The following is a 138,892-nucleotide window of genomic DNA, read 5'->3' as shown; positions in this document are numbered from 1 at the left end:
CCTCTCTCTCGAAGTCAGCCCACATATTTAATCCATCACTAAATCCTGTCAGCCCCACCTTCACAGCGTCGCTCAAATCTTCCCTTTCCCCTCCATTAATTCAGTCACTTATTTTATGCAGCCTTGATTACTGTGTCAGCCTCCTTGCTGACCTCCCCAGCCTCCTGTGTCTACCCACTGCAGTCCACACTTCACTCTGCTGCCTGGATCATTTTTCTACAAAAAGGTTCAGGACATGTTTCCTGACTCCTCAAGAACCTCCACTGGTTTCCCATCTACCTCTGCATCAACCAAAAACTCCTCGCCTTTGGCTTTAAAGCACTCAACCACCTTGTCCCCTCCTACCTCACCTTGCTACTCTCCTACTGCGACTCAGCACGCTCACTTCACTCCTCTAATAGCACCCTTCTCACAGTACCTCAATCTTTTCTATCCCCACTGACCTCTCACCCATGTCCTGCTCTCCCCCCAGCTTCAAAGCCTTACAAGAGGCCTTCCCTGACTAAGTCCTCCATACCTCTTCTCCCACTCCCTTCTGCGCCACCCTGAGTAGCTCCCTTTGTAATTTATTTATTTATATTAATGTAAGCACAAGGCTGTAAGCTCATTTTGGGCAGGGAGCGGTCTGTTAATTGTTATATTGTACTCTCCCAAGTGCTTAGTGCAGGTGCTCTGCACACAGTAAGCTCTCAATGAATACTGTTGAATGCATGCATGCATGCATGAATGAATGAATGAATGAATGAATGGATGCTTACTATGTTCAGAACCCAGAGCTTGGAAAGTACCATGAAAGACATGATCTTTTCCATCAAAGAGTCAAAGAATTTACAGATAATAAAATGCAGGTGGTGATGTGAGTCCGGGGAGGAAGGTTCTGGGGAAAGTGCTTAGTCGAGGGGGAAGGGTTACTGGTAGGATGAAGTGAAAATGTGATGGGAAGGGAAACAGAAGATGTGATTTCAGGAGGGTCCTGAAGTTGGGGAGAAGGGAGTTCCAGACACAAGTAGTGATGTATGCAAGAGGTTGTCAGTGGCAGAGGTGAGGCATAGTAAGTTGGATTGAAAGAGGGAAGCTGAGGTGACATTGGTGAGTACCTAAAAATAAATAGTTGAGGAGTTTCTCCTTGAAGTGGAGATGAACAGGCAACTACTGCAGGTTTTTGAAAAGTGGAACAGAACAGTTTACTGTACACATGACGTAGGCAGCACAGTCTAAGGTGGTCTGGCGAGGGAAGAGGACAGGTTCCCTCAGTTGCTACAGAAGTATTCTGAATGGATGTCACACTGAATATGTGGGTTGAATGAGATGAGAAGGAGTATGGCGTAGTGGATAGAGCTCGGGCTGGGTGTCGTTCATTCATTCAGTCGTATTTATTGAGCGCTTACTGTGTGCAGAGCAAGGTACTAAGCGCTTGGGAAGTACAAATCGGCAATATATAGAGATGGTCCCCACTCAACAGCGGGCTCACAGTCTAGAAGGGGAGACAGACAACAAAAGAAAACAAAACAAGTGGACAGGTGTCAGTGCTATCAGAATAAATAGAATTATAGCTATATACACATCATTTAATAAAATATAGCAAACATGTACAAATAAAATAGAGTAATAAATATGTAGAAATATATACAAGTGCTGTGGGGAGGGGGAGGGCAGAGGGAGGGAAGGGGGGGGCCATGGGGAGAGGAGAAGGAGGAGGGGAGGAAAAAGGGGGGGCTCAGTCTGGGGAAGGCCTCCTGGAGGAGACGAGCTCTCAGTAGGGCTTTGAAGGGAGGAAGAGAGCTAGTTTGGCGGATGTGTGGAGGGGGGGCATTCACATTCCAGGCCAGGTCGACGGCGGGACAGGCGAGAACGAGGCCCAGTGAGGAGGTTAGCAGCAGAGGAGCGGAGTGTGCAGGCTGGGCTGGAGAAGGAGAGAAGGGAGGTGAGGTAGGAGGGGGCAACGTGATGGACAGCCTTGAAGCTGAGTGGGTAGTTTTTGCTTCATTCGAAGGTTGATGGGCAACTACTGGAGATTTTTAAGAAGGGGAGTGACATGTCCAGAACATTTCTGTAGAAAGATAACCTGGGCAGCAGAGTGAAGTATAGACTGAAGTGGGGAGAGACAGGAGAATGGGAGAGGAAAGAGGAGGCTGATGCAGTAATCCAGTCGGGATAGGATGAGAGATTGAATAGAAAGTCGTGGTTTCTAATCCCGGCTCCATCACCGTGTGACCTTGGGCAAGTCACTTCACTTCTCTGAGCTTCAGTTACCTCATCTGTAAAAATGGGAATTGAGACAGTGAGTCCCAATTCCTCTCCATCTCCATCGCCCTTTCCTCTCCATCCAAAAGGCTACCTTGCTGGTTCAGTCTCTCATCCTACCCCGACTGGATTACTGCATCAGCCTCCTCTCTGATCTCCCATCCTCCTGTCTCTCCCCCAGCTGCAGTCTATACTTCAGTCTGCTGCCCGGATCATCTTTGTGCAGAAACGCTCTGGGCATGTTACTCCCCTCCTAAAGAATCTCCAGTGGCTACCAGTCAACCTACGCAACAAGCAAAAACTCCTCACTCTCGACTTCAAGGCTGTCCATCACCTCGCCCCCGCCTACCTCACTTCCTTTCTTTCCTTCTACAGCCCAGCCTGCACCCTCCGCTCCTCTGCCACCGCTAGCCTCCTCACTGTTCCTCGTTCTCACCTGTCCCACCGTCAACCCCCCGCCCCCCCACAGCCCACTTCCTCCCCCTGACCTGGAATGCCCTCCCTCCACACATCCACCAAGCTAGCTCTCTTCCTCCCTTCAAAGCCCTACTGAGAGCTCACCTCTTCCAGGAGGCCTTCCCAGACTGAGCTCCGTTTTTCCTCTCCCTCTCTCCATTGCCCCTTGCCCTACCTCCTTCCCCTCCCCACTGCACCCGTATATATGTTTGTACAGATTTACAACTCTATGTATTTTACTTGTACATATTTACTATTCTATTTATTTTATGAATGATGTGCATCTAGCTTTACTTCTGTTTATTCTGATGACTTGACACCTGTCCACATGTTTTGTTTTGTTGTGTGTCTTCCCCCTTCTAGACTGTGAGCCCGTTGTTGGGTAGGGACCATCTCTATATGTTGCCAACTTGTACTTTCCAAGTACAATGCTGTGCACACAGTAAGCGCTCAATAAATACGATTGAATGAATGAATGAATGAATGAATGAATGACAGGGACTGTGTCCTACCCAATCTGTCAATCTGTTTCCACCCCAGCAGTTAGTACAGTGTCTGGCACTTAGTTAAGTGCTTAACAAGTACCATAGTAATAATAATAATAAAAATAATAATAATAAGTGAAAGGTAGTGCCAGGTTTGCAGCCCTGTGGGTCCAGGAGGCTAATAATAATAGTGATATTTGGTAAATGCTTATTGCGTCCCAGGCTCTGTACCTGGCCCAGGGGTGGAAACAAGCAAACTGAGTTGGACATGAGGGTCGCTATATATGTTGCCTACTTGTACTTCCCAAGCGCTTAGTACAGTGCCCTGCACACAGTAAGCGCTCCATAAATATGATTGAATGAATGAATTAATACCCATTTTACAGGTGAGGGAACTGAGGCTCAGAGAAGTGAAGTGACTTGCCCAAGGTCACACAGAAGGGAAGTGGCCCAACTGGGATTAAACTGCCTGACCTTCTGACCCCCAGCCCTATGCTCTATCCACTACACCATGCAATTGTTCTTAATCATTCTTAAGAAATATTCTTAACAATTTACCAGTTCTTTCCAGTTATCATCCTTCTGCTGCTTTCCCCAGCCCCTTAAAAGGAGACACAATTGCAAAGACAAAGTAAACATCCAGGAGTTTTCTTTTATCTAGGTGAAGGGTCCAGAGTGACAAACATTCACCTGCTTCTAGCCCCATTAGTAGGGACTGTGTATTTATTGTTATATTGTACTCTTCCAAGCACTTAGTAAGTGCTTTGCACACAGTAAGTGCTCAGTAAATAGGATTTAAATGAATGAGTTGAATGAATAATGGAAATAATATATTAAAGATCATTCGAACCAAAAGATTACTGTCCCAAGCAAAGATGAACAAGCAAATGGCGTTTTAATAAACTTAATTTGTAATGTTTCAGCAGTTAAATCTCTCCCATGTGCGCAGCTTCCCCCATATCGGACACCTTAAGATTCGTGACTGAAAGTTTCTCAACCTAGTCCGTTTTTAGTTCATTTTTAATAGCTGTTTAAGAAGAGAGAATTGCAGATTCAATTATCATTCCAATTTTTCCCTTCCAATCTTTACCCCAAACAATATTTCTTTACCAAATTTCAGTATTCCAGTTTATCCAAAATTATACAAAAATAAAATACATTTCCTTACAACTTTTTTTTTCATCAAACGTCTAGTTAGTTCCATAGTGATCATAACAAGGCGATAATATCTTGTTCAACCCAACATGTTTATTCTGGCCAAATATAAAGGTGACAGTTGGAATAGACTTATATACTTCTTGGGACAACCCTATTGCCCTGTATCTAGAGTAGTGCTTGGCACATAGAAAGCACTTAATGAATACCATAATCATTATAAAAATCTAGCTCCCTCCACAGGGAGAGCTTTGCTCCTTCCCTTGGGCTCCCCGGGACGAGGGCAAGACACTTCTTATTTGACTCCGGACCCGCGGGCCCAGGCTCTCAGACAGTTGCATTTCCTTTGCACAGCAAAGCATCCGTGATGATGATGGCATTTAAGCACTTACTATATATCAGGCACTGTTCTAAGTGCTGGGGTAGATCCAGAGTAATCAGGGTGGATAGAGCCCCCTGCCCCACATGGGGCTCAAGGTTCTGGTCCCCATTTTGTAGATGAGGTAACTGAGGTCCAGGGGAAGTGAAACAACTTGGCCAGGGTCGCGCACCAGACAAGTGGCAGAGTTGGGATTAGACTCTGAGCCCGTTTAGGGCAGGGATTGTCTCTCTTTGTTGCTGAATTGTACTGCACAAGTGCTTAGTACGGTGCTCTGCACACAGTAAGCGCTCAATAAATATGATTGAATGAATGAATGAAGTAAAGGTGGTTAGCTTTTCTACCCCCATTCCCCTCCTCCCCACCATGCCTCAACTGCAGATGTCGTGCAGTTTCCTTGCAGGGTGGAGCCAAGTAGTTCAGTTGAACATAACCCACTCTGCACACAGACATTCTTACACAAATGGGGGTATACCCAACGTGAATACATTCACGCAGTCTTTTCAACACTTAAAATAGAACATGCTACAGATTCACACTCTTATGCAAACAGGATGGGTGCACCCAATTCCAACACATTCACACAATCTGTTCAGTACTTAGAAGAGAAGCAGCGTGGCTCAGTGGAAAGAGCACAGGCTTGGGAGCCAGAAGCCATGGGTTCTAATCCCGACTCTGCCACTTGTTTCCTGTGTGATCTTGGGCAAGTCACTTCACTTCTCTGTGCCTCAGTTACCTCATCTGTAAAGTGGGGATTAAGACTGTGAGCCCCACGTGGGACAACCTGATGACCTTGTATCTCCCACAGCACTTAGAGCAGTGCTTGGCACATAGGAAGTGCTTAACAAATACCATTATTATTATTATTATTATGATTATTATATTATTCATTCAGTCAGTCATTCATATTCATTGAGCACTTATTGTGTGCAGAGCAGTGTACTAAGCGCTTGGGAAGTACAAGTTGGCAACATATAGAGACAGTCCCTACCCAACAGTGGGCTCACAGTCTAAAAGGGGGAGACAGAGAACAAAACCAAACATACTAACAAAATAAAGGGTAGGGACTGTCTCTATATGTTGCCAATTTGTACTTCCCAAGCGCTTAGTACAGTGCTCTGCACATAGTAAGCGCTCAATAAATACGATTGATGATGATGATGATATGTACAAGTAAAATAAATAAATTAATAAATAGAGTAATAAATATGTACAAACATATATACATATATACAGGTGCTGTGGGGAAGGGAAGGAGGTTAAGATGGGGGGACGGAGAGGGGGGCGAGGGGGGCGAGGAAGGAAGGGGCTCAGTCTGGGAAGGCCTCCTGGAGGAGGTGAGCTCTCAGTAGGGCCTTGAAGGGAGGAAGAGAGCTAGCTTGGCGGATGGGCAGCGGGAGGGCATTCCAGGCCCGGGGGATGACGTGGGCCGGGGGTCGATGGCGGGACAGGCGAGAACGAGGCACGGTGAGGAGATTAGCGGCAGAGGAGCGGAGGGTGCGGGGTGGGCTGTAGAAGGAGAGAAGGGAGGTGAGGTAGGAGGGGGCGAGGTGATGGAGAGCCTTGAAGCCCAGGGTGAGGAGTTTCTGCCTGATGCGCAGATTGATTGGTAGCCACTGGAGATTTTTGAGGAGGGGAGTAACGTGCCCAGAGCGTTTCTGGACAAAGATAATCCGGGCAGCAGCATGAAGTATGGATTGAAGTGGGGAGAGACAAGAGGATGGGAGATCAGAGAGAAGGCTGATGCAGTAGTCCAGACGGGATAGGATGAGAGCTTGAATGAGCAGGATAGCGGTTTGGATGGAGAGGAAAGGGCGGATCTTGGCAGTTTGGCGGAGCTGAGACCGGCAGGTTTTTGGTGACGGCTTGGATGTGAGGGGTGAATGAGAGAGCGGAGTCGAGGATGACACCAAGGTTGCGGGCTTGTGAGACGGGAAGGATGGTAGTGCCGTCAACAGAGATGGGAAAGTCAGGGAGAGGGCAGGGTTTGGGAGGGAAGACAAGGAGTTCAGTCTTGGACATGTTGAGTTTTAGGTGGCGGGCAGACATCCAGATGGAGATGTCCTGAAGGCAGGAGGAGATGCGAGCCTGGAGAGAGGGGGGAGAGAGCAGGGGCAGAGATGTAGATCTGGGTGTCATCAGCGTAGAGATGATAGTTGGTTATTATTATTACTATTACAATCGAACAGAGATGTTCTCTGGTCATCATTAGGAACGTTTCTTCAGCAGGGACAGTAAGTACCAGGTTACAGTACAATGGTTGTGCTGTCCAGATTGGTTTAAGAGGAAAGATGAGTTCTGTTTTGGACATTAGTCAATCAACAGTATTTATTGAGCCCTTTCTAGGTGCAGAGCCCTCTACTAAGCACTTAGGAGAGTACAGCACAGTGGAGTTGGCAGACACGTTCCCTGCCCACAACGAGTTTGCAGTCTCGAGGGGTAGACAGACATGAGTAAATCGTTTTTAATATATACCGTAAAGATACGTACATAAGTGCTGTGGAATTGAGGATGAGGTGAATACCAATTTCCCCAAAGGCACAGATACTCAAGTATAGATAGTGCAAAAGGGAGCGGGAGCCAGGGAAAAGAGGACTTAAAAGGGGGAGTTTTTTTGGAGGAGATGTGAACTCAATACTTGTAAGTTGGGGAGAGTGGTGGTCTAGCATATATGGAAGGGGAGGGAATTCCAGGCTGGGGGAGGACGTGGGAAAAGCGTCAGCAGCAAGATAGGTGAGAGCAAGTCGTCTACACTCGCTGTCTCGAATTCCTTTCCTCCAACTCACTCCTGGACTCCCTCCAATCATCTGGCTTCTGCCCCCTTCACTCCACAGAAACCGCCCTCTCGAAGGTTGCCAGGGACCTCCTTCTTAACAAATCCAGCGGCTCCAACTCCACTGTAATCCTCCTCGACCTCCCGCTGCCTTTGACACTGTGGACCCGTCACTGTAGACAGCACTACCACCCTTCCCGTCTCAAGTGCCCGCAACCTTGGTGCCATCTTCGACTCCACTCTCTCGTTCACCCCTCATATCCAATCTGCCACCAAAACCTGCCGGTCTCACCTCCACAATATTGCCAAGATCTGCCCTTTCCTCTCCATCCAAACGGTTATCTTGCTGGTTCGATCTCTCAGCCTATCCCGACTGGATTACTGCATCAGCCTCCTCTCTGATCTCCCATCCTCCTGTCTCTCCCCACTTCAGTGTATACTTCAGTCTGCTTGCTGCCTGGATCATCTCTGTGCAGAAACGCTCTGGGCATGTCACTCCCCTCCTCAGAAGTCTCCAGTGGTTGCCTGTCAACCTGCGAGTCAAGCAAAAACTCCTCACTCTCGGCTGCAAGGCTCTCCGTCACCTCGCCCCCTCCTACCTCACCTCCCTTCTCTCCTTCTCCAGCCCAGCCCGCACCCTCCGCTTCTCTGCCACTAACCACCTCACTGTGCCTCCTTCTCACTTGTCCCACAACCGATCCCTGGCCCACGTCCTCCCCCTGGCCAGGAATGCCCTCCCTCCACACATCCGCCAAACTAGCTCTCTTCCTCCCTTCAAAGCCCTACTGAGAGCTCACCTCCTCCAAGAGGCCTTCCCAGACTGAGCCCCCCCTTTTCCTCTCCTCCTCCCCATCCCCCCCGCTTTACCTCCTTCCCCTCCCCACAGCACTTGTATATATATTTGTACAGATTTATTACTCTATTTATTTTACTTGTACATATTTACTATTCTATTTATTTTGTTAATGATGTGCATGTAGCTTTAATTCTATTTGTTCTGACGACTTTGACACCTGTCTACATGTTTTGTTTTTTTGTCTGTGCTCCCCTTTCTAATAATAATAATAATAATAATAATAATAATGATAATGACATTTATTAAGCGCTTACTATGTGGAAAGCACTGTTCTAAGCGTTGGGGAGGTAACAAGACGATCAGGTTGTCCCACGCGGGGCTCACAGTCTTAATCCTCATTTTACAGATGAGGGAACTGAGGCCCAGAGAAGTTAAATGACTTGCCCAAAGTCACATAGCTGATAACTGACAGAGCTGGGATTTGAACCCATGACCTCTGACACCCAAGCCTGTGCTCTTTCCACTGAGCCACGCTGCTTCTCTTCTTCTAGACTGTGAGCCCGTTGTTGGGTAGGGACTGTCTCTATATGTTGCCAACTTGTACTTCCCAAGCGCTTGGTACAGTGCTCTGCGCACAGTAAGCGCTCAGTAAATACGAATGAATGAATGGACCATCCTCTTCTCCTCAAACACGTTATCCAACCTGGGCTTCACGGACTCCGTCCTCTCCTGGTTCTCCTCTTGTCTTTCTGGGCGTTCATTCTCAGTCTCCTTCGCGGGCTCCTCTTCCCCCTCCCATCCCCTGACTGTAGGGGTCCCTCAAGGTTCAGTTCTTGGTCCCCTTCTATTCGCCATCTATAATAATAATAATGATGATGGTGGTATTCGTTAAGCACTTACTATGTGCCAAGCACTGTTCGAAATGCTGGGATAGATACGAGGTTATCAGGATATCCCACGTAGGGCTCACAGTCTTAGAGATCGTGGGTTCGAATCCCAGCTCTGCACCCTGGTCAGCTGTGTAACTCTGGGCAAGTCACTTACCTTCTCTGTGCATCGGTTACATCATCTGTAAAAAGGGGACAAAGAATGTGAGCCCCACGTGCAGATCCGGGAATCGAAACCATGATCTCTGACTCCCAAGTTTGTGCTCCTTCCACTAAGCCACGCTGCTTCCTTTGGAGAACTCATTCGCTCCCACAGCTTCAACTATCTTCTCTCTGCAGATGACACCCAAATCTACATCTCCTCCCCTTTTCTCTCTCTCCCTCTCTCCAGGCTCACATCTCTTCCTGCCTTCAGGACATCTCTACTTGGATGTCCTCCCACCACCTAAAACTCAACATGTCTAAGACAGAGCTCCTTACCTTCCCTCCCAAACCCCTGTCCTCTCCTGATTTTCTCGTCACTATGGATGACACAACCATCCTTTCCGTCTCACAAGCCCGCAACCTTAGTGTCATCCTTGACTCTGCTGTCTCATTCACACAACACATCCAATCCATCACCAAAACTTGACAGCCTCACCTCCACAACATTGCCAAGATCCACCCTTTTCTCTCCATCCAGACTGCTACCACGTTAGTACAGTCGCTCTTCTATCCCCGACTGGATTACTGCATCAGCCTCTTTCCTGACCTCTCAACCTCCTGCCTCTCCCTACATCAGTCCATACTTCATTCATTCATTGAATTTATTGGGCAACTTACAGGTGTGCAGAGCACTGCACCAAGCGCTTGGGAAGTACAAATCGGCAACATATAGAGATGGTCCCTACCCAACAACAGGCTCACAGTCTAGAAGGGGAAGACAGACAACAAACAAAACAAGTAGACAGGTGTCAATGCCATCAGAGTAAATAGAATTATAGCTATATACACATCATTGATAAAATAAATAGAGTAATAATAATAATGGTGGCATTTGTTAAGTGCTTACTATGTGCAAAAGCACTGTTCGAAGCGCTGGGGAGGATGCAAGGTGATCAGATTGTCCCACATGAGGCTCACAGTCTTCATCCCCATTTTCCAGATGAGGGAACTGAGGCCCAGAGAAGTGAAGTGACTTGCCCAAAGTCCACACAGCTGACAGCTGGCAGAGCCGGTATTTGAACCCACGACCTCTGACTCCCAAGCCGGGCTCTTTTCCCATTGAGCCATGCTGGTTCTCCTAGTAATAAATATGTACAAATATATACAAGTGCTGTGGGGAGGGGAAGGGGGTAGGGCAGAGGGAGGGAGGGGGGGTGCGATAGGGAGGATGGGGAGAGGAAAAGTGGGGGTTGTCTGCAAGGTCTCTTGGAAGAGGTGAGCTTTCAGTAGGGTTTTGAAGGGAGATAGAGAGCTGGTTTGGCGGATGTGTGGAGGGAGGGCATTCCAGGCCAGAGGTAAGATTGTGGGGACAGGTGAGAACAAGGCCCACTGAGGAGGTTAGTGGTGAGCAGAGGAGTGGAGTGTGCGGGCTGGGCTGGAGAAGGAGAGAAGGGAGGTGAGATAGGAGTGGGTGAGGGGATGGAGAGCCTTGAAGCCGAGGAGTGAGGAGTTTCTTGCTTGATTTGAGGGTTGATAGGCAACCAACTGGAGATTTTTGAAGAGGGGAGTGACATGCCCAGAGTGTTCCTGTAGAAAGAGAATCCGGGCAACAGAGTGAAGTATAGACTGAAGCGGGGATGGGGGATGGGAGATCAAGAAAGGAGGCCGATGCAGTAATTCAGTCGGGATTGGGATGAGGGATTGAACCAACAAGGTAGTGGTTTGGATGGAGAGGAAAGGGTGGATTCTTGGTGATGTTGTGGAGGGTGAGACCACAGGTTCTGGTGACGGATTGGATGTGTGGGGTGAATGACAGGGGGGATTCGAGGGTGACACCAGAGTTGCGGGCTTGTGAGACGGGAAGGATGGTAGTGTCGTCTACAGTGAAGTAGGGAAAGTCAGGGAGAGGACAGGGTTTGGGAGGGGAAAATAGGGATCTCCAGCCTTGGACATGTTGCGTTTTTAGGTAGCGGGCAGACCATCGAGATGGAGATGTCCTGAAGGCAGGAGGAGATACGAGCCTCGAGGGAGGGAGAGAGATCAGGGGTGGAGATGTAGATTTGGGTTGTCATCAGCATAAAGATGGTAGTTGAAAGCCGTGGGACGCGAATGAGTTCACGAAGGGAGTGAGTATAGATGGGAGAAAAGAATTGGGACCAAGAGGGCCAGAGGTAGGATGTGGGCCAGGGGGTCGATGGCAGGACAGGTGAGGACGAGGCCCAGTGAGGAGGTTAGCGGCAGCAGAGAGCGGAGTGTGTGGGGCTGGGATGGAGAAGGAGAGAAGCGAGGTGAGGTAAGAGGGGGCAAGGTGATGGAGTGCTTTAAAGTCAATGGTGAGGAGTTATTGCTTGATATGGAGGTGGAAAGGCAACCCCTGAAGGTTTTTGAGGAGCGAGGTTGACATGTTTTGAGCGTTTTTGTAGGAAGACGATGCGAGGCAGCGGTGTGAAGTATGAACTGGGAGATGGGAGAGGCAGGCAGGTTGGAGGTCAATGAGGAGGCTGATGCAGTAATCTAGGTGGAACAGGATGAGTGATTGTATTAATGTGGTAGCAGTTTGGATGGAGAGGAAAGGGCGGATTTTAGCAGTTTTGTGAAGGTGAACAGAGATGATGAGATTTAGTCTGTGTCCAGGTTGGTGAGTGAGTGAGGTGGGGTGGAGCAGAAGGTCGGTGGAGTTGAGGGAGAGAAAGCTGTCAGAGGAAGGGTCATCAGGATCATTCATATGGATGTTGAAGTCCCCGAGGATCAGTGAAGTGACAGAAAGAGAGAAGGAAAGTAGAAACAAGGGGCTCTTAATGGTCTAGAAAGTAGGCGGTGGTTCTGAGCGGTGGTATAAAACAGTGACCTTCACAACCATCACTAAAAGCTGCCCTTTCTTCTCCATCCAAACTGCCTTCCATGTTGATCCAATCACTCATCCTAATCCCGCCTTGATTACTGTATCAGCCTCCTTGCCTGGTCAACTTGTACTTCCCAAGCGCTTAGTACAGTGCTCTGCACACAGTAAGCGCTCAATAAAATACGATTGAATGAATGAATGAATGAATGAATGACCCGCCTGCCTCCAGTCTCTTCCTACTACAGTCCATAACTTCACTCTCCCTGCCCGGATCGCTTATTTACAAAAGCATTCAGGCCTTGTTAATAATAAGAAGAATACTTACGGTATTTGTTAAAGTGCTTACTGTGTGCCAGGCACTGTACTAAGTGCTGGGCACTGTACTAAGTGCTGGTTCTACCAACTCCTCATGAACTTCCCAGGGCTGCCCATCTGCCTCTACATCAAACAGAAACTCCCTCACCATTTGCCTTCTAAGCAGCTTGAGAAACAGCATGTGTAGTGGCTAGAGCCCGGGGCCTGGAAGTCAGAAGGTCAGGGTTCTAATCCGGCTCCGCCACTTGCTTACTGTGTGACCTTGGGCAAGTCAACTTCACTTCTCTTTGCCTCAGTTTCCCACGTCTGTAAAATGGAGATGGAGGCTGGAGCCCCACGTGGGACAGGGGACATGGGTCCAACCCCAATTTGCTTGTAATAATAATAATAATAATGATGATGGTATTTGTCTAAGCACCTACTGTGTAGTCAAAACACTGTTCTAAGCGCTGGCTAGATACAAGGTAATCAGGTTCTCCCATGTGGGGCTTACAATCTTCATTCCCCCATTTTACCAGATGAGGCTACTTGAGGGCAGAAAAAGTTAAGTGACTTGCCCAAAGTAACACAGCTGATAAGTGGCGGAGCCACTGCATGGATTAGAACACGCTGACCTGTGACTCCCAAGCCTGTGCTCTTTCAACTAAGACCATGCTGTTCCTCACTGTTCACCCCAGCGCTTAGTACAGTGCATGACACATAGACATCAAGCGCTTAACAAATTATTATTACTATCATTATTAGTAGTTGTATGAGTATTATTATTATTCTAAGCATTCAGTCACACTTGCCCCCTCCTACCTCACCTCACTACTCTCAGCCAGCCTGCGCATTTCCCTTACTCTAATGCTAATTCTTTTCATTGTACTTGGCTCTTACCTGTCTATGCCGCCATTCTCTAGTCTGCCTCCTGCCTCTGGCCTCAATCCTCATATCAGACAGACACATTACTCTTCCCCTTCCATCAAAGCCTTATTAAAGCAACATCTCCTCCAAGAGGCCTTCCCCTGACTAAGCCCCTCCTTTCCTCTTTTCCCACTCACTTCAGCCTCACCCTGATTTGCTCCCTTTATCATTCCCCCCTCCCAGCCCTCCATCATTCCCCCCTCCCAGCCTCACAGCACTTTACACTACATACCTGTAATTTATTTATCTTATATTATTGTCTACCTCTCCCCTCTAGACTGTTAAGCTCACTGTAGACAGGGGCATGTGGTCTGATTATTGTTGTATTGTACTCTCCCAAGGTTTAAAACAGGCCTCTGCGTACACTAGGTGCCAGTAAATAAGATTGACTCGACCAACCGACAGGCTGAAAAACAGTGGCAAGTAACTGGAGTGGTGGGTAGAGGCATATTATGTGGGCTTCTAAAGGAAAAAGGGCGTGTGTGGTCAGGAGAAGCCCGCTGTCTGGGTAGGGACCCATCTCTGTAGTTGCGACTTGTACTTCCCAACGGTTTCGTGCAGTGCTGTGCACACTGGTAAGCGCTCAGTAAATACGACTGAATGAATGAGAAATTTTATGAAATGAGCATTGGGAAAACAAGAAGGAAACCAACCTCTCCTCTTTTCCCAGCGGAGTCTTGAGTGAGTAGGAGATGGCGAGGTTCCCTTTTGTTTTAAGGTATTCATTCATTCATTCATTCGAATCATATTTATTGAGCGCGGTACTGTGTGCAGAGCACAGTACTGAGCGCTTGGGAAGTACAAACGGGGCAACATATAGAGATGGTCCCTACCCAACCAACGGGGCTCACTGTCTAGAAGCGGGGGGAGACAGACAACAAAACAAAACAAGTAGACACGGTCAATACCATCAGATTAAATAGAATTATAGCTATATACACATCATTAATAAAATAGAGTAATAAATATGTATAAATTACAACAAGTGGCTGTGGGGAGGGGAAGGAGGTTAGGGCGGGGGGTGGTGGGGAGGAGGGAGAGGAAAAAGTGAGTCTCAGGTCCTGGGAAGGGCCTCCTGGAGGGGTTGAGCTCTCAGTAGGGCTTTGAAGTGGTAAGAGGACGGATGTAGTTTGTGAGGATGTGTGAAGGGGAAGCACTGCCAGCCCAGGGGAAGTACGAGGGCCGGGGTCGACGGCGGGACAGGCGAGAACGAGGCACAGTGAGGAGGTTAGTGGCAGAGGAGCAGAGGGTGTGGGCTGGGCTATCGAAGGAGAGAAGGGAGGTGAGGTAGGAGGGGGCGACGGGATGGAGAGCCTTGAAGCCGAGACTGAGGACTTTTTGCTTGATTTGTAGGTTGACAGACAACCACTGGAGATTTTTGAGGAGGGACGTGACATGCCCAGAGCATTTCTGTAGAAAGATAATCTGGGCAGCAGAGTGAAGTGTAGATTGAACGTGGGGAGAGGCAGGAGGATGGGATGATCAGAGAGGAGGCTGTTGCAGTAATCCAAAGGATGAGAGATTGAACCAGCAAGGTAGCGGTTTGGATGGAAGAGGAAAGGGCGGATCTGGCGATGTCTGTGGAGGTGAGACGGGCAGGTTTGGGTGACAGATTGGATGTCTGGGGTGAACGAGAGAGTGGAGTTGAAGATGGCACCAAGGTTGTGGGGCTTGTGAGACGGGAAGGATGGTAGTGCGGCTCTACAGTGAAAGTAGGGAAAGTCAGGGAGAGGACAGGGTTTGGGAAGGAAGATAAGGAGTTCAGCCTTGGACATGTTGAGTTCTGGATGGCGGGCAGCCATCCAGATGGAGATGTTTCTGAAGGCAGGAGGAAATATGAACCTCGAGGGAGGGAGAGAGAAACAGGGCTTACTCCGTTAAGGGCTTACTGTTTGCCAGGCACTGTAGTAAGTACGGGGGCAGGTATGAGGTTGTCAGGATTGACCGCAGTCCCTTGTCCCCCTTATAGGGCTCAGAGTCTTAATCTCCATTTTTCTGATGAGGTAATTGAAGCTCAGAGAAGTTAACCAACTGGCTCAAGATCATACAGTAGAGAAGTGGCAGATGCCAGAATTAGAATACTATTACTACTACTGCCACTAGCACCCTCCCCTTCTAGACGGTGAGCCCCGTTGTTGGGTAGGCATTGTCTCTATTTGTTGCACGAATTGTGCTTTCCAAATGCATAGTACAGTGCTCTGCACACAGTAAGCTCAATAAATATGGTTGAATGAATGAATGATTACTACTACTACTACTGCTGCTACTACTTCTACTACTACTACTACTACTACTACTACCTAACTACTATTACATACTTGTACATATTCTGTTTATTTTATTTTGTTAATATGTTTTGTTTTGTTCTCTGTCTAGACTGTGAGGCCACTGTTGGGTAGGGTCCTTCTCTGTATGTTGCCAACTTGTACTTCCCAAGCGCTTAGTACAGTGCTCTGCACACAGTAAGTGCTCAGTAAATATGACTGAATGAATGAATACTACGATGATGACTAATAACAATTGTGGTATTTATTAGGTGCTTACTATGTGCCTGGTATTGTACTGAACACTAGTGTGGATACGAGCAAATGGGGTTGGAAAACCCGTTCCGTGTCCCACAAGGGGCTCACATTCTTAATCCCCGTTTTTGAGGTGAGGTAAAACTGAGGCCATAGAGAAGTGTAGTGACTTGCTCAAAGTCACACCGGCAGACAAGTGGTGGAGCTGGATTAGAACTCAGGTCCTTTCTTACTCCCACACCCGTGCACAATCCACTCAGTGCGAGGGTCAGAGGGTGGGGAGCGGGAATGTGTGCATATTTAACTATGGTAAATATATGCTATTCTATTTATTTTGTTAATTGATGTGCATCTAGCTTTACTTCTATTTATTCTAATGACTTGACACCTGTCCACATGTTTTGTTGTGTTGTCTGTCTCCCTCTTCCTAGACTGTGAGCCCGTCGTTGGGTAGGGACCGTTCTCTAGATGTTGCCCAACATGTACTTCCCAAGCGCTTAGTACAGTGCTCTGCACACAGGAAGCGCTCAATAAATACGATTGAAAGAATGAATGAATGGTGGGAAGAGATAAGGAGGGATTGGGTAGGTGTGAGCTGGTGGGGGTGACATCATGCATGATGTCCATCTTCAACCGCTCACCTCTCCACTGGTTCTTCCCTCTGCCTTCAAGCAGCCCATGTTTCCCCATCCTAAAAACACCCTGTCGACCCCCCACCACCCCATCTAGTTATCACCCTGTCTCCCTCCTACCATTCCTTTCCAAAACTCCTTGAACGAGTTGTCTACACCCGGCTGCCTCAAATTCCTCAACGCAACTCTCTCCTCGACCCCCTCCAGTCTGGCTTCTGGCCTACGCTCCACCAAAACTGCCCTCTCAAAGGTCACCAGTGACCTTCTTTCTTGCAAATCCTGTGGCTCCCTACTCTGTCCTTATCCTCCTCGACCTGGCCTGGAATGCCCTCCCTCCGCACATCCTTCAAAGCCCTACTGAGAGCTCACCCCCTCCAGGAGGCCTTCCCAGACTGAGCCCCCTTTTTCCTCTCCTCCTCCCCATCCCCCCAACCCTACCTCCTTCCCCTCCCCAGCAGCAGCCTGTCTATATGTTTGTACAGATTTATTATTATCACCTCCAGCAACATTGCCAAGATCTGCCTTTTCCTCTCCATCCAAACGGTTACCGTGCCTGGTTCAATCTCTCATCCCTATTCCCGACTGGATTACTGCATCAGCCTCCTCTCTGATCTCCCATCCTCCTGTCTCGTCCCCCAGCTGCAGTCTATACTTCAGCCTGCTACCCCTCGGATACTCCTCTGTGCAGAAACACTCTGAGGGCATGTTACTCCCCCTCCTCAAAAATCTCCAGTGGCTACCAGTCAACCTACGTATCAAGCAAAAACTCCTCATTTTCCGCTTCAAGGCTCTCCATCACCTTGCCACCCTCCTACCTTACTTCCCTTCTTTCTTCTACAGCCCAGCCTGCCACCCTCCGCTCTACTGCCGCCACTAGCCTCCTCACTGTTCCTCGTTCTCCCCCGCCCACGTCCTCCCCCTGACCTGGAATGCCCTTCCTCCGCACATTCGCCAAGCTAGCTCTCTTCCTCCCCTCAAAGCCCTACTGACGCGCCTCACTTCTTCCAGAGGCCTTCCCAGACGGAGCCCCGTTTCTCTCCCCTCCTCTCCATCCCGGCCCCCCCCCCCCCGCCTTACCTTCTTCCCCCTCCCCACTGCAGCCATGTATATATGTTTGTACAGATTTATTACTCTATGTATTTTACTTGTACATATTTACTATTCTATTTATTTTGTGAATGATGTGCATCTAGCTTTAAGTTCTGTTTATTCTGATGACTTGACAACCTGTCCACATGTTTTGTTTTGTTGTCTGTCTCCCCCTTCCTAGACTGTGAGCCCGTTGTTGGGTAGGGACCGTCCCTATATGTTGCCAAGCTTATACTCTCCCAAGGGCTTAGTACAATGCTCTGCACACAGTAAGTACTCAATAAATACGATTGAATGAATGAATGAAAGGATTGAATGAATGAATGAAGGGAGATGACTTTTGGGGTATTGGTGGAAAAGGATAGAGAATGGGATTGACACATGAGAGGGAGAGGTGCTGCGGGGACATGGTGAAAATTCAGAAGTTTTAGGGCCACGTAAGCCTGCCACCTTAGGTGATGGCGAGTTTATCCTGACTAGCATTCTGACATTCTTAATCAGGTTTTTCCACTGATTAATATGTAAGGCTTAATTGTGATGGAGATCCTTCCAGGTGGGGGAGAAAAGGAACACACCCAATAACCCCCAGCCAGGGGGATCCTTCAGAGTAAATTAAGGCCAAAATATTGACCTAGAACTGGTAGCCTTGTGTTGATATACTCTACTCCGCTGCGAGGTCATAAGAAAAGAAAATCTTTTTGAGTATATCTCCCCACTCCTCAAAAATCTCCATGCATGTCCATCTTGCATCTAAAGAAAAATTCCTCACTGTCAACTCCAAATCACTCAATTAGCTCTTACTACAACCCAGCCATGCACACTCCCAATATTGCCCAGTGGAAAAAGCGTGAGCTTGAGAGCACCTGAGTTCTAAATCTGGTTCTGCTACTTCTCTGCTGAGTGACCTTGAGCTAGTTAGCAATTTACTGAACTTCTCTGTGCTTCTGATCCCTCATCTGTAAAATGACGATGAAATATTCATTTTGCCTACTCGTTATACAGAGCCTTTTTAACCCAAGCAACTCATCCTCTCCTGCTGTGATTTACTGCATCAGCCTCTTTGCTGACCTTCATGCCTCCTGTCTCTTCCCACTCCAGTCCAAAGTTCACTCTGCAGCCTGGATCAGTATTCTGTTCAGTCCATGTTTCCCCACTCCTCAGAAACTTCCAGTGGTTGCCCATCCACCTATGCGTCAAACAGAAACTCTTTACCGTAGTCTTCCAAGCACTCAATCACCTTGCCCCCTCCTACCTCACGTCGCCAACACATTTCAGTATGCTAATGCTAAGCTGTGGAAGGAGGCAATCGTAAACCACTTCTATATTTTTCCCAAGAAAACACTATGGACACACTACCAGAACGACTGCAGATGTAGGTGGGGCATTCCAGGAGAGATGTGCCCATGGCGTCGCTACAGGTTGGACACGATTTAACAGTACAAGATAACAACCACAACAGTGCTAAGCTGCTTACTGAACCTCGACCCGTGTCCTGCCTCTGTCCAGGACCCCCCTCCCTCTTCATATCTGATAATCACTCTCCCCACCTTCAAAGCTTTATTGAAGGCACATCTTCTCTTCTGTTCTATGGTAGTCTAGTCTAGTCTAGTCTAGTCTAGTCTAGTCTAGTCTAATCTATTCCTATTCTCCGTTTACACTCACTCTTTTGGAGAACTCACTCCACTCCTGTGGCTACAACTATCGTCTTGTATGCAGTTGATTCCCAAATCTACTTCTCCAGCCCTGATGGCTCTTCTGCTGTGCAGTCTCACAGTTCCTCCTGCCTTCAGGTTATCTCTAGTTGGATGTCCCACTGACGCCTCAACCTTCACGTGTCCAAAACAGAACTCTGCATCATCCCACCCAAACTCTGTCTTCCCCTTGACTTTCCCATCACTGAAGACAGCCCCACCATCCTTCGTGTCTCACAAGCCCATAACCTTAGCGTTATCCTTTACTCATCTCTCATTTAACTTACTTACTCAATCTGTTACTAAATTCTGGAGGTTAAACTTTCACAGCATGGCTAAAATCCTCCTGTTCCTCTCCATCCCCATTGCTGTCACATTAATCCAAGCTTTTACCTTCTCCCACCTTGATTACTGCATACGGTGTCCTTGCTGAATCTCCCTGACTGTAATCCAGACTACACTCATTTTCCTGCAAACACGTCCCGTCCGAATTTCCCCACTCCTTAAGAAGCTCCAGTGGTTGCCCATCCACCTGTGCATCTAACAGAAACTCCTTACTACTGGCTTTGAACCATTCAATTATCTTGCCCCTTCCTACTTTTCTTTGCTGCTTTCCTACTACAACCCTGCCCACACACTTCAGTCCTCTAATATCAGTGTACTCACTGTACCTGAGACTCATCTATCTTGCCACCCATTGTCCTGCTTCTGGTCTGGCATGCCCTCCCTCTTCATATCCAGCAGATGATCACTGTCCCCACCCTCAAAGCCCTACTGAAGGCGCATCTCCAGCAAGAGGCTTCCCTAATTTCCTTGTTATCTCCTCTCCCTCTCCCTCCGGCATCACCCTTGCACTTGTATTTGCATTTATTATTCTCTTCTAGACTGTGAGCCCGTTGTTGGGTAGGGACGATCTCTATTTGTTGCCGATTTGTACTTCCCAAGCGCATAGTATAGTGCTAAGCACTCAGTAAATACGATTGAATGAATGAATGAATTATTCACCCCATCCTCAGCCCCACAGCACTTATGTACATATCTGTAATTTAGTTATATTAATGTTAACATTAATAGCATATGTATGTATTATATGCATGTATTTATATATATAAAGTGTGTGTGTATATATAAAATCACCCCCTCTGGGTTGTAAGCTCATTGCGGGAAGGGAGCATGTTATGTTGTACTCTCCCAAGTGCCTAGTACAGTGCTCTGCACACTGTAAGTACTCAGTAGATACAAATGATTGATGACTGATTGATTAGTGTGTTTGACATCTCCTCCAAGAGTCCTTCCCTGACTAGGCTCTCATTTCCTCTTCTCTCAATCCCTTCTACGCCACCCTTGCACACTTGGATTTGCATCCTTTATGCACCTCTTTGCCAAACCCAAAGCCATTCCATACATATCCGTAATTTATTTATTCATATTCATGTCTGTCTCCCTGCCTAGACTGTAAGCTTGTTGTAGGCAGAGAACGTTTCTACCAACTCCGTTATATTGTACTCTCCCAAATGCTTAGTACAGTGGACCGCACACTATAAACACTCAGTAAATACCATTGACCGATCATTTGATTGATTAACTGGATATTCTCTGATAATCTTGCATCTACCCCAGCACTTAGTATAGTGCTTGTCCTGTAGTACAGTGCCACTGTGATAATTATAATTAGTTAAGCATAAAAATAATTTGTCTAAACTTTAGTCTATTCACTGAGCCTTGTTCTTGCTCCCCTCCTCCCCCTGCTCCCCACCCCACCCCCCATGAAACATGGGGAGAGTGGTGGTGGTATTTGAAAGGGGAGGGAGTTCCAAGCTCAAGGTAGGATGTGGGCAGGGGGTTGGTCAGGAAAAAGAGGTTAAGGTTTAGTGGGTAGGTTGGTGTTAGAGGAGCTGAGTATGTGGGCTGGGTTGCAGATGGAGGTCAGTGAGGTAAGGTAGGAAGAGAGAGAGAGCTGCTTTGAGGGTCTTAAAAGCTGAAGGTAAAGAGTTTCTGTTTTGAGGAGTGGGGAGACATGAACTAAATGGTTTTTCTGAAAAAATGATTTGGACATCAAAGTGAAACTAGGACTTGAGTGAGGAGAGTGGATAGGGAAGTCAGTGAGGCTGATGCCCATAGAAGAATTGGGATGTGATAAGTGCTTGAATTAGCCTGGAGGCAGTTTGAATGCATAGGAAGGTGCAGACTCTGGAACGGTGGTGTTAGAATCAACAAGATCGGTTGACAGAATATGTTGGTTAAAGTACTGAGATGAGTCAAGGATAATCAATCGATCAGTCAATTGGTATTTCTTGAGTGCTTGCCGTGTGTAGGGCATTGTACTAAGTGCTTGGGAAAGTACAGCACAACAATATGAGAGAGACATTCCCTGCCCTCAACCAGCATGCAGTCTAGAGGAGGAGCCGAGCTTGCAGGAGCTATTAGACTGAGCCCTATGTGGCGTTGGCATTGTCCTTAACTCCTCTCCCTCATTCAACCAACTTATTCAACCTGTCACTAAATCCTTTCGGTTCAAACTTCACAACTTCACTAAAATCCATCCTTTCCTCTCCATCCAAACTGCTACCATGTTAATCCAAGCACTTATCCTATCCCGCCTTGAAGACTGAATTGGCCTTCTTACTGTCCTCCCTGCCCCCTGTCTCTCCCCACTCCAGTCCCTACTACACTCTGCTGCACAGATCATTTTTCTACAAAATCATTCAGGCCGTGTTTCCCCACTCCTCAAGAACCGCCGGTGCTTGCCCATCCACCTCCGCATCAAAGAGAAACTCCTTACCATTGGATTTGAAGCACTCAATCACCTTGCCCCCTCCTTCGTCACCTCACTACTCTCCTATTACAACTCAGTCCACATACTTGGCTCCTCTATCGCTAACCGTCTCACTGTTCCTCGATCTCGTCTATATCACCGCCAACCTCTTGCCCTTGTCATTCATTCACTCATTCACTCATTCATTCATTCATTCAGTCGTATTTATTGAGTGCTTACTGTGTGTTCTAAGCGCTTGGGAATGTCCTCGCTTTTCATATCCAACAAACAACCACTCTCCACACCTTCAAGGCCTTATTGAAGGCACATCTCCTCCAAGAGATCTTCCCCGACTAAGCCCTCATATCCTCTTTTCCCACTCCCTTCTGTGTCATCTTGACCTGCTCCCTTTATTCACCACCCCAGCCCCACAGCACTTATGTCCATATCCTCAATTTTATTTCTTAATTGATTTATTTACTGTGGTATTTGTTAATCACTTACTATGTGCCAGGCACTGAATGAAGAGCTGGGGTAGACATAAGTTAATCAGGTTGTACAGGGTCCCTGTCCCACATAAGGCTCACAGTCCTAATTTCCATTTAACAGATGAGCTAACGGAGGCACAGAGAAGTGAAGTGATTTGCCCAAGGCTGCATAGCAGACAAGTGGTGGAGCTGGGATTAGAACCTGGGTCCTTCTGACTTCCTGGACTGTGCTCTATCCACTAGGCTATGCTGCTTCTCTTTATTTATTTGTATTAATGACTGTCTCCCCCTCTTGACTGAAGGCTCATTGTGGGCAGGGACTGGTCTGTATATTGTCGGTGTTGTGCTCTCCCAAGGGCTTAGTACTGCGCCCTGCACAAAGTAAGCACTCAATAAATACGACTCATTGATTGATTGATTGATTGATTGAGGTTAAAGCAATAACCTGATGTCTACTGCAGTACGAAGCACTGTACTTGGCGTATACTAAGTGTAAACCCGGGCTTGGGAGTCAGAGGTCGTGGGTTCTAATCCCTGCTCTGCCGCTTGTCAGCATTGTGACTTTGGGCCAGTCACTTAACTTATCTGGGCCTCAGTGACCTCATCTGTAAAATGGGGGTTAAGACTGTGAACCCCATGTGGGACACCCTGATGACCTTGTATCTTACCCCAGTGCTTAGAACAGTGCTTGGCACATCGTAAGCACTTAATAAATACCATTATTATTATTATTATTGATCATTCATTCGATCATATTTATTGAGCGCTTACTGTGTGCAGAGCACAGTACTAAGCACTTGGAAAGTACAATACAGCAGTAGAGACAATCCCTGTCCACAAAGGGCTTACAGTCTAGAGGAGGCGAGGCAGAATCCAAACAAGTAAACAGGCATCAGTATAAATAAATAGAATTTTAGATGTATAAATATATACATAAGTGCTATGGGGCAGGGGTTGGGGGATGGGGAGAGCAAAGGGAACCAGTCAAGGTGACTTGGAAGGCCGGGGCAGGGGAGCTGAAGAAAAGGGGGCTTAGTCTGGGAAGGCCTCTTGGAGGAGGTGAGCCTTCAGTAAGAATAATAATAGTGATGATGGCATTTGTTAAGCGCTTACTGTGTGCAAAGCACTGTTGTAAGCGCTGGGGAGGTAACAAGGTGATCAGGTTGGCCCACAGGGGGCTCACAGTCTTAATTCCCATTTTACAGATGAAGTAACTGAGGCCCAGAGAAGTTAAGTGACTTGCCCAAAGTCACACACCTGACAATTGGCGGAGCCAGGATTTGAACCCATGACCTCTGACTCCAAAGCCCGGGCTCTTTCCACTGAGCCACGCTGCTTCTCACTGAGCCACGCTGCTTCTCAGTAGGGCTTTGAAGCGGGGAAGAGTGATTGTTTGGTGGATTTGAGGAGGGAGGCCGTTCCAGGCCAGAGGGAGAATGACCCCACACCAGGGGTCAGCATCGAGACAGGAGAGATTGAGGCACAGTGAGAAGGTTAGCGGCACCAGAGGTGGAGTGTGCAGGCTGGGATGTAGAAGGAGAGAAGGGAAGTGACTAACAGTCTAACCGAGGCTTGTCAAAGGGGAATAAAAACGTATGGTTCTGGGTGTTTGAAATGAGCCAAGATTGATTTACATGTTCATCATAGTCATTAGAGAACAGTGATACCGAACAACCGATTTGACCATTTCCCTTGAACTCTCATTGTATTCAGTGAAAGCTCAAGTTCTGCAGGCCTTCATTTACAGTCAGAACTAGAAAAAAGGTCTTTCCTTGAAGGGTCTGAATATTTCTGATAAGTAGATGTGACTGTTTCTGTTCATTCATCAGTGAACAGGCCCCTGAGAGAGCTTAATGCTGGATAATTGTGGCAAGGTCAAACCCACTTTTCAAAGAAGTCCCGAAGGTTCATTTAAAGGATTAAACATTTGTAGCCCAACATTTTATGTCTTTTGCTAGTTGCTAACTGTTACTAAGGATTTCTTTCATCTTTGATAGGATTTATAAAATTCTAGGGAGGTGTATAATTTGACAGGTGAATTATATTTTCCCTTTCTATATTGGTGTTTTTTGCGGCCTGACAATTATGGGTATGGAAAGAACAAAGCAGTGTAGCATGAAACAATTAAATGCATTATTTCCAACCCTTTGCAAGTAGGTTTTGCATCCAAATTAAGGCTATGCAACCAATTTCAATATTCAGCAATTCCAGTCAGATTCTGAATTGTTCTTTTGTTCTAAGAGAATTTGAATGAAATTTAGGAAACAGTGGAACTTGCCGTTTTCCTTTTCTCTTGTAGCGGGGATCTGACAAACTTTTCGCTACTTGTGTTACCAACGGACCACCTCTTATCATGAGCAACAACCCATCTTCAGGTAAAATTGTCCAAAATATTTTGGAAACCTAGCACCTGAACCCAGAAGGGCCTGGGGTCTAGTCCTGTCTCTTCCACTTGTCTGCTGTATGAGTTTGGGCGAGTCACGTCCGTTTTCTGGGCTTCAGTTCCCCCATTTGTAAAAATGGAGATGAAAACTGTGAGCCCCATGTGGGACATGGACTGTGTCCAACCTAACTATCATGTATTTACCCCAGCACTTAGTACAGTGCCTGGCACATAGTTAAGTGCTTAACAGATACCATTAAAAAATAGTCCCTTTGGTATTTTAAAAAAACTGCCCCATACCTTTATATGTTGCTTATTCTGTTTATTTCCCCAATTGCGTTAAATATGTAGACCTCTTTCCAGCTTTACTTGGGCCGGGATTGTGAGGCATTGTCCGTTAGCAGTCTTGGGGAGGTGCTTCATTTTGCTTAGATTTGCTTCCATTTTAATGCTGATCAAAACTAAGAAACGTATATGTGAAAACGACTTCAAACTCTGGTGAGGAAAGGAAAAAGTGGGGAAACTTGGTGTGTCTTCATAGTTTGACTTTACCTAGACAATTTTCTGTAAATGAGATCGAGGAAGCCAAGATTGATAGGGGAAAATATAGTTTTAGGGCTTTTGTTTGTATGCTTTGTTTTCATTCATTCCGTTCAATTGTATTTATTGAGCGCTGTGTGCAGAGCACTGTACTAAATGCTTGGAAAGTACAGTACAGCGATAAAGAGCTTAGAACAGTGCCAGCGCTTAGAACAGTGCTTTCAACATAGTAAGTGCTTAACAGATACTATCATTATTGTTAAAGAGGGACAGCCCCTGCCCATGAAGGGCTTACAGACTGGGGCCGGGGGGTGGGGGGTGGGGCAGACATCAAAACAAGTAAACAGGCTTCAGTAAAATTAAGTAGAATTATAGACACATGCTTATAAACATACGTACTACGGCGGGGGGACGTGGGGGAAGAGGAAAGGGAGCAAGTCGAGGTGACGCAGAAGGGAGGGGGAGCTGAGGGACAAGGGGCTTAAGTCTGGGAGGCCCTCTTGGAGGAGCTGTGCCTGCAGTAGGGCTTTGAAGCAGGGAAGAGTGGTTGCTTGGCAGAGAAGCAGCATGGCTCAGTAGAAAGAGCACGGGCTTGAGAGTCAGAGTCATGGGTTCAAATCCCGGCTCTGGCAATTGTCAGCTGTGTGACTTTGGGTAAGTCACTTCACTTCTCTGGGCCTCGGTTCCCTCATCTGTAAAATGGGGGTGAAGACTGTGAGCCCCATGTGGGACAACCTGATCACCTTGTAACCTCCCCAGCGCTTAGAACAGTGCTTTGCACACGCTAAGCACTTAGTAAATGCCATCATTATCATTATTCTTATTATTTGAGGAGGGAGGACATTCCAGGCCAGAGGTAGGATGTGGGCCAGGGGTCTACGGCAGGACAGGCGAGATCGAGGCACAGCGAGAAGGTTAGCACCAGAGGAGCAGAGTGTGCGGGCTGGGATGTAGAAGGAGAGAAGGGAGGTGAGGTAAAAAAAAAAGGGGGCAAAGTAATGGAGAGCTTTAAAGCCAACAGTGAGAAGTTTTGTTTTTATGGTATTGGTTAGGCGCTTACTGTGTACAAAGCATTGTACTAAGTGCTGGAGTAGATTCATGCTAATCAGGTTGGACACAGTCCACGTTCTTCACGGGGCTTTTAATCCCCATTTTACAGATGAGGCTACTGAGGTCCAGGTAATTTAAGTGGCTTGCCCAAGGAAGGTCACACAGCAGACATGTGGCAGAACTGGGGGTAGAACAAAGGTCTTCTGACCTTCAGGCCTGTGCTTTTTCCACTAGGCCATGCTGTAAAATGAAACATTGTGTATGTCTTTAAAATCTCTTTGTTCATAATATTGGTGTTTAATTGCTTATTTTTCTTTTGCCAGCTAATGGAAATGACAGCAAGAAATCTAAGGGTGACAACAGAAACACAGGGATCCCTTCCCGTGTAATCCATGGTCAAAAACTTCCCAGTGATGTCACAGAAGCAGAAGTTATTTCCTTGGGATTACCTTTCAGCAAGGTCACCAACCTTCTTATGCTGAAAGGCAAAAGTCAGGTATTGAGAAATTGTAGTCAGGTTGATCAGAGAGGAAACACTTAGACTTGCATCAGGACATCATGACTAAGACATCATTGTTTGTTCCGAGTCCCTCTGGGATTATTATGGAATATTTGACATCCCACTTGGTAAGGGGTTGTAAGAAGTTCAGAACAATGAAGTGACACAGTCTCTGCCCATACAACTAAAGTGATCAGAATACATAACGGAGTACTCATTTATACATAAGTGGTAAGAAGGGCATAAGTATCTTCATAGGTACTGGAACTGGATGAAGGAATAATATGGGTCAGCCTTCTTGGTGGAGGTGGGTTTTAGAAAGGCTTGAGACCCGAAGAGACCGGTGATCCAACTGTAAGGATGGAGGAAGCTCAAAAGCTGGAGAACAGTGCAAGTGAGGGGAGGAGAGGAGAATCACTACAGATGCAGCAAGAGAGTTAGCTTGGGAGGAATGAAGAGAATGAATTGGAATAGCTGGGAAAGAGGGGAAGCAGATTAGATGGGGTGACAGGGTGGGGAGCCTTGAAGCCGATTATGGGGCACTTTCGTTGTTACAAAGAGACACAGAAAGGTAGGGTTGTGTTATACAGTTTGAAATGGGGAGAGGCTGGAGGCTGAGTGGTGAATGGGGACACTTATTCAATTGGGTAGTTGTGGCAAGACTACGGCATACTCTGAATGGCAGCAATTTGGGTGGAGAGGAAGGGGAAAATCCAGGGAGTGCTGTTCAGGAAAAACTGGAAGGATTTGGCCAAGGCCTGGATGTGAGAATTGAAGGATGGCAAAAATTCAAGGATGACAACAAGATTGCAAGATTCTAGGACAGGGAGCATGGTTCATTTATCTGATATATGGAAGTTAGGGGGAAGAAGAGTGAGTTTAGAGAGAAAAGGTGAATGTGCCTCAATCTTATCTATCTCACCACTGGCCCTTATCCCACATCCTCCTGGCCTGGACGCTTGGAATTCCCCTTCCATATACTTCAGACTACCACTCTCCCCACCTTCAAAGCGTTATTAAGGTCAAACCTCTGCCAAGAAGCCTTCCCCAATTAAGCCTTCATTTCTCCAGTTCCCCCTCCCTTCTGTGTTGTCTATGCACTTGGATCTATGACCTTTGAGGATTTGGAATTCAGCCCATACTAAGCCTCCTGGCACATAGGTACATACCTATAAATTCTGTATTATAAATTGTTTATATTAATGTCTGTCTCCCATTCTAAACTGTAAATCCGTTGTGGGCAGGGAACATGCTTACCCACTCTGTCTTACTGTACTCTCATAAGCACTTAGTTCAGTGCTCTGCACATAGTAAGTGCTCAATAAATTAATGAAAATAACAATAATAACCATTATTATTGTGCTGTTCGTTAAGTACTTACTATGTGCCAGGCACTATACTAAACCCTGGGGTGGATACAAGCAAGTGGGGTTGGATACAGTCCCTGTCCCACATGGGGATCACAGATGAGGGTAACCGAGATCATTTTTACAGATGAGGTAACTGAGGCACAGAGAAGTGAAGTGACTTGCCCGAGGTCACACAGCAGACATGCGGCGGAGCCAGAATTAGAACCCATGACCTTTGGACTCCCAGACCAGTGCTTTCTCCACTAAACCTTGCTGCTTCCCGATTCCATTGACTGATTGATTGTTAGTGTAGACACATTGAGTCTTGAGATGCTGGCTGGGCGGGCAGAGTGGAGGAATCGTGGAAGCTAGAGGAGATGTGAGACTGTGGGTCAGATGGGCTAGAGGGAGAGAGAGGGAGAGTAAAAAAAGGGTAGAGAACCCTGATCAAACTCTTGAGAGATGCCCACAATAAGAATGCAACCAAAGGAGTGGTTGGAGAGGTAGGAGCAAAATATGGAGAATGCAGAAAGCCAAACTACAGAGAGTCAAGAAGAGAACTGGTGGCAAAGAAGTGAATCAATCAATCAATCAATCGTATTTATTGAGCTTTTACTGTGTGCAGAGCACTGTACTAAGCACTTGGGAAGTACAAGTTGGCAACATATAGAGACAGTCCCTACCCAACAGTGGGCTCACAGTCAAGAAGGGGGAGACAGAGAACCAAACCAAACATATTAACAAAATAAAATAAATGGAATAGATATGTATAAGTAAAATAAATAAATAAATAAATAAATAAATAAATATATAAACACATAAATAAACAAATAAATAAATAAATAAATAGAGTAATAAATATGTACAAACAGGAATATACAGGTATATACAGGTGCTGTGGGGAAGGGAAGGCGGTAAGACGGGGGGATGGAGGGGAGGACGAGGGGGAGAGGAAGGAGGTGGCTCAGTCTGGGAAGGCCTCCCGGAGGAGGTGAGCTCTCATTAGGGCCTTGAAGGGAGTAAGAGAGCTAGCTTGGCGGCTGGGCAGAGGGAGGGTATTCCAGGCCGTGGGGATGACGTGGGCCGGGGGTCGACGACGGGACAGGCGAGAACGAGGCACGGTGAGGAGATTAGCAGTGGAGGGTGCGGGCTGGGCTGTAGAAGGAGAGAAGGGAGGTGAGGTAGGAGGGGGCGAGGTGATGGAGAGCCTTGAAGCCCAGCGTGAGGAGTTTCTGCCTGATGCGCAGATTGATCGGTAGCCACTGGAGATTTTTGAGGAGGGGAGTAATATGCCCAGAGCGTTTCTGAACAAAGATAAGCAGCATGAAGTATGGATTGAAGTGGAGAGAGACACGAGGATGGGAGATCAGAGAGAAGGCTGATGCAGTAGTCCAGACGGGATAGGATGAGAGCTTGAATGAGCAGGGTAGTGGTTGGGATGGAGAGGAAAGGGCGGATCTTGGCAATGTTGTGGAGCTGAGACCGGCAGGTTTTGGTGACGGCTTGGATGTGAGGGGTGAATGAGAGAGCGGAGTCGAGGATGACACCAAGTTTGCGGGCTTGTGAGACGGGACGGATGGTAGTGCCATCAACAGAGATGGGAAAGTCAGGAAGCGGGCAAGGTTTGGGAGGGAAGACAAGGAGTTCAGTCTTGGACATGTTGAGTTTTAGGTGGCGGGCAGACATCCAGATGGAGATGTCCTGAAGGCAGGAGGAGATGCGAGCCTGGAGGGAGGGAGAGAGAGCAGGAATGCCAGAGGAGGGGACAGAGTCAGAAATGCATTTAGAGTGGGTGAATTTTTAGAGCACCCTGCAGGTCTCCTCTTGGGAGATGGCTGTGAAGCCAGAAGAAGCAGGTGAAGAGTGTTGTGGAGATTTTGGGTAGTCATTCATACAGTCGTATTTATTGTGCACTTACTGTGTGCCGAGGATTGTACTAAGTGCTTTGTAGAGTACAGTACAACAATAAACACATCCCCTACTCACAACAAGGTAGTCAAATGATGAGTTTGATTTTATCAACAGAGTAGTCGTGGAGATCGTCAGGAGTTAGGGATGGATGTTGGTAGGGGGGAGTGGGAACTTCAAGGGAGAAATAAAGGTTTGTTGGAGCTAGTAGGAGTTGTAGGCCTGTGAAGTCCATGAGAGAGGAGAATTAGAGTTATTGAACAGAAAGCAGCTGAATTATAGCATCGAAATGTCAATTGTGCTTGGAAAAATTGACCTGGAGCCTGGTTTTCTGCCCAGCTCCATTTATCTGCATCAATGCAAGAGCGGAGGAAGCAGATTGTGGAAGTGTTCTAGGATTGCTTGTTGGAGAAAAGAGTAAGGGAGGAATGGTGGGGACTCCTGACAGTTCAAAAACAATCATACAGGAACAAATTACCAATTACACAGCAGCTCTTAGTTCCATTTTAAACATTAAAATTATACATTTCTACATATGACATTAGAAAAGGTTTGTTTAATATTCAATTGTATTTATTGAGCGCTTACTGTGTGCAGAGCACTGTACTAAGCGCTTGGGAAGTCCAAGTTGGCAACATGTAGAGACGGTCCCTTCCCAACAATGGGTTCACAGTTCTAGAAGGGGGATTATTAATATATTAATAAACATTAATATAGCAGAAATTAAAATGTGAATTTTAAAGATGTTAATACTTGACAGAAAAGCTGCCGGTGAGGTGTGAAATATTCCATTTAACAGCACCAATCGTTCTCAACTTCCCCTGTAGAGGGTATGGTCTATGCCTTACGGCAAGAGGTATGGTCTATGCCATACGGCAGACTGCAATTTGTTGTCAGTTTGGTATCCAAAACCAACAAAATCATTAGTCTTCCACACAGAACTAGACCATCATCCAACTGAAATAGTCTATATAATCTACCGCCTCCACCCAGGTTATATAACTGTTTTTTACAGCAGTTTTCACTGGATAAATGACCAGCCTGTGCCACCTTGACTTGCTCCCTTTATGTATCCTCCACTGCAGCCTAAAAAGCACTTATGTCCATATCTGTCATTTTAAGTATTTATATTAATGCCTGTCACCCCCTCTAGACTGTCAGTCAGGGAGGCAGCATGGCGTGGTGGCTAAAGCACAGGCTTGGGAGTCAGAAGGTCATGGGTTCTAATCCCGGCTCTGCCACGTGTCTGCTGTGAGATCTTGGGCAAGTCACTTCACCTCTCTGTGCCTCAGTTACCTCATTTGTAAAATGGGGGTTAAGTTTTTCATCCCAATGTGGGACAAGGACTGTGTCCAACCCAATTTGCTCGTATCCACCCCAGCGGTTTAGTACAGTTTCTAGCACACAGAATGTGCTTAACAAATAATGCAATTATTATTATTATTTATTTAGTGCTTACTGTGTGCAGAGCACTGTTCTGAGCACTTGGGATAGTACAATGCAACAGTAAAAAGACATATTTCCTGACCACAATGAATTTACAGTCTAGAGGAGCTGTGTTAGCCAATCCTGCCCCTGTTTAGCAACTCGGAGTGATGAGAACAGTAGCCAGTGAGGTGCAGCCACAACTGATGGAGTCCATTCTTCCCTGATGCCGACCCACTTGCTACCATGGTTTCTGCTGCTGACCACAGGTTTCATGAGTCATTTCTATTGGACTTCTAGAAGCAGCAAAAAAACCTCACAGAAGTATTCTGAATAAGGTAATGTGGCTTCTACAGTTGCCTAACTTAAAATTGCCAGACTATAAGCTCCGCAAGAGCAGCATAAGGTCTACTAACACTATTGTACTCTCCCAAGTGTTTTGTACAGTGTTCTACACACTCAATAAATACCATTGATTGATATAGTCAGACAATTAGGACTTTGAATCTGACTTTGTTTGCTAGCATTCAATAATGATAACACCAGATTCCGTCCTTTCTCATGAAAAACAAAGGTACATTTTCCCTGAGTGAGATATCCAGATGTCTCCACATTGGCAGGACAATGCTGATATTTCAGAGTCTGTCCCACCTCCCACTTGTGAAATGATAATGTGCTTTGAAAAATCTAATGAAAATAATTTGAAACCATGACAAGGATCTGTGCCAGTTACGGGGTGAATAGACCCTCTTAAAAGATGTTTACAAGGAAATACTATGTCCCCACCATAAATTGATACAGTCCCTATCCTATGATGCTTCCATCCTAATGAACAAGACAGGACAAAACCTAGGTCTGAGCTCAAGTACAGACTTGAACCAAAAGCTGCCTGTGACATAAAACCAAATAAAGAAACCATAGACCGCTGGAAAGGGAAAGCTAGATCAGGAGGTATTCATCTGTAAATCTTAATCGAGTGAATTTTAAGTAAAGTCTAGAAGGAGGGACTTGGGAGAATAAATACTTTTTTTAAGGATATTTAAGTGCTTGCTATGTTCCAGGCATTGTACTAAGCACTGGGATATAAGCTAATCAGGTTGGACACAACCCCTGTCCCACATGAGGCTTACAGTCTTAATTCCCATTTCATGGAAGAGGTAACTGAGGCACAGAAGAGTGAAGTGACTTGCCTAAGGTCACATAGCAAACAAATGGTAGAGGCGTAATTATAACCCAGGTCCTTATGACTTTCAGACCCGTGCTCTATCCACTACTAGGCCAGGCTGCTTCTCTAACCTGTTTCAGTCAGTGCAACCATCAGTAAGTTTGCTTGGTTGGAGAGGTGATAGCCATTGGGGCAGGAGGCTGGGGCACTCAAGTAAGTCAGCCGGGTCATTGTTTTAATCAGCACTCTGGTGCCATTGTCCTTTTAATAGCAAACAAAAGAAAATTCAGCCCTCTAACTCTGCAATTTTACAAATGATTGGATTTTTCAAAATTATGAGATTTTGACTGAAGCATTGTATCTGATCTGAAAAAGTGCATTCATCTGAAGAAGCAGCAAGGGCTAGAAGGAAGAGCATGGGCCTAGGAGTCAGAGGACCGGGGTTCCAATCCCAGTCCTGCCACTTGTGTGCTGTGCGATCTTGGGCAAGTCACTTAAATTGTGCATCAGTTGCCTCATCCGTAAAATGGGGATTAAATCTTCCTCCCTCTGATTTAGACTTTGAGCCATATGTGGGGCAGGGATTGGGACCCACCTAACTATCTTGTATTAACCCAGTGCTTAAAACAGTGCTTGACAAATAGTGAGCACTTAGTACCATTTAAAGAAAGAGATTTTTCTCTTCCTAGTGTTTTAAGCACCTAAACCAAGTCATGTAGCATGGAGAAATACGTAATCTCTAAAGTGAGAACATTTCTCTGGTAAAAATCTCTCAATATCTGGAATTCACAAACAGGTAAATACTGTGTTTTAGCTGTGATTTTCTTGGTAGTAGTATACCACTCCTGTTCATTAATATAGTTTTTGAGCTATTGATTCACTGCCCCATGGTGTTTCATCAGTGGAAACTGCCATATATTGCCAGTCTCTGAGCTTTGCAAATGGTTGTTAAACTTTCTCTCACACACCTCCACAAGATGTGTAAATTTTACACATAAATCCCACATAGACCTGGTCTAAATTAATCTTTTATTGATTTGATTTGATGTAATATGCCCCTAGCTAACCTGAGACTCAATCTAATGTATTTCCACTCTCATTATTCCTTAAGCTTTAAGAGCATTTAATAGTAGAATTCAAGATGTTTAAGTTCTATAATCACAGTTAATCCTCAACAAGTCTACTTAAAGGGATAAGTCATGAAGCATCACCTATGCGTCCTGCACTTGAAAGAAGCAGCTCAAATCAAATGTTGTACACTTCATTACAAGTTCAGGGGTAATCCATTCGTTTACCATTGGGGGTTCAAGAGTTGGTGCAATTTTATGTGAAAGGAGCCACATCCTGTGGAAGATGGCCAGGGTCCTGAGTTATTTTCACAGCAGCCATTCTGACGGAAAAGCAAAATCCTGTCAGCTTGGAAATATCAGAAGTCATTTTCCCAAGTTGATCTCTGCCTCCACCATGTCACTTTGACTTTATGCTGCCCCATAATAGCAATAAAGACTATCAGCTTTTTTAGTTATTAGATTAATTGTGATCCTCTATAACAGTTGAGGGGACATTATTATTTAGTTATTTATTGAGTGCTTACTGTGTGCAGAGCGCTGTACAGAGCACTTGGGAGAGAACGATGTAGCAGTAAACAGACACATTACTTGCCCACAGTGAGCCTACAGTCTAAATGGGGAGGCATGTTTATATAAATTAATTACAGATGTGCATATAAGTGCTATCGGGCTGGGAGGTGGGATGAATTCATTCATTCATTCATTCATTCATTCTTCATTCCAATTCGTATTTATTGAGCGCTTACTGTGTGCAGAGGCACTGTACTATTCATAGGAAGTACAATTGCACATATAGAGACTTTCCTACCCAACAATGGGCTCACAGTCCTAGAAAGGGGAGACAGACAACAAAACGAAATGGTGTGGCAGGTGTAAAGTCATCAGAATAAATAGAAATAAAGCTACATGCATATCATTGACAAAATAAATATAATATTAAATATGTATAAGTAAAATAAATAGAGTAATAAATCTGTACAAACATATATAGAGGTGCTGTGGGGAGGGGAAGGAGTTAGGGTGGGGAAGATGGGGAGGAGGAGAGGAAAAAGGGGGCTCAGTCTGGGAATGCCTCCTAGAGGAGGTGAGCTCTCAGTAAGGCTTTGAAGGGAGGAAGAGATCTAGCTTGGCGGATGTGCAGAGGGAGGGCATTCCAGGCCCCGGGGAGGTCGTGGGCCGGGGGGTTGATGGCGGGACAGGCGAGAACGAGGTACAATCATTATCAGAAAAGCAACAGAAAGCATAGTGCAGTGGATAGCATGGTCCTGGGGGTCTCGAGATCATGGATTCTCAACCTGACTCCACTACATATCTGCTGTTTGACCTTGGGCAAATCAATTCACTTCTCTGTGCCTCAGTTACCTCATCTGTAAAATGAGGATTGAGACTACGTCCAACCCAACTTTGCTTGTATCCACCCCTTAGTGCCTTAGTAGAGTGGATGAATAACGGGAGCAAGTCAGGGCAACACAGAAGGGAGTGGGAGAAGGAAAGGGGGCTTAGTCAGGGAAGGCTTCATGGAGGAGATGTGCCTCTCAGTAAGGCTTTGAAGATGGGGAGAGTAATTGTCTGTTTGATTTGAGGAGGGAGGGCATTCCAGGCCAGAGGCGGGATGTGGACAGGGGGTCGGTGGTGAGATAGGGGAAATCACGGTACAGTGAGAAGGCTAGCATTTGAGGAACAAATTCAGTCCCATAGGAATAGTCCACGTTTCCTTGGCATGAATATGAGAGAAATTTAAAACAAAAGTAGTAACTGCTTAAGTGAATAAGGAACTCATCTCACAGCAGTGTGGCTCAGTGGAAAGAGCACGGGCCTTTGGAGTCAGACGTCATGGGTTCAAAATCCCGGCTCCTGCCAATTGTCAGCTATGAGACTTTGGGCAAGTTACTTAACGTCTCTGTGCCCCAGTTACCTCATCTGTGAAATGGGGATTAAGACTGTGAGCCTCCTGTGGGATAACCTGATTGCCTATGTAACCTCCCCAGCGCTTAGAAACAGTGCTCTGCAATCAATCCATCAGTTGTATTTATTGAGCGCTTACTGTGTGCAGAGCACTGTACTATGTACTTGGGAAGTACAAGTTGGCAAACATATAGAGACAGTCCCTACACCAACAGTGGGCTCACAGTGTAAAAGTCTCTGCACATAGTTAAGCACTTAATAAATGCCATCATTATCATCATCATTAAGTTCATGAGCAGGGAATGTGACTGTTATATTGTTGTATTGTACTCTCCCAAGCGCTTAGTACAGTGCTGTGCACACAGTAAGCGCTTAGTAAATATATCCGATTGACTGAGCTGATTTAGAGTGATTCATAAGGGCTGAAGTAGGTTTATTACAGTCACACATTATTTACTTTTAGGCTTTCATAGAAATGAACACAGAGGAAGCAGCAAACACTATGCTAAGTTATTACGCCACAGTGCCTCCAGTTCTTAGAAGACCGCCCATCTACATTCAGTTTTCCAACCACAAGGAACTCAGAAACTGAGAACTCTCCAAATCAAGCAGTAAGTTTTTAACTTTTGTTGTTGTTGTTGTTGTTTTATAAAAAATAAGAGAAACACTGTGGACTCGTGGAAAGAGGACCTGCCTGTGAGTCAAAGGACCAGGGTTCTAATCCCAGCTCTAGCACATTGTCTGCCGTGTGACCTTAGGCAAGTCACTTAACTTCTCTGTGCCTCCAGATCCCTTACTAGTAAAATGGGGATTAATGTCGTGAGCTCCTTGTGGGGCAGGACTGTGTCCAACCTGATTACCTCGTGTCTATCCCCACGCTTGGAACACTGCTTGGCCCCATACTAAGCGCTTAACAAATACTTCAGTTATTATTATTACGATTACCATTATTGGATTTGTAATTAATTACCCCCAGCTTGCTCATCATTTCCCAAGGCAAGAAAGAGAAAGGGCATGATCATTCATGTTTGCTGTAAAATTGACAGGGACTTGGCAAGATGTCAGATGTGCACTGTGTTTAACGAGTCAGGCCATTTAACCTTACCATTCTTGATTTATTACACTTTTAATTTTAATATGGTCATTATTAAAGCACTGTCTTTGTTGCCAAGAACTTTGGTAAACACTCCCATCTGCCCACACGGGACGAAGTGGGAGGGACTTGTTCAGTGCCTGCACAATAATAGGCACTAACAATGTACCATTAAAAAGAAAGTATTAAATCCCCATTTTACAGATGCAGAAACTGAGGCGCCCAGGAGTTAAGTGATCTGGCCCAAGGTCACCCAACGCAAAAGTAGTAGAACTGGGCTAGAACCCAGGTATCCTGACTCCTAGTTCCCTGCACTGTCCACTAAGTGATAAGAAAGTACCCCAGAAGTTCGGAAGAAATTTAGGTGGTGTCATAATTGGAGGCTTCTAGGAATGCACGGTTTTTGAGAAGCGGAGATGTGGATAAAAAGTTAAATGGTTGTGGTTTTGAGGGTCTTTTTATTTTGGAGTTGAGGTAAATGGGTTCACGAAGGTGCTGGCTTGCATGCATGCATGCACGCACGCATGAGTGGGTGTGTGCCGTGTGGGTGTGAGTTTGTGTGTTTTAGAGCATGTTCATAGTGAATATGTTGGCCCTGAGATAACAGTTATTGACCAGAATGCTTCAGAAGAGCTGAGTACTCAATTTTTACAAAACAATTGTAGGATAAAATCAGTGATGCTATTTGGGGAGTTTTTTCTTAGGGCAGAGTACTGACGTAAGTGTCTTCAGATAATTTGATAAAGAAAGTCAGAGACGTTCTACACACTAATGTAAGCTTAATGGTTTTTAGTTACCTTTGACGGAAACTTGACCTGTCCATTGTAATCTCATATTCTACTGCCTCCCTGACTCTTCTACACTAATGTTCCACCTAGTTCCTGAGATTCGGTATGTGCAAAACTGAATCTCTCATTTTCTATCTCAAATCTTCTAACAGTTCAATTGTGGTACTTGTTAAGCACTTTCTAAGTACTAAGTACTGGGTTTAGGTACAAAATAATCGGACTAGACACAGTCCCTGTCCCACTGAGGTTTTTGATAGAGGGAAGGTGAGAGGAAGCTGGGAATAGAGCCCAGGTCCCAGACCTCCAGGCTCATGCTCTTTCCAATGGACCATGCTGCTTCCCTAGCTGTTCTTTTAACCCTGACTCTTCCATCATGGTGGACAACACCACCTATCTCCCCATCAACCTCTTGCCTTTTACTGCTCTCCCTGCCTAGAAACGCTGCCCAGCTTTACAACCTGCACACATCAGCTTACCCCATCTTCAAAGCCTTTCTGAAATTCTCATCTTCTTTAGGATGTCTTCCCTGATTAATCATGTCTTCTACCCTCCCTTTTTCTCCCAAGCATTCAAATTTCAAAACCACATTACCTCACTACCTCCCCTTAAGAGGAGTCTTAAGACACTATTGCTTCCCCCTATTGTTCGTTTATTTTAATGGCCGCCTCTTCATCTAGACCCTAATCTCCTTGAGGTCAGGGATCTTCTAACTTCAATATTCTCTTCCAAGTAGGTAGTACAGTGCTCTGCATAGAGAAAGTGTTCAAGTACTTCTTTTGATTTGCTTAACCTGCTAGATCCTTGTAGTAAACAAGACAGGATTTGCACCCAAAGGTACAACTTGCAGGGCTGTCCTGTAGGTTTCAACTGCAGAAATAACTGTATGCTAACTGGATGGGAATGTTGTCTTCCAGCTTGCCCAGGCAGCTCTGCAGGCAGTAAATTCTGTTCAATCTGGAAACCTGGCACTTCCTGCCTCTACCTCATCAATGGATGCTGGAATGGTTATGGTTGGGCAGAGCCCTGTTTTAAGGATCATTGTGGAAAATCTCTTCTACCCAGTCACACTGGATGTCCTCCATCAGGTAAAAAGGATTGTTTGGGGTATTTGATAGCTGCCCCACCCACAACCCCACCCCCACCACACTTATAATAATAAATAAATAAGGGTTATAAAAAAATAACGATGGTACTTTCTAAGTCTGTTCTGTGTGCCGGGGTAGATCCGCATTTATCAAGTTGGACACAGTCCCTGTCACACATGGGGCTCACAGTCTAAGTAGGAGGGAGTAGGATTTAATTCCCATTTTACAGATGGGGTAACTGAGGCACAGAGAACTGAAGCCACTTGCCGAAGGTCACACAGCAGACATGTGGCAAAGCTGGGATCTGTCTTCCCAGGTCCACTGATTTCCGGACCTGTGCTCTTTCCTCTAGACCATGCTGCTTCTCTAAGTACATGTTTTTAAATGTATTGTAAATATATAATATGATGCATGCATGTATGTATGTGTGTATATATATATATGTATGTGTGTATAGATAGATATATATATGAAGCATTATAAATTATTTACTTATAATGATAAATTATATTGTTATATTGTACTCTCCCAAGCGCTTAGTACAGTGCTCTGCACATAGTGAGTGCTCAACAGAGAAGCAGCGTGGCTCAGTGGAAAGAGCATGGGCTTTGGAGTCAGAGGTCATGGGTTCAAATCCCCGCTCCACCACTTGTCAGCTGTGGGACCTTGGGCAAGCCACTTAACTTCTCTGGGCCTCAGTTACCTCATCTGTAAAATGGGATTAAGACTGTGAGCCCCACGTGGGACAACCTGATCACCTTGTATCCCCCCCAGCGCTTAGAACAGTGCTTTGCATATAGTAAGCGCTGAACAAATTACCATCAGCATCATCAATCAATGCTATTGATGATGATATTGGAGGTGACAGAATGTGTCTTTAATAGCATGGGTTATATAGTTTTGGTGAACCAAATAATCTAGGGAGACTGTGTTATGCTGTTAGTAAGGAATACGTGCATTTTTGAATCAATCAATCAATCAATCAATCATATTTATTGAGCGCTTACTATGTGCAGAGCACTGTACTAAGCGCTTGGGAAGTACAAATTGGCAACATATAGAATCTTGTTTCTCAGGTGGTTTGAGCATTCCTTCTGGGGAGAATAGTGCTTTATAAGCTGGCTTTTTAATGTCCAAGCAATTAAATGAAGAGTTGGGTTTCATCGGCAATCCAAGTGTTTGTATCCGGCCAACCTCGAGCAGGGAAGCCTGTGAACAAAAATGAACAAATGACTACCGTAATGACTTTCAAGTAGTAACTTTCAAGTTCTAACGCAGTGGGGAAGTTTGTTCGTCTGTTCGTTTGTTCATTCATTCATTCATTCATTCAATCAATCATTCAATCAATCAATCAATCATTTATTGAGTGCTTTCTGTGTGCGGAGCACTGTACTAAGTGCTTGGGAGAGCGTATAATACAACAATAAACAGATACATTCCCTGCCCACAATGAGCTTGCAATCTAGAGGTGGAGGCAGACAATAATGTAAATAAATAAATGACAGATATGAGCATAAGTGCTGTGGGGATGGGTGGGGGGGATGAAGAAAGAGAGCAAGTCAGGGTGACACAGAATTTGTTTCTTAAAGTATAAAAATAAAAATAGGACCTGTCCTAACAAGGTTAGTCTTAAACATTGCCATCCTTGTCCTTTCTCTTCTCACCTTCATCTTTTGCCTTGTGGGGGAAAAAAAGCACATTAAAGGGCTTCAACCTCAAGAAATGGGTCAGAGTTAATAGCCACGTAAGAGATCAGGGAATTTTAGTAAGTCCTACCAGGATGTAGGGTGAACTGTCCCTTTGAAATGTGTGTGTGAGAGTCACCCAGCTCCAGACTACACTCATTTTCCTGCAAACACGTCCTGTCTGAATTTCCCCACTCCTTAAGAAACTCCAATGGTTGCCCGTCCACCTGTGCATCTAACAGAAACTCCTTACTACTGGCTTTGAACCATTCATTTATCTTGCCCCTTCCTACTTTTCTTTGCTGCTTTCCTATTACAATCCTGCCCACACACTTCAGTCCTCTAATATCAGTGTACTCACTGTACCTGAGACTCATCTATCTTGCCACCCATGTCCTGCTTCGGGCCTGGCACGCCCTCCCTCTTCATATCCAACAGATGATCACTCTCCCCACCCTCAAAGCCCTATTGAAGGCGCGTCTCCACCAAGAGGCTTCCCTAAGTCCTTGTTATCTCCTCTTCCTCTCCCTCCGGCGTCACCCTTGCACTTGTATTTGCACTTATTATTCTCTTCTAGACTGTGAGCCCGTTGTTGGGTAAGGATGATCTCTATTCGTTGCCGATTTGTACTTCCCAAGCGCTTAGTACAGTGCTCTGCACACAGTAAGCGCTCAATAAATACGATTGAATGAGTGAATGAATAAACTCACCCTAAATAATGAATCACTACTCAATTTCACTTTGATTTCAGAGCAGCAAATTAAGTGAAGTTAAAATGCGCCATTTTAACAAATTTGAACGTTGAGGTTGAGCACTTCTCCCTGTTTTGATTGTTATTGAATAAGTTAATGTGTTACCTAAACAATGTAGAATCCTGAAAGTTTAAAGTAGTTTTGTGTGTATTCTTTCTAATACTAAAATGCTTTTGAATTCTATTGGAAACATTTAACTACCTGACTGTTTTTGCAGATTTTCTCCAAGTTTGGCACTGTGCTAAAAATTATTACATTCACCAAGAACAATCAGTTCCAGGCTCTGTTACAGTATGCTGATCCTTTGAGTGCCCAGCATGCCAAATTGGTGAGTGTTTTGAGGGCCATTGTCATTATTTGTAGAGAAGCAGCGAGGTTTAGTGGAAAGAGCACGGGCTTGGGAGTCAGAGGTTGTTGGTTCTAATCCCAACTCCACCACTTGTCAGCTGTGTGACTTTGGGCAAGTCACTTCACTTCTCTGATGACTACCTGATAACCTTGAATCTACCCCAGCATTTAGAACAATGCTTGGTACATAGTAAGTGCTTAACAAATACCATCGTTATTATTTGTACAGCTCGGCTTTTCATTGTCATTTTGAGGTTGGGGTTGGGGTGGAAGGGGACAGAAGGGATGGAAAAAGATCCAGAGAAAGGATGGGGGAAGAGCTAGAGTGGCAGTCAAAGATACCACCTTGGCTGCCACTTTTTTAAAGGCCTTGAATCAATCAGTGACATTTATTGAACCCACAGGCGGGGCGGAATAATATACTAAGAGCTTGGGCAAGCACAATGCAACAGTCTAGAAACCAGCCAGGAGTTGAACTACAGTTTACTCTCTGAAGTAGAGTACAGTAGAATTAGATGCGAACCCTGCCCTCAAGGAGCCACAGCAATGCTGTAATCAAGTAATGAATGCTCTTAAAAAAAAAATTTAAATGGTGTTTGTTAAGTGCTCACTACATTGTGCCAGGGGACCGTCCTAAGTACTTACCTGCGTACTTACAAGGTGATCAGTACATGGGGCTCCCAGTTTTACTCCCCATTTTACAGATTTTATTTATTTATTTAATGGCATTTATCAAGTGCTTACTATGTGCAAAGCACTGTTCTAAGCACTGGGGAGGATACAAGGTGATCAAGTTGTCCCATGGGGGGCTCACAGTCTTCAACCCCATTTTACAGATGAGGTAACTGAGGCACAGAGAAGTGAAGTGACCTGCCCAAAGTTACGCAGCTGACAATTGGAGGAGCAGGGATGAGGTAACTGTGGCACAGAGAAGTGAAGAGTTCCCCCCTTCTAGACTGTGAGCCCACTGTTGGGTAGGGATTGTCCGTATCTGTTAGCCGACTTGTGCTTTCCAAGCACACAGTAAGAGCTCAATAATACGAATGAGTGAGTGAGTGAGTGAGTGAGTGAGTGAGTGAGTGAGTGAGTGAGTGAATGAATGAAAGAAAGAAAGAAAGAAAGAAAGAATGAGGGAGGGAGGGAGGGAGGGAGGAAGGAAGGAAGGAAGGAAGGAGGAAGGAAGGAAGGAAGGAAGGAAGAAAGAAAGAAAGAAAGAGAAAGAAAAAGAGAAAGAAAGAGAGAAAGAAAGAAAGAAAGAAAAGGGAGGGAGGGAGGGAGAGAGAGAGGGAGAGAAAGAAAGAAAGAAAGAAAGAAAGAAAGAAAGAAAGAAAGAAGAAGAAAGAAGAAAGAAGGGAGGGAGAGAGAGAGAGAAAGAAAGAAAGAAGGAAGGAAGAAAGAAAGAAAGAAAGAGAGAGAAGGAGAGAGAAAGAAAGAAAGAAAGAAAGGAAGAGAGAGAGAGAGAGGGAGGGAGGAAGGAAGGAAAGAAAGAAAGAAAGAGAGAGAGAAAGAGAGAGAGAAAGAAAGAATGAAAGAAAGAAAGAAAGAAACAAAGAAACAAAGAGAGAGAGAGAGAGAGAAAGAAAGAAAGAAAGAAAGAGAGAGAGAGAGAGAGAGAGAGAGAGAGAGAGAGAGAGAGAGAGAGAGAGAGAGAGAGAGAGAAAGAAAGAAAGAAAGAAAGAAAATGACTTGTGTAAACTAACACAGTAGACAAGTTGCAGAGCCAGGAAGAGGACTCAAGGTCTCTGGCTCCCAGGGCCATGCTGCTTGAGAAGCAGCATGATGTAGTGGATAGAGCATGGGCCTGCGAGTCAGAAGGTCATGGGTTCTAATCCCAGCTCTGCCACATGTCTGCTTGGACACAGACTTGGTCTCATCATCTCTAATTGCTGCACAATCTCTAGTCGCTGCACAGTCCCCACAATCTCCACCCTCACCAGGGAGAAATCCCTCTCTCTGATCACAACCTCACTTGCCGCCTCTCTCACACTCCCCCTCCCCGTAAATCTGTGACTCCCCCACAGAGACCTCTGCTCTCTCAACCCCATCCATCTCTCTCAGCGCATCACACCCCACCTAGCCTCCACACCCAACCTGCCCAGTCTTGATGACCAAATAGATGCTCTCAACTCCACTCTCTCAACTCAACTCAACTCACTCGCTCCCCTTTCCCTTCATTGCTCTCGGACCACTAACCCCACAGTCGTGGATCATCTCCACTGTCCCACCTCCTTGGCTCTTATGCTTGAGCTGCTGAACACTGCTGGAGGGAATCTAAACACCAGGCCAAACTTATCCACTTTAAGTTTGTTCTTTCTTGCCTTAACTCTGCTCCCTCCTCTTCCAGGGAAAACTATTTCTCTTCCCTTATTGACACCCATGCCCATCACCCTCATCAGATGTTCTGGACATTTTAACTCCCTCCTCAGGCCCCCTGGCCCTCCCCCCCCGACCATCCCTCATCCACAATGATCTGGCCACCTACTTCATTAGGAAATTAACACCATCAGGTGGGAGCTCCCCCAAATCACCCCTCCCTCTCCTTCATCCCCCCTCCTCTCGGCCCCCTCTTCTACCTTCCCGTCCTTCCCAGCAGTATCTTCAGCGGAGATCTCCTCCCTCCTCTCAAGTGCCACCCCTTCTACCTGTGCTTCGGACCCCATTCTCTCCCACCTTATCAAAACTCTCGCCCCTGCCCTCCTTCTTTCCTAACTGCCATCTTCAACTGCTCATTCTCCAATGGCTTCTTCCGCACTGCCTTCAAATATGCCCACATCTCCCCCATCCTAATACCCCCCACCCCCTTGACCCCCACAACCCCCTCCAGTTATTGCCCCATCTCCCTCCTACCCTTCCTTTCCAAACTCCTGGAGTGACTTGTCTGCACTCGGTGCCTCAAATTCCTCTCCTCCAACTCCCTCCTGGACCCCCCTTCAATCTGGCTTCCGCCTCATTCCACTCCACTGAAACCGCCCTCTCAAAAGTCACCAAATGACCTCCTTCTTGCCAAATCCAATAGCTCCTATTCCATCCAAATCCTCCTCGACCTCTCAGCTGCCTTTGACACTGTGGACCGTCCCCTTCTCGTCCAGCCTTGGCTTCAGTGACTCCACCCTCTCCTGGTTCTCCTCTCATCTCTCTGGCCGTTCATTCTCAAGTCTCCTTCACGGGCTCCTCCTCCTCCTCCCATCCCTTGACTGTCAGTTCTTGGTCCTCTCCTATTCCCCATCAACACTCACTCCCTTGGAGAACTCACTCACTCCCACAGCTTCAACTATTATCTCTGTGCGGATGACTCCCAAATCTACATCTCCTCTCCTGCTCTCTCTCCCTCCTCCTAGCTCACATCTCCTCCTGCCTTCAGGACATCTCTACGTGGATGTCCTCCCGCTACCTCCAACTCGGCATGTCTAAGACAGAGCTCCTTATTTCCCCCTCCCAAACCCTGCCCTCTCCCTGACTTTCCGATCACTGTGGACGGCACAAACCATCCTTCCAGTCTCACAAGCCCGCAACCGTGGTGTCATCCTTGACTCCGCTCTCTCATTCACCCCCACATATCCAATCCGTCACCAAAACCGGCCGGTCTCACCTTCACAACATCACCAAGATCTGCTCTTTCCTCTCCATCCAAACTGCTACCACATCAGTGCAATCACTCATCCTATCCTGACTGGATTATGGCATCAGCCTTCTTTCTGACCTCCCAACCTCCTGTCTCTTCCCGCTTCACTCCGTGCTTCACTCTGCTGCCTGGATTTTCTTTCTACAGAAATGTTCAGGGCATGTCACACACACGCCCCTCCCCCACCTTCAAAAATCTCCAGTATCTGTTTGTCTGTCGACCTCTGTATCAAGCAAAAACTCCTCACTATTGGCTACAAAACTCTCGTCACCTTGCCCCCTCTTACCTCTCCTCCCTTCTCTCCTTCTACATCCCAGCCTGCACACTCAGCTCCTCTGGTGCTAATCTTCTCACTGTGCCTCATTCTCGCCTGTCCTGCCACCGACCCCTGGCCCACGTCCTTCCTCTGGCCTGGAACACCCTCCCTCCTCAAATCTGCCAAACAATCACACCTCCCCCCTTCAAAGCCCTACTGAAGGCTCACCTCCTCCAAGAGGCCTTCCCAGGCTAAGTTCCCCTTTTCCTCAGCTCTCCCTTCCCTCGGTGTTGCCCTAACCACTCCCTTTGCTCTACCTCCCCTCCCCACAACAACACGTGTATATTATGTACATATCTGTAATTCTATTCATTTATAGTAATGCCTGTTTACTTGTTTTGACGTGTATATATCTGTAATTCTATTTACTTACATTGATGCCTGTTTACTTGTTTTGATGTCTATCGCCCCGCTTCTAGACTGTAAGCCTGGTGTGGGCAGGGATTGCCTCTCTTTATTGCTGAATTGTACTTCCCAAGCGCTTAGTACAGTGCCCTGCACACAGACAGCACTCAGTAAATATGATTGAATGAATGAATGAATGTACACTGTGTGACCTTGGGCAACTCACTTCACTCCTCTGTGCCTCAATTACCTCATCTGTAGAATGGGGATTGAGACTTTGAGCGTCATGTAGGAACCAAGTTGCTTGTATCCTCTCTGGCGCTTAGTACTGTGCTTGGCACATGGTGAGTGCTCAGCAAATGCCACAGTTATTAGTAGTAGTAGTAGTAGTAGTAGTAGTAGTAGTACTAGTATTTAATTATTTTTGTTATTGTTATTTGCACTGGGCCATGCTGCTTCTCGCTTGGGAGTAAATAGCAGAGTTAGTAGACACAATCCCTGCCAGCAAGGACATTACAGTCTACTGTGTGCAGAGCACCGTAGTAAGAGCTCTCCATCCCCTCGCCCCCTCCTACCTCCTCTCCCTTCTCTCCTTCTCCAGCCCAGCCTGGACCCTCTGCACCTCTGCCACCGCTAACGTCCTCACTGTGCCTCGTTCTCTCTTGTCCCCCTGTCTTGAAGGGAGGAAGAGAGCTAATTTGGCGGATGTGTGGAGGGAGGGCATTCCAGGCCAGAGGTAGGACTTGGGCCGGGGTTGACAGCGGGACCCCTGGTCCTACCTCTGTTTATCCCTCCACACATCCGCCAAACTAGCTCTCTTCCTCCCTTCAAGGCCCTACTGAGAGCTCACCTCCTCCAGGAGGCCTTCCCAGACTGAGCCCCCCCCCTTTTTCCTCTGCTCCTGCTCCCCTCCCCACCAACCCCACTCCCTCTGCCCTTCCCCCCTTCCCCTCCCACAGCACTTGTACATATTTATTATTCTATTAATTTTATTAATGATGTGTATATATGTATAATTTTGTTTATCTATTTTGATGGTGTAGACACTGTCTACTTGTTTTGTTTTGTTGTCTGTCTCTCCCTCCATGACTGTGAGCCCGTTGTTGGGTAGGGACTGTCTCTATCTGTTGCCAAATTGTACCTTCCAAGCACTTAGTACAGTGCTCTGCACACAGTAAGTGCTCAGTAAATACGATTGAATGAATGAATGAAAGAGTGTACGGTAGACTTAGTAGACATGCCCCACCCTTACTCTGAGAGGGAGACAACCGTTTAAAATAAGTTATAGGTAGGAGGGAGAAGGAAAAGCAGCTCTGCACTTGAGTGTTGTTTTTTTGCCGTAGTGTATGCTACCGTTACATTTTCATTAGAATTATTTATTAAGCCCCTTTTATGTGTAAGTACTGTACATAGTGGGAATTTAAGAAACATAAATTAAGGAGATTGTTTATGAGAATCCTTAAGATAAATATTATCTTTAGAACATTAGGCTGTGCATCAGATAAATTTCAATTAAAATGCATGTTGGTTTACTTCTTGGATCTATTTTTTCTCCAAGTCTTTGGATGGGCAGAATATCTACAATGCCTGCTGTACCCTCCGCATTGATTTCTCCAAACTCACGAGCCTCAATGTGAAATACAACAATGATAAAAGTCGAGATTATACCCGACCAGATCTACCCTCTGGAGATAGTCAACCGTCTATTGACCAGGCTATGGCAGCAGCATTTGGTAAGGAAAGGCCTTCTCCGGGATCTGGGGGGCATACATTCAAGTCTTCTCGGACCCACCCAGGACAACAAGTTTGTTTATTTCAGTCTCTGCTTGAAAATTGGGCACACCAGAAGCAAGTATTTCACGTATTTGTGAAGATTTATGGACAGTATGTTTAAATGTAGTCATGAAAATAAAGTGGTCTTAATTATTGGGGGGTTTAATGTTAACTCATTTAGAAAAATTACTTGTTTCTGGACTCTTTAATTGAGGGGTGCTTCTGGAGTACCATAGTTTGGACAGGTCAGTGGGAAATTTGAATGCATTATTGCCATAATCAATTAAGAAAAAGGGAAAGTTTGGAGAAAGTTAGATTTATACAGATTGTTAAAAATCAGCTCATGACTTTGAAGAGTCTTCAAAAATGAAAATTGAAAGCCTTGGTGTAATTTTGAAGTTAACAATTTTCTTGTATTCCTAGGTGCTCCTGGAATAATTTCTGCCTCTCCATATGCAGGAGCTGGTTTCCCTCCCACTTTTGCAATTCCTCAAGCTGCAGGTATTACTGGAGCCAACATTCTTGTTTTCATTAAGCAAGCCAGTTTGGAATTTAAAGTTAGCTGGGGACCTGGGGAACTGGTAGTCTAGCTGGAAAAAGATGACAACAGCTAAGTTTTACATTTCTCTTCTGAGAGAGTAAACCATTTTCAAGATTATATATTTATTGGTTTTTAACCATATAATTTGATGAATTAATAAGACAGAGCTCAGTAAAATAGCCATTGCATTATTAGAGAGACGCAAGGTAGCCCAGGGACAATGTGACCTGGGTGTTTGGTTCCCCCTCGTTCTATTTCAAGGATCCAAGGGAGATTAACTTGATCAGAATGATTTACTGAGACAGACTATGTGTCCTATAAAAACTTTTTAGCAAATCAGTGATATTTTTTTGAGCGTTAACTACGTGCAGAACACTGCATCAGGTTACTGGGGCAGTTGATAGAAACGATCCGAACCCTCAAGTTGCCCAGTGTGGAAGGTAGACCTGAAAATAAATTCCAGGAAGGGGAAATGCAGAACATAAGGATCTGAGTATAACTATTATTTTACTACACTATACTAATAATAGTGTTTGTGAAGCACTTACTATTAACTGAGAACTGTACTAAGTGCTGGAGCAGTTACAAGATGATCTGGTAGGGACAAAGTCCCTGCTCACCAGGGGCTTTCAGTCTCGAGGAGGAGGCAGTCAGTCAATCAATCAATCAATCAATCAATCGTATTTATTGAGCGCTTACTGTGTGCAGAGCACTGTACTAAGCGATTGGGAAGTACAAGTTGGCAACATATAGAGACAGTCCCTGCCCAACAGTGGGCTCACAGTCTAGAAGGGGGAGACAGACAACAAAACAAAACATATTAACACAATAAGATAAATAGAATATGTAATATGTACAAGATTCATTCATTCATTCATATTTATTGAGGGCTTACTGTGTGCAGAGCCCTCTACTAAGCGCTTGGGAAGGACAAGTCGGCAACATATAGAGACGGCCCCTACCCAGCAGCGGGCTCACAGTCTAGAATAGGGAGACGGGCAACAAAACAAAACATATTACCAAAATAAAATGAATAGAATGTGTACTATGTACAAGATATTAGCCAATCGGGCTGGACCCAATCCCTGGCCCCCGTGGGGCTCACAGTCTCCATCCCCATTTTCCAGATGAGGAGACTATAGACTGAAGTCCCCCGCTGGACTGTAAGCCCCCTGGGGGCAGGAAATGTGCCTTCCAACCAAGTCTCCCAGAGCACCCGCCCCCCCCCACCCCCCCAAGTGCTGTGTACAGTGTTCTGCATTCAGTAGAGGCTCAGTAGATACCACTGATCAATTGAATGACTGATGCAGAAGGAAGAGGAGAGTGGGGAAATGAGAGCATAGACAGGGAATATCTCTTGGAGGGAATGTGATTTTAAGAGGTTTATAAAGATGAGGAGTGACAGTGTGTCATGAAGAGGAAGGGGATCCAAGCCAGAGGGAGGATGTAGGCCAGGGGTTAGTGGGTAGGTAAATGAGATAGAGGCACAGGAGGTAGTTTGGTGTTAAAGGAAAGGTTTTTGATGATTGGGTTGAAGTAGGAAACCGGGTCTTACCATGTTCCCTCTGATAGCCCAGTGGAAAGAGCACTAGGGGTCAGAAGACCGGGATTCTAATCTGGCTCTGCCACTTGCCTCCTATATGTTGTAGGTCAAGTCCCATTACTTTTCTTGGCTCAGATTCCTCTTTTGTAAAATTGGGGTTAAGTACATACTCTCCCTGCTCCTTAGACTGTGAGCCCTACATTGGTCAGGGAATGTTTCTGACCTAGCAGTCTTGTACTTACCCCAGTGCCTGTATTTACCTGTATTTACAGTGCCTGTATTTACCCCTTGCACAGTGCCTGCCTGGCAATCAATTAATCAATCAATCAAATTTATTGAGCAACTTACCGTGTGCAGAGCGCTGTAGTAAGTGCTTGGGAGAGTACATTCATTCATTCATTCATTCAGTCTTATTTATTGAGTGCTTACTGTGTGCAGAGCACTGTACTAAGCACTTGGGAAGTACAAGTTGGCAACATATAGAGAACGGTCCCTACCCAACAGTGGGCTCACAGTCTAGAAACACTATAACAGAGTTGGTAGATACGTGCCCTGCTCATAACGAGCTTACAGTCTAGAGGGGGAGAAAGACATTACTATGAATAAATTAAGTACAAATGTGTACACAAGTGCTGTGGGGCTGAAGGAGGGGTGCATAGAGGATGCAAATCCAAGTGCAAGGCAATGCAGAAGAGAGTGGGAGAAGAGGAAATGAGGGCCTAGATGTCGAAGGCCTCTTGGAAGAGCTTTGCCTTCAATAAGGCAGGGAGAATGATCATCTGTTGAATATGAAGAGGGAGGGCATTCCAGGCCAGAGGCAGGACTTGGGTGAGAGATAGGTCAGCGGAGAGATAGAAGAGAGTGAGGTCCAGCCAGTCGGTTGGCATTAGAGGAGTGCAGTGCACGTGCTGGGTTGTAGTCGGAGAGCAGCAACATGAGGTAGGAGGGGCAAGGAGATTGAGTTAAAGCCCGGGATAAGGAATTTCTGCCTGATGAGGAGGTGGGTGGGCAACTACTGAAGGTTCTTGAGGAGTGGGGAAACATGGCAGAAAAATAACCGGTGCAGCAGAGTGAAGTATGCATTGGAGTGGGGTGAGACAAGAGGCAGAGGAGTTAGCAAGGAGCCTGATGGCAGTAATCAAGGTGGGGGAGGATTAAGTGCTTGGATTAGTGCAGCACTCTGCAGCTCATGCACAAGGGTGAAGGAGGGGGGCTGTGGAGGTGATCCAGGGCTGTGGGGTAGTGGTATGAGATTGATGAAGGAATACTGGGGTGTGAGAGTTGAGTTTAGTAGTGGTGTTGAGGGTGTCAGTTTGGTCATCAAGGGAAGGTAGTTTGGGTTTGGATAATAAATGAGCACAGGCTTGGGAGTCAGAGGTCGTGGCTTCTAGTCCCAGTGACTTTGGGCAGGTTACTTAACTTCTCTGTGCCTCAGTTACCTCAGCTGTAAAGTGTGGATTAAGACTGTGAGCCCCACGGGGGACAACCTGATCACCTTGCCTCTCCCCCAACGCTTAGAACAGTGCTTCACACAAAGTAAGCACTTAACAAATACCATCATTATTATGAAGATCAGAGGTCTTTGTTGGGGAACAGGACAGATGTGCATGGAGCAGATGTGTGGTAGAGAAGGCAGGTGAGGAAGTTGTGGCCAGATAGAGGGACTTCAGAATTGGTGAGATTGTACAGTGACCAGAGATGATGAGCTCTATTGTGTGTCCAAGTGGGCGGCACATAGTAAGCTCTTAACAAAGACTGCAATTATTACAGTTATTATCATCCATTTATTCTGATTCCTAGATTCAGTTAATACATTATAAAATACTGGCAACCACAAGGAGTTGGTTAATCAATCAGTGGTATTTATTGAGCACTTCCTATGTGCACAGCCAGCACTATAGTAACTGCTTGGGAGAGATCAATACAACAGGGTTGGTAGACACATTCCCTGCCTACAAGGAGCTCACAGTCTTGGAGACATATACTAAAATGAAGTGTGGATGTGTACCTAAAGTGCTGTGGGTCTGAGGGTGGGACGAGTGTCCCGTATTTATGTACAGTATATATATAAAAATCCAAGTGCAAAGGCGACCCACACTGCTGCCCAGACCATTTTTCTGAAAAACGGTTCAGGACACGTCTCCCCACCCTTCATCCACCTCTGTATCCAACAGAAATTTCTTACTGTTGTCTTTAGAGCACTCAATCAACTCACCCCCTCCTTCTGTACTCTACCAATCTCCACTACAGTCCAGCCCACAGGTTTCACTTCTTGCTGCCAGCACCCTTCCCTCATCCTCCTTCTGGTCTGGAACACCCTCTCACCCTATCTCCTCCCAGACTGACTCTTTCCCCACCTTCACAGCAGTGTTAAGGACACGTCTCCTCCCATTAAGCCCTCTATTCAATTGATCAGTTGGTCAATCCATCAGTGGCATTTATTGAGTGCTTACTGTGTGCAGAGCACTGTACTAAGTGCTTGGGAGGGAACAGTATTACAACAGAGTTGTTAGACATGTTCCTTGCCCATTCCCCTCCTCTCTCCTTACCTTTCCATTGTTTATGCACTTGAATCTGTACCTTTTGAGCATGTGGTATTCACCCTACTCTCAACTTCACAACTCTTGAGAGAGTTGCGTACATCCTCTGTCTTCACTTCCTCTCCTCCAGTTCTCTCCTACTTCTCCTCCAATCTGGCTTCTGCCCCCTTCAGTCCACAGAAACAGCCCTCTCTAAGGTGTCCAGTGACCTTCTTCTCACCAAATATGACGACCTCTACTCCATCCTAATCCACTTAGACCACCCAGCCGCCTTTGACATTGAAGACCACCCCCTACTCCTTGAAACATTATCCTACTTCGACTTCACTGACACCATCCTCTCCTGGTTCTCCTCCTACATCTCTGGCCACTCATTCTCAGGCTCTGTCGTGGGCTCCCCATCTGTCTCCCACCCTCTAACTGTGGGGGGGTCCCTCAAGGCTCAGTTCTAGGTCCCCTTCTATTTTCCCTCTACACCCACTCCCTTGGAGAACTCATTCGCTTCCATTGCTTTGACTACCACCTCTCTGCGGATGATTCCCAAATCTACATCTCCAGCCCTGACCGCTCTCCCTACTTGCAATCCTGCATTTCCTCTTGCCTTCAAGACGTATCTATTTGATTGTCCCACTGATGTTTATTTATTCATAATAATGTCTGTCTCCCATTCTAGACTGTAAGCTCATTTTGGGCAGGGACCGTGCCTGCTAATTATGTTGTATTGTGCTGTCCCTAGTGCTTGGCACATAGTAAGCACTCTGTAAATGTGATTGATTGATTGATTGATATCTGTAAATTATTTATACTAGTGCCTGTCTCCCCTTCTAGAATGTTAGCTCCCTGTGGTCTGGGAATGAGGCTACCAACTCCATTGAGGTGTACACTCCCAAGTGCTTTAGGACAGTGCTATGCACATGATAAGTGCTCAGTAAATGTGGTTAGTTGGTTGATTAGTGGATTGATTGATTGATCGACTCAAAAGAGAGAGGAAGTAGGATAAATTAGGGCTTAATTGGGGGAAGTGTCTTGGAGGAGATGTGGTGGTCTGGCAAAGGCGGAGGGGGAAGGGAGTTCCAGACCGGAGGGAAGACACGGACAAGGGGTCAGTGGCGAGGTAGATGAGGTTGAGGTACAGTGAGTAGGTTGGCATTAGAGGGGCGAAGGGTGCGGGCTGGGTTTTAGTGGGAGATCTAGGAGGTGAGGTAAGAGGGCATAAGGGGATTGAGTTTTTTTGTTTTGTTTTGTCTTTAAAGGGTATTCGTTATGCTCTTACTATGTGCCGGGCACTGTACTAAGTGCTGGGGAAGATACAAGATCATCGGGTTGGACACAGACTGTGGGGCTCACAGTCTTATCCTCCAATTTACAGATGAGGAAAATGAGGCACAGAGAAGTGAAGTGCCTTGCCCAAGATCACACAGCAGGCAAGTGTGATCTAGACTAGATTCTAGACTGTGAGCCTGTTGTGGGCAGGGATTGTTTCTAGTGGTTGCTGAATTGTACTTCCTAAGTGCTTAGTACAGTGCTCTGCACACAGTAAGCACTCAATAAATCCGATTGAATGAATGAGTGACAGAGCCATGATTAGAACTCAGGTCCTTCTGACTCCCAGGCCTGTGCTCTATGCACTAGGCCTTGCTGCTTCTCTGTAATTTAAAACCAGTGGTAAGGAGTTTTTGTTTGATGAGAAGCTGGAGGCTCTAGAAGAGTGGGGGAACATGGACTGCCCAATTTTTAGAAAAATGATCTGTTCATCAGAGTGAGGTATGGGACTGAAGTGGGGAGAGACAAGAGGCAAGGTGATCAGCCAGGAGGCTGATGCAGTAGTCAAGGAGGCATAGAATAATCGCTTGGATCAGCACTGTAGCTGTTTGGATGGAGAGGAATGAGTGGATTTTAGCAATGTGAAGGTTGAACTGACAGGGTTGGGTGGCAGATTGAAATATGTGGATTGAATTGAGAGAGATGAGTTGAAGATAATGCCAAGGTTATGGGCTTGTGTGTCAGGGAGGACAGCAAGGGAAAGAGAGGGGCCTCTTTGTGGACAGAGTGTGGAAAGCACAAATAAATTTTATGTGTATGATGCTTGGCAACTAGTAAGTAGAGCAGCGTGGCTTAGTGGAAAGAGCCCCGGTTTGGGACTCAGAGGTCATTCATTCATTCAGTTGTATTTATTGAGGTCATGAGTTCTAATCCCGGCTCTGCCACTTGCCAGCTGTGTGACCTTGGGCAAGTCACTTAATTTCTCTGTGCCTCAGTTACCTCTTCTGTAAAATGGGAATGAAGAATTTGAGCCCCACGTGCGACAGCCTGATTACCTTGTATCTACCCCAGCGCTTAGAACAGTGCTTGGCACATAGTAAGCACTTAACAAATACCAACATGATTATTATTATTATTATTATTATTATTATTATTATTACTACTATTATTATCATTATTATTATCATTATTATTAAGTAGTACTAATCATATGTATTACTGTGTGCATAGCACTGTTCAGAGCACAGGGAGAGGACCCAGGTGGGAATAAGACCTGGACGCTGTCCCTTGGGCACCTCCCCACCTAAGAAAAATAGCGGAGAGAAGGGACTGGAGACAGACTGACCATTCATTCATTCAGTCATATTTATTGAGTGCTTACTGTGTGCAGAGCACTGTACTAAGCACTTGGGAAGTACAAGTTGGCAACATATAGAGATGGTCCCCACCCAAAAACGGGCTCATGGTGTCTAGAAGGGGGAGACAGACAACAAAACAAAACATGAGGACGGGTGTCAAGTCATCAGAACAAATAGAATTAAAGCTAGATGCGCATCATTAACAAAATAAATAGAATAGTAAATATGTACAAGTAAAATAAATAGAGTAATAAATCTCTACAAACATGTATACAGGTGCCATGGGGAGGGGAAGGAGGTAGGGCGGGGGGGGATGGGGAGGAGGAGAGGAAAAACGGCGCTCAGTCTGGGAAGGCCTCTTGGAGGAGGAGAGCTCTCAGTGGGGCTTTGAAGGGAGGAAGAGAGCTAGTTTGGCGGATGTGCGGAGGGAGGGCATTCCTGGCCAGGGGGAGGACGTGGGCCAGGGGTCAGCGGCAGGACAGGTGAGAACGAGGTACAGTGAGGAGGTTAGTGGCAGAGGAGCGGAGGGTGCGGGCTGGGCTGGAGAAGGAGAGAAGGGAGGTGAGGTAGGAGGGGGCGAGATGATGGAGAGCCTTGAAGCCGAGAGTGAGGGGTTTTTGCTTGATGCATAGGTTGACTGGTAGCCACTGGAGATTTTTGAGGAGGGGAGTAACATGCCCGGAGCGTTTCTGCACAAAGATAATCCAGGCAGCAGTGTGAATTATAGACTGAAGTGGGGAGAGACAGGAGGATGGGAGATCAGAGAGGAGGCTGATGCAGTAAGCCAGTCAGGATAGGATGAGAGATTGAACCAGCAAGGTAGTGGTTTGGATGGAGAGGAAAGGGCGGATCTTTGCAATGTTGCGGAGGTGAGACCGGTAGGTTTTGGTGACAGATTGAATGTGAGGGGTGAATGAGAGAGCGGAGTCGAGGAAGACACCAAGGTTGTGGGCTTGAGACGGGAAGGATGGTAGTGCCGTCTACAGTGATGGGAAAGTTAGGGAGAGGGCAGGGTTTGGAAGGGAAGATAAGGAGTTCAGTCTTGGACATATTGAGTTTTAGATGGCGGGCAGACATCCAGAAGGAGATGTCCTGAAGGCAGGAGGAGACCCAAGCCTGAAGGGAGGGAGAGAGAGCAGGGGCAGAGATGTAAGTTCGGGTGTCATCAGTGATAGTTGAAGCAAGTTGAAGTTGACCATGAATGATGACCTATTGAGACACAACCTTTACAGCTACGGAGAATTAAAACAAAATCAGAAGGGTGCTGAGCTAGAGGAGCAGCACTCAGGACTCAGAATTCAGGACCCCCCCCCCCCGCCGTAACTACCTAACTGATTCAGCAGCTACCAATCCAGGCATTTTGTGGAGGCCTTGTGCTGCGGGTGTGCTCTTTTCCATAGGGGTGGTGGAAAGCCGGGGGATAGAGGCGCCCCCAAAAAGCACAGAGAGTTAGTGCCAGTTCCTGGGGAGACAGCGTGGATGGGATTGTGAGGACTCTGAGAGGTGTGGCAGCAGCTTCTATCCCTGGCCTGGCGTGCATGGAGGATGTTGAGAGCCAGGGTCTTAGGTGGTGGGAGGGAAGGCGGCAGCTACCATGGATGCTTTTTTCAGCCATGGTTGCACCCTTAACAAATTCCCTAATTAATAAATGGAACCCTGTCTTGTTGCAAAGTGGAGTAGATGGTTCTTTTTACATGTATTTAAAAGACAGTAATATAAAACTGTTACACAACAGGAACTCAGAGGAAGTAGAGGTGCAGATGACAGTGCAGGTGTTATTACTCTGAAAACGCCCCTTAGCAGAGAGAATTATGTGTGACATTTACAGACTCAATGTTAATGGGTAACAGTGTCAGATTAAATGTCCCATCTTTTGTCTTAAGATATATTATTAGAAGGGGAGGCATTTAGGCAACTGTCTTATAAACACATATATGAAGCCATACTGGTAACTCTTTATTGTTATTGTTATTGTTATTGTTCTTTGATTTCCAGGCCTGTCAGTTCCAAATGTTCATGGAGCACTTGCTCCTCTGGCTCTTCCATCAGCAGCTGCGGCAGCGGCTGCAGCAGGGCGAATTGCCGTTCCTGGTCTCTCAGGAGCTGGAAATTCTGTCCTGCTTGTGAGCAATTTGAATCCCGAGGTTAGTGTTTTCAAAACTCTTCTGTACCTCCTTATTTCTGGTTCATTCGTTAATTTGTGGAAAAGTGAAAGGGAAACAGCCAACTCTTTGTGGCAAGGCAGAATGATTAAAATTTACTTTTGTTTATAAAAAAGTGGAAGTAGCACTTGAACTTTTCTTATTACTAATTACATAGTGCTCTCCTTCACTAAAATCCCTGCATCTTCTCAGAAGAGTACAATAGGGTGAGGAGACTTGATTGATCTCTGTCATCAAGGTGCTTACAGCTTACTGTGGGTAGAACTCTATACTGAGCACCTTGTTGTATTGTAATTTCCAAGACACGTAGAACAGTGCTCTGTTCATGCACTGCTCATCCAACCCTCAACCTTACGGCATTTATGTATGTTTCTTTACACTTCCATTTTCCCTGCCTGTAATTTATTTTAGTTTCCTCCTCTAGAGTGACCTCCCTGTGGGCATTGATCAAATCTACTAATTCTCTTTTATTTTGTCCTCCCATGTGTTAATACAGTGCTCGGCACACAGTAAGGACTCAATCAAAATCTCTGATTGACCGATGGATTTGTGTTAAAATAGAAAATTATTTTTAAAAATCTCATGCAGAAGGGTTTGAGTCTGTTAACTTTCTAGAAACGTTATGCAAAGAAATCTGTCTCGGTAACTCTGCATATTTCACTACGTATTCACTGACCTGTTTTTGTACTTTTTTCTGTTTTTCTGTTCTTCTTTACTCATTTTTTTGGTACCTCATTCTGGAATTTTTTTGCCAATTGACTGCACGGTTCTTCTGCTTCCTGTTGTTGCACCAACAAACAAAAAACTCCTTCAAAAAAAAAAAAACCCTGCTCTTCGAAAACCAACCTCCCTTTCAATATTAACCATCTTGAAAACATCATCATCTGCAAACCAATTGCGGTGGGGACTGCCCATCTGCCATTCCTCATTGCGGACGATTTGTGCAACCTCCACACTTGTCTTCGAATTCCTTACCTCTCCCCTGTCCCTCCGCTGCCTTATTCTGCTGTTCTCTAAAGAGAGTTACACCCCAGTGCCTCTTTATTCTTTTCGGTATGTTGTATTTCAGTTACTTGAGATTCCAAAGTTGCAATGTTTATACTTTTTGAATGCAAAATTTCACAATTCCATGTCACTTTGCCATTTAATATTTTTATCTCTGGAATGCGTGGTTCAAAGCTGCATGATTTTTTTGTACTTCCTTAATTTATAATTGGTAATTCTGTGTTTTTCTGTTACCCAGTGGAATTTGTCTATCCTGCTGAATAGTTTCTCTTAGGTAAAGAGGCAGCATGGCATATGGCATGGATAGAACCCGGGCCTGGGAAGCAGAAGGTCATGGGTTCTAATTCCAGCCCTGCCACTTGTCTGCTGTGTGATCTTGGGCAAGTTACTTCACTTCTCTGTGTCTCAGTTACCTCATCTGTAAAATGGGGATCGAGACTGTGAACCCCAGCACTTAGTACAGTGCCTGGCAACCAGTAAGAGCTTAACAAATACCATAATAATTATTAATATTAGAGCAGAATATATGAACTGAGTTGAAGTGATATTACCATTTTAGTGAATGAGGGATTTTGGGTTGGTCTCTGTTTTGCTGCTTACTCTCAGAAATAGGGTTGATGTAAATATCTACCAACCTAAAGTCAGTCTTTGTATCCTAACTTTAAAGGAGTGTATGGAGATGTACAAAGAGTGAAGATCTTATTTAACAAGAAGGAAAATGCCTTGGTTCAAATGACAGATGGAAACCAATCCCAACTTGGTAAGCATTTTCCATTGTGTACACTCTAATTGATCTAATGAGAAATTGCTACCAATTTATCAGCTTTGGCCTTGCTGAACTGTCATGGTTGCAAGTTACATTGGCAGCCAATCCAGCATTGCAGACAAAAGAACGTTTGCTTAGGGTTTGATGCTACATTCTAGCCGATGTTTTTATCCAACTGTCCCATACACTAGAACAGCATTTTTGTAACTATTTTTACTCAGATGTTTTCCCCATTTGTAATTTATTCAGGTGTCAGCCTCCCTGACTAGACTGTAAATTCCTTAAGGCCAGGGGTCATGTCTTACTCTGATTATACTCTGCTGTGCACACAGTAGACATTGGAAGATACTCCATGAAAACTAGTGAGAAGCAGTATGGTCTAGTGGAAAAGCCTTGGCTTGGGAGTCATGATCCCAATCCCAGTCCTAATCCTGGCTCTGCTGCTTGTCTGCTCTATGGCCTTGGGACAGTCACTTCACTTCTCTGGGCCTCAGTTACCTCATCTGTAAAGTCAGTCAATCAGTGGTATTTACTGAATGCCTACTAAGTTCATAGCACTGCACGAAGCACTTGAGAGATCACTATACAACAGAACTAGTAGACGTGTTAACTGCCCTTAATGAGGGGAAGCAGTGGGGCCTAGTGTATGGCATACGGGCCTGGAAGTCAGAAAGACCTGGGTTCTAATCCTGGCTCTGTCACTTGTCTGTTGTGTGACCTTGGGCAAGTCACTTAACCTCTCTGGGCCTCAATTTCCTCATCTGTAAAATGGGGATTAAGACTAGGAGCCCTGTGTGGGACAGGGACTGTGTCCAACCTGATTAGCTTGTATCTATCCCAGCACTGATTTCAGTGCCTGACACATATCAAGCGCTTAACAGATACCACTTAAAAATACAAAAACAAAAAAGCCTGAGTTCTAATTCTGCCCCCCACCACTTGTCTTCTGGGTGACCTTGGGTAAGTCACTTGACTTTGGGCCTCAGTCTGTAAAATGGGGATGAAGGGTGTGAGCCCCAAGTGAGACAGGGACAGTGTCCGACCTGAGTTAGCTCATATCTGCCCCAACACACAGTTCAGTGCCTGGCCCCTAGTTAGTGCTTTACAAATACCGTTATTTTTAAAAATGGGGAGTCAATCCCTGTTCTCCCCACTACTTAGACAGTAAACCCCATATGATATCTGATGAACTTGTGAATACCCCCGTGGCTAATTCGAGAAGCAGTGTGGCTCAGTGCAAAGAGCATGGGCTTTGGCCTCAGAGGTCATGGGTTCAAATCCCGGCTCCGCCACTTGTCAGCTGTGTGACTTTGGGCAAGTCACTTAACTTCTCTGGGCCTCAGTTACCTCATCTGGAAAATGGGGATTAAGACTGTGAGCCCCACATGGGACAACCTGATCACCTTGTAACCTCCCCAGCGCTTAGAACAGTGCTTTGCACATAGTAAGCACTTAATAAATGCCATTATTATTATTATTGCTAATAATAATAATAATTCAGTGCTTGGCACCTAACAGGCTCTTAACAAACACTATAGTTATTACTGTTATTAATGACTGATTAGAAAAATACAGTTGAGTCCTTTTCAATCCCTTGCACTTCCCTTGCCCCTTGTCTTCCTCTCAGCAATGAGCCATCTAAATGGGCAGAAGCTTCATGGAAAGCCAGTTCGCATCACCCTGTCCAAGCATCAGACGGTACAACTTCCCCGAGAAGGCCAGGAGGACCAAGGCTTAACCAAAGATTATGGAAATTCACCACTTCATCGCTTTAAGAAGCCAGGCTCCAAAAATTTTCAAAACATCTTCCCTCCATCTGCTACCCTACACCTTTCAAACATCCCGTAAGTACACGTCCCTTAAGTGAAGATGTAGAATTTGGTGATGAACAAAATGACAAAAACTACCGTTTGTCAATGCTATATTTTAGAACAATATCACCTAACGTCCCTCTTACCTTTCTGACGTTATTCATTTTGAAAATGCAGCTTGAAAATGCAGTGTTCTGCGCAAAACTGCTCTTTATGGTGCCAACGTTTTATTAACACCTTTTGCATTTCTGGGATATGGTTTTTTTAATATATGGTATTTGTTAAGTGCTTACTTTGTGTCAGATACTGTTTTAAATGCTGGGGTTGATACAAGGCCATCGGGCCGGATACGGGCCTGTCCCACATGGGGTTCACAGTGTAAGAAGGAGGGAGAACAAAGACTGGATCCCCACTTTGCAGTTGAGGAAGTTGAGGCAGAGTGAAAGTGAAGTGACGTGCGCAAGGTCACACAGCATTCATTCATGCATTCATTTATTCATTCATTCAATCGTATGTATTGAGCCCTTACCATGTGCAGAGCATTGTCCTAAGCGCTTGGGAAGTACAAGTCGGTAACAGATAGAGACGGTCCCTACCCAACAACGGGCTCACAGTCTAGAAGGGGGAGACAGACAACGAAACAAAACAGAACACGTAGACAGGGTGTCAGAATCGTCAGAACAGCAGGCAAGTGGCAGAGCCAGAATATGAACCCAGGTCCTCTGGCTCCCAGGCCCATGATTTGTCCACTAGGCCTGCTTTCCCTGAACAGACTTCCAACTCAACAGATTTTGTGCATGCATCCAAAGTCCTAATAACTCAAGAGCTGCTGCATACAGGTGACTGCCTTAGAGGCCCACAACCACCCCCAAAAAAGCATAAGTGATTGTAAAATGCTTCACCAAATCAGCCAGCTGTTGTGGCACAACAAAAATCTATAGAGGCAAAACAGAATTCCGTTATTTAGGCAGCGCACCAACCAATAATGCAACAACAACAACAACAACAACAACAGCAACAACAACAAAAACCAAGATGCCCAGCAAATCTTCCGGGCACCCGCTAAACAGAGTGTGGTGGCAACATATCTCAGCCTTAAGACTAATTTAAAAGACAACAATTGTTCAGCTTTCTCTGCAGTAATGAGATGTGGAAGCAGCAGGGCCAGTGGAAAAAGCAAGGAGTCCTGTGTTCTAATTGTGTGATATATCACTTAATTTTTCTTTGCTTCATTATCGCACCTGTAAAGTGGCTATAAAATACCTTTCTCCCCTCCCATCAAACTGTGAGCACCGTGTGGGACAAGAACTGTATCCACCACGATTATCCCGTATCCACCCTGTGCTTAATACAGTATTTGACTCTCGGGATTACAGTGCTTGGTACATAGTAACCATTCAGTGATATTTATTGAGTGCTTACCTTGTGCAGAGTACTGTACTAGGTGCTTGGGAGTATGTAATACAACAGAATTGTTAGGCAAAAACCCTACCCACCAGGAACCTACAGCTTAACGGCTATTTCACTTAGACCCCCAAAATAGCACTGCATACACTGTCCATCAGTGTCATTTTCTGGCCAGACTCAGAAATCAAACATCAAGACAGATCGTGGACAGTGATGCCTCATGAAGCTATGTGCTCCTTAAGACAGCTTTACTGGGTGAATCACGTGAAGCGACTGAGGGCAACTGTGCTCATTTCTGTTTTTCCCCCCCAAATGTGGCTCGTAGTTGTTTCAGAAGAGTCATCAGGGAAGAAGCAGCGTGATGCAGTGTGGTTTAGAGGAAAGAGCATGGGCTTGGGAGTCAGAGGACGCGGGTTGTAATCCCGGCTCTGCCACTTGTCTGCTCTGCGACCTTGGGCAAGCCGCCTAACTTCTCTATGCCTCTCTGACCTCATCTGTAAAATGGGGATTAAGACTGTGAGCCTCTCATGGGACAACCTAATGATCTTCTATCTACTCCATTGCTTAGGACTGTGCTCGGCACATAGTAAGCGCTTAACGAATACCATAGTTATTATTAGTAGTATTATTTATTGTTTATATCCAGTATTCAATTACTCATTCATCCATTTGCTTGATGTATTCATCTTATTCTCACTATTTATAAATATTTGTTGGTCCATATCTCAGGTTTTAGGTTCCTTGATGAAAGGGAATGCGTGACCTGTTTCAGTGCTACCCTTTCACATGTGCTTAGTTCAGTGTTAGTTTCTCTCAACAAGTACTATGGATTGAGTTCTTTTTTTTTTCCTTTTCCCTCTAGACCATCAATAACTGAAGACGACCTAAGGTTACTGTTCTCCAGTAACAGTGGAATGATTAAAGGATTTAAATTCTTCCAGTGAGTAAAAATGTCTTTCCAGCTAAAGTACTCATTAGTCTTTCAGGAAACATAATACAACTAATTTATGAATCCAGTGAGAGGATCTCAGATGGAGGGTGTGAATCAAAATTATCCCATTTTATAAAGGATGTAGTATTGTTAATGATGTCTAGTATTCAAGTAAAATTTAAACTGAAAAAAAGCTATTGAGGCCTGACTTTATTCCTGAAGAGATATCAGTGTTATTGTGATGGTAAAATAGGAGGTGAAACATATGAGATAACACACTTCAGTTTCACGAGACAATGAATTAAACTCTGTCTTTGCAGGAAGGACCGTAAAATGGCATTGATCCAGATGGGCTCAGTCGAAGAGGCCATTCAGTCCCTTATTGACTTCCACAATCACGATCTTGGAGAAAACCACCACCTGCGTGTTTCCTTTTCAAAGTCCACCATTTAAACGTAGCAAAGAAAATGAACTGAGTGACAAAACCTCACGGCTGTACACCTGAGGAAAACTTGCATCATTCCAGGAAAAAAGTAAAAGCCAGTTTAGAACAGCTGAAGTGACCTTAAAGGGAATTTTATTTTTTTAAAGAGAAGTCAATTTACCGGATTAAAAAAAAATCTAATGCACATGGCTATCTGTTATCATGATGAGATTACAATTTTAGTAATTTGTTCTTGGGAACAAATACTAAAGGATGTAAGTAACCAGTTTTGGAAACTGCTCTGGCAACTTTATTCCTGTTCATTTTTCCCTCCCCTTTCTGCTTTGCTCATTCCTGAAGCAAAAAAAAAAAGATATCCAACTAAGCTAACGTCTCATCAGGTTTCATAATAATGCCTCAGGATATTAAAGCCACTGTGACACTGTCATGATTTCGAGTTAGGATCTAAAAGATACAAGTGACTCTACCAAGTTCAAGGAATTTTAAAATTAGACTCTTAAACATAAGAATTTGCTATTCTGTGCCTTAATAATTGTAAGAATTATGGTATTCATTAAGCATTGTCAAAAAGTTAGGTAGATACAATGCTGTCAGATCAGACAGAATACCTGTCCCACATTGGTCTAAGGAAAAGAAGAAATAATCCCCATTTTAAGAGAGTTGTCTTCATACCAGTTATGTTCTATTTCCATTTCTGCTTCTTGGCTTTTAACAGTGTTTGTGTCTGGGGGATAACCTGATACTTAATTTAGGAGATTGTGAGAGAGAGAGAGAGAGAAGCTATTTCTGAGTTGAACTCGTTTTTCAAAAAGAAACTGAGGGCAATAGTGGATATTGGGCATTTTGGAATTAGTGTGTGGAGAACATCTACATTAATATATCTGTGCAGTTGTGTTCTTTCAGGTGGGAATTAGGCAGTAGTTATTTTTGAAAGCATCTAACAAAAAAGGAGAGGGAATTTACTTCCGAAGTTGAGATGCCTGCATCTCATTTTCATGATTTGATTAGACTAATTATTCAACACAGTCATTTTTCATCTGAAAATAACCCACATACCATATGAATCTATTAAAATGCAGAGGCATTGGGGATTTGGGGACTTCATTCTACCTGTAATTTGGCAACTAAGGTCCTCTGCCACTTGTCTGCTGTATGATCTCCGTTAAGTCACTTCATTTGTCCATGGCTCAGTTTTCTCATATGTAAAATGGGGGTTCATTTCCTGTTCTTACTTAAATTGTGAACAGTATGTGGGTTAGAACTATGTCTGATCAGATTAATAGTGTTTGACACATAGTAAATGCTTAACAAATACCATAATAATAATTTGAAGTTTGAGTTTATTTTAACTTTGAATTTATTTTGGATTTCCTAATCAATTTCCTGTCATCTGTACTGAGCAGTTTTCCAAATATTCATTTTTTTATGGATATGCAAAATCAATAGCCTTAAATAATTTTTGTAGAAAAACAAAAAGCTCATATAAATGTAGTCCCAACTTACTTCTCATGGTATTAGCTTTGTATGCTGTCTTTTTTCATTGCTCTGTAAGTGAGATTATTGGTAGCCAAAGGCAAGGTTTGAATAGTTCAGGAAAACATTTAAATACTAAGTAGTCAAAAAATCTGACTGTTAAAGAGTTGGATTTTGGTTCTGTTTTGAACTTTCAATTATCGAACCCAAGTTTCAGAAAATAACAGTACACTTGTGAGACTTTGAACTAACAAATAGACTAGAGCACTGTTCCTTGAACTTATTTCTCTGCTTCTACACTCTTTCGACTTTGCGTAATCAATATTGGCTTATGCTTCTATTTAAATCTATATTCTGTTTAGATTCACATAAGGTCTTTTTCAGGTTTTTTTATAAATTGTTGACCAAAGTTTCTACCATTTTTCAAAATATCTCCAGTTTCAGTGTGGGAATTCCCCAAGCAAAGTAAGAACACTTGGCAGAACTGAGTAATTGAAATCCTTTCTTTCAAGAATTAAAGATATTCTCCTCATTGAACTTCTATGGATGTAGAAACTATTTGCAGTATAAAATACCTGAGTTCTTATTAGGTTACTGAGTTTTTACTTCCATTGCAGTCACATAAAAGCTTTAGCAGTTAAATAATGTGGCAATTGAAAATAAGTTAGCAGTTGAATAAGAGGAGTTGATTAAACTTTTGGAATTTAGATGTAAATAATACCTGTCTGACAAGTGACTGATTCTTATAATCTTATTTATCTAGTTTTTCTTTATTGGTACAGAACATAAGGAGTGGGGATTCCAGTCACTTTTGCGTCCTAACTTTTTCATTTTTACCCTTACATTCATTCCCTTTGTGATCAAAGTACAGTTGAATGGACTGCTTCCATCAACGGCATCCAAAATAAAATACTGGGAGAGGTGTGTTGGTTAACCCAGTTGGCCCTTTCATTTGAATTCAAACAACAAGCAAACATGCTGCAAGCAAAAAAAATGCCAGGACCAACATAATTATAACTCTGCCTGTCCTTTAGACTCTTATGTAGGCATTTAATGAATGTGAGTAACCAAGGGTTTAATTATAATATTTTATACTTCCTAAACGAAGGGAAACTAGAAGTTTTTTTAATGGAGAACAAAAATATATTTTATTACTGCTATTAGAGTTTCAGTACAAAATGGGATGCAAGGCCAATACAGACACATTCCATTATCTGTTTCAAATAATTTGTATGGTAAAGTGAATTAAAAGTAAATCTATTTTATAACAAACTTAGTGTCCTTCTGCTAGAATTCTTAATGATATGCCGAGTGTAGAAATCAGTTATCTGTATTTGTATCTTAAATAAATTTCATCTGTATTCTTTTTCTGAATCTCCCCGTGTTTTGTTGATTTTTCTCTAAATGTTTCCATTTTTTGTTTTTAACAACTTTTGGCTTTTCTTGCTAGATATTTCTTAAGTGAGGCAATCCTTCCGTGAATGACAACTTGACTGCCAGTGGACCCCTTGTTGAAATCATGTGTGACAATTGGCCTGCATCTAATATCCATAACCAGACTTTCCTGGTCCTGTGCTAAATTAGGACTAATTTCTATCATTCTTATTGGTATTACGGTATGAAATTTATTCTAACCAGTGCTATTTCTTTCTATACAGAGTAGAATGCCTATTATTTATAGAGGAATAAACCCTCTATGGTATTTAGAATATTCTACTGAGGACAGATTATAATGCCTGCACCAGCATTTACAGGATGCTAATCACTATACAGTATGTATTTACTGTGTGTGTGTTACATTATTCTGTGCATAAAGTGTGCAAGAGTACTGGGTATTAGAATGCCGATCATGAGTTCAATAGAACAGGTAGTCACAATCCCTGCCCTTGAGGGATTTAGTTCTTGTAATCAATCAATCAATCATATTTATTGAGCGCTTACTGTGTGCACAGCACTGTACTAAGTGCTTGGGAAGTACAAGTTGGCAACATATAGAGACAGTCCCTACCCAACAGTGGGCTCACAGTCTAAAAGGGGGAGACAGAGAACAAAACCAAACATACTAACAAAATAAAATAAGTAGAATAGATATGTACAAGTAAAATAAATAAATAAATAAATAGAGTAATAAATATGTACAAACATATACAGGTAAGGGACTTGCCCAAGGTCACACAGCAGACATGTGGCAGAGCTGGATTCGAACCCATGACCTTTGGCTCCAAAGCCCATGCTCTTTCCACTGAGCCACACTATACTTAAAGTATATATCTGTAATTTATTTATTTAAATTGGTGTCAGTCTTCTCCCCCTCTAGACTGTCAGCTAAGCAGTGTGACTGTGGTGAAGCAGGGATTAGAACCCAGGTCCTCTGATAATCCTCTTTTAATATCTCACTAGCAAAATTCTAGGCAGAATATTCCAGATCTACTACACTGTGACAGTGAAAGAATTCAATAATGACATTCTTTTGTAGTAGATCTGGAATATTCTGCCTAAAATTTTGCTAAGCAGTGAAAGTGAAAGTGTGACAGTGAAAGAATTCAGTAATGACATTCTTTTGTAGTAGATCTGGAATATTCTGCCTAGAATTCTCTCTCCTAGACCCCCTCCAATCTGGCTTCTGTCCCTTACACGCTACTGAAACTGCCCTCTCAAAGGTCAGCAATGACCTCCTGCTTGCCAAATCTAACGGCTCATACTCTATCCTAATCCTCCTCGACCTCTCAGCTGTCTTTGACACTGTAGACCATCCCTTTCTCCTCAACACACTCTCCAACATTGGCTTCACAGACTCTGTCCTCTCCTGGTTCTCCTCTTATCTCTCTTGCAATTCATTCTCAGTTTCCTTCACGGGCTTCTCCTCACCTTCTCATCAAGCGCTTAGTACAGTGCTCTGCACACAGTAAGCACTCAATAATAATAATAATAATAAATAATGATGGCATTTGTTAAGCAGTTACTATGTGCAAAGCACTGTTCTAAGCAGTGGGAGAGGATACAATGTAATGAGGTTGTCCCATGTGGGGCTAACAGTCTTAATCCCATTTTACAGATGAGGTAACTGAGGCTCAGAGAAGTTAAGTGACTTGCCCAAGATCACACAGCAGACATGTGGCGGAGCCAGGATTAGAACCCATGACCTCTGACTCTCAAGCCCATGTTCTTTTCACTGAGCCACACTGTTTCTCTGCTCAATAAGTGATTGAATGAATCCCCTGACTGTGGGGGTCCCTTACGGCTCAGTTCTTGGTCCCCTTCTGTTCTCCATCTATACGCACTCTCTTGGTGAACTCATTTGTTCCCACTGCTTCAACTATCATCTTTACACTGATGACACCCAAATCTACATCTCCACCCATATTCTCTCTCCCTCCCTCCTGGCTTGTATCTCCTCCTGCCTTCAGGACATCTCCACCTGGATGTCTGCCCACCATCTAACTCTCAACATGTCCAAGACTGAACTCCTTATCTTCCCTCCCAAACCCTGTCCTCTCCCTGACTTTCCCTACTTTCACTGTAGACAGCACTACCACCCTTCCTGTCTCACAAGCCCGCAACCTTGGTGTCATCCTTGACTCTGCTCTTTCATTCACCCCACACATCCAGTGTGTCACCAAAACCTGCCAGTCTCACCTTCACATCACCAAGATCCGCCCTTTCCGCTCCATCCAAACCACTACCTTGTTGGTTCAATCTCTCATCTTATTGTGACTGGATTACTGTATCAGCCTCCTCTCTGATCTCCCATCCTCCTGTATCTCCCTGCTTCAGTCTACACTTCATTCTGCTGCCTGGATTATCTTTCTCCAGAAATGCTCTGGGCATGTCACTCCTCTCCTCAAAAATCAGTGGTTGCCTATCATCCTTCACATGAAGAAAACACTCCTCACTATTGGCTTCAAAGCTCTCCATCACCTTGCCCCTTTCTACCTCACCTCCCTTCTCTCCTACAGCCCAGCCCACACAATCCACTCCTCTGCCACTAACCTCACTGTGCCTCGTTCTTACCTCTCTTACCCTGGCCCACGTCCTCCCCCTCGCCTGGAATGCCCTTCCTTCACACATCTGTCAAACTAGCTCTCTTGCCCCCTTCAAAGCCCTACTGAGAGCTCACCTCCTGCAGGAGGCCTTTCCAGACTAAGCCCCCGCCTTTTCCTGCATCAGCAGCACCCCACATGTCTCTCTCTGCCCAGAAGGCTAGATGCCCACTCTACAACCAGAACCAACACACTGAGGCAAGGGCCGTGGGACGGGGAAGCTCTAATATTGCTAATTGATTATATTCCTCCCGAAAGGGAAGTTCTATCCCTGCCCGCCATCACACCGCGAGACGCCCGGGACTCCGTTCCCGAGAGGCCCGCCCACCATCACACCGCGAGGCCTTGCTGCTCCCGGAAGGATCCTCTCCTCAGAGCGCCGCCATTGACGCCCGGGACTCCGTTCCCGAGTGGCCCGCCCGCCCGCCCGCCATCACACCGCGCGGCCTTGCTGCTCCCAGAAGGCTCCTCTCCTCAGAGCGTGCCGCCATAGACGCCCGGGACTCCGTTCCCGAGAGACCCGCCCGCCATCACACCGCGCGGCCTTGCCACTCCCGGAAGGATCCTCTCCTCAGAGCGCTGCCATTGACGCCCGGGACTCCGTTCCCGAGAGGCCCAGCCGCCCACCCACCCGCCATCTCAGCGCCCCCACGGACGCCCCCCCTGCTTCCACCCCCCCCACTTAGGAGGCCTTCCGTAAAGTGCCCCTCATCCCCCCACTTCCCGGTCCAGTCCTGACTGACTCTCCCCCCGCCCCCAGGTAAAAAGCCCTTGTTAGCACCATGTTACATTAACGACAACCTCATTCACACCTACTCAGCCCTCCCATGCTAGTTGACTGTTCGCTCCCCTCCCCAGGTATCTCTGCTCCCTGACCCTCCTTAACTGGCCCATCCTACTCCAGCTCTTAATAGTTTGTATCTGCTCTGTGTGACATCATTATCTGCCAATTCTATTATTGCCATAGCATATTGATTGCTTAACTACACCCTGTGATGCCATCGCCTACTTTTATCATTGCTACTGTTTTATTGCTTCTGCATCTCAATTGTTAACCCCCCCGCTGTACTGTCACTCGCCCTGCTGACCTCACCATGAACTTTCAGTTCCCTTGTTCCCAACTGCCATTCCCATTCCTCACCTTCCCCTTCCCCTCTCCCACCCAGCTGTTTCCCTCCCTCTCCCCCACCAAGACCACTCCCCCTCACCCCCTACCAAGGATTCCTCTGTACCAGCGCAGGTCCTCCGCTTCTCCCTCCCGGCCCCCTCCCTCCCCTTCTCCCCGCCCCCACCCCATCCCAGTTCTCCTTTCCCATCGCCACCCCCCTTCCCACTCTCCCCGCCCAGGCCCCTGCCAACTCATCCCAATCCAAACCCTCCCCACCCCTCACACCCTTCCCCCTCCCTCCCCACCCTCGACAGCTGCTGCCAAGTGTGGCCTCTGGAACCCCCGCTCCATTTTAAGTAAGATCCCTTTCATCCTGGACCTTTTCCTTTCCAGTTCTCTACTCCTCCTCGCCCTAACTGAAACATGGCTGTCGCCGGACGACACAGTCTCTTCTGCCGCTCTCTGCAGTGCAGGCCTCTTCTTCTCCCACTCCCCCAGACTCACCGGAAAAGGAGGAGGTGTCGGTTTCCTTCTCGCCCCCCAATGTCGCTTTTGCACTATCCCTCCTCCCCCTTCCCTTTCCTTCCCTTCCTTTGAAGCCCACATTATTCGCCTCTACCACCCCCTCCAGATTCTTGTAGCCGTCATCTACCGCCCTCCGGGCCCCACTTCCAACTTCTTTAACGACTTTGACCCCTTCCTCACCTTCCTTCTCTCCTTCTCCATGCCCAGTGATCCTCGGAGACTTCAATATCCACATGGATATCCCTAACAACTCCTCTGCCGCCCGCCTTCTATCTCTCCTTGACGCTGCCAACCTCTTCCTCCACCCCACCTCACCCACTCACCAACTTGGTCATACCCTCGACCTCATCATCTCCTACCGCTGCACTGTGTCCACCCTCACCAACTCTGTAATCCCTCTCTCTGATCATAATCTTCTCACCTGCCTCCTCACTCACACTCCTTTCCCCTGTAAATCCGTATTACTTCCTCACAGAGATCTCCGCTCTCTGGACCTCACCCATCTTTCGGAGCGCCTCGCACCCCACCTCGCCGCCCTCTCCTCTCTACCCAGTCTTGATGATCAGATTACTGCTCTCAACTCTACCCTTTCTACTCAGCTAGACTCAGTCGCTCCCCTTTCCCTTCGCCGCTCTCGCACCACTAACCCACAGCCCTGGATCACTGCCACTGTCCGCCTCCTTTGCTCTTACGCTCTAGCTGCTGAACGCTGCTGGCGAAAGTCTAAACACCATGCCAACCTCGTTCACTTCAAGTTTATCCTTTCCTGCCTTAACTCAGCCCTCTCTTCTGCCAGACAAAACTATTTCTCCTCCCTTATTGACACCCATGCCCATCACCCCCGCCAGCTCTTCCGTACATTCAACTCCCTTCTCAGGCCCCCAGTTCCTCCCCCTCCTCCTTCCCTCACCCCCAACGATCTGGCCTCCTACTTCATTAACAAAATTAAATCCATCAGGTCCGACCTCCCCAAAGTCTCTTCCCCGCTTTCTCCAACCCCCTGGCTCTCAACACTCTCTGCTACTCTCCCATCCTTCCCAGCGGTATCCTCAGAGGAACTCTCCTCCCTCCTCTCAAGTGCTACTCCGGCCACCTGTGCTTCTGACCCCATTCCCTCTCATCTTATGAAATCTATCGCTCCATCCCTTCTCCCCTCCTTTACTTCTATCTTCAACCACTCACTCTCCACTGGTTCCTTCCCCTCTGCCTTCAAACATGCCCATGTCTCTCCCATCCTAAAAAAACCCTCTCTTGACCCCATCTCACCTTCTAGTTATCGTCCCATATCCCTCCTACCATTCCTTTCCAAACTCCTTGAACGAGTTGTCTACACGCGCTGCCTACAATTCCTCAACAACAACTCTCTCCTCGATCCCCTCCAGTCTGGCTTCCGTCCCCTTCATTCCACGGAAACTGCCCTCTCAAAGGTCACCAATGACCTCCTTCTTGCCAAATCCAACGGCTCATACTCTGTCCTAATCCTCCTGAACCTCTCAGCTGCCTTTGACACTGTGGACCACCCCATTCTCCTCAACACGCTATCTGACCTTGGCTTCACAGACTCCGTCCTCTCCTGGTTCTCCTCTTATCTCTCCGGTCGTTCTTTCTCAGTCTCTTTTGCAGGCTCCTCCTCCCCCTCCCATCCTCTTACTGTGGGGGTTCCCCAAGGTTCAGTGCTTGGTCCCCTTCTGTTCTCAATCTACACTCACTCCCTTGGTGACCTCATTCGCTCCCACGGCTTCAACTATCATCTCTACGCTGATGACACCCAGATCTACATCTCTGCCCCTGCTCTCTCCCCCTCCCTCCAGGCTCGCATCTCCTCCTGCCTTCAGGACATCTCCATCTGGATGTCCGCCCGCCACCTAAAGCTCAACATGTCGAAGACTGAGCTCCTTGTCTTCCCTCCCAAACCTTGCCCTCTCCCTGACTTTCCCATCTCTGTTGACGGCACTACCATCCTTCCCGTCTCACAAGCCCGCAACCTTGGTGTGATCCTCGACTCCGCTCTCTCATTCATCCCTCACATCCAAGCCGTCACCAAAACCTGCCGGTCTCAGCTTCGCAACATTGCCAAGATCCGCCCTTTCCTCTCCATCCAAACCGCTACCCTGCTCATTCAAGCTCTCATCCTATCCCGTCTGGACTACTGCACCAGCCTTCTCTCTGATCTCCCATCCTCGTGTCTCTCTCCACTTCAATCCATACTTCATGCTGCTGCCCGGATTATCTTTGTCCAGAAACGCTCTGGGCATATTACTCCCGTCCTCAAAAATCTCCAGTGGCTACCAATCAATCTGCGCATCAGGCAGAAACTCCTCACCTTGGGCTTCAAGGCTCTCCATCACCTCGCCCCCTCCTACCTCACCTCCCTTCTCTCCTTCTACTGCCCAGCCCGCACCCTCCGCTCCTCCAACGCTAATCTCCTCACTGTACCTCGTTCTCGCCTGTCCCGCCATCGACCCCCGGCCCACGTCATCCCTCGGGCCTGGAATGCCCTCCCTCTGCCCCTCCACCAAGCTAGCTCTCTTCCTCCCTTCAAGGCCCTGCTGAGAGCTCACCTCCTCCAGGAGGCCTTCCCAGACTGAGCCCCTTCCTTCCTCTCCCCCTCGTCCCCCTCTCCATCCCCCCATCTTACCTCCTTCCCTTCCCCACAGCACCTGTATATATGTATATATGGTTGTACATATTTATTACTCTATTTATTTATTTATTTATTTATTTTACTTGTACATTTCTATCCTATTTATTTTATTTTGTTGGTATGTTTGGTTCTGTTCTCTGTCTCCCCCTTTTAGACTGTGAGCCCACTGTTGGGTAGGGACTGTCTCTATGTGTTGCCAATTTGTACTTCCCAAGCGCTTAATACAGTGCTCTGCACATAGTAAGTGCTCAATAAATACAATTGATTGATTGATTGATTGATTTTCCTCTGCTCCTCCTCCCCTCCCCAACGTCCCCACTCCCTCTTCCTACCTCCTTCCCTTCCCCACAGCACCTGTGTATATTTGTACATATTGATTTTTCTATTTAATAATGATGTGTATATATAAATCTGTTTATTTTGGTGGCATTGACACCTGTCTACTTGTTCTGTTTTGTTATCTGTCTCCCCCTTCTGGACTGTGAGCCCGTTGTTGGGTAGGGACTTTCACTATATGTTGCCATATAGTTGCCATATGTTTCCATCCAGCACTTAGAACAGTGATTTGCACATAATAAGCGCTTAACATCATCATTATATATTGCCGAACTGTACTTTACAAGCTGTGCACACACTAAGCACTCTGTAAATACGGTTGAATGAATGAATGAACATAATGGCACAGCAAGCATGACCTTGCAACATATCTTAGAGAAGGTGCTGGGAACAGTGTCAGTAAGTGAGCAGTCAATGGTATTTAGTAAACGCTTACTCTGTGCACAGCACTGTACTAAGCACTTGTACAATTCAATAGAGTTGGTAAATATGTTCCCTACCCACAATGAGCATACAGTCTAGGATAGGGAAACCAACATTAATATAAATTAAAACTGTGTTCATAGGTACCATGGTGCAAAGACAGTGGTGAATTCCAAGTACCAGTCCCCAGTGCTGAGAAGCACAGTGGCTTACTGGGTAGAGCACAGATGTGGGAGTCAAAAACACCTGGGTTGTAATCCTGACTCAGGTAATTGTCAAGACAGAAAACTTTCATTCATTCATTCATTCAATCGTATTTATTGAGCGCTTACTGTGTGCAGAGCACTGTACTAAGCACTTGGGAAGTACAAGTTGGCAACATTTAGAGATGGTCCCTACCTAACAGCGGGTTCACAGTCTAGAAGGGGGAGACAGACAACAAAACAAACCATATTAACAAAATAAAATAAATAGAATAAATATGTACAAGTTAAATAACTAGGGTAGTAAATATGTACAAACATATACAGGTATACAGGTGCTATGGGGAGGTGAAGGAGGTAAAGCGGGGAGGGGAGAAGAAGGAGGGGGCTCAGTCTGGGAAGGCCTCCTGGAGGAGGTGGGCTCAGCGCTTTGAAGGGAGGAAGAGAGCTAGCTTGCTGGATATGCGGAGGGAGGGCATTCCAGGCCAGGGGGAGGACGTCAGCTGGGGGGTCGACAGTGGGACAGGCGAGAACAAGGCACAGTGAGGAGATTAGCGGCAGGGGAGCAGAGGGTGCGGGCTGGGCTGTAGAAGGAAAGAAGGGAGGTGAGGTAGGAGGTGATGGAGAGCCTTGAAGCCGAGAGTGAGGAGTTTTTGCCTGATGCGTAGGTTGATTGGTAGCCACTGGAGATTTTTGAGAAGGGGAGTAACACTCCCAGAGCGTTTCTGCACACAGATGATACAGGCAGCAGTGTGAAATATAGATTGAAGTGGGGAGAGACAGGAGGATGAGAGATCAGAGAGGAGGATGAGCAGTAATCTAATCGGGATAGGATGAGAGATTGAACCAGCAGGGTAGCGGTTTGGATGGAGAGGAAAGGGCGGATCTTGGCGATGTTGCATAGGTGAGGCCGGCAGGTCTTGGTGACCTTGGATATGAGGGGTGAACGAGAGAGCAGAGTCCAGGATAACACCAAGGTTGCGGGTTTGTGAGATGAGAAGGATGGTAGTGCCATCAACAATGATGGGGAAGTCATTGATGGGGCAGGGTTTGGGAGGGAAGACAAGGAGTTCAGTCTTGGACATATTGAGTTTTTGATGACGGGCAGACCTCCAGATGGAGATGTCTTGAAGGCAGGAGGAGACACAAGCCTGAAGAGAGGGAGAGAGAGCAGGGGCAGAGATGTAGATTTGGGTGTCATCAGCGTAGAGATGATAGTTGAAGCTGTGGGAGCAAATTAGTTCACCAAAGGAGTAAATGTAGATAGAGAACAGAAGGGGACCAAGAACTGACCCTTGAGGAACCTCTACAGTAAGGGGATGGGAGTGGGAGGAGGAGCCCACAAAAGGGACTGAGAATGAATGGCCGGAGAGATAAGAGGAGAACCAGGAGAGGACAGAGTCTGTGAAGCCAAAGTTGGGTAGCGTATTGAGAAGAAGGTGGTGGTCCACGGTGTCGAAGGCAGCTGGAAGGTCGAGGAAGATTAGGATAGAGTAGGAGCCATTGGATTTGGCAAGCAGGAGGTCATTGGTGACCTTTGAGAGGGGAGTTTCCGTGGAATGTAGAGGACGGAAGCCAGATTGGAGGGGTCGAGGAGAGAGTTGGTGTTGAGAAATTCGAGCAGCGTGTATAGACAACATGTTCAAGAAGTTTGGAAAGGAATGGTAGGAGGGAGATAGGGCGATAACTAGAAGGGGAGGTGGGGTCAAGAGAGGGTTTTTTTTTAGGATGGGGGAGACGTGGGCATGTTTGAAGGCAGAGGGAAGGAACCAGTGGAGAGTGAGCAGTCGAAGATGGAAGTTAAGGAGGGGTGGAGGGACAGAGCGAGAGATTTCATAAGATGAGGGAATGGGGTAAGAAGCACAGGTGGCCAAAGTAGGTCATCTTTAAGTCATCTTCAGTTATTGATGGTCTAGAGGGAAAAGGAAAAAAAAAGAACTCAATCCATAGTACTTGTTGAGAGAAACTAACACTGAACTAAGCACATGTGAAAGGGTAGCACTGAAACAGGTCACGCATTCCCTTTCATCAAGGAACCTAAAACCTGAGATATGGACCAACAAATATTTATAAATAGTGAGAATAAGATGAATACATCAAGCAAATGGATGAATGAGTAATTGAATACTGGATATAAACAATAAATAATACTACTAATAATAACTATGGTATTCGTTAAGCGCTTACTATGTGCCGAGCACAGTCCTAAGCAATGGAGTAGATAGAAGATCATTAGGTTGTCCCATGAGAGGCTCACAGTCTTAATCCCCATTTTACAGATGAGGTCAGAGAGGCATAGAGAAGTTAGGCGGCTTGCCCAAGGTCGCAGAGCAGACAAGTGGCAGAGCCGGGATTACAACCCGCGTCCTCTGACTCCCAAGCCCATGCTCTTTCCTCTAAACCACACTGCATCACGCTGCTTCTTCCCTGATGACTCTTCTGAAACAACTACGAGCCACATTTGGGGGGAAAAACAGAAATGAGCACAGTTGCCCTCAGTCGCTTCACGTGATTCACCCAGTAAAGCTGTCTTAAGGAGCACATAGCTTCATGAGGCATCACTGTCCACGATCTGTCTTGATGTTTGATTTCTGAGTCTGGCCAGAAAATGACACTGATGGACAGTGTATGCAGTGCTATTTTGGGGGTCTAAGTGAAATAGCCGTTAAGCTGTAGGTTCCTGGTGGGTAGGGTTTTTGCCTAACAATTCTGTTGTATTACATACTCCCAAGCACCTAGTACAGTACTCTGCACAAGGTAAGCACTCAATAAATATCACTGAATGGTTACTATGTACCAAGCACTGTAATCCCGAGAGTCAAATACTGTATTAAGCACAGGGTGGATACGGGATAATCGTGGTGGATACAGTTCTTGTCCCACACGGTGCTCACAGTTTGATGGGAGGGGAGAAAGGTATTTTATAGCCACTTTACAGGTGCGATAATGAAGCAAAGAAAAATTAAGTGATATATCACACAATTAGAACACAGGACTCCTTGCTTTTTCCACTGGCCCTGCTGCTTCCACATCTCATTACTGCAGAGAAAGCTGAACAATTGTTGTCTTTTAAATTAGTCTTAAGGCTGAGATATGTTGCCACCACACTCTGTTTAGCGGGTGCCCGGAAGATTTGCTGGGCATCTTGGTTTTTGTTGTTGTTGCTGTTGTTGTTGTTGTTGTTGTTGTTGCATTATTGGTTGGTGCGCTGCCTAAATAACGGAATTCTGTTTTGCCTCTATAGATTTTTGTTGTGCCACAACAGCTGGCTGATTTGGTGAAGCATTTTACAATCACTTATGCTTTTTTGGGGGTGGTTGTGGGCCTCTAAGGCAGTCACCTGTATGCAGCAGCTCTTGAGTTATTAGGACTTTGGATGCATGCACAAAATCTGTTGAGTTGGAAGTCTGTTCAGGGAAAGCAGGCCTAGTGGACAAATCATGGGCCTGGGAGCCAGAGGACCTGGGTTCATATTCTGGCTCTGCCACTTGCCTGCTGTTCTGACGATTCTGACACCCTGTCTACGTGTTCTGTTTTGTTTCGTTGTCTGTCTCCCCCTTCTAGACTGTGAGCCCGTTGTTGGGTAGGGACCGTCTCTATCTGTTACCGACTTGTACTTCCCAAGCGCTTAGGACAATGCTCTGCACATGGTAAGGGCTCAATACATACGATTGAATGAATGAATAAATGAATGCATGAATGAATGCTGTGTGACCTTGCGCACGTCACTTCACTTTCACTCTGCCTCAACTTCCTCAACTGCAAAGTGGGGATCCAGTCTTTGTTCTCCCTCCTTCTTACACTGTGAACCCCATGTGGGACAGGCCCGTATCCGGCCCGATGGCCTTGTATCAACCCCAGCATTTAAAACAGTATCTGACACAAAGTAAGCACTTAACAAATACCATATATTAAAAAAACCATATCCCAGAAATGCAAAAGGTGTTAATAAAACGTTGGCACCATAAAGAGCAGTTTTGCGCAGAACACTGCATTTTCAAGCTGCATTTTCAAAATGAATAACGTCAGAAAGGTAAGAGGGACGTTAGGTGATATTGTTCTAAAATATAGCATTGACAAACGGTAGTTTTTGTCATTTTGTTCATCACCAAATTCTACATCTTCACTTAAGGGACGTGTACTTACGGGATGTTTGAAAGGTGTAGGGTAGCAGATGGAGGGAAGATGTTTTGAAAATTTTTGGAGCCTGGCTTCTTAAAGCGATGAAGTGGTGAATTTCCATAATCTTTGGTTAAGCCTTGGTCCTCCTGGCCTTCTCGGGGAAGTTGTACCGTCTGATGCTTGGACAGGGTGATGCGAACTGGCTTTCCATGAAGCTTCTGCCCATTTAGATGGCTCATTGCTGAGAGGAAGACAAGGGGCAAGGGAAGTGCAAGGGATTGAAAAGGACTCAACTGTATTTTTCTAATCAGTCATTAATAACAGTAATAACTATAGTGTTTGTTAAGAGCCTGTTAGGTGCCAAGCACTGAATTATTATTATTATTAGCAATAATAATAATAATGGCATTTATTAAGTGCTTACTATGTGCAAAGCACTGTTCTAAGCGCTGGGGAGGTTACAAGGTGATCAGGTTGTCCCATGTGGGGCTCACAGTCTTAATCCCCATTTTCCAGATGAGGTAACTGAGGCCCAGAGAAGTTAAGTGACTTGCCCAAAGTCACACAGCTGACAAGTGGCGGAGCCGGGATTTGAACCCATGACCTCTGAGGCCAAAGCCCATGCTCTTTGCACTGAGCCACACTGCTTCTCGAATTAGCCACGGGGGTATTCACAAGTTCATCAGATATCATATGGGGTTTACTGTCTAAGTAGTGGGGAGAACAGGGATTGACTCCCCATTTTTAAAAATAACGGTATTTGTAAAGCACTAACTAGGGGCCAGGCACTGAACTGTGTGTTGGGGCAGATATGAGCTAACTCAGGTCGGACACTGTCCCTGTCTCACTTGGGGCTCACACCCTTCATCCCCATTTTACAGACTGAGGCCCAAAGTCAAGTGACTTACCCAAGGTCACCCAGAAGACAAGTGGTGGGGGGCAGAATTAGAACTCAGGCTTTTTTGTTTTTGTATTTTTAAGTGGTATCTGTTAAGCGCTTGATATGTGTCAGGCACTGAAATCAGTGCTGGGATAGATACAAGCTAATCAGGTTGGACACAGTCCCTGTCCCACACAGGGCTCCTAGTCTTAATCCCCATTTTACAGATGAGGAAATTGAGGCCCAGAGAGGTTAAGTGACTTGCCCAAGGTCACACAACAGACAAGTGACAGAGCCAGGATTAGAACCCAGGTCTTTCTGACTTCCAGGCCCGTATGCCATACACTAGGCCCCACTGCTTCCCCTCATTAAGGGCAGTTAACACGTCTACTAGTTCTGTTGTATAGTGATCTCTCAAGTGCTTCGTGCAGTGCTATGAACTTAGTAGGCATTCAGTAAATACCACTGATTGACTGACTTTACAGATGAGGTAACTGAGGCCCAGAGAAGTGAAGTGACTGTCCCAAGGCCATAGAGCAGACAAGCAGCAGAGCCAGGATTAGGACTGGGATTGGGATCATGACTCCCAAGCCAAGGCTTTTCCACTAGACCATACTGCTTCTCACTAGTTTTCATGGAGTATCTTCCAATGTCTACTGTGTGCACAGCAGAGTATAATCAGAGTAAGACATGACCCCTGGCCTTAAGGAATTTACAGTCTAGTCAGGGAGGCTGACACCTGAATAAATTACAAATGGGGAAAACATCTGAGTAAAAATAGTTACAAAAATGCTGTTCTAGTGTATGGGACAGTTGGATAAAAACATCGGCTAGAATGTAGCATCAAACCCTAAGCAAACGTTCTTTTGTCTGCAATGCTGGATTGGCTGCCAATGTAACTTGCAACCATGACAGTTCAGCAAGGCCAAAGCTGATAAATTGGTAGCAATTTCTCATTAGATCAATTAGAGTGTACACAATGGAAAATGCTTACCAAGTTGGGATTGGTTTCCATCTGTCATTTGAACCAAGGCATTTTCCTTCTTGTTAAATAAGATCTTCACTCTTTGTACATCTCCATACACTCCTTTAAAGTTAGGATACAAAGACTGACTTTAGGTTGGTAGATATTTACATCAACCCTATTTCTGAGAGTAAGCAGCAAAACAGAGACCAACCCAAAATCCCTCATTCACTAAAATGGTAATATCACTTCAACTCAGTTCATATATTCTGCTCTAATATTAATAATTATTATGGTATTTGTTAAGCTCTTACTGGTTGCCAGGCACTGTACTAAGTGCTGGGGTTCACAGTCTCGATCCCCATTTTACAGATGAGGTAACTGAGACACAGAGAAGTGAAGTAACTTGCCCAAGATCACACAGCAGACAAGTGGCAGGGCTGGAATTAGAACCCATGACCTTCTGCTTCCCAGGCCCGGGTTCTATCCATGCCATATGCCATGCTGCCTCTTTACCTAAGAGAAACTATTCAGCAGGATAGACAAATTCCACTGGGTAACAGAAAAACACAGAATTACCAATTATAAATTAAGGAAGTACAAAAAAATCATGCAGCTTTGAACCACGCATTCCAGAGATAAAAATATTAAATGGCAAAGTGACATGGAATTGTGAAATTTTGCATTCAAAAAGTATAAACATTGCAACTTTGGAATCTCAAGTAACTGAAATACAACATACCGAAAAGAATAAAGAGGCACTGGGGTGTAACTCTCTTTAGAGAACAGCAGAATAAGGCAGCGGAGGGACAGGGGAGAGGTAAGGAATTCGAAGACAAGTGTGGAGGTTGCACAAATCGTCCGCAATGAGGAATGGCAGATGGGCAGTCCCCACCGCAATTGGTTTGCAGATGATGATGTTTTCAAGATGGTTAATATTGAAAGGGAGGTTGGTTTTCGAAGAGCAGGGTTTTTTTTTTTTTGAAGGAGTTTTTTGTTTGTTGGTGCAACAACAGGAAGCAGAAGAACCGTGCAGTCAATTGGCAAAAAAATTCCAGAATGAGGTACCAAAAAAATGAGTAAAGAAGAACAGAAAAACAGAAAAAAGTACAAAAACAGGTCAGTGAATACGTAGTGAAATATGCAGAGTTACCGAGACAGATTTCTTTGCATAACGTTTCTAGAAAGTTAACAGACTCAAACCCTTCTGCATGAGATTTTTAAAAATAATTTTCTATTTTAACACAAATCCATCGGTCAATCAGAGATTTTGATTGAGTCCTTACTGTGTGCCGAGCACTGTATTAACACATGGGAGGACAAAATAAAAGAGAATTAGTAGATTTGATCAATGCCCACAGGGAGGTCACTCTAGAGGAGGAAACTAAAATAAATTACAGGCAGGGAAAATGGAAGTGTAAAGAAACATACATAAATGCCGTAAGGTTGAGGGTTGGATGAGCAGTGCATGAACAGAGCACTGTTCTACGTGTCTTGGAAATTACAATACAACAAGGTGCTCAGTATAGAGTTCTACCCACAGTAAGCTGTAAGCACCTTGATGACAGAGATCAATCAAGTCTCCTCACCCTATTGTACTCTTCTGAGAAGATGCAGGGATTTTAGTGAAGGAGAGCACTATGTAATTAGTAATAAGAAAAGTTCAAGTGCTACTTCCACTTTTTTATAAACAAAAGTAAATTTTAATCATTCTGCCTTGCCACAAAGAGTTGGCTGTTTCCCTTTCACTTTTCCACAAATTAACGAATGAACCAGAAATAAGGAGGTACAGAAGAGTTTTGAAAACACTAACCTCGGGATTCAAATTGCTCACAAGCAGGACAGAATTTCCAGCTCCTGAGAGACCAGGAACGGCAATTCGCCCTGCTGCAGCCGCTGCCGCAGCTGCTGATGGAAGAGCCAGAGGAGCAAGTGCTCCATGAACATTTGGAACTGACAGGCCTGGAAATCAAAGAACAATAACAATAACAATAACAATAAAGAGTTACCAGTATGGCTTCATATATGTGTTTATAAGACAGTTGCCTAAATGCCTCCCCTTCTAATAATATATCTTAAGACAAAAGATGGGACATTTAATCTGACACTGTTACCCATTAACATTGAGTCTGTAAATGTCACACATAATTCTCTCTGCTAAGGGGCGTTTTCAGAGTAATAACACCTGCACTGTCATCTGCACCTCTACTTCCTCTGAGTTCCTGTTGTGTAACAGTTTTATATTACTGTCTTTTAAATACATGTAAAAAGAACCATCTACTCCACTTTGCAACAAGACAGGGTTCCATTTATTAATTAGGGAATTTGTTAAGGGTGCAACCATGGCTGAAAAAAGCATCCATGGTAGCTGCCGCCTTCCCTCCCACCACCTAAGACCCTGGCTCTCAACATCCTCCATGCACGCCAGGCCAGGGATAGAAGCTGCTGCCACACCTCTCAGAGTCCTCACAATCCCATCCACGCTGTCTCCCCAGGAACTGGCACTAACTCTCTGTGCTTTTTGGGGGCGCCTCTATCCCCCGGCTTTCCACCACCCAGCTGGAAAAGAGAATACCCACAGCATGAGGCCTCCACAAAACCCCTCGACTGGCAGCTGCTGAAGGAGTTATGTAGTTACGGAGGGGGGGGGGGGGTCCTGGATTCTGAGACCTGACTGCTGCTCCTCTAGCTCAGCACCCTACTGATTTTGTTCTCATTCCCTTTAGCTGTAAGGGTTCTGTCTCAATAGTTCATCATTCCTGTTCAACTTCAACTTGCTTCAACTATCACTGATGACACCCGAACTTACATCTCTGCCCCTGCTCTCTCTCCCTCCCTTCAGGCTTGGGTCTCCTCCTGCCTTCAGGACATCTCCTTCTGGATGTCTGCCCGCCATCTAAAACTCAATATGTCCAAGACTGAACTCCTTATCTTCCCTTCCAAACCCTGCCCTCTCCCTAACTTTCCCATCACTGTAGACGGCACTACCATCCTTCCCGTCTCAAGCCCACAACCTTGGTGTCTTCCTCGACTCCGCTCTCTCATTCACCCCTCACATTCAATCTGTCACCAAAACCTACCGGTCTCACCTCCGCAACATTGCAAAGATCCGCCCTTTCCTCTCCATCCAAACCACTACCTTGCTGGTTCAATCTCTCATCCTATCCTGACTGGCTTACTGCATCAGCCTCCTCTCTGATCTCCCATCCTCCTGTCTCTCCCCACTTCAGTCTATAATTCACACTGCTGCCTGGATTATCTTTGTGCAGAAACGCTCCGGGCATGTTACTCCCCTCCTCAAAAATCTCCAGTGGCTACCAGTCAACCTATGCATCAAGCAAAAACCCCTCACTCTCGGCTTCAAGGCTCTCCATCATCTCGCCCCCTCCTACCTCACCTCCCTTCTCTCCTTCTCCAGCCCAGCCCGCACCCTCCGCTCCTCTGCCACTAACCTCCTCACTGTACCTCGTTCTCACCTGTCCTGCCGCTGACCCCTGGCCCACGTCCTCCCCCTGGCCAGGAATGCCCTCCCTCCACACATCCGCCAAACTAGCTCTCTTCCTCCCTTCAAAGCCCCACTGAGAGCTCTCCTCCTCCAAGAGGCCTTCCCAGACTGAGCGCCGTTTTTCCTCTCCTCCTCCCCATCCCCCCCCGCCCTACCTCCTTCCCCTCCCCATGGCACCTGTATACATGTTTGTAGAGATTTATTACTCTATTTATTTTACTTGTACATATTTACTATTCTATTTATTTTGTTAATGATGCGCATCTAGCTTTAATTCTATTTGTTCTGATGACTTGACACCCGTCCTCATGTTTTGTTTTGTTGTCTGTCTCCCCCTTCTAGACACCATGAGCCCGTTTTTGGGTGGGGACCATCTCTATATGTTGCCAACTTGTACTTCCCAAGTGCTTAGTACAGTGCTCTGCACACAGTAAGCACTCAATAAATATGACTGAATGAATGAATGGTCAGTCTGTCTCCAGTCCCTTCTCTCCGCTATTTTTCTTAGGTGGGGAGGTGCCCAAGGGACAGCGTCCAGGTCTTATTCCCACCTGGGTCCTCTCCCTGTGCTCTGAACAGTGCTATGCACACAGTAATACATACGATTAGTACTACTTAATAATAATGATAATAATAATGATAATAATAGTAGTAATAATAATAATAATAATAATAATAATAATAATCATGTTGGTATTTGTTAAGTGCTTACTATGTGCCAAGCACTGTTCTAAGCGCTGGGGTAGATACAAGGTAATCAGGCTGTCGCACGTGGGGCTCAAATTCTTCATTCCCATTTTACAGAAGAGGTAACTGAGGCACAGAGAAATTAAGTGACTTGCCCAAGGTCACACAGCTGGCAAGTGGCAGAGCCGGGATTAGAACTCATGACCTCAATAAATACAACTGAATGAATGAATGACCTCTGAGTCCCAAACCGGGGCTCTTTCCACTAAGCCACGCTGCTCTACTTACTAGTTGCCAAGCATCATACACATAAAATTTATTTGTGCTTTCCACACTCTGTCCACAAAGAGGCCCCTCTCTTTCCCTTGCTGTCCTCCCTGACACACAAGCCCATAACCTTGGCATTATCTTCAACTCATCTCTCTCAATTCAATCCACATATTTCAATCTGCCACCCAACCCTGTCAGTTCAACCTTCACATTGCTAAAATCCACTCATTCCTCTCCATCCAAACAGCTACAGTGCTGATCCAAGCGATTATTCTATGCCTCCTTGACTACTGCATCAGCCTCCTGGCTGATCACCTTGCCTCTTGTCTCTCCCCACTTCAGTCCCATACCTCACTCTGATGAACAGATCATTTTTCTAAAAATTGGGCAGTCCATGTTCCCCCACTCTTCTAGAGCCTCCAGCTTCTCATCAAACAAAAACTCCTTACCACTGGTTTTAAATTACAGAGAAGCAGCAAGGCCTAGTGCATAGAGCACAGGCCTGGGAGTCAGAAGGACCTGAGTTCTAATCATGGCTCTGTCACTCATTCATTCAATCGGATTTATTGAGTGCTTACTGTGTGCAGAGCACTGTACTAAGCACTTAGGAAGTACAATTCAGCAACCACTAGAAACAATCCCTGCCCACAACAGGCTCACAGTCTAGAATCTAGTCTAGATCACACTTGCCTGCTGTGTGATCTTGGGCAAGGCACTTCACTTCTCTGTGCCTCATTTTCCTCATCTGTAAATTGGAGGATAAGACTGTGAGCCCCACAGTCTGTGTCCAACCCGATGATCTTGTATCTTCCCCAGCACTTAGTACAGTGCCCGGCACATAGTAAGAGCATAACGAATACCCTTTAAAGACAAAACAAAACAAAAAAACTCAATCCCCTTATGCCCTCTTACCTCACCTCCTAGATCTCCCACTAAAACCCAGCCCGCACCCTTCGCCCCTCTAATGCCAACCTACTCACTGTACCTCAACCTCATCTACCTCGCCACTGACCCCTTGTCCGTGTCTTCCCTCCGGTCTGGAACTCCCTTCCCCCTCCGCCTTTGCCAGACCACCACATCTCCTCCAAGACACTTCCCCCAATTAAGCCCTAATTTATCCTACTTCCTCTCTCTTTTGAGTCGATCAATCAATCAATCCACTAATCAACCAACTAACCACATTTACTGAGCACTTATCATGTGCATAGCACTGTCCTAAAGCACTTGGGAGTGTACACCTCAATGGAGTTGGTAGCCTCATTCCCAGACCACAGGGAGCTAACATTCTAGAAGGGGAGACAGGCACTAGTATAAATAATTTACAGATATCAATCAATCAATCAATCACATTTACAGAGTGCTTACTATGTGCCAAGCACTAGGGACAGCACAATACAACATAATTAGCAGGCACGGTCCCTGCCCAAAATGAGCTTACAGTCTAGAATGGGAGACAGACATTATTATGAATAAATAAACATCAGTGGGACAATCAAATAGATACGTCTTGAAGGCAAGAGGAAATGCAGGATTGCAAGTAGGGAGAGCGGTCAGGGCTGGAGATGTAGATTTGGGAATCATCCGCAGAGAGGTGGTAGTCAAAGCAATGGAAGCGAATGAGTTCTCCAAGGGAGTGGGTGTAGAGGGAAAATAGAAGGGGACCTAGAACTGAGCCTTGAGGGACCCCCCCACAGTTAGAGGGTGGGAGACAGATGGGGAGCCCACGACAGAGCCTGAGAATGAGTGGCCAGAGATGTAGGAGGAGAACCAGGAGAGGATGGTGTCAGTGAAGTCGAAGTAGGATAATGTTTCAAGGAGTAGGGGGTGGTCTTCAATGTCAAAGGCGGCTGGGTGGTCTAAGTGGATTAGGATGGAGTAGAGGTCGTCATATTTGGTGAGAAGAAGGTCACTGGACACCTTAGAGAGGGCTGTTTCTGTGGACTGAAGGGGGCAGAAGCCAGATTGGAGGAGAAGTAGGAGAGAACTGGAGGAGAGGAAGTGAAGACAGAGGATGTACGCAACTCTCTCAAGAGTTGTGAAGTTGAGAGTAGGGTGAATACCACATGCTCAAAAGGTACAGATTCAAGTGCATAAACAATGGAAAGGTAAGGAGAGAGGAGGGGAATGGGCAAGGAACATGTCTAACAACTCTGTTGTAATACTGTTCCCTCCCAAGCACTTAGTACAGTGCTCTGCACACAGTAAGCACTCAATAAATGCCACTGATGGATTGACCAACTGATCAATTGAATAGAGGGCTTAATGGGAGGAGACGTGTCCTTAACACTGCTGTGAAGGTGGGGAAAGAGTCAGTCTGGGAGGAGATAGGGTGAGAGGGTGTTCCAGACCAGAAGGAGGATGAGGGAAGGGTGCTGGCAGCAAGAAGTGAAACCTGTGGGCTGGACTGTAGTGGAGATTGGTAGAGTACAGAAGGAGGGGGTGAGTTGATTGAGTGCTCTAAAGACAACAGTAAGAAATTTCTGTTGGATACAGAGGTGGATGAAGGGTGGGGAGACGTGTCCTGAACCGTTTTTCAGAAAAATGGTCTGGGCAGCAGTGTGGGTCGCCTTTGCACTTGGATTTTTATATATATACTGTACATAAATACGGGACACTCGTCCCACCCTCAGACCCACAGCACTTTAGGTACACATCCACACTTCATTTTAGTATATGTCTCCAAGACTGTGAGCTCCTTGTAGGCAGGGAATGTGTCTACCAACCCTGTTGTATTGATCTCTCCCAAGCAGTTACTATAGTGCTGGCTGTGCACATAGGAAGTGCTCAATAAATACCACTGATTGATTAACCAACTCCTTGTGGTTGCCAGTATTTTATAATGTATTAACTGAATCTAGGAATCAGAATAAATGGATGATAATAACTGTAATAATTGCAGTCTTTGTTAAGAGCTTACTATGTGCCGCCCACTTGGACACACAATAGAGCTCATCATCTCTGGTCACTGTACAATCTCACCAATTCTGAAGTCCCTCTATCTGGCCACAACTTCCTCACCTGCCTTCTCTACCACACATCTGCTCCATGCACATCTGTCCTGTTCCCCAACAAAGACCTCTGATCTTCATAATAATGATGGTATTTGTTAAGTGCTTACTTTGTGTGAAGCACTGTTCTAAGCGTTGGGGGAGAGGCAAGGTGATCAGGTTGTCCCCCGTGGGGCTCACAGTCTTAATCCACACTTTACAGCTGAGGTAACTGAGGCACAGAGAAGTTAAGTAACCTGCCCAAAGTCACTGGGACTAGAAGCCACGACCTCTGACTCCCAAGCCTGTGCTCATTTATTATCCAAACCCAAACTACCTTCCCTTGATGACCAAACTGACACCCTCAACACCACTACTAAACTCAACTCTCACACCCCAGTATTCCTTCATCAATCTCATACCACTACCCCACAGCCCTGGATCACCTCCACAGCCCCCCTCCTTCACCCTTGTGCATGAGCTGCAGAGTGCTGCACTAATCCAAGCACTTAATCCTCCCCCACCTTGATTACTGCCATCAGGCTCCTTGCTAACTCCTCTGCCTCTTGTCTCACCCCACTCCAATGCATACTTCACTCTGCTGCACCGGTTATTTTTCTGCCATGTTTCCCCACTCCTCAAGAACCTTCAGTAGTTGCCCACCCACCTCCTCATCAGGCAGAAATTCCTTATCCCGGGCTTTAACTCAATCTCCTTGCCCCTCCTACCTCATGTTGCTGCTCTCCGACTACAACCCAGCACGTGCACTGCACTCCTCTAATGCCAACCGACTGGCTGGACCTCACTCTCTTCTATCTCTCCGCTGACCTATCTCTCACCCAAGTCCTGCCTCTGGCCTGGAATGCCCTCCCTCTTCATATTCAACAGATGATCATTCTCCCTGCCTTATTGAAGGCAAAGCTCTTCCAAGAGGCCTTCGACATCTAGGCCCTCATTTCCTCTTCTCCCACTCTCTTCTGCATTGCCTTGCACTTGGATTTGCATCCTCTATGCACCCCTCCTTCAGCCCCACAGCACTTGTGTACACATTTGTACTTAATTTATTCATAGTAATGTCTTTCTCCCCCTCTAGACTGTAAGCTCGTTATGAGCAGGGCACGTATCTACCAACTCTGTTATAGTGTTTCTAGACTGTGAGCCCACTGTTGGGTAGGGACCGTTCTCTATATGTTGCCAACTTGTACTTCCCAAGTGCTTAGTACAGTGCTCTGCACACAGTAAGCACTCAATAAATAAGACTGAATGAATGAATGAATGAATGTACTCTCCCAAGCACTTACTACAGCGCTCTGCACACGGTAAATTGCTCAATAAATTTGATTGATTGATTAATTGATTGCCAGGCAGGCACTGTGCAAGGGGTAAATACAGGCACTGTAAATACAGGTAAATACAGGCACTGGGGTAAGTACAAGACTGCTAGGTCAGAAACATTCCCTGACCAATGTAGGGCTCACAGTCTAAGGAGCAGGGAGAGTATGTACTTAACCCCAATTTTACAAAAGAGGAATCTGAGCCAAGAAAAGTAATGGGACTTGACCTACAACATATAGGAGGCAAGTGGCAGAGCCAGATTAGAATCCCGGTCTTCTGACCCCTAGTGCTCTTTCCACTGGGCTATCAGAGGGAACATGGTAAGACCCGGTTTCCTACTTCAACCCAATCATCAAAAACCTTTCCTTTAACACCAAACTACCTCCTGTGCCTCTATCTCATTTACCTACCCACTAACCCCTGGCCTACATCCTCCCTCTGGCTTGGATCCCCTTCCTCTTCATGACACACTGTCACTCCTCATCTTTATAAACCTCTTAAAATCACATTCCCTCCAAGAGATATTCCCTGTCTATGCTCTCATTTCCCCACTCTCCTCTTCCTTCTGCATCAGTCATTCAATTGATCAGTGGTATCTACTGAGCCTCTACTGAATGCAGAACACTGTACACAGCACTTGGGGGGGAGGTGGGGGCGGGTGCTCTGGGAGACTTGGTTGGAAGGCACATTTCCTGCCCCCAGGGGGCTTACAGTCCAGCGGGGGACTTCAGTCTATAGTCTCCTCATCTGGAAAATGGGGATGGAGACTGTGAGCCCCACGGGGGCCAGGGATTGGGTCCAGCCCGATTGGCTAATATCTTGTACATAGTACACATTCTATTCATTTTATTTTGGTAATATGTTTTGTTTTGTTGCCCGTCTCCCTATTCTAGACTGTGAGCCCGCTGCTGGGTAGGGGCCGTCTCTATATGTTGCCGACTTGTCCTTCCCAAGCGCTTAGTAGAGGGCTCTGCACACAGTAAGCCCTCAATAAATATGAATGAATGAATGAATCTTGTACATATTACATATTCTATTTATCTTATTGTGTTAATATGTTTTGTTTTGTTGTCTGTCTCCCCCTTCTAGACTGTGAGCCCACTGTTGGGCAGGGACTGTCTCTATATGTTGCCAACTTGTACTTCCCAATCGCTTAGTACAGTGCTCTGCACACAGTAAGCGCTCAATAAATACGATTGATTGATTGATTGATTGATTGACTGACTGCCTCCTCCTCGAGACTGAAAGCCCCTGGTGAGCAGGGACTTTGTCCTACCAGATCATCTTGTAACTGCTCCAGCACTTAGTACAGTTCTCAGTTAATAGTAAGTGCTTCACAAACACTATTATTAGTATAGTGTAGTAAAATAATAGTTATACTCAGATCCTTATGTTCTGCATTTCCCCTTCCTGGAATTTATTTTCAGGTCTACCTTCCACACTGGGCAACTTGAGGGTTCGGATCGTTTCTATCAACTGCCCCAGTAACCTGATGCAGTGTTCTGCACGTAGTTAACGCTCAAAAAAATATCACTGATTTGCTAAAAAGTTTTTATAGGACACATAGTCTGTCTCAGTAAATCATTCTGATCAAGTTAATCTCCCTTGGATCCTTGAAATAGAACGAGGGGAACCAAACACCCAGGTCACATTGTCCCTGGGCTACCTTGCGTCTCTCTAATAATGCAATGGCTATTTTACTGAGCTCTGTCTTATTAATTCATCAAATTATATGGTTAAAACCAATAAATATATAATCTTGAAAATGGTTTACTCTCTCAGAAGAGAAATGTAAAACTTAGCTGTTGTCATCTTTTTCCAGCTAGACTACCAGTTCCCCAGGTCCCCAGCTAACTTTAAATTCCAAACTGGCTTGCTTAATGAAAACAAGAATGTTGGCTCCAGTAATACCTGCAGCTTGAGGAATTGCAAAAGTGGGAGGGAAACCAGCTCCTGCATATGGAGAGGCAGAAATTATTCCAGGAGCACCTAGGAATACAAGAAAATTGTTAACTTCAAAATTACACCAAGGCTTTCAATTTTCATTTTTGAAGACTCTTCAAAGTCATGAGCTGATTTTTAACAATCTGTATAAATCTAACTTTCTCCAAACTTTCCCTTTTTCTTAATTGATTATGGCAATAATGCATTCAAATTTCCCACTGACCTGTCCAAACTATGGTACTCCAGAAGCACCCCTCAATTAAAGAGTCCAGAAACAAGTAATTTTTCTAAATGAGTTAACATTAAACCCCCCAATAATTAAGACCACTTTATTTTCATGACTACATTTTAAACATACTGTCCATAAATCTTCACAAATACGTGAAATACTTGCTTCTGGTGTGCCCAATTTTCAAGCAGAGACTGAAATAAACAAACTTGTTGTCCTGGGTGGGTCCGAGAAGACTTGAATGTATGCCCCCCAGATCCCGGAGAAGGCCTTTCCTTACCAAATGCTGCTGCCATAGCCTGGTCAATAGACGGTTGACTATCTCCAGAGGGTAGATCTGGTCGGGTATAATCTCGACTTTTATCATTGTTGTATTTCACATTGAGGCTCGTGAGTTTGGAGAAATCAATGCGGAGGGTACAGCAGGCATTGTAGATATTCTGCCCATCCAAAGACTTGGAGAAAAAATAGATCCAAGAAGTAAACCAACATGCATTTTAATTGAAATTTATCTGATGCACAGCCTAATGTTCTAAAGATAATATTTATCTTAAGGATTCTCATAAACAATCTCCTTAATTTATGTTTCTTAAATTCCCACTATGTACAGTACTTACACATAAAAGGGGCTTAATAAATAATTCTAATGAAAATGTAACGGTAGCATACACTACGGCAAAAAAACAACACTCAAGTGCAGAGCTGCTTTTCCTTCTCCCTCCTACCTATAACTTATTTTAAACGGTTGTCTCCCTCTCAGAGTAAGGGTGGGGCATGTCTACTAAGTCTACCGTACACTCTTTCATTCATTCATTCAATCGTATTTACTGAGCACTTACTGTGTGCAGAGCACTGTACTAAGTGCTTGGAAGGTACAATTTGGCAACAGATAGAGACAGTCCCTACCCAACAACGGGCTCACAGTCATGGAGGGAGAGACAGACAACAAAACAAAACAAGTAGACAGTGTCTACACCATCAAAATAGATAAACAAAATTATACATATATACACATCATTAATAAAATTAATAGAATAATAAATATGTACAAGTGCTGTGGGAGGGGAAGGGGGAAGGGCAGAGGGAGTGGGGTTGGTGGGGAGGGGAGCAGGAGCAGAGGAAAAAGGGGGGGGCTCAGTCTGGGAAGGCCTCCTGGAGGAGGTGAGCTCTCAGTAGGGCCTTGAAGGGAGGAAGAGAGCTAGTTTGGCGGATGTGTGGAGGGATAAACAGAGGTAGGACCAGGGGTCCCGCTGTCAACCCCGGCCCAAGTCCTACCTCTGGCCTGGAATGCCCTCCCTCCACACATCCGCCAAATTAGCTCTCTTCCTCCCTTCAAGACAGGGGGACAAGAGAGAACGAGGCCCAGTGAGGAGGTTAGCGGTGGCAGAGGAGCGGAGGGCGCAGGCTGGGCTGGAGAACGAGAGAAGGGAGAGGAGGTAGGAGAGGGCAGGGGATGGAGAGCTTTTACTACGGTGCTCTGCACACAGTAGACTGTAATGTCCTTGCTGGCAGGGATTGTGTCTACTAACTCTGCTATTTACTCCCAAGCGAGAAGCAGCATGGCCCAGTGCAAATAACAATAACAAAAATAATTAAATACTAGTACTACTACTACTACTACTACTACTACTACTACTAATAACTGTGGCATTTGCTGAGCACTCACCATGTGCCAAGCACAGTACTAAGCGCCAGAGAGGATACAAGCAACTTGGTTCCTACATGACGCTCAAAGTCTCAATCCCCATTCTACAGATGAGGTAATTGAGGCACAGAGGAGTGAAGTGAGTTGCCCAAGGTCACACAGTGTACATTCATTCATTCATTCAATCATATTTACTGAGTGCTGTCTGTGTGCAGGGCACTGTACTAAGCGCTTGGGAAGTACAATTCAGCAATAAAGAGAGGCAATCCCTGCCCACACCAGGCTTACAGTCTAGAAGCGGGGCGATAGACATCAAAACAAGTAAACAGGCATCAATGTAAGTAAATAGAATTACAGATATATACACGTCAAAACAAGTAAACAGGCATTACTATAAATGAATAGAATTACAGATATGTACATAATATACACGTGTTGTTGTGGGGAGGGGAGGTAGAGCAAAGGGAGTGGTTAGGGCAACACCGAGGGAAGGGAGAGCTGAGGAAAAGGGGAACTTAGCCTGGGAAGGCCTCTTGGAGGAGGTGAGCCTTCAGTAGGGCTTTGAAGGGGGGAGGTGTGATTGTTTGGCAGATTTGAGGAGGGAGGGTGTTCCAGGCCAGAGGAAGGACGTGGGCCAGGGGTCGGTGGCAGGACAGGCGAGAATGAGGCACAGTGAGAAGATTAGCACCAGAGGAGCTGAGTGTGCAGGCTGGGATGTAGAAGGAGAGAAGGGAGGAGAGGTAAGAGGGGGCAAGGTGACGAGAGTTTTGTAGCCAATAGTGAGGAGTTTTTGCTTGATACAGAGGTCGACAGACAAACAGATACTGGAGATTTTTGAAGGTGGGGGAGGGGCGTGTGTGTGACATGCCCTGAACATTTCTGTAGAAAGAAAATCCAGGCAGCAGAGTGAAGCACGGAGTGAAGCGGGAAGAGACAGGAGGTTGGGAGGTCAGAAAGAAGGCTGATGCCATAATCCAGTCAGGATAGGATGAGTGATTGCACTGATGTGGTAGCAGTTTGGATGGAGAGGAAAGAGCAGATCTTGGTGATGTTGTGAAGGTGAGACCGGCCGGTTTTGGTGACGGATTGGATATGTGGGGTGAATGAGAGAGCGGAGTCAAGGATGACACCACGGTTGCGGGCTTGTGAGACTGGAAGGATGGTTGTGCCGTCCACAGTGATCGGAAAGTCAGGGAGAGGGCAGGGTTTGGGAGGGGAAATAAGGAGCTCTGTCTTAGACATGCCGAGTTGGAGGTAGCGGGAGGACATCCACGTAGAGATGTCCTGAAGGCAGGAGGAGATGTGAGCTAGGAGGAGGGAGAGAGAGCAGGAGAGGAGATGTAGATTTGGGAGTCATCCGCACAGAGATAATAGTTGAAGCTGTGGGAGTGAGTGAGTTCTCCAAGGGAGTGAGTGTTGATGGGGAATAGGAGAGGACCAAGAACTGACAGTCAAGGGATGGGAGGAGGAGGAGGAGCCCGTGAAGGAGACTTGAGAATGAACGGCCAGAGAGATGAGAGGAGAACCAGGAGAGGGTGGAGTCACTGAAGCCAAGGCTGGACGAGAAGGGGACGGTCCACAGTGTCAAAGGCAGCTGAGAGGTCGAGGAGGATTTGGATGGAATAGGAGCTATTGGATTTGGCAAGAAGGAGGTCATTTGGTGACCTTTGAGAGGGCGGTTTCAGTGGAGTGGAATGAGGCGGAAGCCAGATTGAAGGGGGTCCAGGAGGGAGTTGGAGGAGAGGAATTTGAGGCACCGAGTGCAGACAAGTCACTCCAGGAGTTTGGAAAGGAAGGGTAGGAGGGAGATGGGGCAATAACTGGAGGGGGTTGTGGGGTCAAGGGGGGGGGGGGTATTAGGATGGGGGAGATGTGGGCATATTTGAAGGCAGTGCGGAAGAAGCCATTGGAGAATGAGCAGTTGAAGATGGCAGTTAGGAAAGAAGGAGGGAAGGGGCGAGAGTTTTGATAAGGTGGGAGAGAATGGGGTCCGAAGCACAGGTAGAAGGGGTGGCACTTGAGAGGAGGGAGGAGATCTCCGCTGAAGATACTGCTGGGAAGGACGGGAAGGTAGAAGAGGGGGCCGAGAGGAGGGGGGATGAAGGACAGGGAGGGGTGATTTGGGGGAGCTCCCACCTGATGGTGTTAATTTTCCTAATGAAGTAGGTGGCCAGATCATTGTGGATGAGGGATGGTCGGGGGGGGAGGGCCAGGGGGCCTGAGGAGGGAGTTAAATGTCCAGAACATCTGATGAGGGTGATGGGCATGGGTGTCAATAAGGGAAGAGAAATAGTTTTCCCTGGAAGAGGAGGGAGCAGAGTTAAGGCAAGAAAGAACAAACTTAAAGTGGATAAGTTTGGCCTGGTGTTTAGATTCCCTCCAGCAGTGTTCAGCAGCTCAAGCATAAGAGCCAAGGAGGTGGACAGTGGAGATGATCCACGACTGTGGGTTAGTGGTCCGAGAGCAATGAAGGGAAAGGGGAGCGAGTGAGTTGAGTTGAGTTGAGAGAGTGGAGTTGAGAGCATCTATTTGGTCATCAAGACTGGGCAGGTTGGGTGTGGAGGCTAGGTGGGGTGTGATGCGCTGAGAGAGATGGATGGGGTTGAGAGAGCAGAGGTCTCTGTGGGGGAGTCACAGATTTACGGGGAGGGGGAGTGTGAGAGAGGCGGCAAGTGAGGTTGTGATCAGAGAGAGGGATTTCTCCCTGGTGAGGGTGGAGATTGTGGGGACTGTGCAGCGACTAGAGATTGTGCAGCAATTAGAGATGATGAGACCAAGTCTGTGTCCAAGCAGACATGTGGCAGAGCTGGGATTAGAACCCATGACCTTCTGACTCGCAGGCCCATGCTCTATCCACTACATCATGCTGCTTCTCAAGCAGCATGGCCCTGGGAGCCAGAGACCTTGAGTCCTCTTCCTGGCTCTGCAACTTGTCTACTGTGTTAGTTTACACAAGTCATTTTCTTTCTTTCTTTCTTTCTTTCTCTCTCTCTCTCTCTCTCTCTCTCTCTCTCTCTTTCTTTCTTTCTCTCTCTCTCTCTCTCTTTCCTTTCTTTCTTTCTTTCTTTCTCTCTCTCTCTCTCTCTTTGTTTCTTTGTTTCTTTCTTTCTTTCTTTCATTCTTTCTTTCTCTCTCTCTTTCTCTCTCTCTTTCTTTCTTTCTTTCCTTCCTTCCTCCCTCCCTCTCTCTCTCTCTCTTTCCTTTCTTTCTTTCTTTCTTTCTCTCTCTCTCTCTCTCTTTGTTTCTTTGTTTCTTCCTTCCTTCTTTCTTTCTTTCTCTCTCTCTCTCCCTCCCTTCTTTCTTCTTTCTTCTTCTTTCTTTCTTTCTTTCTTTCTTTCTTTCTTTCTTTCTTTCTCTCCCTCTCTCTCTCCCTCCCTCCCTCCCTTTTCTTTCTTTCTTTCTTTCTCTCTTTCTTTCTCTTTTTCTTTCTCTTTCTTTCTTTCTTTCTTCCTTCCTTCCTTCCTTCCTTCCTCCTTCCTTCCTTCCTTCCTTCCTCCCTCCCTCCCTCCCTCCCTCATTCTTTCTTTCTTTCTTTCTTTCTTTCATTCATTCACTCACTCACTCACTCACTCACTCACTCACTCACTCACTCACTCACTCATTCGTATTATTGAGCTCTTACTGTGTGCTTGGAAAGCACAAGTCGGCTAACAGATACGGACAATCCCTACCCAACAGTGGGCTCACAGTCTAGAAGGGGGAACTCTTCACTTCTCTGTGCCACAGTTACCTCATCCCTGCTCCTCCAATTGTCAGCTGCGTAACTTTGGGCAGGTCACTTCACTTCTCTGTGCCTCAGTTACCTCATCTGTAAAATGGGGTTGAAGACTGTGAGCCCCCCATGGGACAACTTGATCACCTTGTATCCTCCCCAGTGCTTAGAACAGTGCTTTGCACATAGTAAGCACTTGATAAATGCCATTAAATAAATAAATAAAATCTGTAAAATGGGGAGTAAAACTGGGAGCCCCATGTACTGATCACCTTGTAAGTACGCAGGTAAGTACTTAGGACGGTCCCTGGCACAATGTAGTGAGCACTTAACAAACACCATTTAAATTTTTTTTTTAAGAGCATTCATTACTTGATTACAGCATTGCTGTGGCTCCTTGAGGGCAGGGTTCGCATCTAATTCTACTGTACTCTACTTCAGAGAGTAAACTGTAGTTCAACTCCTGGCTGGTTTCTAGACTGTTGCATTGTGCTTGCCCAAGCTCTTAGTATATTATTCCGCCCGCCTGTGGGTTCAATAAATGTCACTGATTGATTCAAGGCCTTTAAAAAAGTGGCAGCCAAGGTGGTATCTTTGACTGCCACTCTAGCTCTTCCCCCATCCTTTCTCTGGATCTTTTTCCATCCCTTCTGTCCCCTTCCACCCCAACCCCAACCTCAAAATGACAATGAAAAGCCGAGCTGTACAAATAATAACGATGGTATTTGTTAAGCACTTACTATGTACCAAGCATTGTTCTAAATGCTGGGGTAGATTCAAGGTTATCAGGTAGTCATCAGAGAAGTGAAGTGACTTGCCCAAAGTCACACAGCTGACAAGTGGTGGAGTTGGGATTAGAACCAACAACCTCTGACTCCCAAGCCCGTGCTCTTTCCACTAAACCTCGCTGCTTCTCTACAAATAATGACAATGGCCCTCAAAACACTCACCAATTTGGCATGCTGGGCACTCAAAGGATCAGCATACTGTAACAGAGCCTGGAACTGATTGTTCTTGGTGAATGTAATAATTTTTAGCACAGTGCCAAACTTGGAGAAAATCTGCAAAAACAGTCAGGTAGTTAAATGTTTCCAATAGAATTCAAAAGCATTTTAGTATTAGAAAGAATACACACAAAACTACTTTAAACTTTCAGGATTCTACATTGTTTAGGTAACACATTAACTTATTCAATAACAATCAAAACAGGGAGAAGTGCTCAACCTCAACGTTCAAATTTGTTAAAATGGCGCATTTTAACTTCACTTAATTTGCTGCTCTGAAATCAAAGTGAAATTGAGTAGTGATTCATTATTTAGGGTGAGTTTATTCATTCACTCATTCAATCGTATTTATTGAGCGCTTACTGTGTGCAGAGCACTGTACTAAGCGCTTGGGAAGTACAAATCGGCAACGAATAGAGATCATCCTTACCCAACAACGGGCTCACAGTCTAGAAGAGAATAATAAGTGCAAATACAAGTGCAAGGGTGACGCCGGAGGGAGAGGAAGAGGAGATAACAAGGACTTAGGGAAGCCTCTTGGTGGAGACGCGCCTTCAATAGGGCTTTGAGGGTGGGGAGAGTGATCATCTGTTGGATATGAAGAGGGAGGGCGTGCCAGGCCCGAAGCAGGACATGGGTGGCAAGATAGATGAGTCTCAGGTACAGTGAGTACACTGATATTAGAGGACTGAAGTGTGTGGGCAGGATTGTAATAGGAAAGCAGCAAAGAAAAGTAGGAAGGGGCAAGATAAATGAATGGTTCAAAGCCAGTAGTAAGGAGTTTCTGTTAGATGCACAGGTGGACGGGCAACCATTGGAGTTTCTTAAGGAGTGGGGAAATTCAGACAGGACGTGTTTGCAGGAAAATGAGTGTAGTCTGGAGCTGGGTGACTCTCACACACACATTTCAAAGGGACAGTTCACCCTACATCCTGGTAGGACTTACTAAAATTCCCTGATCTCTTACGTGGCTATTAACTCTGACCCATTTCTTGAGGTTGAAGCCCTTTAATGTGCTTTTTTTCCCCCACAAGGCAAAAGATGAAGGTGAGAAGAGAAAGGACAAGGATGGCAATGTTTAAGACTAACCTTGTTAGGACAGGTCCTATTTTTATTTTTATACTTTAAGAAACAAATTCTGTGTCACCCTGACTTGCTCTCTTTCTTCATCCCCCCACCCATCCCCACAGCACTTATGCTCATATCTGTCATTTATTTATTTACATTATTGTCTGCCTCCACCTCTAGATTGCAAGCTCATTGTGGGCAGGGAATGTATCTGTTTATTGTTGTATTATACGCTCTCCCAAGCACTTAGTACAGTGCTCCGCACACAGAAAGCACTCAATAAATGATTGATTGATTGATTGAATGATTGATTGAATGAATGAATGAATGAATGAACAAACGAACAGACGAACAAACTTCCCCACTGCGTTAGAACTTGAAAGTTACTACTTGAAAGTCATTACGGTAGTCATTTGTTCATTTTTTGTTCACAGGCTTCCCTGCTCGAGGTTGGCCGGATACAAACACTTGGATTGCCGATGAAACCCAACTCTTCATTTAATTGCTTGGACATTAAAAAGCCAGCTTATAAAGCACTATTCTCCCCAGAAGGAATGCTCAAACCACCTGAGAAACAAGATTCTATATGTTGCCAATTTGTACTTCCCAAGCGCTTAGTACAGTGCTCTGCACATAGTAAGCGCTCAATAAATATGATTGATTGATTGATTGATTGATTCAAAAATGCACGTATTCCTTACTAACAGCATAACACAGTCTCCCTAGATTATTTGGTTCACCAAAACTATATAACCCATGCTATTAAAGACACATTCTGTCACCTCCAATATCATCATCAATAGCATTGATTGATGATGCTGATGGTAATTTGTTCAGCGCTTACTATATGCAAAGCACTGTTCTAAGCGCTGGGGGGGATACAAGGTGATCAGGTTGTCCCACGTGGGGCTCACAGTCTTAATCCCATTTTACAGATGAGGTAACTGAGGCCCAGAGAAGTTAAGTGGCTTGCCCAAGGTCCCACAGCTGACAAGTGGTGGAGCGGGGATTTGAACCCATGACCTCTGACTCCAAAGCCCATGCTCTTTCCACTGAGCCACGCTGCTTCTCTGTTGAGCACTCACTATGTGCAGAGCACTGTACTAAGCGCTTGGGAGAGTACAATATAACAATATAATTTATCATTATAAGTAAATAATTTATAATGCTTCATATATATATCTATCTATACACACATACATATATATATATACACACATACATACATGCATGCATCATATTATATATTTACAATACATTTAAAAACATGTACTTAGAGAAGCAGCATGGTCTAGAGGAAAGAGCACAGGTCCGGAAATCAGTGGACCTGGGAAGACAGATCCCAGCTTTGCCACATGTCTGCTGTGTGACCTTCGGCAAGTGGCTTCAGTTCTCTGTGCCTCAGTTACCCCATCTGTAAAATGGGAATTAAATCCTACTCCCTCCTACTTAGACTGTGAGCCCCATGTGTGACAGGGACTGTGTCCAACTTGATAAATGCGGATCTACCCCGGCACACAGAACAGACTTAGAAAGTACCATCGTTATTTTATTATAACCCTTATTTATTTATTATTATAAGTGTGGTGGGGGTGGGGTTGAGGGTGGGGCAGCTATCAAATACCCCAAACAATCCTTTTTACCTGATGGAGGACATCCAGTGTGACTGGGTAGAAGAGATTTTCCACAATGATCCTTAAAACAGGGCTCTGCCCAACCATAACCATTCCAGCATCCATTGATGAGGTAGAGGCAGGAAGTGCCAGGTTTCCAGATTGAACAGAATTTACTGCCTGCAGAGCTGCCTGGGCAAGCTGGAAGACAACATTCCCATCCAGTTAGCATACAGTTATTTCTGCAGTTGAAACCTACAGGACAGCCCTGCAAGTTGTACCTTTGGGTGCAAATCCTGTCTTGTTTACTACAAGGATCTAGCAGGTTAAGCAAATCAAAAGAAGTACTTGAACACTTTCTCTATGCAGAGCACTGTACTACCTACTTGGAAGAGAATATTGAAGTTAGAAGATCCCTGACCTCAAGGAGATTAGGGTCTAGATGAAGAGGCGGCCATTAAAATAAACGAACAATAGGGGGAAGCAATAGTGTCTTAAGACTCCTCTTAAGGGGAGGTAGTGAGGTAATGTGGTTTTGAAATTTGAATGCTTGGGAGAAAAAGGGAGGGTAGAAGACAGATTAATCAGGGAAGACATCCTAAAGAAGATGAGATTTCAGAAAGGCTTTGAAGATGGGGTAAGCTGATGTGTGCAGGTTGTAAAGCTGGGCAGCGTTCTAGGCAGGAGAGCAGTTAAAAGCAAGAGGTTGATGGGGAGATAGGTGGTGTTGTCCACCATGATGGAAGAGTCAGGGTTAAAAGAACAGCTAGGGAAGCAGCATGGTCCAGTGGAAAGAGCATGAGCCTGGAGGTCTGGGGACCTGGGCTCTATTCCCAGCTTCCTCTCACCTTCCCTCTATCAAAACCTCAGTGGGACAGGGACTGTGTCTAGTCCGATTATTTTGTACCTAACCCAGTACTTAGTACTTAGAAAGTGCTTAACAAGTACCACAATTACTGTTAGAAGATTTGAGATAGAAAATGAGAGATTCAGTTTTGCACATACCGAATCTCAGGAACTAGTGGAACATTAGTGTAGAAGAGTCTGGGAGGCAGTAGAATATGAGATTACAATGGACAGGTCAAGTTTCCGTCAAAGGTAACTAAAAACCATTAGCTACATTAGTGTGTAGAACGTCTCTGACTTTCTTTATCAAATTATCTGAAACACTTACGTCAGTACACTGCCCTAAGAAAAAACTCCCCAAATAGCATCACTGATTTTATCCTACAATTGTTTTGTAAAATTGAGTACTCAGCTCTTCTGAAAGCATTCTGGCAATAACTGTTATCTCAGGGCCAACATATTCACTATGAACATGCTCTAAAACACACAAACTCACACCCACACGCACACACCCACCCATGCGTGCGTGCATGCATGCATGCAAGCCAGCACCTTCGTGAACCCATTTACCTCAACTCCAAAATAAAAAGACCCTCAAACCACAACCATTTAACTTTTTATCCACATCTCCGCTTCTCAAAAACCGTGCATTCCTAGAAGCCTCCAATTATGACACCACCTAAATTTCTTCCGAACTTCTGGGTACTTTCTTATCACTTAGTGGACAGTGCAGGGAACTAGGAGTCAGGATACCTGGGTTCTAGCCCAGTTCTACTACTTTTGCGTTGGGTGACCTTGGGCCAATCACTTAACTCCTGGGCGCCTCAGTTTCTGCATCTGTAAAATGGGGATTTAATACTTTCTTTTTAATGGTACTTGTTAAGTGCCTATTATGTGCCAGGCACTGAACAAGTCCCTCCCACTTCGTCCCGTGTGGGCAAGAGGGAGTGTTTACCAAAGTTCTTGGCACAAAGACAGTGCTTTAATAATGACCATATTAAAATTAAAAGTGTAATAAATCAAGAATGGTAAGGTTAAATGGCCTGACTCGTTAAACACAGTGCACATCTGACATCTTGCCAAGTCCCTGTCAATTTTACAGCAAACATGAATGATCAAGCCCTTTCTCTTTCTTGCCTTGGGAAATGATGAGCAAGCTGGGGGTAATTAATTACAAATCCAATAATGGTAATCGTAATAATAATAACTGAAGTATTTGTTAAGCGCTTAGTATGGGCCAAGCAGTGTTCCAAGCGTGGGGATAGACACGAGGTAATCAGGTTGGACACAGTCCTGCCCCACAAGGAGCTCACGACATTAATCCCCATTTTACTAGTAAGGGATCTGAGGCACAGAGAAGTTAAGTGACTTGCCTAAGGTCACACGGCAGACATGTGCTAGAGCTGGGATTAGAACCCTGGTCCTTTGACTCACAGGCAGGTCCTCTTTCCACGAGTCCACAGTGTTTCTCTTATTTTTATAAAACAACAACAACAACAACAAAAGTTAAAAACTTACTGCTTGATTTGGAGAGTTCTCAGTTCTGAGTTCCTTGTGGTTGGAAAACTGAATGTAGATGGGCTGGCTTCTAAGAACTGGAGGCACTGTGGCGTAATAACTTAGCATAGTGTTTGCTGCTTCCTCTGTGTTCATTTCTATGAAAGCCTAAAAGTAAATAATGTGTGACTGTAATAAACCTACTTCAGCCCTTATGAATCACTCTAAATCAGTCAGTCAATCGGATATATTTACTAAGCGCTTACTGTGTGCACAGCACTGTACTAAGCGCTTGGGAGAGTACAATACAACAATATAACAGTCACATTCCCTGCTCATGAACTTAATGATGATGATAATGATGGCATTTATTAAGTGCTTACTATGTGCAGAGACTTTTACACTGTGAGCCCACTGTTGGGTAGGGACTGTCTCTATATGTTGCCAACTTGTACTTCCCAAGTACATAGTACAGTGCTCTGCACACAGTAAGCGCTCAATAAATACAACTGATGGATTGATTGCAGAGCACTGTTCTAAGCGCTGGGGAGGTTACAAGGCAATCAGGTTATCCCACAGGAGGCTCACAGTCTTAATCCCCATTTCACAGATGAGGTAACTGGGGCACAGAGACGTTAAGTAACTTGCCCAAAGTCTCATAGCTGACAATTGGCAGAGCCGGGATTTGAACCCATGACGTCTGACTCCAAAGCCCGTGCTCTTTCCACTGAGCCACACTGCTGTGAGATGAGTTCCTTATTCACTTAAGCAGTTACTACTTTTGTTTTAAATTTCTCTCATATTTCATGCCAAGGAAACGTGGACTATTCCTATGGACTGAATTTGTTCCTCAAATGCTAGCCTTCTCACTGTACCGTGATTTCCCCTATCTCACCACCGACCCCCTGTCCACATCCCGCCTCTGGCCTGGAATGCCCTCCCTCCTCAAATCAAACAGACAATTACTCTCCCCATCTTCAAAGCCTTACTGAAGGCACATCTCCTCCATGAAGCCTTCCCTGACTAAGCCCCCTTTCCTTCTCCCACTCCCTTCTGTGTTGCCCTGACTTGCTCCCGTTATTCATCCACTCTACTAAGGCACTAAGGGGTGGATACAAGCAAAGTTGGGTTGGACGTAGTCTCAATCCTCATTTTACAGATGAGGTAACTGAGGCACAGAGAAGTGAATTGATTTGCCCAAGGTCAAACAGCAGATATGTAGTGGAGTCAGGTTGAGAATCCATGATCTCGAGACCCCCAGGACCATGCTATCCACTGCACTATGCTTTCTGTTGCTTTTCTGATAATGATTGTACCTCGTTCTCGCCTGTCCCGCCATCAACCCCCGGCCCACGACCTCCCCGGGGCCTGGAATGCCCTCCCTCTGCACATCCGCCAAGCTAGATCTCTTCCTCCCTTCAAAGCCCCACTGAGAGCTCACCTCCTCCAGGAGGCCTTCCCAGACTGAGCCCCCTTTTTCCTCTCCTCCTCCCCATCCCCCCCACCCTACCTCCTTCCCCTCCCCACAGCACCTGTATATATGTTTCTACAGATTTATTACTCTATTTATTTTACTTGTACATATTTACTATTCTATTTATTTTGTCAATGATGTGCATGTAGCTTTATTTCTATTTATTCTGATGACTTAACACCTGTCCACACATTTCGTTTTGTTGTCTGTCTCCCCCTTCTAGACTGTGAGCCCATTGTTGGGTAGGGACCGTCTCTATATGTTGCCAACTTGTACTTCCCAAGCACTTAGTACAGTGCTCTGCACACAGTAAGCGCTCAATAAATACGATTGAATGAATGAATGAATGAATGAATGAATTCATGAATTCATCCCACCTCCCAGCCCGATAGCACTTATATGCACATCTGTAATTAATTTATATAAACATCTGTCTCCCCATTTAGACTGTAAGCTCACTGTGGGCAAGCAATGTGTCTGTTAATTGCTACATCGTTCTCTCCCAAGTGCTCAGTACAGGGCTCTGCACACAGTAAGCACTCAATGAATAACTAAATAATAATGTCCCCTCGACTGTTATAGAGGATCACAATTAATCTAATAACTAAAAAAGCTGAGAGTCTATATTGCTATTATGGGGCAGCATAAAGTCAAAGTGACATGGTGGAGGCAGAGATCGACTCGGGAAAATGACTTCTGAAATTTCCAAGCTGACAGGATTTTCCTTTTCCGGCACAATGGTTGCTGTGAAAATAACTCAGGACCCTGGCCATCTTCCACAGGATGTGGCTCCTTTCACATAAAATTGCACCAACTCTTGAACCCCCAATGGTAAACGAACGGATTACCCCTGAACTTGTAATGAAGTGTACGAATGACATTTGATTTGACCTTCTTCTTTCAAGTGCAGGACGCATAGGTGATGCTTCATGACTTATCTCTTTAAGTAGACTTGTTGAGGATTAACTGTGATTATAGAACTTAAACATCTTGAATTCTACTATTAAATGCTCTTAAAGCTTAAGGAATAATGAGAGTGGCAATACATTAGATTGAGTCTCAGGTTAGCTAGGGGCATATTACATCAAATCAAATCAATAATAGATTAATTTAGACCAGGTCTATAGGGGACTTATGTGTAAAATTTACACATCTTGTGGAGGTGTCCGAGAGAAAGTTTAACAACCATTTGCAAAGCTCAGAGACTGGCAATATATGGCAGTTTCCATTGATGGAACACCATGGGGCAGTGAATCAACAGCTCAAAAACTATATTAATGAACAGGAGTGGTATACTACTACCAAGTAAATCACAGTATTTAAAACACAGTATTTACCTGTTTGCGAATTCCAGATATTGAGAGATTTTTACCAGAGAAATGTTCTCACTTTAGGGATTACGTATTTCTCCGTGCTACATGACTTGGTTTAGGTGCTTAAAACACTGGGAAGAGAAAAAATCTCTTTTTTAAAAATTGTACTAAGTGCTCACTATTTGTCAAGCACTGTTCTAAGCACTGGGTTGATACAAGATAGTCAGGTGGGTCCCAATCCCTGCCCCACATATGGCTCAAAGTCTAAATCAGAGGGAGGAAGATTTAATCCCCATTTTACGGATGAGGCAACTGACGCACAGACAATTTAAGTGACTTGCCCAAGATCACACAGCACACAAGTGGCAGGACTGGGATTAGTACCCCAGTCCTCTGACTCCTAGGCCCATGCTCTTCCTTCTAGCCCTTGCTGCTTCTTCAGATGAATGCATTTATTTCAGATCAGATACAATGCTTCAGTCAAAATCTCATAATTTTGAAAAATCCAATCATTTGTAAAATTGCAGATTTAGAGGGCTGAATTTTCTTTTGTTTGCTATTAAAAGGACAGTGGCGCCAGAGTGCTGATTAAAACAATGACCCGGTTGACTTATTTGAGTGCCCCAGCCTCCTGCCCCAATGGCTATCACCTCTCCAAGCAAGCAAACTTACTGATGGTTGCACTGACAGAAACAGGTTAGAGAAGCAGCCTGGCCTAGGCGATAGAGCACGGGTCTGAAAGTCATAAGGACCTGGGTTAAAATTACGCCTCTACCATTTGTTTGCTATGTGACCTTAGGCAAGTCACTTCACTCTTCTGTGCCTCAGTTACCTCTTCCGTGAAATGGGAATTAAGACTGTAAGCCTCATGTGGGACATGGGTTGTGTCCAACCTGATTAGCTTATATCCCAGTGCTTAGTACAATGCCTGCAACATAGTAAGCACTTAAATATCCTTAAAAAAAGTATGTATTCTCCCAAGTCCCTCCTTCTAGACTTTACTTAAAATTCACTCGATTAAGATTTACAGATGAATACCTCCTGATCTAGCTTTCCCTTTCCAGCCGTCTATGGTTTCTTCTTTGGGTTTTATGTCACAGGCAGCTTTTGGTTCAAGTCTGTACTTGAGCTCAGACCTAGGTTTTGTCCTGTCTTGTTCATTAGGATGGAAGCATCACAGGATAGGGACTGTATCAATTTATGGTGGGGACAGAGTATTTCCTTGTAAACATCTTTTAAGAGGGTCTATTCACCCCGTAACTGGCACAGATCCTTGTCATGGTTTCAAATTATTTTCATTAGATTTTTCAAGGCACAGTATTATTTCACAAGTGGGAGGTGGGACAGACTCTGAAATATCAGCATTGTCCTGCCAATGTGGAGACATCTGGATATCTCATTCAGGGAAAATGCACCTTTGTTTTTCATGAGAAAGGATGGAATCTGGTGTTATCGTTATTGAATGCTAGCAAACAAAGTCAGAGTCAAAGTCCTAATTGCCTGGCTATATCAATCAATGGTATTTATTGAGTGGGCAGAACACTGTACAAAACACTTGGGAGAGTACAATAGTGTTAGTAGACCCTATGCTGCTCTTGCGGAGCTTATAGTCTGGCAATTTTAAGTTAGGCAACTGTAGAAGCCACATTACCTTATTCAGAATATTTCTGTGAGGTTTTTTAGCTGCTTCTAGAAGTCCAATAGAAATGACTCATGAAACCTGTGGTCAGCAGCAGAAACCATGGTAGCAAGTGGGTCGGCATCAGGGAAGAAAGGGCTGCATCAGTTGTGGCTGCACCTCACTGGCTACTGTTCTCATCACTCCGAGTTGCTGGAACAGGGGCAGGATTGTCTAACACAGCTCCTCTGGACTGTAAATTCATTGTGGTCAGGAAATATGTCTTTTTATTGTTGTATTGTACGATCCCAAGTGCTCAGAACAGTGCCCTGCACACAGCAGGAACTAAATAAATAATAATAATAATTGTATTATTTGTTAAGCACATTCTGTGTGCTAGAAACTGTACTAAACTGCTGGGGTGGATACAAGCAAATTGGGTTGGACACCGTCCTTGTCCCACATTGGGATGAAAAACTTAACCCCCATTTTACAAATGAGGTAACTGAGGCACAGAGAGGTGAAGTGACTTGCCCAAGATCTCACAGCAGACACGTGGCAGAGCCGGGATTAGAACCCATGACCTTCTGACTCCCAGGACTGTGCTTTAGCCACCACGCCATGCTGCCTCCCTGACTGACAGTCTAGAGGGGGTGACAGGCATTAATATAAATACATAAAATGACAGATATGGACATAAGTGCTTTTTAGGCTGCAGTGGAGGATACCTAAAGGGAGCAAGTCAAGGTGGCACAGGCTGGTCATTTATCCAGTGAAAACTGCTGTAAAAAACAGTTATATAACCTGGGTGGAGGCGGTAGATTATATAGACGATTTCAGTTGGATGATGGTCTAGTTCTGTGTGGAAGACTAATGATTTTGTTGGTTTTGGATACCAAACTGACAACAAATTGCAGTCTGCCATATGGCATAGACCATACCTCTACAGGGGAAGTTGAGAACGACTGGTGCTGTTAAATGGAATATTTCACACCTCACCGGCAGCTTTTCTGCCAAGTATTAGCATCTTTAAAATTCACATTTTAATTTCTGCTATATTAAAGTTTATTAATATATTAATATTCCCCCTTCTAGAACTGTAAACCCGTTGTTGGGTAGGGAGGGACCATCTCTACATGTTGCCAAGTTGGACTTCCCAAGCGCTTACTACAGTGCTCTGCACACGGTAAGCACTCAATAAATACAACTGAATATTAAACAAACCTTTTCTAATGTCATATGTAGAAATGTATAATTTTAATGTTTAACATGGAACTAAGAGTTGCTGTGTAATTGGTAATTTGTTCCTGTATGATTGTTTTTGAACTGTCAGGAGTCCCCACCATTCCTCCCTTACTCTTTTCTCCAACAAGCAATCCTAGAACACTTCCACAATCTGCTTCCTCTGCTCTTGCATTGATGCAGATAAATGGAGCTGGGCAGAAAACCAGGCTCCAGGTCAATTTTTCCAAGCACAACTGACATTTCGATGCTATAATTCAACTGCTTTCTGTTCAATAACTCTAATTCTCCTCTCTCATGGACTTCACAGGCTTACACCTCCTACTAGCTCCAACAAACCTTTAGTTCTCCCTTGAAGTTCCCACTCCCCACTACCAACATCCATCCCTAACTCCTGACAACCTCCACAACTACTCTGTTGATAAAATCAAACTCATCATTTGACTTCATCGTTGTGAGCAGCGGCTGTGTTTATTGTTGTACTGTACTCTACAAAGCACTTAGTACAATCCTCTGCACACAGTAAGCGCACAATAAATACGACTGAATGAATGACTACCCCAAATCTCCGCAACACTCTTCGCCTGCTTCTTCTGGCTTCACAGCCATCTCCCAAGAGGAGACCTGCAGGGTGCTCTAAAAATTCACCCACTCTAAATGCATTTCTGACTCTGTCCCCTCCTCTGGCATTCCTGCTCTCTCCCCCTCCCTCCAGGCTCGCATCTCCTCCTGCCTTCAGGACATCTCCATCTGGATGTCTGCCCGCCACCTAATAAAACTCAACATGTCCAAGACTGAACTCCTTGTCTTCCCTCCCAAACCCTGCCCTCTCCCTGACTTTCCCATCACCGTTGACGGCACTACCATCCTTCCCGTCTCACAAGCCCGCAACCTTGGTGTCATCCTCGACTCCGCTCTCTCGTTCACCCCTCCCATCCAAGCCGTCACCAAAACCTGCCAGTCTCAGCTCTGCAACATTGCCAAGATCTGCCCTTTCCTCTCCATCCAAACCGCTATCCTGCTCATTCAAGCTCTCATCCTATCCCGTCTGGACTACTGCATCAGCCTTCTCTCTGATCTCCCATCCTCTTGTCTCTCCCCACTTCAATCCATACTTCATGCTGCTGCCCGGATTGTCTTTGTCCAGAAACACTCTGGGCACGTTACTCCCCTCCTCAAAAATCTCCAGTGGCTACCAATCAATCTGCGCATCAGGCAGAAACTCCTCACCCTGGGCTTCAAGGCTCTCCATCACCTCGCCCCCTCCTACCTCACCTCCCTTCTCTCCTTCTACAGCCCACCCCGCACCCTCCGCTCCTCTGCCGCTAATCTCCTCACCGTGCCTCGTTCTCGCCTGTCCCGCCATCGACCCCCGGCCCACGTCATCCCCCTGGCCTGGAATGCCCTCCCTCTGCCCATCCGCCAAGCTAACTCTCTTCCTCCCTTCAGGGCCCTACTGAGAGTTCACCTCCTCCAGGAGGCCTTCACAGACTGAGCCCCCTCCTTCCTCTCCCTCTCGTCCCCCCCTCCATTCCCCCGTCTTACCTCCTTCCCTTCCCCACAGCACCTGTATATATGTATATATGTTTGTACATATTTATTACTCTATTTATTTATTTATTTATTTTACTTGTACATATCTATTCCACTTATTTTGTTTTGTTAATATGTTTGGTTTTGTTCTCTCTCTCCCCCTTCTACACTGTGAGCCCACTGTTGGGTAGGGACTGTCTCTATATGTTGCCAACTTGTACTACCCAAGCGCTTAGTACAGTGCTCTGCACAAAGTAAGCGCTCAATAGATACGATTGATTGATTGATTCACTTCTTTGCCACCAGTTCTCTTCTTGACTCTCTGTAGTTTGGCTTTCTGCATTCTCCATATTTTGCTCCTACCTCTCCAACCACTCCTTTGGTTGCATTCTTACTGTGGGCATCTCTCAAGAGTTTGATCAGGGTCCTCTACCCTTTCTTTACTCTCCCTCGCTCTCCCTCTAGCCCATCTGACCCACAGTCTCACATCTCCTCTAGCTTCCACGATTCCTCCACTCTGCCCGCCCGGCCAGCATCTCAAAACTCAACGTGTCTACACTAACAATCAATCAGTCAATGGAATCGGGAAGCAGCAAGGCTTAGTGGAGAGAGCACTGGCCTGGGAGTCCGAAGGTCATGGGTTCTAATTCTGGCTCCGCCGCATGTCTGCTGTGTGACCTCGGGCAAGTCACTTCACTTCTCTGTGTCCCAGTTACCTCATCTGTAAAAATGATCTCGGTTACCCTCATCTGTGATCCCCATGTGGGACAGGGACTGTGTCCAACCCCACTTGCTTTTATCCACCCCAGGGTTTAGTACAGTACCTGGCACATAGTAATTACTTGACGAACAGCACAATAATAATGGTTATTATTGTTATCTTTATTAATTTATTGAGCACTTACTACGTGCAGAGCACTGAACTAAGTGCTTATGAGAGTACAGTAAGACAGAGTGGGTAAGCATGTTCCCTGCCCACAACGGATTTACAGTTTAGAATGGGAGACAGACATTAATATAAGCAATTTATAATACAGAATTTATAGATATGTACCTATGTGCCCCGAGGCTCAGTCTGGGCTGAATTCCAAATCCTCAAAGGTCATAGATCCAAGTGCATAGACAACACAGAAGGGAGGGGGAACCGGAGAAATGAAGGCTTAATTGGGGAAGGCTTCTTGGTGGAGGTCTGACCTTAATAACGCTTTGAAGGTGGGGAGAGCGGTAGTCTGAAGTATATGGAAGGGGAGTTCCAAGCATCCAGGCCAGGAGGATTTGGGATAAGGGCAAGTGATGAGACAGATAAGATTGAGGCACACTCACCTTTTCTCTCTAAACCCACTCGTCTTCCCCCTAACGTCCGTATATCAGATAACTGAACCGTGCTCCCTGTCCTAGAATCTTGCAATCTTGTTGTCATCCTTGAATTTTTGCCATCCTTCAATTCTCACATCCAGGCCCCGGCCAAATCCTTCCAGTTTTTCCTGAACAGCATTCCCTGGATTTTCCCCTTCCTCTCCACCCAAATTGCTGCCATTCAGAGTATGCCGTAGTCTTGCCACAACTACCCAATGGAATTAGTGTCCCCATTCACCACTCAGCCTCCAGCCTCTCCCCATTTCAAACTGTATAACACAACCCTACCTTTCTGTGTCTCTGTATCAACGAAAACACCCCATAATCGGCTTCAAGGCTCTCCACCGTCACCCCATCTAATCTGCTTCCCCTCTTTCCCAGCTATTCCAATTCATTCTCTTCATTCCTCCCAAGCTAACTCTCTTGCTGCATCTGTAGTGATTCTCCTCTCCTCCCCTCACTCGCACTGTTCTCCTGCTTTTGAACTTCCTCCATCCTTACAGTTGGATCACCGGTCTCTTCAGGTCTCAAGCCTTTCTAAAACCCACCTCCACCAAGAAGTCTGATCCATATTATTCCTTCATCCAGTTCCAGAACCTATGAAGATACTTATGCCCTTCTAACCACTTATGCATAAATGAGTACTCCGTTATTTATTCTGATCACTTTAGTTGTACGGGCAGAGACTGTGTCACTTCATTATTCTGAACTTCTTACAACCCCTTACCAAGTGGGATGTCAAATATTCCATACTAATTCCAGAGGGACTCAGAACAAACAATGATGCCTTAGTCATGATGTCTTGATGCAACTCTAAGTGTTTCCTCTCTGATCAACCCGACTACAATTTCTCAATACCTGACTTTTGCCTTTCAGCATAAGAAGGTTGGTGACCTTGCCGAAAGGTAATCCCAAGGAAATAACTTCTGCTTCTGTGACATCACTGGGAAGTTTTCGAACATGGATTACACGGGAAGGGATCCCTGTGTTTCTGTTGTCACCCTTAAATTTCTTGCTGTCATTTCCATTAGCTGGCAAAAGAAAAATAAGCAATTAAACACCAATATTATGAACAAAGAGATTTTAAAGACATACACAATGTTTCATTTTACAGCATGGCCTAGTGGAAAAAGCACAGGCCTGAAGGTCAGAAGACCTTTGTTCTACCCCCAGTTCTGCCACGTGTCTGCTGTGTGACCTTCCTTGGGCAAGCCACTTAAATTACCTGGACCTCAGTAGCCTCATCTGTAAAATGGGGATTAAAAGCCCCGTGAAGAACGTGGACTGTGTCCAACCTGATTAGCCTGAATGTACTCCAGCACGTAGTACAACGCCTTGTTCACAGTAAGCGCCTAACCAATACCATAAAAACAAAACTTCTCACTGTTGGCTTTAAAGCTCTCCATTACTTTGCCCCTTTTTTTACCTCACCTCCCTTCTCTCCTTCTACATCCCAGCCCGCACACTCTGCTCCTCTGGTGCTAACCTTCTCACTGTGCCTCGATCTCGCCTGTCCTGCCGTAGACCCCTGGCCCACATCCTACCTCTGGCCTGGAATGTCCTCCCTCCTCAAATAATAAGAATAATAATAATGATAGCATTTACTAAGCGCTTAGCATGTGCAAAGCACTGTTCTAAGCGCTGGGGAGGTTACAAGGTTGTCCCACATGGGGCTCACAGTCTTCACCCCCGTTTTACAGATGAGGGAACCGAGGCCCAGAGAAGTGAAGTGACTTACCCAAAGTCACACAGCTGACAATTGGCAGAGCCGGGATTTGAACCCATGACCTCTGACTCCCAAGCCCGTGCTCTTTCTACTGAGCCATGCTGCTTCTCTGCCAAGCAACCACTCTTCCCTGCTTCAAAGCCCTACTGCAGGCACAGCTCCTCCATGAGGGCCTCCCAGACTTAAGCCCCTTTTCCCTCAGCTCCCCCTCCCTTCTGCGTCACCTCGACTTGCTCCCTTTCCTCTTCCCCCACGTCCCCCTGCCACAGTACATATGTTTATAAGCATGTATCTATAATCCTACTTAATTTTATTGAAGCCTGTTTACTTGTTTTGATGTCTGCCCCACCCCCCACCCCCCGGCCCCAGTCTGTAAACCCTTTGTGGGCAGGGGCTGTCCCTCTTTAATAATAATGATAGTATCTGTTAAGCACTTACTATGTTGAAAGCACTGTTCTATGCACTGGCACTGTTCTAAGCTCTTTATCCCTGTACTGTACTTTCCAAGCATTTAGTACAGTGCTCTGCACACAGCGCTCAATAAATACAATTGAACGGAATGAATGAATGAATGAATGAAAACAAAGCATACAAACAAAAGCCCTAAAAATATATTTTCCCCTATCAATCTTGGCTTCCTCGATCTCATTTACAGAAAATTGTCTAGGTAAAGTCAAACTATGAAGACACACCAAGTTTCCCCACCTTTTCCTTTCCTCACCAGAGTTTGAAGTCGTTTTCACATACACGTTTCCTAGTTTTGATCAGCATTAAAATGGAAGCAAATCCAAGCAAAATGAAGCACCTCCCCCAGACTGCTAACGGACAATGCCTCACAATCCCGGCCCAAATAAAGCTGGAAAGAGGTTTACATATTTAATGCAATTGGGGAAATAAACAGAATAAGCAACATATAAAGGTATGGGGCAGTTTTTTTAAAATACCAAAGGGACTATTTTTTAATGGTATCTGTTAAGCACTTAACTATGTGCCAGGCACTGTACTAAGTGCTGGGGTAAATACATGATAGTTAGGTTGGACACAGTCCATGTCCCACATGGGGCTCATAGTTTTCATCTCCATTTTTACAAATGGGGTAACTGAAGCGCAGAGAACTGATGTGACTCGCCCAAACTCATACAGCAGACAAGTGGAAGAGACAGCATTAGAACCCAGGCCCTTCTGGGTTCAGGTGCTAGGTTTCCAAAATATTTTGGACAATGTTACCTGAAGATGGGTTGTTGCTCATGATAAGAGGTGGTCCGTTGGTAACACAAGTAGCGAAAAGTTCGTCAGATCCCCGCTACAAGAGAAAAGGAAAACGGCAAGTTCCACTATTTCCTAAATTTCATTCAAATTCTCTTAGAACAAAAGAACAATTCAGAATCTGACTGGAATTGCTGCATACTGAAATTGGCTGCATATCCTTAATTTGGATGCAAAACTTACTTGCAAAGGGTTAGAAATAATGCATTTAATTGTTTCATGCTACACTGCTTTGTTCTTTCCATACCCATAATTGTCAGGCCGCAAAAAACACCAATATAGAAAGGGAAAATATAATTCACCTATCAAATTATACCCCTCCCTAGAATTTTATAAATCCTATCAAAGATGAAAGAAATCCTTAGTAACAGTTAGCAACTAGCAAAAGACATAAAATGTTGGGCTACAAATGTTTGATCCTTTAAATGAACCTTCGGGACTTCTTTGAAAAGTGGGTTTGACCTTGCCACAATTATCCAGCATTAAGCTCTCTCAGGGGCCTGTTCACTGATGAATGAACAGAAACAGTCACATCTACTTATCAGAAATATTCAGACCCTTCAAGGAAAGATCTTTTTTCTAGTTCTGACTGTAAATGAAGGCCTGCAGAACCTGAGCTTTCACTGAATACAGTGAGAGTTCAAGGGAAATGGTCAAATCGGTTGTTCGGTATCACTGTTCTCTAATGGCTATGATGAACATGTAAATCAATCTTGGCTCACTTCAAACACCCAGAACCGTAAGTTTTTCAGTACAGAATCCCCTTTCACAAGCCTCGGTTAGACTGTTAGTCACTTCCCTTCTCTCCTTCTACATCCCAGCCTGCACACTCCACTCCTCTGGTGCCGCTAACCTTCTCACTGTGCCTCAATCTCTCCTGTCTCGATGCCGACGCCTGGCCCACTTCCTACCTCTGGCTTGGAACGGCCTCCCTCCTCAAATCCACCAAACAATCACTCTTCCCCACTTCAAAGCCCTACTGAGAAGCAGCGTGGCTCAGTGAGAAGCAGCATGGCTCAGTGGAAAGAGTCCGGGCTTTGGAGTCAGAGGTCATGGGTTCAAATCCCGGCTCTGCCAATTGTCAGCTGTGTGACTTTGGGCAAGTCACTTAACTTCTCTGGGCCTCAGTTACCTCATCTGTAAAATGGGAATTACGACTGTGAGCCCCCGTGGGCCAACCTGATCACCTTGTTACCTCCCCAGCACTTAGAACAGTGCTTTGCACACAGTAAGCACTTAACAAATGCCATCATCATCATTATTATTATTATTATTACTGAAGGCTCACCTCCTCCAAGAGGCCTTCCCAGACTAAGCCCCATTTTCTTCAGCTCCCCCCCCGCCTTCCGAGTCACCTTGACTGGTTCCCTTTGCTCGCCCCATCCCTCAACCCCTGCCCCACAGCACTTAGGTATATATGTATACATCTAAAATTCTATTTATTTATACTGATGCCTGTTTACTTGTTTTGATTCTGTCTCGCCTCCTCTAGACTGTAAGCCCGCTGTGGACAGGGATTGTCTCTACTGCTGTATTGTACTTTCCAAGTGCTTAGTACTGTGCTCTGCACACAGTAAGCGCTCAATAAATATGATCGAATGAATGATTAATAATAATAATAATAATAATAATAATAATAATAATAATGGTATTTGTTAAGTGCTTACGATGTGCCAAGCACTGCTCTAAGCACCGGGGTAGATACAAGGTCATCAGGTTGTCTCACATGGGGTTCACAGTCTTAACCCCCATTTTACAGATGAGGTCACTGAGGCCCAGATAAGTTAAGTGACTGGCCCAAAGTCACAACGCTGACAAGTGGCAGAGCAGGGATTAGAACCCATGACCTCTGACTCCCAAGCCCGGGTTTACACTTAGTATACGCCAAGTACAGTGCTTCGTACTACTGTAGACATCAGATTATTGTTTTAACCTCAATCAATCAATCAATCAATCAATGAGTCTTATTTATTGAGTGCTTACTATGTGCAGGGCTCCCTTGGGAGAGCACAACACCGACAATATACAGACACAGTCCCTGCCCACAACGAGCCTTCAGTCAAGAGGGGGAGACAGTCATTAATACATATAAATAAAGAGAAACAGCATAGCCTAGTGGATAGAGCACAGTCCAGGAAGTCAGAAGGACCTGGGTTCTAATCCCGGCTCTGCCACTTGTCTGCTATGCAGCCTTGGGCAAATCATTTCACTTCTCTGTGCCTCCGTTACCTCATCTATTAAATGGAAATTAGGACTGTGAGCCTTATGTGGGACAGGGACCCTGTACAACCTGATTAACTTATGTCTACCCCAGCTCTTCGTTCAGTGCCTGGCACATAGTAAGTGATTAACAAATACCACAGTAAATAAATAAATTAAGAAATAAAATTGAGGATATGGACATAAGTGCTGTGGGGCTGGGGTGGTGAATAAAGGGAGCAAGTCAGGATGACACAGAAGGGAGTGGGAAAAGAGGATATGAGGGCTTAGTCGGGGAAGATCTCTTGGAGGAGATGTGCCTTCAATAAGGCCTTGAAGGTGTGGAGAGTAATTGTTTGTTGGATATGAAAAGCAAGGACATTCCCAAGCGCTTAGAACACACAGTAAGCACTCAATAAATACGACTGAATGAATGAATGAATGAATGAATGAATGAATGAATGAATGAATGAATGAATGAGTGAATGAGTGAATCAGTAAATTAATGACAAGGGCAAGAGGTTGGCGGTGATATAGACAAGATCGAGGAACAGTGAGACGGTTAGCGGTAGAGGAGCCAAGTATGTGGACTGAGTTGTAATAGGAGAGTAGTGAGGTAACGAAGGAGGGGGCAAGGTGATTGAGTGCTTCAAATCCAATGGTAAGGAGTTTCTCTTTGATGCGGAGGTGGATGGGCAACCACCGGAGGTTCCTGAGGAGAGGGAAAACACGGCCTGAATGATTTTGTACAAAAATGACCTGTGCAGCAGAGTGAAGTAGGGACTGGAGTGGGGAGAGACAGGGGGCAGGGAGGTCAGTAAGAAGGCCAATTCGGTCTTCAAGGCGGGATAGGATAAGTGCTTGGATTAACATGGTAGCAGTTTGGATGGAGAGGAAAGGATGGATTTTAGTGAAGTTGTGAAGTTTGAACCGAAAGGATTTAGTGACAGCTTGAATAAGTTGGTTGACTGAGGGAGAGGAGTCAAGGACAACACCAAAGCCACATAGGGCTCAGTCTAACTCCTGCAAGCTCAGCTCCTCCTCTAGACTGTATGCTGGTTGAGGGAAGGGAATGCGTCCGTCATATTGTTGCGTTGTACTTTCCCAAGCACTAAGTACAATGCCCTACACACAGCAATCACTCAAGAAATACCAATTGACTGATCGATTGATTATCCTTGACTCATCTCAGTACTTTAACCAGCATATTTTGTCAACCAATCTTGTTGATTCTATCACCACAGTTCCAGAGTCTGCACCTTCCTCTGCATTCAAACTGCCTCCAGGCTAAGTCAAGCACTTATCACATCCCAATTCTTCTATGGGCATCAGCCTCACTGACTTCCCTATCCACTCTCCTCACTCAAGTCCTAGTTTCACTTTGCTGCCCAAATAATTTTTCAGAAAAACCATTTAGTTCATGTCTCCCCACTCCTCAAAACAGAAACTCCTTACCTTCAGCTTTTAAGACCCTCAAAGCAGCTCTCTCTCTCTTCCTACCTTACCTCACTGACCTCCATCTGCAACCCAGCCCACAAACTCAGCTCCTCTAACACCAACCTACCCACTAAACCTTAACCTCTTTTTCCTGACCAACCCCTTGCCCACATCTTCCCGTGAGCCTGGAACTCCCTCGCCTTTCATATACCACCACCATTCTCCCCATGTTTCATGGGGGGTGGGGTGGGGAGCAGGGGGAGGAGGGGAGCAAGAACAAGGCTCAGTGAATAGAACTTAAGTTTAGACAAATTATTTTTATGTTTTACTAATTATAATTATCACAGTGGCACTGTACTACAGGACAAGCACGATACTAAGTGCTGGGGTAGATGCAAGATTATCACAGAATACCCAGTTAATCAATCAAATGATCAGTCAATGGTATTTACTAAGTGCTTATAGTGTGCGGACCACTGTACTAAGCATTTGGAGAGTACAATATAACAGAGTTGATAGAAACGTTCTCTGCCTACAGCAAGCTTACAGTCTAGGCAGGGAGACAGACATGAATATGAATAAATAAATTAACGGATATGTACGGAAGGGCTTTGGGGCTGGCAAAGAGGTGAATAAAGGGTGCAAATCCAAGTGTGCAACGGTGGCGTAGAACGGATTGAGAGAAGAGGAAATGAGAGCCTAGTCAGGGAAGGACTCTTGGAGGAGATGTCAAACACACTAATCAATCAGTCATCAATCATTTGTATCTACTGAGCGCTTACAGTGTGCAAAGCACTGTACAAGGCACTTGGGAGAGTACAATATAACATGCTCCCTTCCTGCAATGAGCTTACAACCCAGAGGGGGTGATTATATATACATACATATATACATATATACATATATATATATATACACACACACATATATATACACACACACATACACACACACACACACACACATATATACATATATACACACACACATATATACACACACACACTTTATATATATAAATACATACATATACTACATACATATGATTTTAATGTTAACGTTAATATAAATAAATTACAGATTTGTACATAAGTGCTGTGGGGCTGAGGATGGGGTGAATAATTCATTCATTCATTCAATCGTATTTATTGAGTGCTTACTGTGTGTGCAGAGCACTATACTATGCGCTTGGGAAGTACAAATCGGCAACAAATAGAGATCGTCCCTACCCAACAACGGGCTCACAGTCTAGAAGAGAATAATAACTGCAAATACAAGTGCAAGGGTGACGCCGGAGGGAGAGGGAGAGGAGATAACAAGGACTTAGGGAAGCCTCTTGCTGGAGATGCGCCTTCAGTAGGGCTTTGAGGGTGGGGACAGTGATCATCTGCTGGAGCTGAAGAGGGAGGGCATGCCAGGCCAGAAGCAGGACATGGGTGGCAAGATAGATGAGTCTCAGGTACAGTGAGTACACTGATATTAGAGGACTGAAGTGTGTGGGCAGGGTTGTAGTAGGAAAGCAGCAAAGAAAAGTAGGAAGGGGCAAGATAATTGAATGGTTCAAAGCCAGTAGTAAGGAGTTTCTGTTAGATGCACAGGTGGACGGGCAACCACTGGAGCTTCTTAAGGAGTGGGGAAATTCGGACGGGACGAGTTTGCAGGAAAATGAGTGTAGTCTGGATTACAGTCAGGGAGATTCAGCAAGGACGCCGTATGCAGTAATCAAGGTGGGAGAAGGTAAAAGCTTGGATTAATGTGACAGCAATGGGGATGGAGAGGAACAGGAGGATTTTAGCCACGCTGTGAAAGTTTAACCTCCAGAATTTAGTAACAGATTGAGTAAGTGGGTTAAATGAGAGATGAGTAAAGGATAACGCCAAGGTTATGGGCTGGTGAGACACGAAGGATGGTGGGGCTGTCTTCATTGATGGGAAAGTCAAGGGGAAGACAGAGTTTGGGTGGGATGATGAGGAGTTCTGTTTTGGACATGTGAAGGTTGAGGCGTCAGTGGGACATCCAACTAGAGATAACCTGAAGGCAGGAGGAACTGTGAGACTGCAGAGCAGAAGAGCGATCGGGGCTGGAGAAGTAGATTTGGGAATCAACTGCATACAAGACGGTAGTTGTAGCCACAGGAGCGGAGTGAGTTCTCCAAAAGAGTGGGTGTAAATGGAGAATAGGAATAGATTAGACTAGACTAGACTAGACTAGACTACCATAGAACAGAATAGAAGATGTGCCTTCAATAAAGCTTTGAAGGTGGGGAGAGTGATTATCGGATACGATGAGGGAGGGGGGTCCTGGACAGAGGTAGGACACGGGTCGAGGTTCAGTGAATAGCTTAGCACTGTTGTGGTTGTTATCTTGTACTGTTAAATCGTGTCCAACCTGTAGCGACGCCATGGGCACATCTCTCCTGGAATGCCCCACCTACATCTGCAGTCGTTCTGGTAGTGTGTCCATAGTGTTTTCTTGGGAAAAATACAGAAGTGGTTTACCATTGCCTCCTTCCACAGCTTAGCATTAGCATACTGAAATGTGTTGGCGAGGTGAGGTAGGAGGGGGCAAGGCGACTGAGTGCTTGGAAGACAACGGTAAAGAGTTTCTGTTTGACGCACAGGTGGATGGGCAACCACCGGAAGTTTCTGAGGAGTGGGGAAACATGGACTGAACAGAAAACTGATCCAGGCTGCAGAGTGAACTTTGGACTGGAGTGGGAAGAGACAGGAGGCATGGGGGTCAGCAAAGAGGGTGACGCGGTAAATCACAGCGGGAGAGGATGAGTTATTTGGACTAACAAGGCTCTGCATAATGAGGAGGCAAAATGAATATTTCATAGTCATTTTACAGATGAGGGATCAGAAGCACAGAGAAGTTCAGTAAATTGCTAACTTGCTCAAGGTCACTCAGCAGAGAAGTAGCAGAACCAGATTTAGAACTCAGGTGCTCTCAAGCTCACACTTTTTCCACTAGGCAATATTGGGAGTGTGCATGGCTGGGTTGTAGTAAGAGCTGACTGAGTGATTTGGAGTTGACAGTGAGGAATTTTTCATTAGATGCAAGATGGACGTGCATGGAGATTTTTGAGGAGTGGGGAGATATACTCAAAAAGATTTTCTTTTTAATGACCTCGCAGCGGAGTAGAGTATATCAACACAAGCTACCAGTTTAGGTCAATATTTGCCTATTTACTCTGAAGGATCCCCCTGGCTGGGGGTTAATGGGTGTGTTCCTTTTCCCCCACCTGGAAGGATCTCCATCACATTAGCCTTACAATTAATCAGTGGAAAAACCTGATTAAAATGCAAATGCTCAGGATAAACTCGCATCACCAAGGTGGCAGCTACGGGGCCCTAAAACCTCTGAATTCACCATGTCCCCAGCACCTCTCCCTCTCATCATCCCATTCTCTATCCTTTTCCACCATACCCCAAAATCTCTCCTTCATTCATTCATTCAATCATTCATTCATTCATTCAATCGTATTTATTGAGTACTTACTGTGTGCAGAGCATTGTACTAAGCCCTTGGGAAGTATAAGTTGGCAACATATAGGGACGGTCCCTACCCAACAACGGGCTCACAGTCTAGAAGGGGGAGACAGACAACAAAACAAAACATGTGGACAGGTGTCAAGTCATCAGAATAAACAGAACTAAAGCTAGATGCACATCATTCACAAAATAAATAGAATAGTAAATATGTACAAGTAAAATACATAGAGTAATAAATCTGTACAAACATATATACAGGCGCAGTGGGGAGGGGAAGAAGGTAAGGCGGGGGGGGGGGGCCGGGATGGAGAGGAGGGGAGAAAAAACGGGGCTCCGTCTGGGAAGGCCTCCTGGAAGAAGTGAGCGCTCAGTAGGGCTTTGAGGGGAGGAAGAGAGCTAGCTTGGCGGATGTGCGGAGGAAGGGCATTCCAGGTCAGGGGGAGGACGTGGGCGGGGGAGAACGAGGAACAGTGAGGAGGCTAGTGGCGGCAGTGGAGCGGAGGGTGCAGGCTGGGCTGTAGAAGGAAAGAAGGGAAGTAAGGTAGGAGGGGGCAAGGTGATGGAGAGCCGTGAAGCCGAAAATGAGGAGTTTTTGCTTGATACGTAGGTTGACTGGTAGCCACTGGAGATTTTTGAGGAGGGGAGTAACATGCCCAGAGTGTTTCTGCACAGAGATGATCCGGGTAGCAGGCTGAAGTATAGACTGCAGCTGGGGGAGAGACAGGAGGATGGGAGATCAGAGAGGAGGCTGATGCAGTAATCCAGTCGGGATAGGATGAGAGATTGAACCAGCAAGGTAACCGTTTGGATGGAGAGGAAAAGGCAGATCTTGGCAATGTTGCGGAGGTGATAATAATAAATCTGTACAAACATATAGACAGCTGCTGCGGGGAGGGGAAGGAGGTGGGGGGGATGGGGAGGAGGAGAGGAAAAAGGGGGCTCAGTCTGGGAAGGCCTCCTGGAGGGGGTGAGCTCTCAGTAGGGCTTTGAAGGATGTGCGGAGGGAGGGCATTCCAGGCCAGGTCGAGGAGGATAAGGACAGAGTAGGAGCCACAGGATTTGGCAAGAAGAAGGTCACTGGTGACCTTTGAGAGGGCAGTTTTGGTGGAGCGTAGGGGCCAGAAGCCAGACTGGAGGGGGTCGAGGAGAGAGTTGGCGTTGAGGAATTTGAGGCAGCGGGTGTAGACAACTCGTTCAAGGAGTTTGGAAAGGAATGGTAGGAGGGAGACAGGGTGATAACTAGATGGGGTGGTGGGGTCGACAGGGTGTTTTTAGGATGGGGGAAACATGGGCATGCTTGAAGGCAGAGGGGAAGAACCAGTGGAGAGTGAGCGGTTGAAGATGGACATCATGCATGATGTCACCCCCACCAGCTCACACCTACCCAATCCCTCCTTATCTCTTCCCACCATTCATTCATTCTTTCAATCGTATTTATTGAGCGCTTACTGTGTGCAGAGCACTGTACTAAGCGCTTGGGAAGTACATGTTGGCAACATCTAGAGACGGTCCCTACCCAACGACGGGCTCACAGTCTAGAAGAGGGAGACAGACAACACAACAAAACATGTGGACAGGTGTCAAGTCATTAGAATAAATAGAAGTAAAGCTAGATGCACATCATTAACAAAATAAATAGAATAGCATATATTTACCATAGTTAAATATGCACCATTCCCGCTCCCCACCCTCTGACCCTCGCACTGAGTGGATTGTGCACGGGTGTGGGAGTAAGAAGGACCTGAGTTCTAATCCCAGCTCCACCACTTGTCTGCCGTGTGACTTTGAGCAAGTCACTTCACTTCTCTATGCCTCAGTTACCTCACCTCAAAAACGGGGATTAAGAATGTGAGCCCCTTGTGGGACACGGACGGTTTCCAACCCCATTTGCTCGTATCCACACTAGTGTTCAGTACAATACCAGGCACATAGTAAGCACCTAATAAATACCACAATTGTTATTAGTCATCATCGTAGTATTCATTCATTCAGTCATATTTACTGAGCACTTACTGTGTGCAGAGCACTGTACTAAGCGCTTGGGAAGTACAAGTTGGCAACATACAGAGACGGACCCTACCCAACAGTGGCCTCACAGTCTAGACAGAGAACAAAACAAAACATATTAACAAAATAAAATAAACAGAATATGTACAAGTAGTAATAGTAGTAGGTAGTAGTAGTAGTAGTAGTAGTAGTAGTAGTAGTAGTAGCAGCAGTAGTAGTAGTAGTAATCATTCATTCATTCAACCATATTTATTGAGCTTACTGTGTGCAGAGCACTGTACTATGCATTTGGAAAGCACAATTCGGCAACAAATAGAGACAATGCCTACCCAACAACGGGCTCACCGTCTAGAAGGGGAGGGTGCTAGTGGCAGTAGTAGTAATAGTATTCTAATTCTGGCTCTGCCACTTCTCTACTGTATGATCTTGAGCCAGTTGGTTAACTTCTCTGAGCTTCAATTACCTCATCAGAAAAATGGAGATTAAGACTCTGAGCCCTATATGGGACAAGGGACTGCGTCAATCCTGACAACCTCATACCTGCCCCCGTACTTACTACAGTGCCTGGCAAACAGTAAGCCCTTAACGAGTAAGCCCTGTTCTCTCTCCCTCCCTCGAGGTTCATATTTCCTCCTGCCTTCAGAACATCTCCATCTGGATGGCTGCCCGCCATCCAGAACTCAACATGTCCAAGGCTGAACTCCTTATCTTCCTTCCCAAACCCTGTCCTCTCCCTGACTTTCCCTACTTTCACTGTAGACAGCACTACCATCCTTCCCGTCTCACAAGCCCACAACCTTGGTGCCATCTTCAACTCCACTCTCTCGTTCACCCCAGACATCCAATCTGTCACCCAAACCTGCCCGTCTCACCTCCACAACATCGCCAAGATCCGCCCTTTCCTCTCCATCCAAACCGCTACCTTGCTGGTTCAATCTCTCATCCTTTGGATTACTGCAACAGCCTCCTCTCTGATCTCCCATCCTCCTGCCTCTCCCCACGTCAATCTACACTTCACTCTGCTGCCCAGATTATCTTTCTACAGAAATGCTCTGGGCATGTCACTCCCCTCCTCAAAAATCTCCAGTGGTTGTCTGTCAACCTACAAATCAAGCAAAAAGTCCTCAGTCTCGGCTTCAAGGCTCTCCATCCCGTCGCCCCCTCCTACCTCACCTCCCTTCTCTCCTTCGATAGCCCAGCCCACACCCTCTGCTCCTCTGCCACTAACCTCCTCACTGTGCCTCGTTCTCGCCTGTCCCGCCGTCGACCCCCGGCCCTCGTACTTCCCCTGGGCTGCAGTGCCTTCCCTTCACACATCCGCCAAACTAACTCTCTTCCTCACTTCAAAGCCCTACTGAGAGCTCAACCCCTCCAGGAGGCCTTCCCAGACTGAGACCACTTTTTCCTCTCCTCCTCCCCACCCCCCCCGCCCTACCTCCTTCCCCTCCCCACAGCACTTGTGTATATTTATACATATTTATTACTCTATTTTATTAATGATGTGTATATAGCTATAATTCTATTTATTCTGATGGTATTGACCCCTGTCTACTTGTTTTGTTTTGTTGTCTGTCTCCCCGCTTCTAGACAGTGAGCCCGTTGTTGGGTAGGGACCATCTCTATATGTTGCCCGTTTGTACTTCCCAAGCGCTCAGTACTGTGCTCTGCACACAGTACGCGCTCAATAAATAAGATCGAATGAATGAATGAATGAATACCTTAAAACAAAAGGGACCTCGCCATCTCCTACTCCTCAAGACTCGCTGGGAAAAGAGGAGAGGTTGGTTTCCTTCTTGTTTTCCAATGCTCATTTCATAAAATTCTCATTCATTCAGTCGTATTTACTGAGCGCTTACAGTGTGCACAGCACTGCACGAAACACTTGGGAAGTACAAGTCGGCAACATACAGAGATGGTCCCTACCCAACAGCGGGCTTCTCCTGACCACACACCCCTTTTTCCTTTAGAAGCCCACATAATATGCCTCTACCACCACTCCAGTTACTTGCCACTGTTTGTCAGCCTGTCGGTTGGTCAGTCAATCTTATTTACTGGCACCTAGTGTACGCAGAGGCCTGTTTTAAACCCTTGGGAGAGTACAATACAACAATAATCAGACACATTCCCTGTCTACAGTGAGCTTACAGTCTAGAGGGAGAGGTAGACAATAATATAAATAAATAAATTACAGGTATGTATGTTAAGTGCTGTGAGGCTGGGAGGGGGGAATGAATGAGGCTGGGAGGGGGGAATGAATAAAGGGAGCAAATCAGGGTGATGCTGAAGTGAGTGGGAAAAGAGGAAAGGAGGGCTTAGTCAGGGAAGGCCTCTTGGAGGAGATGTGTCTTTAATAAGGCTTTGATGGAAGGGGAAGAGTAATTGTCTGTCTGATATGAGGATTGAGGCCAGAGGCAGGAGGCAGACTAGAGAATGGCGGCAAGACAGGTAAGAGCCAAGTACAATGAAAAGATTAGCATTAGAGTAAGGAAATGCGCAGGCTGGCTGAGAGTAGTGAGGTGAGGTAGGAGGGGGCAATGTGACTGAATGCTTAGAATAATAATAATACTCATACTACTACTAATAATGATAGTAATAATAATTTGTTAAGCGCTTATGACTATGTGTCATGCACTGTACTAAGCGCTGGGGTGAACAGTGAGGAACAGCATGGCTTAGTTGAAAGAGCACAGGCTTGGGAGTCACAGGTCACGTGTTCTAATCCATGCAGTGGCTCCGCCACTTATCAGCTGTGTGACTTTGGGCAAGTCACTTAACTTTTCTGCCCCTCAGTAGCCTCATCTGTAAAATGGGGATGAAGATTGTAAGCCCCACATGGGAGAACCTGATTACCTTGTATCTAGCCCAGCGCTTAGAACAGTGTTTGACACACAGTAGGTGCTTAACAAATACCATCATCATTATTATTATTATTATTACAAGCAAATTGGGTTGGACCCAGTCCCTGTCCCACGTGGGGCTCCCAGCCTCCATCTCCATTTTACAGACGTGGAAACTGAGGCAAAGAGAAGTGAAGTGACTTGCCCAAGGTCACACAGTAAGCAAGTGGCGGAGCCGGGATTAGAACCCCTGACCTTCTGACTTCCAGGCCCCGGGCTCTAGCCACTACACCATGCTGTTTCTCAAGCTGCTTAGAAGCAAATGGTGAGGAGTTTCTGTTTGATGTAGAGGCAGATGGGCAGCCCTGGGAAGTTCATGAGGAGTGGAGAACCAGCACTTAGTACAGTGCCCAGCACTTAGTACAGTGCCTGGCACACAGTAAGCACTTAACAAATACCGTAAGTATTCTTCTTATTATTAACAAGGCCTGAATGCTTTTGTAAATAAGCGATCCGGGCAGGAGAGTGAAGTTTGGACTGTAGTAGGAAGAGACTGGAGGCAGGCGGGTCATTCATTCATTCATTCATTCATTCAATCGTATTTATTGAGCGCTTACTGTGTGCAGAGCACTGTACTAAGCGCTTGGGAAGTACAAGTTGGACCAGCAAGGAGGCTGATACAGTAATCAAGGCGGGATAGGATGAGTGATTGGATCAACATGGAAGCAGTTTGGATGGAGAAGAAAGGGCAGCTTTTAGTGATGTTGTGAAGGTCACTGTTTTATACCACCGCTCAGAACCACCGCCTACTTTCTAGACCATTAAGAGCCCTTGTTTCTACTTTCCTTCTCTCTTTCTGTCACTTCACTGATCCTCGGGGACTTCAACATCCATATGAATGATCCTGATGACCCTTCCTCTGACAGCTTTCTCTCCCTCAACTCCACCGACCTTCTGCTCCACCCCACCTCACTCACTCACCAACCTGGACACAGACTAAATCTCATCATCTCTGTTCACCTTCACAAAACTGCTAAAATCCGCCCTTTCCTCTCCATCCAAACTGCTACCACATTAATACAATCACTCATCCTGTTCCACCTAGATTACTGCATCAGCCTCCTCATTGACCTCCCAACCTGCTGCCTCTCCCATCTCCAGTTCATACTTCACACCGCTGCCCGCATCGTCTTCCTACAAAAACGCTCAAAACATGTCAACCTCGCTCCTCAAAAACCTTCAGGGGTTGCCTTTCCACCTCCATATCAAGCAATAACTCCTCACCATTGACTTTAAAGCACTCCATCACCTTGCCCCCTCTTACCTCACCTCGCTTCTCTCCTTCTCCATCCCAGCCCACACACTCCGCTCCTCTGCCGCTAACCTCCTCACTGGGCCTCGTCCTCACCTGTCCTGCCATCGACCCCTGGCCCACATCCTACCTCTGGCCTCTTGGTCCCAATTCTTTTCTCCATCTATACTCACTCCCTTCGTGAACTCATTCGCTCCCACGGCTTCAACTACCATCTTTATGCTGATGACACCCAAATCTACATCTCCACCCCTGATCTCTCTCCCTCCCTCGAGGCTCGTATCTCCTCCTGCCTTCAGGACATCTCCATCTCGATGTCTGCCCGCTACCTAAAACGCAACATGTCCAAGGCTGAGATCCCTATTTTCCCTCCCAAACCCTGTCCTCTCCCTGACTTTCCCTACTTTCACTGTAGACGACACTACCATCCTTCCCGTCTCACAAGCCCGCAACTCTGGTGTCACCCTCGAATCCCCCCTGTCATTCACCCCACACATCCAATCCGTCACCAGAACCTGTGGTCTCACCTCCACAACATCACCAAGATCCACCCTTTCCTCTCCATCCAAACCACTACCTTGTTGGTTCAATCCCTCATCCAATCCCGACTGAATTACTGCATCGGCCTCCTTTCTGATCTCCCATCCCCATCCCCGCTTCAGTCTATACTTCACTCTGTTGCCCGGATTCTCTTTCTACAGGAACACTCTGGGCATGTCACTCCCCTCTTCAAAAATCTCCAGTGGTTGCCTATCAACCCTCAAATCAAGCAAGAACTCCTCACTCTCGGCTTCAAGGCTCTCCATCCCCTCACCCACTCCTATCTCACCTCCCTTCTCTCCTTCTCCAGCCCAGCCCGCACACTCCACTCCTCTGCCACCACTAACCTCCTCAGTGGGCCTTGTTCTCACCTGTCCCACATCTTACCTCTGGCCTGGAATGCCCTCCCTCCACACATCCGCCAAACCAGCTCTCTATCTCCCTTCAAAACCCTACTGAAAGCTCACCTCTTCCAAGAGACCTTGCAGACAACCCCCACTTTTCCTCTCCCCATCCTCCCTATCGCACCCCCCTCCCTCCCTCTGCCCTACCCCCTTCCCCTCCCCACAGCACTTGTATATATTTGTACATATTTATTACTAGAGAACCAGCATGGCTCAATGGAAAGAGCCCGGGCTTGGGAGTCAGAGGTCGTGGGTTCAAATACCGGCTCTGCCAGCTGTCAGCTGTGTGACTTTGGGCAAGTCACTTCACTTCTCTGGGCCTCAGTTCCCTCATCTGGAAAATGGGGATGAAGACTGTGAGCCTCATGTGGGACAATCTGATCACCTTGCATCCTCCCCAGCGCTTCGAACAGTGCTTTGCACATAGTAAGCACTTAACAAATGCCACCATTATTATTATTACTCTATTTATTTTATCAATGATGTGTATATAGCTATAATTCTATTTACTCTGATGGCATTGACACCTGTCTACTTGTTTTGTTTTGTTGTCTGTCTTCCCCTTCTAGACTGTGAGCCTGTTGTTGGGTAGGGACCATCTCTATATGTTGCCGATTTGTACTTCCCAAGCGCTTGGTGCAGTGCTCTGCACACCTGTAAGTGCCCAATAAATTCAATGAATGAATGAAGTATGGACTGATGTAGGGAGAGGCAGGAGGTTGAGAGGTCAGGAAAGAGGCTGATGCAGTAATCCAGTCGGGATAAGAAGAGCGACTGTACTAACTTGGTAGTGGTTTGGATGGAGAGCAAAGGGCAGATCTTGGCGATGTTGTGAAAGTGAGACTGGCAGGTTTTGGTGATAGATTGAATGTGTGGGGAGAATGAGACAGCAGACTCAAGGATGACACCAAGGTTGCGGGCTTGTGAGACGAAAAGGATGGCTGTGCCACCCACAGTGACAGACAAGTCAGGGAGAGGACAGGGTTTGGGAGGGAAGATAAGGAGCTCTGTCTAGGACATGTTGAGTTTTAGGTGGTGGGAGGACATCCAAATAGAGATGTCCTGAAGGCAGGAGGAGACGTGAGCCTGGAGGGAGGGAGAGAGAGAAAAGGGGAGGAGATGTAGATTTGGGTGTCATCTGCAGAGAGAAGATAGTTGAAGCTGTGGGAGCGAATGAGTTCTCCAAAGGAAGCAGCGTGGCTTAGTGGAAGGAGCACAAACTTGGGAGTCAGAGATCATGGTTTCGATTCCCGGATCTGCACGTGGGGCTCACATTCTTTGTCCCCTTTTTACAGATGATGTAACCGATGCACAGAGAAGGTAAGTGACTTGCCCAGAGTTACACAGCTGACCAGGTGCAGAGCTGGGATTCGAACCCACGATCTCTAAGACTGTGAGCCCTACGTGGGATATCCTGATAACCTCGTATCTATCCCAGCATTTCGAACAGTGCTTGGCACATAGTAAGTGCTTAACGAATACCACCATCATCATTATTATTATTATAGATGGCGAATAGAAGGGGACCAAGAACTGAACCTTGAGGGACCCCTACAGTCAGGGGATGGGAGGGGGAAGAGGAGCCCGCGAAGGAGACTGAGAATGAACGCCCAGAAAGACAAGAGGAGAACCAGGAGAGGACGGAGTCCGTGAAGCCCAGGTTGGATAACGTGTTGAGGAGAAGAGGATGGTCCATTCATTCATTCGTATTTACTGAGCGCTTACTGTGCGCAGAGCACTGTACCAAGCGCTTGGGAAGTACAAGTTGGCAACATATAGAGACAGTCCCTACCCAACAACGGGCTCACAGTCTAGAAGAAGAGAAGCAGCGTGGCTCAGTGGAAAGAGCACAGGCTTGGGTGTCAGAGGTCATGGGTTCAAATCCCAGCTCTGTCAGTTATCAGCTATGTGACTTTGGGCAAGTCATTTAACTTCTCTGGGCCTCAGTTCCCTCATCTGTAAAATGAGGATTAAGACTGTGAGCCCCGCGTGGGACAACCTGATCGTCTTGTTACCTCCCCAACGCTTAGAACAGTGCTTTCCACATAGTAAGCGCTTAATAAATGTCATTATCATTATTATTATTATTATTATTATTATTATTAGAAAGGGGAGCACAGACAAAAAAACAAAACATGTAGACAGGTGTCAAAGTCGTCAGAACAAATAGAATTAAAGCTACATGCACATCATTAACAAAATAAATAGAATAGTAAATATGTACAAGTAAAATAAATAGAGTAATAAATCTGTACAAATATATATACAAGTGCTGTGGGGAGGGGAAGGAGGTAAAGCGGGGGGGATGGGGAGGAGGAGAGGAAAAGGGGGGCTCAGTCTGGGAAGGCCTCTTGGAGGAGGTGAGCTCTCAGTAGGGCTTTGAAGGGAGGAAGAGAGCTAGTTTGGCGGATGTGCGGAGGGAGGGCATTCCTGGCCAGGGGGAGGACGTGGGCCAGGGGTCAGCGGCAGGACAGGTGAGAACGAGGTACAGTGAGGAGGTTAGTGGCAGAGGAGCGGAGGGTGCGGGCTGGGCTGGAGAAGGAGAGAAGGGAGGTGAGGTAGGAGAGGGCGAGGTGATGGACAGCCTTGCAGCCGAGAGTGAGGAGTTTTTGCTTGATTCGTAGGTTGACAGGCAGCCACTGGAGACTTCTGAGGAGGGGAGTGACATGCCCAGAGCGTTTCTGCACAAAGATGATCCAGGCAGCAAGCAGACTGAAGTATACACTGAAGTGGGGAGAGACAGGAGGATGGGAGATCAGAGAGGAGGCTGATGCAGTAATCCAGTCGGGATAGGCTGAGAGATCGAACCAGCAAGATAACCGTTTGGATGGAGAGGAAAGGGCAGATCTTGGCAATATTGTGGAGGTGAGACCGGCAGGTTTTGGTGGCAGATTGGATATGAGGGGTGAACGAGAGAGTGGAGTCGAAGATGGCACCAAGGTTGCGGGCACTTGAGACGGGAAGGGTGGTAGTGCTGTCTACAGTGACGGGTCCACAGTGTCAAAGGCAGCGGGAGGTCGAGGAGGATTACAGTGGAGTTGGAGCCGCTGGATTTGTTAAGAAGGAGGTCCCTGGCAACCTTCGAGAGGGCGGTTTCTGTGGAGTGAAGGGGGCAGAAGCCAGATGATTGGAGGGAGTCCAGGAGTGAGTTGGAGGAAAGGAATTCGAGACAGCGAGTGTAGACGACTTGCTCTCACCTATCTTGCTGCTGACGCTTTTCCCACGTCCTCCCCCAGCCTGGAATTCCCTCCCCTTCCATATATGCTAGACCACCACTCTCCCCAACTTACAAGTATTGAGTTCACATCTCCTCCAAAAAAACTCCCCCTTTTAAGTCCTCTTTTCCCTGGCTCCCGCTCCCTTTTGCACTATCTATACTTGAGTATCTGTGCCTTTGGGGAAATTGGTATTCACCTCATCCTCAATTCCACAGCACTTATGTACGTATCTTTACGGTATATATTAAAAACGATTTACTCATGTCTGTCTACCCCTCGAGACTGCAAACTCGTTGTGGGCAGGGAACGTGTCTGCCAACTCCACTGTGCTGTACTCTCCTAAGTGCTTAGTAGAGGGCTCTGCACCTAGAAAGGGCTCAATAAATACTGTTGATTGACTAATGTCCAAAACAGAACTCATCTTTCCTCTTAAACCAATCTGGACAGCACAACCATTGTACTGTAACCTGGTACTTACTGTCCCTGCTGAAGAAACGTTCCTAATGATGACCAGAGAACATCTCTGTTCGATTGTAATAGTAATAATAATAACCAACTATCATCTCTACGCTGATGACACCCAGATCTACATCTCTGCCCCTGCTCTCTCCCCCTCTCTCCAGGCTCGCATCTCCTCCTGCCTTCAGGACATCTCCATCTGGATGTCTGCCCGCCACCTAAAACTCAACATGTCCAAGACTGAACTCCTTGTCTTCCCTCCCAAACCCTGCCCTCTCCCTGACTTTCCCATCTCTGTTGACGGCACTACCATCCTTCCCGTCTCACAAGCCCGCAACCTTGGTGTCATCCTCGACTCCGCTCTCTCATTCACCCCTCACATCCAAGCCGTCACCAAAACCTGCCGGTCTCAGCTCCGCCAAACTGCCAAGATCCGCCCTTTCCTCTCCATCCAAACCGCTATCCTGCTCATTCAAGCTCTCATCCTATCCCGTCTGGACTACTGCATCAGCCTTCTCTCTGATCTCCCATCCTCTTGTCTCTCCCCACTTCAATCCATACTTCATGCTGCTGCCCGGATTATCTTTGTCCAGAAACACTCTGGGCACGTTACTCCCCTCCTCAAAAATCTCCAGTGGCTACCAATCAATCTGCGCATCAGGCAGAAACTCCTCACCCTGGGCTTCAAGGCTCTCCATCACCTCGCCCCCTCCTACCTCACCTCCCTTCTCTCCTTCTACAGCCCACCCCGCACCCTCCGCTCCTCTGCCGCTAATCTCCTCACCGTGCCTCGTTCTCGCCTGTCCCGCCATCGACCCCCGGCCCACGTCATCCCCCGGGCCTGGAATGCCCTCCCGCTGCCCATCCGCCAAGCTAGCTCTCTTCCTCCCTTCAAGGCCCTACTGAGAGCTCACCTCCTCCAGGAGGCCTTCCCAGACTGAGCCCCTTCCTTCCTCGCCCCCCTCGCCCCCCTCTCCGTCCCCCCATCTTAACCTCCTTCCCTTCCCCACAGCACCTGTATATATGTATATATGTTTGTACATATTTATTACTCTATTTATTAATTTATTTATTTTACTTGTACATATCATCATCATCATCAATCGTATTTATTGAGCGCTTACTATGTGCAGAGCACTGTACTAAGCGCTTGGGAAGTACAAATTGGCAACATATAGAGACAGTCCCTACCCTTTATTTTGTTAGTATGTTTGGTTTTGTTCTCTGTCTCCCCCTTTTAGACTGTGAGCCCACTGTTGGGTAGGGACTGTCTCTATATGTTGCCAACTTGTACTTCCCAAGCGCTTAGTACACTGCTCTGCACACAATAAGCGCTCAATAAACATGATTGATTGATCGATTAATAATAATAATAATAATAATAATAATAATAATGGTATTTGTTAAGCACTTCCTATGTGCCAAGCACTGCTCTAAGTGCTGTGGGAGATACAAGGTCATCAGGTTGTCCCACGTGGGGCTCACAGTCTTAATCCCCACTTTACAGATGAGGTAACTGAGGCACAGAGAAGTGAAGTGACTTGCCCAAGATCACACAGGAAACAAGTGGCAGAGTCGGGATTAGAACCCATGGCTTCTGGCTCCCAAGCCTGTGCTCTTTCCACTGAGCCACGCTGCTTCTCTTCTAAGTACTGAACAGATTGTGTGAATGTGTTGGAATTGGGTGCACCCATCCTGTTTGCATAAGAGTGTGAATCTGTAGCATGTTCTATTTTAAGTGTTGAAAAGACTGCGTGAATGTATTCACGTTGGGTATACCCCCATTTGTGTAAGAATGTCTGTGTGCAGAGTGGGTTATGTTCAACTGAACTACTTGGCTCCACCCTGCAAGGAAACTGCACGACATCTGCAGTTGAGGCATGGTGGGGAGGAGGGGAATGGGGGTAGAAAAGCTAACCACCTTTACTTCATTCATTCATTCAATCATATTTATTGAGCGCTTACTGTGTGCAGAGCACCGTACTAAGCACTTGTGCAGTACAATTCAGCAACAAAGAGAGACAATCCCTGCCCTAAACGGGCTCAGAGTCTAATCCCAACTCTGCCACTTGTCTGGTGCGCGACCCTGGCCAAGTTGTTTCACTTCCCCTGGACCTCAGTTACCTCATCTACAAAATGGGGACCAGAACCTTGAGCCCCATGTGGGGCAGGGGGCTCTATCCACCCTGATTACTCTGGATCTACCCCAGCACTTAGAACAGTGCCTGATATATAGTAAGTGCTTAAATGCCATCATCATCACGGATGCTTTGCTGTGCAAAGGAAATGCAACTGTCTGAGAGCCTGGGCCCGCGGGTCCGGAGTCAAATAAGAAGTGTCTTGCCCTCGTCCCGGGGAGCCCAAGGGAAGGAGCAAAGCTCTCCCTGTGGAGGGAGCTAGATTTTTATAATGATTATGGTATTCATTAAGTGCTTTCTATGTGCCAAGCACTACTCTAGATACAGGGCAATAGGGTTGTCCCAAGAAGTATATAAGTCTATTCCAACTGTCACCTTTATATTTGGCCAGAATAAACATGTTGGGTTGAACAAGATATTATCGCCTTGTTATGATCACTATGGAACTAACTAGACGTTTGATGAAAAAAAAAGTTGTAAGGAAATGTATTTTATTTTTGTATAATTTTGGATAAACTGGAATACTGAAATTTGGTAAAGAAATATTGTTTGGGGTAAAGATTGGAAGGGAAAAATTGGAATGATAATTGAATCTGCAATTCTCTCTTCTTAAACAGCTATTAAAAATGAACTAAAAACGGACTAGGTTGAGAAACTTTCAGTCACGAATCTTAAGGTGTCCGATATGGGGGAAGCTGCGCACATGGGAGAGATTTAACTGCTGAAACATTACAAATTAAGTTTATTAAAACGCCATTTGCTTGTTCATCTTTGCTTGGGACAGTAATCTTTTGGTTCGAATGATCTTTAATATATTATTTCCATTATTCATTCAACTCATTCATTTAAATCCTATTTACTGAGCACTTACTGTGTGCAAAGCACTTACTAAGTGCTTGGAAGAGTACAATATAACAATAAATACACAGTCCCTACTAATGGGGCTAGAAGCAGGTGAATGTTTGTCACTCTGGACCCTTCACCTAGATAAAAGAAAACTCCTGGATGTTTACTTTGTCTTTGCAATTGTGTCTCCTTTTAAGGGGCTGGGGAAAGCAGCAGAAGGATGATAACTGGAAAGAACTGGTAAATTGTTAAGAATATTTCTTAAGAATGATTAAGAACAATTGCATGGTGTAGTGGATAGAGCATAGGGCTGGGGGTCAGAAGGTCAGGCAGTTTAATCCCAGTTGGGCCACTTCCCTTCTGTGTGACCTTGGGCAAGTCACTTCACTTCTCTGAGCCTCAGTTCCCTCACCTGTAAAATGGGTATTAATTCATTCATTCAATCATATTTATGGAGCGCTTACTGTGTGCAGGGCACTGTACTAAGCGCTTGGGAAGTACAAGTAGGCAACATATATAGCGACCCTCATGTCCAACTCAGTTTGCTTGTTTCCACCCCTGGGCCAGGTACAGAGCCTGGGACGCAATAAGCATTTACCAAATATCACTATTATTATTAGCCTCCTGGACCCACAGGGCTGCAAACCTGGCACTACCTTTCACTTATTATTATTATTTTTATTATTATTATTACTATGGTACTTGTTAAGCACTTAACTAAGTGCCAGACACTGTACTAACTGCTGGGGTGGAAACAGATTGACAGATTGGGTAGGACACAGTCCCTGTCATTCATTCATTCATTCATTCATTCATTCAATCGTATTTATTGAGCGCTTACTGTGTGCACAGCATTGTACTTGGAAAGTACAAGTTGGCAACATATAGAGATGGTCCCTACCCAACAACGGGCTCACAGTCTAGAAGGGGGAAGACACACAACAAAACAAAACATGTGGACAGGTGTCAAGTCATCAGAATAAACAGAAGTAAAGCTAGATGCACATCATTCATAAAATAAATAGAATAGTAAATATGTACAAGTAAAATACATAGAGTTGTAAATCTGTACAAACATATATACGGGTGCAGTGGGGAGGGGAAGGAGGTAGGGCAAGGGGCAATGGAGAGAAGGAGAGGAAAAACGGAGCTCAGTCTGGGAAGGCCTCCTGGAAGAGGTGAGCTCTCAGTAGGGCTTTGAAGGGAGGAAGAGAGCTAGCTTGGTGGATGTGTGGAGGGAGGGCATTCCAGGTCAGGGGGAGGAAGTGGGCTGTGGGGGGGGCGGGGGGTTGACGGTGGGACAGGTGAGAACGAGGAACAGTGAGGAGGCTAGCGGTGGCAGAGGAGCGGAGGGTGCAGGCTGGGCTGTAGAAGGAAAGAAAGGAAGTGAGGTAGGCGGGGGCGAGGTGATGGACAGCCTTGAAGTCGAGAGTGAGGAGTTTTTGCTTGTTGCGTAGGTTGACTGGTAGCCACTGGAGATTCTTTAGGAGGGGAGTAACATGCCCAGAGCGTTTCTGCACAAAGATGATCCGGGCAGCAGACTGAAGTATAGACTGCAGCTGGGGGAGAGACAGGAGGATGGGAGATCAGAGAGGAGGCTGATGCAGTAATCCAGTCGGGGTAGGATGAGAGACTGAACCAGCAAGGTAGCCTTTTGGATGGAGAGGAAAGGGCGATGGAGATGGAGAGGAATTGGGACTCACTGTCTCAATTCCCATTTTACAGATGAGGTAACTGAAGCTCAGAGAAGTGAAGTGACTTGCCCAAGGTCACACGGTGATGGAGCCGGGATTAGAAACCACGACTTTCTATTCAATCTCTCATCCTATCCCATCTGGACTACCGCATCAGCCTCCTCTCTGATCTCCCATCCTCCTGTCTCTCCCAGCTTCAGTCTATACTTCACTCTGCTGCCCAGGTTATCTTTCTACAGAAACGCTCTGGACATGTCACTCCCCTTCTCAAAAATCTCCAGTGGTTACCTGTCAACCATCGAATCAAGCAAAAACTGCTCACTCTCGGCTTCAAGGCTCTCCATCACCTTGCACCCTCCTACCTCACCTCCCTTCTCTCCTTCTCCAGCCCAGCCTGCACACTCCGCTCCTCTGCTGCTAACCTCCTCACTGGGCCTCGTTCTCGCCTGTCCCGCCGTCGACCTGGCCTGGAATGTGAATGCCCCCCCTCCACACATCCGCCAAACTAGCTCTCTTCCTCCCTTCAAAGCCCTACTGAGAGCTCGTCTCCTCCAGGAGGCCTTCCCCAGACTGAGCCCCCCCTTTTCCTCCCCTCCTCCTTCTCCTCTCCCCATGGCCCCCCCCTTCCCTCCCTCTGCCCTCCCCCTCCCCACAGCACTTGTATATATTTCTACATATTTATTACTCTATTTTATTTGTACATGTTTGCTATATTTTATTAAATGATGTGTATATAGCTATAATTCTATTTATTCTGATAGCACTGACACCTGTCCACTTGTTTTGTTTTCTTTTGTTGTCTGTCTCCCCTTCTAGACTGTGAGCCCGCTGTTGAGTGGGGACCATCTCTATATATTGCCGATTTGTACTTCCCAAGTGCTTAGTACCTTGCTCTGCACACAGTAAGCGCTCAATAAATACGACTGAATGAATGAACGACACCCAGCCCGAGCTCTATCCACTACGCCATACTCCTTCTCATCTCATTCAACCCACATATTCAGTGTGACATCCATTCAGAATACTTCTGTAGCAACTGAGGGAACCTGTCCTCTTCCCTCGCCAGACCACCTTAGACTGTGCTGCCTACGTCATGTGTACAGTAAACTGTTCTGTTCCACTTTTCAAAAACCTGCAGTAGTTGCCTGTTCATCTCCACTTCAAGGAGAAACTCCTCAACTATTTATTTTTAGGTACTCACCAATGTCACCTCAGCTTCCCTCTTTCAATCCAACTTACTATGCCTCACCTCTGCCACTGACAACCTCTTGCATACATCACTACTTGTGTCTGGAACTCCCTTCTCCCCAACTTCAGGACCCTCCTGAAATCACATCTTCTGTTTCCCTTCCCATCACATTTTCACTTCATCCTACCAGTAACCCTTCCCCCCTCGACTAAGCACTTTCCCCAGAACCTTCCTCCCCGGACTCACATCACCACCTGCATTTTATTATCTGTAAATTCTTTGACTCTTTGATGGAAAAGATCATGTCTTTCATGGTACTTTCCAAGCTCTGGGTTCTGAACATAGTAAGCATCCATTCATTCATTCATTCATTCATTCATGCATGCATGCATGCATTCAACAGTATTCATTGAGAGCTTACTGTGTGCAGAGCACCTGCACTAAGCACTTGGGAGAGTACAATATAACAATTAACAGACCGCTCCCTGCCCAAAATGAGCTTACAGCCTTGTGCTTACATTAATATAAATAAATAAATTACAAAGGGAGCTACTCAGGGTGGCGCAGAAGGGAGTGGGAGAAGAGGTATGGAGGACTTAGTCAGGGAAGGCCTCTTGTAAGGCTTTGAAGCTGGGGGGAGAGCAGGACATGGGTGAGAGGTCAGTGGGGATAGAAAAGATTGAGGTACTGTGAGAAGGGTGCTATTAGAGGAGTGAAGTGAGCGTGCTGAGTCGCAGTAGGAGAGTAGCAAGGTGAGGTAGGAGGGGACAAGGTGGTTGAGTGCTTTAAAGCCAAAGGCGAGGAGTTTTTGGTTGATGCAGAGGTAGATGGGAAACCAGTGGAGGTTCTTGAGGAGTCAGGAAACATGTCCTGAACCTTTTTGTAGAAAAATGATCCAGGCAGCAGAGTGAAGTGTGGACTGCAGTGGGTAGACACAGGAGGCTGGGAGGTCAGCAAGGAGGCTGACACAGTAATCAAGGCTGCATAAAATAAGTGACTGAATTAATGGAGGGGAAAGGGAAGATTTGAGCGACGCTGTGAAGGTGGGGCTGACAGGATTTAGTGATGGATTAAATATGTGGGCTGACTTCGAGAGAGAGG

General features: G+C 45.7%; 3 protein-coding genes across 3 annotated transcripts in view; 1 reads left to right on the top strand and 2 right to left on the bottom strand.

Annotated features, from left to right (window-relative positions):
* Positions 1 to 19,005: 19,005 nt before the first annotated feature.
* LOC119946729 (polypyrimidine tract-binding protein 1-like) lies at positions 19,006 to 66,268 on the top strand. The gene is given in 15 exon segments (XM_038768148.1): positions 19,006 to 19,040; positions 24,856 to 24,931; positions 26,853 to 27,025; positions 36,314 to 36,436; positions 36,438 to 36,461; positions 38,646 to 38,816; positions 41,471 to 41,581; positions 47,443 to 47,617; positions 48,081 to 48,158; positions 56,898 to 57,046; positions 58,084 to 58,117; positions 58,737 to 58,829; positions 60,463 to 60,679; positions 62,916 to 62,993; positions 63,305 to 66,268. Coding segments are annotated over 15 exon segments (1,650 nt in total). The 5' UTR covers positions 19,006 to 19,025; the 3' UTR covers positions 63,438 to 66,268.
* LOC119946718 (polypyrimidine tract-binding protein 1-like) lies at positions 64,329 to 114,050 on the bottom strand. The gene is made up of 14 exons (XM_038768130.1): positions 113,979 to 114,050; positions 111,884 to 112,056; positions 102,511 to 102,657; positions 100,177 to 100,347; positions 97,412 to 97,522; positions 91,385 to 91,559; positions 90,843 to 90,920; positions 81,961 to 82,109; positions 80,890 to 80,923; positions 80,178 to 80,270; positions 78,328 to 78,544; positions 76,046 to 76,093; positions 65,816 to 65,880; positions 64,329 to 64,366 (listed from the first exon to the last, which is right to left on the bottom strand). The coding sequence occupies exons 1-14, from the start codon at positions 113,998 to 114,000 to the stop codon at positions 64,329 to 64,331; spliced, it is 1,521 nt and encodes a 506-aa protein (XP_038624058.1). The 5' UTR covers positions 114,001 to 114,050.
* Positions 114,051 to 134,553: 20,503 nt separating this feature from the next.
* Positions 134,554 to 138,892, bottom strand: part of LOC119946716 (polypyrimidine tract-binding protein 1-like) — a 76,420-nt gene continuing 72,081 nt past the window's right edge. Inside the window, exon 15 of the mRNA XM_038768129.1 lies at positions 134,554 to 134,679. Within this exon, the coding sequence (XP_038624057.1) occupies positions 134,554 to 134,679 (126 nt within the window). The remainder of the gene's footprint in view (positions 134,680 to 138,892) is intronic.

The sequence above is a fragment of the Tachyglossus aculeatus genome, chromosome Y3 (genome assembly GCF_015852505.1).
Source record: "Tachyglossus aculeatus isolate mTacAcu1 chromosome Y3, mTacAcu1.pri, whole genome shotgun sequence".
NCBI classification, from domain to species: domain Eukaryota; kingdom Metazoa; phylum Chordata; class Mammalia; order Monotremata; family Tachyglossidae; genus Tachyglossus; species Tachyglossus aculeatus.
The sequence above is the reverse complement of the archived record's forward strand: the minus strand, read 5'-3'. Positions and strand labels throughout refer to the sequence as shown.

Coding starts and splice junctions, on each gene's coding strand:
- LOC119946718 (XM_038768130.1), bottom strand. CDS start 114,000: ATGAGCAACAACCCATCTTCAG. Junction 90,921..91,384: donor GGCTATGGCAGCAGCATTTG/GTAAGGAAAGGC, acceptor TTGTATTCCTAG/GTGCTCCTGGAATAATTTCT. Junction 78,545..80,177: donor TGGAAACCAATCCCAACTTG/GTAAGCATTTTC, acceptor TCTTCCTCTCAG/CAATGAGCCATCTAAATGGG.